General features: G+C 37.1%; 5 protein-coding genes and 1 long non-coding RNA gene across 7 annotated transcripts in view; 3 read left to right on the top strand and 3 right to left on the bottom strand.

Annotated features, from left to right (window-relative positions):
• Positions 1 to 5,039: 5,039 nt before the first annotated feature.
• On the top strand, positions 5,040 to 23,475 carry CTBS (chitobiase). Its single transcript, XM_010987156.3, has 7 exons — positions 5,040 to 5,260; positions 8,034 to 8,172; positions 8,658 to 8,866; positions 17,140 to 17,311; positions 18,948 to 19,045; positions 19,426 to 19,572; positions 22,816 to 23,475. Exons 1-7 carry the CDS (start codon positions 5,084 to 5,086, stop codon positions 23,005 to 23,007), a joined length of 1,134 nt encoding a protein of 377 aa, XP_010985458.1. The 5' UTR covers positions 5,040 to 5,083; the 3' UTR covers positions 23,008 to 23,475.
• SPATA1 (spermatogenesis associated 1) lies at positions 20,030 to 55,171 on the bottom strand. Its single transcript, XM_064493392.1, has 12 exons — positions 55,001 to 55,171; positions 50,444 to 50,550; positions 48,716 to 48,833; positions 45,970 to 46,023; positions 45,651 to 45,876; positions 38,283 to 38,397; positions 37,477 to 37,537; positions 33,041 to 33,152; positions 32,235 to 32,360; positions 29,188 to 29,366; positions 26,880 to 26,978; positions 20,030 to 22,305 (listed from the first exon to the last, which is right to left on the bottom strand). The coding sequence occupies exons 1-12, from the start codon at positions 55,034 to 55,036 to the stop codon at positions 22,198 to 22,200; spliced, it is 1,341 nt and encodes a 446-aa protein (XP_064349462.1). The 5' UTR covers positions 55,037 to 55,171; the 3' UTR covers positions 20,030 to 22,197.
• Positions 55,172 to 62,054: 6,883 nt separating this feature from the next.
• On the top strand, positions 62,055 to 69,411 carry GNG5 (G protein subunit gamma 5). The gene is made up of 3 exons (XM_031465481.2): positions 62,055 to 62,221; positions 65,836 to 65,980; positions 69,190 to 69,411. Exons 1-2 carry the CDS (start codon positions 62,141 to 62,143, stop codon positions 65,959 to 65,961), a joined length of 207 nt encoding a protein of 68 aa, XP_031321341.2. The 5' UTR covers positions 62,055 to 62,140; the 3' UTR covers positions 65,962 to 65,980; positions 69,190 to 69,411.
• Positions 69,412 to 70,263: 852 nt separating this feature from the next.
• Positions 70,264 to 86,340, bottom strand: RPF1 (ribosome production factor 1 homolog). The gene is made up of 9 exons (XM_010987155.3): positions 86,050 to 86,340; positions 84,533 to 84,589; positions 83,059 to 83,139; positions 77,648 to 77,743; positions 76,909 to 77,062; positions 72,045 to 72,127; positions 71,453 to 71,634; positions 71,142 to 71,268; positions 70,264 to 70,481 (listed from the first exon to the last, which is right to left on the bottom strand). The coding sequence occupies exons 1-9, from the start codon at positions 86,275 to 86,277 to the stop codon at positions 70,440 to 70,442; spliced, it is 1,050 nt and encodes a 349-aa protein (XP_010985457.1). The 5' UTR covers positions 86,278 to 86,340; the 3' UTR covers positions 70,264 to 70,439.
• LOC116156939 (uncharacterized) lies at positions 86,279 to 103,344 on the top strand. The gene is made up of 7 exons (XR_004140895.2): positions 86,279 to 87,360; positions 88,787 to 88,884; positions 93,439 to 93,555; positions 96,050 to 96,131; positions 98,048 to 98,105; positions 98,541 to 98,657; positions 103,207 to 103,344. It is a non-coding gene; the product is annotated as an uncharacterized LOC116156939 (long non-coding RNA).
• A 34,195-nt stretch (positions 103,345 to 137,539) lies between these two features.
• Positions 137,540 to 144,179, bottom strand: part of DNASE2B (deoxyribonuclease 2 beta) — a 13,038-nt gene continuing 6,398 nt past the window's right edge. Inside the window, exons 3-6 of one of the 2 annotated variants that reach the window (XM_010987154.3) lie at positions 143,993 to 144,074; positions 141,487 to 141,582; positions 139,971 to 140,168; positions 137,540 to 137,997 (exon numbers count right to left, since the gene is read on the bottom strand). In XM_010987154.3, the coding sequence (XP_010985456.1) occupies positions 137,657 to 137,997; positions 139,971 to 140,168; positions 141,487 to 141,582; positions 143,993 to 144,074 (717 nt within the window). In that variant the 3' untranslated portion in view covers positions 137,540 to 137,656. Of the gene's footprint in view, positions 137,998 to 139,970; positions 140,169 to 141,486; positions 141,649 to 143,992; positions 144,075 to 144,179 lie in introns of both variants that reach the window. The other variant, XM_031463720.2, reaches the window with a different exon arrangement.

The following is a 144,179-nucleotide window of genomic DNA, read 5'->3' on the forward strand; positions in this document are numbered from 1 at the left end:
TCTGTAGTAAAATGCAGTGCTCTGCATGAAGCTATGATCCGTAAGTTCAGACCACTGGACCACTGCCTTTAAACGTACTTTATTTCTTGCGGGCAGATCACAAATCATATTTAACTGAATATGTGGTAATGTAAATATATTGTCCTAAATAATGTATGGTTTTCTAACAACCTGTTTTGAGATTTGGAAAAGAATGTCCTTCAGTGTGTCAAGCCCAATAAATTTAAATTAAAAAAAAAATATGAGTGTATAGAAATGCCACTAATTTTTGTATGTTGATTTTATATCCTGCAACTTTACTAATTCTTTTATTAGTTCTAGTGGTTTTTGGTGGAGTCTTTAGGCTTTTCTAGATATAAGATCACATCATTTGCTGACAGAAACAATTTGGCTTGCTTTTGATTCGGATGCTTTTTGTGTCTTTTTCTTGCCTAACTGCAGTTTTAATTTACCTAGATCTTTTAACACTTCTTTTAATAATGTTTTATTCTTTTCTAGGTAGAGGTCTTGCACATTTTTGATAGATTTATCATAGATATTTGATATTTTATGTTGCTACTCTAAACAATTTTTTTCATTTTTTGCTCTATGGCATGCCACTGTGGATCTTTTACAGAAATGACAGGTCATCCAAGAAACAAGCACCACTCGGAAGGCTGGAGTGCTCAGATTTATTATGCTGGCGGGCTCAGAGGGGCTTCTGCTCTGAGGCTCTGAGCACCTCCAAGATGTGTGCATGAGGTTTTATAGGGTTAATTACAAGCTTGGGGTATTCGGCCAATAGGCATGGAACAGCTTTAGCAGCATCATTATCACAAAAGCCGAGGCAAGGAGGCAGCAAACCAACATTTCAAGGCCAGATATGTCTCTCTGAAAATCCAGCTGGCTAGCAAAAAAAAAAAAAAAAAAAAGAAAAAAAAAATGAGCAGGGAAGCAGCAAACTAACACTTATTAACTTAGACTACGATTTAGCCCAGCAGAACTCAGATCAGTAATCCGACACTTGTTACACTTAGATTTACAAGTAGGCCCAGCCCGACTGGTAGAATTGTGAATGGTTTTATTTCAGTAAAAATATTTAATTAGACTTAGTGAAGCTGCCAAAAATAAATGAAAATTTCTGCTTTGTTTAAAAATGCTACAACACAAAAAACCCAAACAAAAATGTTTATGGTAGATTTATTCATAATTGTCAAAACTTGGAAGCAATCAAGATGTCCTTTAGTAGGTGAATGGATAAATAAAGTGTGTTACATCTGGAAAATAGAATACTATTCAGCACTAAAAAGAAATGAGCTATAAAGCCATGAAAAGCCATGAATGATCTTAAATGCATACTGCTAAGTGAAAAAGCCAATCTGAAAGGCTATATACTGCAGGATTTCAACTATATGATATTCTGGAAAAAGCAAAACAGTGGAGACAGTGAAAAGATTGGTATTTGCCAGGTGTTGGGGAGGAGGGGATGAATGGGAAGAGCTCAGAGGATTTTTAGGGTAGTGAAATGACCCTGTATTATACTACAATGGTGGGTACATGTCATTATACAATTGCCAAAACCCACAGAATGTACAGCATCAAGAATAAACTCTAATGTAATTTGGGGAATAAAGATTCATCAATGTAGGTTCACTGACTGTAACAATGGACCACTCTGGTGCAGGATGTTGATATTTGAGGACACTGTGCAGCATACAGGCAGGGGGTAACTGGAACTTTCTGCTCAATTTTTCTGTGAACAAACAACTGCTCTAAAAAATATTACACTCATTATATGTTTTATATATTTTGCCTATATATTTTATTATAAAATGTTGAGTCTTTTAGAATAAAAATAACTTTTGGGATATAAAAAAATAATTTAAAATTTTTGTTTAACATTGACTTCAATCTACTTTTAAAATACATGTGTATTAAAATTTCATATGCTTTGAACACAACAAATTACAGTTGATTTTTAAATCTTTAAGATTACTCTCAATACAACAGAAATTACATGACAATCTTGAGTATAAAAGCGTAATTTTGCTGAAATAAAAACAAAATAAATAAATTTTATGGAATAATAAAAGACACAAAAAATCCAAATTATTAACATTGGTGTAATAATAATTTAATGTAATCATCTCAATGGTTCATTGACATTCAGTCATAAAATCCTTAGCTTTACACACAAACTCATATAGATATAGACATAGGGATATTTATTTGTTTAATCATGTTGCCAAAATCATGGCATCTGTTGCCTAAGATGAATTGAATTGAGAGACAAAGTTCTGGGTGAAGCAGAAATCACAGCTTTACTGCTTTGCCAGGCAAAGTGAGTCACAACAAGCTAATGCCCCAAGGCTGTGGACCCGCCATAGGAGGGTAAGGGGAGCTTTTAAGAAGGGTCTGTTCAAGAAACTGTGCTCTGATAATGATCTGTAGAGGAGGGTCCCTGCACCCTTTCCTTCTTAACACAATCAATCCAGCATCAGGGGTCTCAGATGATTTTCTTCCTCCAGTGATCGTGTTTACTTGCCCGCAACCTTTTTCTTGGAACAAAGAACACCCCAGGGGGAGCGTGAGTAGGAGTAGCTTAATCATTAAAAACAACTTAGGTAAACAAGCATAGGTGAGGCCATGCTGATTTCTTGTGCAAAATGGTTAAACAAAAACCAAGAAAACAAGGCAGTTTACGGTTACAATTATGAAATGTATTTTTCAAGGAAGAGGATAGTTTGTTGGTTCAGTTATAACTAAAATATTTAGACTTCAGAGTGTGGACTTCCGTTTGTGACCTTGCTCTGGGGCCTGCAAATGGTAGGGGAGGCTCTGGAGACTTATGGAAACTCGTGGTGTTGGAAACCATCTTTCCACCACAAGGAGAAAACCTACCTGATAATGGAGCCAACTCAAGAGGAAAGCAGAGCCAAGAAATGGAAAATGAGACTGAGAACTAACGGTGTGATTAATGTGTCTGGGTCCTGAAGATCCACCCATGAATGCTTAATTCCTTAAGATAATAAATTCCCACTTTTTTGCCCATGGAGTGTTCTGTCACTTGTATCGCATGTCACAACTTGTATGAAATCCTGATTTTTGATTCAGGAAAATGTGATGCTTTTACATGTAGAGTTAGCAGTGGGAGTGACAAGATCGCAGTGGGGAAGGAGAATGGGAAGGAGCCAAACTGAGGAGGTTTTGGAAAATGGGGCATGTGTGAACCTTGGCAGTAAAAGAAATAGTTATGAATGTCACTCCAGGAAAGTAAATGTGAATAATCACTTCTTAGCCTTATATCTAAATGCAATCTAGTGGTCTATAGATAAACTAAAAAAAAAAAAAAGTTTCGCAAAATTTGCATGAATATGTATATACTCGTTTCTGGAGAGAGAATTCAAAGCTATTCATAGATGCTCAAAAAAACAAAAATGTAAGCTCTCATAATAAGAAACATTGCCCTTCTTTTGGGGCAATTGGGAAAGCTTTTGAAACAGTGGTGAGATATCAAAACAAAAAACTATACTTTAGAGATTGTGAAATCTCTGACCATGGCAGTGCCTCTCAAATTACAATCCACTGCCACCTGCACCACAGTCACCTGGGGCTCTTGTTTTAAATTCACATTCATGGCCCTCATCCGTAGCCAGTGAATCAGAATCTCTGGGGGCAGGGCCTAGGACACTGTAATTGGAGTGTATGATAGATTAATATATTGAAATTTTACATGGCTTTCCGACTTGATTGATAATTTGGCAGAATTTTAAGTGGAAATCATATTCTTTCAGAATTTCAAATGCATTGCTTCATAGTCTTTGAGTTTCAGGTGTTGCTCTTAAGAAATCTGTTCACATTCTGATTCTTGATCCTATGTCACTTTTTTTCTCCCTGGAAGCTTTGAAGATCTATTGTTTGCCGCTTCCTTCTGAGAACTCGTGTCCTTCATTCCCGGAATTTTTTTGTTACTTGATTTTTGATTTCTTCTCATCTAGACTGCTCTTCCAATTTTCTTACTGAGAGGTCTTTAAAAACAATTCCTCCCTATTCCTTTTTCTGTTGTTCAGGCCTCTTCCTTTTATATTATTGAATTTTCTTGTTTGTTGTCCATGATTAAGTCTTTTACTTTTAACAAAGTATAAAGAGAGGGTGCCTGGTGTTTCTGACTTTGAACTTGCTACAGGATGATCTGGGGGCATGATGCCAGTATCTTTGGTCCGGCACAAAGTCGGTTATTTCCCGTTTTAGATATACTACCCAAGCAGGCACCAGAGACGACATCCTCTCCAAGGAATTAATCCCCAGACCTCAGCCTGGGTGTGAGAGCGGCAGCTGCCTAGAGGCATAATGAGGCTGGAGAAAGGATCTAGGGAGCTAAAAGCTTCTCAAGCAGCTTTCACGCATTCCCCTCCTTTCAGACATCATACCCTCCGTCTCCCCTTCACCGCTAATTCCTGACGTGCCTCTTGCAGTTTCGGAACATTTTGAGGAATCTATGGCTTAAACTGGGTTGATTTCCCCACTGTTGGGGCTTGAGGCACTGACCCTTCCTACTTGTGCTTTCCAGCTCCCAAAATGTTGCTGTCATCTCCTTGCCCTTGTGGGTTTAGGTTTTCCCTGGAGTTTAAGCATGGCAGGAAGCAAATGAGAGGCTTGTGTTCAAATCGCGATCTTAACTGTTACAGATATCCGCCTCTTAAACATTTCTGGGCCATTCCATCCAAGCAGCACAGTCACCCCTTCAGAGGCACCCTACTTCTCCACTTTGAGGGCTCCCTCCAGTTTCAGACTCCGCAGGGAGGACACAAACCAAAGAGAGGCGCAGTGTTGAGGGGGCGTAAACGGTAGACGATATGCACCTGAGGCACCAAGGTCCTAGTTCACTGGGCTCGACGCGCTGGGGGAACCTCGGCGTTTCTGCTGGGTTCAATCCCCAGGCTCGGCGACGGCCCCGCCCGCCCGGAGCCCCGCCCCCGCCCCGCCCCGCCCGGCCCCGCCCCCGGGAGCCCCGCCCGGCCCCGCCCCTCCCCATCCCGCCTCAAGGCCCGCCACCGGGTCCAGGATTCCGCGACTCGCTCCCGCTGCCCGCTGAGACGCCAGCATGGCCCGATTACAGCTCCGGAGCCGGCGCCTCGTCGTTCCCTCCCAGCGCGGGGCTCCTGGGCTTGCTCCGCTGCTGCTGCCCCTGCTGCTGGCTCTGCCTCTCGCGGCCGGGGCCAACTGCCCGTGCCAGAACCCAGCGCTGTGCAACCCGATCACCCACCGCCTCAACTTCGAGGTCAGTGCCTCTCTCTCCTGACCCTCCGGGTCTGCTCCTCAAGGACCTAAGAGGAGTTACAGTAGAAGAACCGAGCCCTCAAATGAGGTGTTGGGGTACGAAACCGACTTTAACCACTCGCGGAGGGCCCGTCTGTTCAGATTTCCTTCAAAGTTAGAGGTAACTCAGGCTCAGAGAGGTTGAGTAACTCTTCCCAGGTCTCACAGTAAGTGGTATTCCGACCCAGATCTGACTCCAGGTACAAGCTCCTTGCGTTGCCGTGCTGTGCCTCTCCGGAGACGCTCTGGCCAGACAAGCGGCGAGGTCGGGGAAGGAGGTACCCGCTAAGTAGTAAGACCCGTTGGTTTCCAAGAGGATTAGGATGAGTTTGAAAGAATCTCAGCACTCCCAAAGTCCAGTGGAAGACAATATTCTGCTTGCCTTGTTTTTCTATATCTGCCACCCAAGAAAGGGGACAAAAATAGATCTCCTTCTACCTACCTATTTATAAGGTCTTGGGCAGCTTTAAGGGAACGCCCTTTCAGAGGCAGTGTGAAGACGACCTGGCTGCTTGGCCTTTGATGACTGCAGCAGGAACTGGACACATCAGGCAGGTGGAAAAGCTTAGTCCAAAAGAGCAATTCTTTTGTAAAGACAGTGGCTAATCGAGCAGATTACGTTTGAGGCAGGAACATTTAAATGTCAATAAAAAGTACATGTAAATTGCTAAGAAGAAATAAAAATGGTGGAAGTATGTATGGAGGACCTGCTTAGCGTGGAAGCCCAACATCTGAGAGACTTTCCGTAGCACCCAGTGCCTCTCAGTGGGTTAGGCAGTGTCTGTGGGCCTCTAAAAAAACCAGTTATGCAAAAAAGCAAAATTTTGTTCATTTGTATGTTCGTAGTAAATGGTCTTTTCTCTACTGACCTATATTTTTCAAACACAAAGACTAAGGTGCCCTACTTTTTCCCTCATATTTTTCAACTGGTTCATCAAGCCGTTTTTTTTAGGATTTCTATTGTATCACATGCTGTCTATATATTTTTAATAAATTCAATCTTAGTTATCAGAATTGAAATAGGGTAAGGTTTGTGATGGAAATATGAATCTAAAAAATCTAAAAACAAGGGGCTGTTCAATCTCACATTCTGTAATTTTTATTCTTTCAGTGGGCAGTTGCTTAGTAAAATGGGTTATGCCCAGTTAATTCTGAAAAGCAAACAAAAAGCCGAAAAGGAGATTGAAAATTAGGAAAAGTCTGGCTTAATTTTTACAGCAAGCTCTCCCCACCCTCCTTCATCCATTGTCCTCACAGTGGCCCAGTGATCATTGATACCCCTCTTTCTTGCTTCCCCCCTCCCTCTTCCAGACTGTTTGTCTCTTATATTTTTTAATGCAAATCTTATGATCCTCTGCATAAGACACTCTAATGGCCTCCTATTCATCTCAGGAGAAAATAGAAAATCCTCAGTGGTCTGTGAAGCCCTACTTGATCTTGCTATCTCCTATCTCAGTAGTTTTATGTTTCCACATACTTTCAGGATTTCTGTGCTCCAACCGCATTGACCTTCTTTTGGCTCCCAAAATTCAGAATTCTTCTGAGATATTGAGACCTTTGCCTTTTTTTTATTCCCTCTGCTGAGAATGCTCTTTTTTGGTCCATGGGTACTCCTCCTCCATCCTGTCTAGGTCACTGCCCACATTTTAGTCCTCCCCTAAAGAGTGCAGTCCTCAGGGAAGTTTTCCTGCCCTACCAGGTCACAGGTCCCCTTTATATGCTGTCATAGTGCCCTGCATTCCCATGGAGGCCTTAACACTATTAAATAACTAACGGACCTGGTCCATGTCACTAATGCCTGGCCATATACCCCGCCTATGCCTTATTGGGATTCAATAAATATTTGCTAAATCAATGAATTAACACCTTATTTGTAGTAAAGTAAAAATGATCAGTGTTTCTGTGCGTCTAGAATTATCTATGGAAAAGAATATATGGGAGAAGCATAATACCGACCACTTTAGCATTTAGCTTGAGTACTATTCTAAGAAGTCAGGCTCACCAAAAATCATTCATAGGAAATGCAGTGTCTGTGGGTCCATCTGGAGCAGCCAGAAACGCGAGTAGTCTTAACCGCCTCCCTTTCTCTTACCTTACTCATCCAGTCAGTCAGAGTTCTGTTCATTTTGCCTCTGTAGGATCTTCCAGGTCTATTCATTTATCTCATAATCTCTGCTGCTCTACAACTTTAGTTGAAGTCACCTCCTCCACTTGTCTCCAGTCTTCCAGCAGCTTTCCTATTACATGTTCTGCCTCCAGTTTTAGCCTCTCTTTAAAACCATTTCCCACTCCAGCTGACTTTTTCTAAAATGCATACCTAAAAGATGTATATTCTCTTATTAAAACCCTTCCCTCAGGATAATGTCTCAAGCGGGCTTACAAATCCCTTCACGATGTAACCCTGCCTACCACTCTCTCGTTCTTTACTGCTGTCTCCCTCCAAATTCCAGACATCAGCTCTACTCAGTATTTAGTTACAAACCACCACGCTCTCTCTGCCTCCAGGCCTTGGCACTTGCCACTATTTCTTCCTAGCCTGCCCTCTCCTACTTTCTGGGCCCCACTAATTTCCTCTGCCACCAATTATATTGGGACCCCTATGTCTTGTTCACTGTTCTACTCTGTGTCCACCAGTGCCTGGCATGTGACTGATGTTTAATTAATGTTACTTTGGGTGGTCAGCGTGTTATTCTTCTTGCTTTAAGTGAAGGTGCTTATCCTTGTTGTTTTGACAGGTCTTTGTGTTTGATGTTGGACATAAAGTTTGGAAATATTATGACTGGTCACAGATTACAACTGTGGTACTTTTTGCAGATTATGACCCAGAACTTATGTGTCATGCTCATTCAAAAGGGGCCAGGGTAGTGCTAAAAGGTGAGTTACAGTTTTTACCACGTGTCTATACAATTGGTACATTTACTTGCTTCATCTGTGATCCTGTATTTCCAACAAATTTCCTTTTCGTGTTTATCTAGTATATTTTGTAGCATCCTAAAATTTTTTTTCCTAAAATTAATCTTAGATACTGTTTATTTCTCAGATATATTTTTAAATATTTAAATGTGAATCCTGATTAGCATGATGACCCTTTGCTAGCCATAGTCCACAATTTCTGCTTTTAATTTGAGAATGATATTACTAATTATGCATAACGGTTATTTTGTAAATTAATGACTAATCATTTTCTGTGGATTTTGATATATTATTTCTTCATTTGGAAAACTTGAACTGGGGGCTTAGAATTCCAAATAAACAAGATATCTTAAAGACATTTGATCTGTTTGGAATGGGTTTGTGAAGTAAATTTTATTGAACTGTGAAAAGCATATATGTACAAAATATGTATATTTCTTCCGTAGGAGATGTATCTGTAAAGGATATCAAAAATCCTACTTTTAGAGCATCCTGGATAGCTAAGCAAGTTCAGCTGGCCAAAACACAACATATGGATGGAATTAATCTAGACATAGAGCAAGAAGTCCAGCGTTCATCACCTGAGTATTATGCATTAACTGCTTTAGTCAAAGAAACTACAGACACTTTCCATCGTGAAATTAAGGGATCACAGGTAAAAATTCATTTGCTGTTTTTTGGAAACCCCTTATCTTTCCTATCAAAATGTATTCATGAAGGTATGACTAACAGAATCTCAGGGGTTTTTTGAATATTTCTTTTTTAAATCATTTTTTATTGAGTAATAATCATTTTACAATGTTGTGTCAAATTCCAGTGTAGAGCACAATTTTTCAGTTATACATAACATACATATATTCATTGTCACATTTTTTTTTCGCTGTGAGCTACCACAAGATCTTGTATATATTTTCCTGTGCTATACAGTAGAATCTTGTTTATCTACTCTACATTTTGAAATCCCAGTCTGTCCCTTCCCGCCCTCCACCCCCTTGGCAACCACAACTTTGTATTCTATGTCTATGAGTCTGTTTCTGTTTCTGTTTTGTATTTATTTATTTATTTATTTTTTAGATTCCACATATGAGTGATCTCATATGGTATTTTTCTTTCTCTTTCTGGCTTACTTCACTTAGAATGACATTCTCCAGGAGCATCCATGTTGCTGCAAATGGCATTATGTTATCGGTTTTTGTGGCTGAATAGTATTCCACTATATAAATATACCACTTTTTCTTCATCCAGTCATCTGTTGATGGACATTTAGGCTGTTTCCATGTCTTGGCTATTGTAAATAGTGCTGCTATGAACATTGGGGTGCAGGTGTCATTTTGAAGTAGGGTTCCTTCTGGATATATGGCCAGGAGCAGGGTTCCTGGGTCATATGGTAAGTCTATTCCTAGTCTTTTGAGGAATCTCCATACTGTTTTCCACAGTGGCTTTCCTTGCTTCCCTCTCCCACTCTTAATGATTTAGATGTCTTCTTTTACAATTTTGTGTTTATTCTTTTTGTAATTCATGGCAGTTATCTCTTTCCAGTTCTGAGTTTCTCATTTTTGTAGCATCCTGCTTCTTTTCTATTTAGAGTAGACCTGTCAATATTTCTTTCAGCATGGGGTTATTGTTGCTAAACTCTTTTAGTTTTTGCTTGTCTGTGAAGTTCTTTATCTCTCCTTCTAGTCTAAAGGATAGCCTTGCTGGATAGATTATCCTAGGCTGCACCTTTTTTACATTCAGGACTTTGAATATATCTTGCCACTCCCTTCTGGCCTGTAGTGTTTGTGTAGAGAAATCAGCTGAGAGCCTTATGGGGGTTCCCTTGTAACTCATTCTTTGTTTTCCTCTTGCTGCCTTTAGGATCATTTCTTTATCCTTGACTCTGGCCATATTGATTAGGATATGTCTTGGTGTGGGTCTGTTTGGGTTCTTCCTGTTTGGGACCCTCTGAGCCTCCTGTACTTGGATATCTGATTCCTTTAGGTTTGGAAAGTTTTCAGTCATGATTTCTTCCAATACCTTTTCAATCCCCTTTGTTCTTTCTTCCCCTTCTAGAGCCCCTATTATGCATAGATTGGCATGCTGTATATTATCCCATAGGTTCCTTATATTGTTTTGTTTTTTATCTGTTTTTCCCTCAGCTGTTCTGATTGAGTGCTTTCTGTTGTCCTGTCTTCTAGGTCACTTATTTGTTCCTCTGCATTATCTAGCCTGCTTTGTACAGCCTTTAGATCAGTTCTCATTTCAGCAAATGAATTTACTAATTCTACTTGGTTCTTCTTTATAGCTTATATTTCATTTTTGACGTATTTTATATCTCTAAACACTATCTGTTTTAGTTCCTTCAGTACTTTGATCACTTCTTTTCTGAAATCTTGATCTAGTAGGCCATCAATGTCTATTTCCTTGATCGTGCTTTCAGGGGATTTCTCTTGCTCTTTTAATTGGGAGTGGTTCCTCTGCTTCTTCATATTGCTCGTATCTCTCTGGCACTGTGGCTGGTGGGCAGGTGGGTCACTCCCCCTCCTGATGCCGCAGTCAGATGCTGCGCTCGGGCGAGGCAGGTGGGTGAATCGCACCCCCTCCCAGCACCGTGGTCAGGTGCTGCATTACTGCCAGGAAGGCGGGTGGCTGCCCGCCCTCTCCTGGCACCGGTAGCTCTGCTGCTCTGTGCAGCTGCCTGCTCCGCCTTGGGTCGGCGCTCTGAAGGCAGGCTTGGGGAAGACCGTGGAACGGCCCCACCCCTGCTCCGTGCCAAATCTCAGCTCCTTCTTTGTCTTGGCAGTGTGAGTTCTCTGAGGTGCCAGGGCAGAAAGATCCTATCTGCCTCGGGCTGTAAACAAGTCTCAGTCCTGCCTAGGAGGTTGCGGAGCCCCCAGATGCGGATTCAGGTCTCGGCCCCAGCCCCGCCCCCGCCTAAGCACTGCACACAGGAGATGGCAGCTGTGGCTGCGCCCCACCTCTCTTCTCATGAGAAGCACCAGTAATGGCGCCACGGGTCGGAGGAGACAAAGGCTACGGCGTCCCTGCCCCCAGGGCACACAAGCCGTGTTGCTTTGCTTTTTCACAATTTATGGGGGCCTGAGGTTGTTCTGCTCCGTATCCCCTCCCAGCCATGGCGTGTAGCCCCCTGCAGTCCCCTGGGGCTGCCTCAGTGCAGCCGCCCCCGTCCTCCACCCCGCTCAGGCGGCCTGGCCCGACCCCAGCTGCCGGCTTGTGTCTCGGGCTGGGTGTTGCAGGGACCCTTTGTGTCCGTTTAACTCAGTTCTGTTGGTCAATGGGTGCTCGGGGCAGATCTGAGCCTCGGAGGCTCCCCCTCCATCCTGTCGGCCTCTCTGTTGGAAAGGGGAGACCCAGCGAAGAAGCGCTATTCCTCCTTTGCTGCTCCCTCCCCGCGGGACAGATCCCGCAGTGTTTTGCTTTTTCTTCTTTCTTTTTTCCTTTTCTCCTACCAGATTTTTGGTGTCTTTGTCTTTTGAAGAGGGCAATGTTCTGTCGGAGTTCAGCAGGTGCTCTGGTTGGCTGAGTGGGCCCATAGATGTGAGTTTTGGTGTGTTTCTGGGAGAGGGTGAGCTACAAGCATCCTTCTACCCCGCCATCTTGCTTCTCTCTCCAGAATCTCAGTTTTATTGAGTAGGAAAGAATTTTAGCATATACATCATAAAAAAATTTTTTCCGGAACTTTTGAGGTTCTTACTAGAGAAGTTATACAAAATGTTAAAGTGCTAAATCGGTTCTCTATTCACATTGGGATGTAACACTGGAATTGCCCCACTTAATTGCTTTGCAGCAGGGTTTGAAATACTAGATAGGCAGTGGGATCAGCAAGAATCAGGAAGGGTTTAGCTGCACAGGTCCTGCTTTCATGAGTTCAGGACAGAAACAGCTCTTGCCTAAGAGCTGAGGTAGTTCTGGGGAAGTGTCTCACTTGCTCCACAGACTCTGAATTACCTGCAGAGCACCCAAGGCCCAGTAAGGCTCAAAGGCCTAATTCCATGGAACTTGTCAGAGCTATGACAAAAGGCAGTATACTTCCCCACTACCGTAATGAGTATGATCAGAGCAGAAGGTCACAACATGGCATCTTGCAGGCAATGTATGAGTAACAAAGGATAATGTGGTCCCAGATCAGTGATTCTCAAAACTGGCCATATACCAAGATAACCAGGAATCCTAAAAAAATTAAACACACACACAACACACACTGGATCCCACTCCCAGAGACTGTTATTCAGAAGGTTTTGGGTGAGCCCAGAATCCATGCTTCTAAAAAGTTTCATTGGTGGTTATGATTAAGAACTACTAGACCAGAAGATTCTAGACCAAATAGACATAGGAGGCTCCTAAATTCCCGCCACCCGCAGATGTGTGGAATGTTCAGCTACACACGGAGCGACTTCCTCTGAGAGAAATCCAGAAACTAGCTGAGTGACTTCTACACATCAGGTCACTGAGAAAATAACCACATTGAAACGGGTAAGAAAGGTGAGACATACTTGTCATAAACCCCATCCTGACACACCACACAGTCCGGAGCAAACCTCCTACTGCCAGCTTCTCCCTGAGGAGCCAAAAGTTTGGACCGCACATTTAGCACCCCAACTTTTAAGACTCCCACGAGGGATGGGCCCCCAAGTTACCTAACTCTAAAAGCCAACAGCACTTGCATTCACAAAGCCCCCTAGGGCCACAGCAAACAAAGATGAGGTTCTTAGCAGGCACAGGAGCACTTGTGGCATCTGATCCCCCAGAGCTCAGCTCAGAGGAAGCAGGCAAAACACCCGTCCCCGGTCTATTCCTGCCAGGGGCTTATCTGCATATTTCACAAGTGCTGCCTGCGGGCCTAATTAGCACGCAGATAGGTAATCACTGCAATCTTTTCCAGAGCCCAAAGAGGCTAGTAAGCATTTCCCCCTGCCTTCTTTTTTGTTTGCTCAAATATTAAAAGTAAGTCACCAGTATTTCCCTGGAGGGAGCATTTCCACATCTCTAGCAGCCTAACTTTGACGGCTGCCATCCAAGGGATGGGCCTCAAATCACCTAGCTCTGCTAGCCAGCAGAGCTTGCATTTTTGAGTCCTGAAGACGGGAGCAAACAGGGAGGCAGTTTTTAAACAGGGCAGGAGCCTGCCATGGCTATCCACCCAAGCTCCGGCAGAGGGAGCAGGCAAAAATGCCCAACTTCCAGTTCTCCCTGGAAGGGGATCAAGTGCCTACTTTCCCAGCTGCTGCCTGAGGGTCCAGCTTCTAATGAGCCTGCATCTAGGTGCTGACCGGGATTCTTCCCTTCGGGACCCTGGCGGATCTTGACACACTCTCAACTACTACGAGCTACACATAAAGAACAAAGATAGCTCCTTGGACAGTCACAAAGTTTAGGCAACCAGGAGCTCAGGCGAGGTTGAATGAAAAGGTCTGTTTCCCACATGAGACCAGCCTGTCAAGACGGGAAGAGCTGGTTGTCTTTTCTAATGTGCAGAAATGAACACAGAGATTTAAGGAAAATGAAGAATCAAGGGAATAGATTCCAAATAAAAGAAGAAGATAAAACCTCAGAAAAAAAGACTTCAATGAAACAGAGAAGTGACTTACTTGATAGAGTTCAAAATAACAGTCATAAGGATGCTCACTGAGGTCAGAAGAGCAATACATGAACAAACTGAGAATTCCAACAGTGACATACAAAATATTTAAAAGAAACCAAACAAAATCTTTGAGAAGCAGAATCTGCTAACTGCACTGAAAAATTCAACAGAGGGGTTCAACAACAGACCAAGTCAAGCAGAAGGAAGGACTGACAAACTTGAGGGCAGGGCTGTGGAATTCATGTAACTAGAATAGCAAAAAGAATAAAATAATAAAGAGTGAAGATAGCTTGAGGAACTTCTGAGACACATCAAGTGGGCCAATATGTGTATTATTGGAGTCCCAGATACATTAAACAAACACTAAGATGTCTGAAGGGAGGAACACACAGCAGTACAGCAGTTGCAGGGGACTGCCATACTCCACTCTCAGCAATGGACGGATTGTCCAGACAGACAGATAATCAATAGGGAAACTTCAATAGGGAAACTGTAGTTAGACCAAAAGGAGAGGCTGGTAAAGGGGTATAAACTTTTAAGGTATATGATGAATGAGGTCTGAGCATTTACTACATAACATGGTGACTATCGTTGATAATACTGTATTGTATAACTGAAATTTGCTAAGAGAGTAGAACTTAAGTGTTATCACCAAACTAAGAAAGTACGTAAGTAATTAAGTAAGTGAGGTGATGAGTTTTTTAATTAACTTGATGATAGGAATCCTTTCACATATATATGCATATCACCATGTTGTACACTTGAAATATATTACAATTTTATTTGTCAGTTATACCTCAGTAAAGCTAAAAAAAAAAAAAAGAAACTGCTAGGCTAGCCATTGACTTTTTTGAAGGCAGGGACCAGCTCCTTGATGTCTAACACAGTATTTTAAAATTATTTGTTGAATATATGAATGATACCTGCCTTTCAAAATTTTGAATCTAGTTAAGTAGGATATATACAGTATAAACCAGTGACTCTAAACCTATCTCAGAATCACCTGGGAGTGCTTGTTAAAAATATTCCCAGAGGTTGATTCTGGCATAGATTCTAGGAACTGAATTTTTACCAAGGGTGATAAGTGATTCTGGTATAGTTGGTCAAAATGAATTCGCGAATCACTGGGAAAATAATAAACAATATAAGGATTGACATCCCTGTGGCTTTATAGTAGGGAAGGTTTGTCAGTGTGGAATTCAGCTTTTCAAGTGAGTACAAGTTGGGTGTAGCAAATACCTGGTATGCAGGCCACCATACTCCTCTCCTCACAAATTTTGGTCTCAGAAACTTTCCTTCTTTCTCCAGACTGCTGTGGTTAATAGGCTAGAATTCACGTCTGGGAAACAGCTTACGTGCTAGTCCTGACTAAGCTGCAGTGAGACGGCAGGGAGGACGAGACTGAGCAAAGACTTCGCAGTAGGAATGTCTGCTTCCAGGTTTGAGGGGCAAGTGAACGATCTGAGTTACTATGTTAGCTTCATGTTAAGTAAGTTAGTGGGAAGTACAGTTGCCAAGATGAGCCGGATTGTGGAAATCCAGAATGCCAGACTGAAGAGTATGCATTTTATTCTGTATGTAATGTGTTATGTGTAAAGAAAGTATTTGGGGAAGATGCTGGCAGTATATAAAACAGTCTAGAGGAGAAAGGGAGACTAGGAAGGACTAACCAACTAACCCAATAACCCAATAACCCAATAACTTGGAATTTATGGTTCGAATTGGGATGATGACATAACTCTAATACTCAGCAAGCGTTCAGTATTCACTGAATTAATTAATTAATGGAAAGGAAGGGGCAGGACAATTATAAGAGGCCACCCAAAGGAAAATATGAGATTAGTCATCAGGTGTAAGGGAAGAAGAGTCAGAAAATGTCCCAAACGTTCTTAAACTGGCGACCAGAAAAAAAAAATGACTAATGTGGAGCCTGGAAGAAGAAATGAGTTTTTGGGAAAAGATGATAATTTAGGATTATAGAGCTGTGGTCACAGAGTTAAAAAGCTAGAAATGCTCTTGAAGAATTCTTTCTACACCTTCATTGTTCACAGGTGGGAAAAGATTCAGGTATTTTTCAGACCTAGTTATAAGAGAGCTAAGACCAGAAACCAGAGTCTTCTGATTTCCTTTCTAATATACTAACACTGACAGGAAAGCCAGGTGAAAATATTCTTCCTCCCGAGGAGAGAGGTAAGGACTTAGAAAGCGGGTTTGAAATTTACCTGCTTAGAGGTAATCAGTTCCTTTCTCTAGCACCTTATTATACTTCCATTGTGTAAAAGGAGGCAGTGACAACATGAAGTCCAATATGTACACATTTCACTTTATAACCTATTTTGCTGGAGAGCTTTGAGGAAAGCTTGTGCTTACAAAGCAGAGCTTCCTTTAATGCTCATAATGAGAGAATTATAGACAGAATTTTGAGAAAGTCCTAAAAAGAGCTGTAGTAGAATAAATTGGCCAAAGTGTAAAAATTCTAACTAAAATACCTCAATTTTCGTAATGTTATGTTTGTTGAGAGCCTAATAAAGAAGAAAACCTTTAATGAAGCTTTAGAACATTTGCATACATGTAAAACAAGGCTAGTTAATATTCAGTTAAGGCAATGAATCTTTCAAAGAGACTCATCATTGTTGAAGACTGGCTTGCTATTCAAAATGAAGGATAATTTATCATTCAAGTTTTATTTGAATATTTCCGTAAAATAAGAGCATTTAAGTGATTTGCTCAACATTTCAAGTTGATTAATACATACCTGTGGCCATAAAACACCACTATTCTTGAGCTGTAATGTTGGACTAAACCTACTGTGTAATGTGATTGTAAATCAGGGGCTCAAACTCCCAACACAGCCCGGTCAGCTTGTGCCAACAGATGACCTATTTAGCCTTCATGGTATTTTTAAGACCTCTGTATCTGAATTCTTTTAGTGTGCTTTTACTCTCTAGTTGCTTATAGGCCCTACCCTGCAGTCATTACACCTGTTTCCTTCAATCAGTTGAGTTATCAGTCTATCCTTTGAAGGCATTTGGGTTTAAAACTCTTCTTCTGCACAGAGCCCTGCTCCTGGTCATTGTGTATGTCCATATACACTTGGGTCCAAATATATGTCCATTATCCTAATATATGTCCAAAACATCATCCAAAATACATGTCTGGGTCAGTCTATGTAGGCAAAAGATCTATTTCTCAGAATTGTTCTAGTTCCATACATGTCAAACCCTACGTTCATTCACGGAAGCAGTTCTTTTTTCTTGGGTAACACGAGGCAAGAGAATATATAACCAAGAAAACATGCGCCATAATATACATATTTGCTCATGTTACAGAAAATGGTTTTTCCACAGGTAACCTTTGATGTTCCTTGGTCTTCAAACTGCGTAGCTGGAAGGTGCTATAATTACACTGAAATTGCATATGCTTGTGACTTTCTCTTTGTGATGTCTTATGATGAACGAAGTCTGCCCTGGTCACAATGTATTGCAGGAGCCAATTCTCCCTATACTCAGACATTAACTGGTAAGAATTCACAAAATGACCATTTATCAGTAGCATTAACTCTATAACCACAAACATTAAGATATATTTTAGTATTCCTAAGTCATTTGTATACATTTTCCATTTGTAACACTTTCTTGAAACATATAAAAACCATTTAACTTAGAGAGCTCTAAAGTTTACAAAAGTTTTCAAGTTTTCAACTACTTCTTCTAAAAATCTTGTGGGACAGGTATATTATTATTACCCCTCTATTTGGGTGTTACGTTCTCATGACTGCCCAGCTATTAAGTATTATATGGTAGGGATACAAACAGGTGTTCTAACTTCAAGTCAACACCCTAGTCAGAAAGTTACACAAAGAAGATACTTGCTTATTTAGAATTTGACAGCATATTTTTGTTGACATAACCAGTGTTAAATAATAGCAAGGGTAGCTATAATATGAGCTCCTATCATACCTGATTGAGAGGATTGGCTTTACCTTTTTTGGCACTTACTCTTAGTACCCACGCTAAATGAAGAACTGTATCCCTATCAGAAGTGAGTACTTCCAGTCTGTAATTCATATTACGTGGCCTTTGCAATCCTTTCCAAAGTTTGGATTGGCTTGTATCCCACTCGCCAATTGAATAAAAGATTGCTTGCTATCTTTTGGACTTAAGTGAGATTTTCTTGGATAGTTGGCATTGATTTAAGGGTTAATTAATACATAAAAATTCTTTTCTTTTTCATATGGAGGTAAATTGTAGAACCTGGCCTCATTTTATCATTTCCTAATTGTTTGGACAGAATAGTGTGATCATAAGCATATTCTATTTAAAATTTGAAAAATAATTTGTTATAATAACAAAATAATCATTTGATCCAGTGTTTGCAAACTGTGTTTCATGGAAGAGATGTTAATTGTGTACATCAATAAATGGTTCATTATCAAATATGTTTGGGAAATGAAACATACCCCACCCCTCTTTTGGATATTTCTAAGAGTACACAATAACTCTAAAGGTTCTGAAAAACAGCAAATTTACTCAACATCCTAGATAATCTTGGAACATATCTTGGTGGGAAAACAAATTCTGCAGCAATGGGCAAGAAAGGGATTGATAGTACCAGGAATTTGTTCGTTTTTCTCTTTGTTTCCTGTAACAACAGATTATCTGCTACAGAGTATGACGGGAGCATTTCTTATCCCAAGTGTAATTCATGCTTTTAGAATATTGATAAAATGTGGAACACATGTGCATTCTATAGCAATTATGAGACCATCCCTGCCAGAAAGTTTAGGACTTACAGAACTTTTTTAAAACTTTAGAATCTAGAATATCAGATCTATGCCTTAGCAGTTAACAGTCAGATTAGCATGCTTTCCTGAAATGTCATTGTTTCTGAAATTAAATTTTGAGAATTTTCTGTTTCAGTTTGATCTTGTGTTTTCTATTATTCAAAAAGAAATAGTTTAGAAAGTGATAATTTATACTTCTTAATGGATGACCTCTATAATATCATGTTAGAGAAATATTGTATTATTATGTATTTTGCATGAATGTACCTGTTTTTACAGACTTAGATTCTGGACAGTTGTATAGCTTGTATGAATACATTAGTAGATATATGAAGAGAAAAAAATAAGCTTTTTCTGTCCCTATTCGATTAGGATATGAGGACTACATCAAGATAGGTATTAGCCCTAAGAAACTTGTAATGGGTATTCCCTGGTATGGTGTTGACTATACCTGCCAGAATCTATCAAAGGTAAGAGCAGATCATTTCTTATGTAATTTTTTTCTTTCTATTTTTTTTAAAGCCTGTTGTGTTTCCTCTACATAAATTTCATTTAGAATTTAGAAACTTCTCTCTATATAGAATACATACCACTTTATTGAGAATTTCTTTAACATAATTTGAGATGAAAAAGTAGACAGTTTATTTTAAATTATTAAACCCTATGAAAGTTTCTGAATGTTATTATATTTTTATTTAATCATGAAATTTAACTTTTATTGTGTGTAGTCAGGTTATCTGTTTATGGTATGTATTTTAGATCTAATAAATAATTTTTGATTCTATATTTAGATTTGGCTCTTAAGATTTGCTTAAGATAATCTATAACATGAACGTTTTTGCACTTCTAGGATCATGTTTGTACCACTGCAAAGCACCCCTGTAAGGATGCTGTACACCATCAGGTGCCCTATAGATTGATTATGAAGCAAGTAAACAACTCTCCTTCTAAAATCCTGTGGGATAAAAGTCAGCAGTCTCCTTATTACCACTATCAAGTAAGACTTTTCACAAGTTATGAACCTTTATTCTATTAGTTTTCATAACTGCATATGTTCATAATTACATATTTGATAGTAAGAATTTCTATCAGTTTTCTTATAGGGTACAACATACAGACTACCATTTACATGAGTAGTCTTGTCTTTGAATCTGTGTAATCAGATTTACCTCCCTTATGAGCAATTCAAGTTATGCTAATAGTGGAACTGCTCTGCACGGGCCACTTGTCATTTAGGTGACATAATAAAAACATGCATATCACAAACAGGATTTCCTTAAGAGCTGACAATTAAATACGGGGTCTGTGGCTTTTGAAAGGGCTTTGGACCAAAATAGGCCCCTTGCTCTGAAAGCCTCCATTTCAAAGTAGCCTTAAGATTCTGATGAGGCTGTTACGTAGGGAGGAATGAGGCTGAGAACAGGAGCTGCGTCATCATGGACTTCACAATGGAAAACAGTATCATTTCAAATTTATTCCAAAATTCAAACTACGTGATATTAAACAAATTATAACCAACATTAGAAATTAGAGACGGAGAAATATTACAAACAGAAACTTGAAGAAATAGAGATGACTAGCAAGTCTTTCAGGCAGTGTGTGACAAATAGGAATTGCCAAACCAAAGGGGAAAAGAAAGTTTATTTTTTTCATAGTTTACCTTTAGCATAATAAAAACTTTTTCACATATCAGAAATCTAAGTACAGATCATCCTTGAATTCGCCTTGGATTATGTTACTATTAAAGGAGCCCTTAAATGATATGACATTCCAGCAAGAATTTATATTTCTTACTTATGGCCTGGTACTCATTTATAAAAATGACAGCAAATACACATATTTACTACATTATAATTGATATATACTTGTACATGCCTATCAATTATACAGAAAGCTTTAGTGTAGAGCTTTCTAAAATTTAGAATCTAAAGTATAAACTTATTAATTAAACTAGGGTATATTGTGAGCCTGTCTTTACCAAAGAGTATTTATAGAACTCTCTTCTGGGAACTGTTAATAACACACACACACTAGTGGTTACCAATGGGAAGAGCAGGGGGAGTGGCAACATGAGGGGGTGAGAGGTGCAAACTATCTGGTGTAAGTCAGGCTCAAGGAATATAGCTAATATTCTGTAATAACTGTAAATAGAAAGTAACCTTTAAAACTTGTTTTAAAAATTTTTAAGTAAAACAAAATAAAGTTAAATTTAAAAAAGAATATACTAACCTCCTCCTCTCCCTGACACACACACAAATACACATACACATGCCATGGCCAAATATATTTGGAAAATACTATCTACTCTAAGTCCCTCTTGGAGATTTATAATGTCCATAATATTATATTCAAAGACTTGAGAAGTACCATAGTACATAAAGCCTTTTCACTGACTCAGAACCCTATTTCCCAGCACTATTAGAAACATGCAGGGGGAATGGTGTTGCATGGGTATCAGTTTGGTAAAGGCTGTATGAAACCAATTATACATAGTTTAGAAATGTAAAATTTAGAATGGTTTTACCCTATGGTGTACTGCTTTTTGTTAATTCCTGACTTATTTTTTTCTTAATGCGTAAGAAGACACATTCTTGGATTTTAGAACTCAAGAAAGATTTTTATGAGTCTTGAAAACTATTCATTTAATGGCACTTCAGACAACCATCGAGTTATAACAAATTTGTTTTTTTTTTTAATTCATTGTAAAATTCCATAGCAACCAAAATCAAGCTTCTATCTTAACTGAAGAGAATCATTCTGCTTTCTTATGCTGTCTCAGCACCAGCAGCTTCATCTTGCACTCCATATTCTTGGAGGCATTTATTCCTTAACCATGCATGTATCAAATTTACATATACTGTTTTTCATCCTTTGATCCTTCACTGTTTGAGGCATTTGAAATTTCTTATCATATCAAAAAGGCTCAAAGCACTGGCTAGAATGATGGCAGAATTCAAAGGTAGGTGTCTTTGGGTTAGCCCTTGACTCCACAAAAAAAAATCTTTCTATATTAATGTACAAGTTTTGCAAGTTGCCTTTTAGTACTGAGGCACAATTGGTACTAGAGCATGCATGGCTTTTTCTAGTACTAAAGATTTTAAAGAATGGAATATAAGATATAGTATGAGACATGCTTGTATTAATGAGTCTCCTGTACTTAAATATGCCACAGCTTATTCATTTACCAAGTGACTATTGCCCTTTAAAGCAGCCATCTTAGGAGAGGATTCTGATTCCAGTGGTGCTACCATACGTAAAAATATTACTAGTATTCATTGAGAACTGCCTTTAAAGAGTTCCCCAGATGTATATAAAAATCAGTAAATTATTTTAACTCACAGGTCATTCTATTTTTACTTCCTGTCTTTTCTCCTTCCTTTACCCTTTTGCCTAATTCTGCTCCTTTCCTCTTTCTTTTATCCTTTATCCAGTAGCTTATATACTTCCTAAAGGGGACTGCGTTTAGTACTAGATAGAGGCACGTGATACTGGGGAGAAGAACTTTACAGGGTGGAAGGTGAGCATATGACCAGTTTCTAGTCTGTGGCTCTTAATGAGGTGTGTGCCTTGGTCATCCATGGGGTCCAGACTCAACAGGCTGTTAGAATCAATTTTATAAGACTTAGAAAAGGAGGTATTTTCTTTGTCCATTGCCATTACCTTTTGACTTGACTGATTCATCATAAACAAAACCATCTGTTGAGGTCCTAATTAGGCACATTTCCAGTAACTGTAGGGGATACAAAAAAAGTGTATAAGCTGGTTGTATGAGCAGTGATCTTCCTTAAACTTGGCTGCATCTCAGAATTACCTAATAGAACATTACAACATGAAACAAAAAAACAAATAAATACATGTTCTAGCATCAGCTCTGGAAGATTTTGATTCAGTAAGTTTCATGTGGTGTGGGTCCCAGGAATCTGGTTTTGAAAGCCCTCATAAGTGATTCAGATGTGTACATATTGGTTGGTAATCATCAGATCAAAGCAAGGAAGGAATTTTAGGGCATAAGAAGAACCTTAAGTAGAATATATTGAGAGGCTCACCTGTGTAATCTCTGTTGTAAAAGTGCCACAAGCAATGACATCTAGAAAGTATCATATACAGAACCATGGAAAGTATTGTGCCCTAGAATTTTTATTATTTCATTGTATCCTTTTTGAATCATTGGATTTAAGAAATATTTTTCCCTCTTACTATACTGAATACTTTCAATTTCCATTTTAATTTATTTATATAGGATAAGGCTGGTCATTTTCATCAAGTGTGGTATGATAACCCTCAGAGCATTTCTCTAAAGGCAGCATATGTACAAAACCGTGGCTTACTCGGCATTGGCATGTGGCATGCAAACTGCCTTGACTACTCTGAAGATGCTACAGCCAAAAAGCAAACTGAAGAAATGTGGAAAGCCTTAAGGAAAAAGCTGTGACAGGAACGAACATCTTCTGTCAAACTACTGAGATTTAGAAAAATGATCTGTAGTAGTTCTAGTTTCTTGAAGAGATTAAAAAAGTATACATTTTTGTCATGTTGCTATATATTTTAGTTATTTGTATACTCAAAAACAAATAAAGAATAAAGAAATGCTTTGATTGTTTGAATTTGAAAAAAAATGCACATCTATTTATATATATTGTGTACAACAATGTAAGGGTTAAGAAACAAGTCAACTTACTATGTTAAATATTCCTAAAAGATGTTCAATACTATAGTTAGAAATAATTGCTTTCAGAACTTTATTATGCTAAAATTGTCCTCATGATATTAAAATGTATACTTATAAATCAATAATTTTTTAAAATATGTATAATTTGAAGTGGAATTGTTTAGAATAGATTTTTTTTAAAACTTAGTCTTTGAGAATCAGTAGTCAATAAATCTAAATTTAAAACTGCAATTTAGTGTCTTTAGGTTTATCCAACTGATGCTTCCTGGCTCCATATGCACTCATGTTCTCTGAGTCACTTGAATTAAACTCACTTAGGCCTCCAGAGGGAAAAATGAATATAAAGCATCAAAATACTTAACAAAATACAAGAAGATAACTTAGTAGTAATATTTTGAATTAGTAGGCTAGAGCTACCTAATATTTTCCAGCTAAATTATTTGTTGAGGTTATATCTGAAATGTTTATGAAAAACCTGGTGTTGAACCTGATTCAATTCAATTTACCCTTCCAATTATTAATATTCCTTCATTTATGGACCTCTATGTTTCTTGGTTAGTCTTGTCTTCATGGTTAAATTTTCTGTATCTGCATTTTACTTTTAATTACCTAAAGATATTGGTTTCTCAACTGTTTTTTCTATCTACAAGAGAAATTTTGTGCAAAGAACTTTTTTTAAATGTATAGAAGTTTCTGTTCTCGTAGGCAATTAAGAAGAATATTACTGTGTTACACTTATATCAGTTCCTATAAATACTTAGATTAAAAATCTGCATCCTTGAACTCTGGATTTACATAAAATCCTGCCTTCCCTGCACATTTCCTCCTCTCCACGTTGGAATAAATGCTTATTCACAGTCATCTGCTATGATAATATTTCATTTCCTACTTAAAATTATTTATGGCAGAGTAACATTAACCATTTTCTGTAGTATTTGCTGAATTACTACTGTCTTTTTATTTCTAAAATTAATTTAAAAACTTTAAATTCTTAGTACGAATCTATCATGGCTGTGGATGCAAGTTAGATTCAAATTTATTAAAGTATATAATTTTTTATTTCATAGTCATACTAGCTATTACAATTTAAGACTATTTAAAAATGAAGATGATAAAATACAGTACTATAAAATAATATATAATATATTTGAAACCTTCAAAAATAATCAAAAAGGCACCATTTTGGTTTTTTACATCTAATATTTCCTGAAACACTGTATAATACACACATGAAAAGGGAAAAGATATAAAACTTATAATTTATAAAAAACATTGCCAAAGAGAACAATGGTTAAACAAATTTGTTCAAGTAAGTAAGTTTTTTGACAAATGAAAATTTTAAGTTAACATACCTAATTGAGATTGTAAAGATGTATTAAACTTCTGTGTCAGTTCAGCTTTCAATGTGCATAAATCTGAAACTGCTTGTTTTCTCATCTATAAAAAAGAATTGCCTTTCAAAAATGAACTTTCATTTTACCTTTCTAAAATTATATAATTGTCATATTAATAAGGGTTTCTATAACAGTTTGCACTGTCTTCTCTCATTTGCCTTAAATGCCTTCACTCCCATTGGATTACTACGGTAAAATATAGGCCATAAGTTGCAACTGCTAAATATGCTACCAAATTTCATTTATCAGTATATAAGCATCATAAAATTAAACTGTTCATAAAATTAAACTGTTCTAAAAATCTAGAGTGATAAAGAATTTTACCTTTGTTCAGGTTTCAAAAATCTGTTCTCAATATATAAATATTAAAAATATTTAATTAAATATTAAAAATAGCTGAAAATAGTAAAAAACAAACCAAAACCCAAAATACCCCACAACCTCTGCCCCCTAAAAATAATTACAAAAAAAAACCCTTAATTGCCAGCCCTTAGAAACTGAATAGGTACTTAAGAAATATAATAGTGTTTATTCTGTGGCAAGCGTGAATCTCTTTGATACTCCAAATTTTTTATTGAAGCAGATACTGTTATTTCTCCCCATTTTACAGCAGAGGAAACTGAGGTGCCTAGAAGTTAAGTAACTTGCTCAAGGTATAAAACTAGTAAGTGGCACAGCCAGGATTCAGACTTAAGCCATCTGGTACAAGAACTCTTGCTATTCCAAGTATTGTCTGTGGACCATCAGCATTAGCATCACGTAGGAGTTTGTTAGGACTGAAGACTTTCAGGCTTTGCCCTAGACCTATTGAGTCAGACAGATACTGCTAATTTTAACAGGATGCGCAGGTGATGTCACATCGTACTGTGAGAAGCACTGATTGTGCTATAGTATCTTGAATATGGTTGCAACAGACTCAAGCTAGGTTTTCTGTCCCTTAGTTTTGTATCTTATAGGTAGTTTTGGGTAAATTATTCAGAAATCAATAATAAATTCTTATTATATCCTCTATGTGACAATTAAGCAGTATTGTTAAATGTAGGATTTTTTTCTCCCAAGTCTGTAGGCTGAAAACTGAGTTCTCTCTCTTTTTTTTTCCATTTGTCTTTCCTGTTTTTTCATTAATAATTCTAATATGGGTTCAAACCATTCACATGTGATATTTATAAGGTTAAAATACACAAAAATGGTAAGAACTAATGTGTATGCTTTCTGAAGAGCACTGAGAGAGCCATAAATAAAGTCTCTGGGGGTATTTTTATTACTTCCTTCTACCCATCCAACTATCCCTGAGTAGACAAGTTTCCACATTGAATTTCTTTCCATTTTTTGAATACACGGGAGTTTTCATTCACTGAATGAATTTTTTCTGAGTACATACTGTATAAGAATATTAAATAACTCCTTTTTTGTTTAAAATTGTCCTTTTTGTATTTTAAGTTTTAAGCTTCTCAGCGCTGAGCCAGGGTTTAGCCCTGAGAATGCTACCAGTGAAAAGAATCTAGAACTATGCTGCCCAATAGAGTAGCCACTGGCCACATGTGACTCCTTAAGTTGAAATGAACTGAAGTTAAATCTAAAAGTAAAATTCAATTCCTCAGGCACATGACAAGCTACCTTTCAAGTGCTCAACATCCTTACGTGGCTAGCAGCGACCACACTGGACAGTGCAGGTATGGAACATCTCCATCATTGCAGAGAGTTCTGTTAAGCAGTGCTGAGTCTAGACAGGGGTCATTACACTGTGTTGTAAAGCTACTTCTGATAAAGAGGTGAATCGACAGCATTCATATAATATTTTATATATATATATATATATATATATATATATGAAAATAACCAGGAGAATGAGGTAAGTACCCGAGAGAGGGAAAAAATTAAAATTAAATGGGAGCTCAGAGAGCTCAGTGGTTTGTCAGACTTATTTATGAATGACTCTAATATATGAAAATTACTTCTAAAATATTTTATGGAGACTCTATACTGATTCACAAGGTCTTTTTCCTTTATTTCTTAGTGAAATTTTACTAAATTTTACTTTGGCTTTGTTATGAATCTTTTCACAGGATTTTGTTGTCATTCTATTTTTTTTTTTCCATTCATGCCCTTTTTTTGTTAAGTTAACAATTTTAAGGCAGTCAATCCTTATTACCCTTATACTATTGACACCCAAAGTTAAAACCCCAAAATATTTTATTTCAAGATAAATTTTATAATCTGATTAGGGGAAATGCAAAGTACCTTAACTTCTATTATGAGTTTCATTTTGTCAGTATCCAGTTTTCCCTTAAGTTGGTCAATAGCATGCTGAACCTCAGTGATCTGGATGATAAGGTAATTCTGTATGAAATATATGAAGATGTCTTTATTTAGTATAATATGGATTCATTTTTTATTTTAATTGCCTTGCAAATATAAAGTACAAAGTGATATCAAATATCAAAAAAGCAAATCATGAAAATAACCTATTCCATAAAATAAACTTATTGCTTTAGGGTAATATTGAACTGTTGATTTCTTTAAATTTTATTTTGAGTTATAGTCAGTTTACAATGTTGTGTCAATGTCCAGTGTAGAGCACAATTTTTCAGTTATACATGAACATACATATATTCATTGTTGTATTCTTTTTCACCATGAGCTACCACAAGATCTTGTATATATTTCCCTGTGCTATACAATGTAATCTTGTTTATCTATTCTATATATACCTGTTGGAATCTACAATTTCGATCTCCCAGTCTGTCCCTTCCCACCACCCTCCCCCCTGGCAACCACAAATTTGTATTCTATGTCTATGAGTCTGTTTCTGTTTTGTATTTATGTTCATTTGTCTTTTTCTTTTCTTTTCTTTTTTAGATTCCACATATGAGCGATCTCAAATGGTATTTTTCTTTCTCTTTCTGGCTTACTTCACTTAGAATGAACTGTTGATTTTTTTATGTTTTAGGGACCACTTTCCTTTCGGGTCTACTACCATTTTCATGTATTATAAAAATAAACAGGTATTTATAAAAGTTACCATTAAATTAGCATCATAAAAACCAATAACTATTACTATAAGAGGAATAGACTAGGTTTAAGAAACTTAGCAAGGCTTTAGAAATTGGCATACTGGTTTATTAGCTGAATCAGATTAGAATTACTTTAAAATATTTAATAAAGAAATTGATCTAAAATGGTAAACATTTACTCATAGAAACAGAACAGATTGATGGCTGCCAGAGGTGGGAGGTGGGAACGGGGAAATGCGTGATGGTAGTCAAAAAGTATAAAGTTGTGGACAGAAGATAAATAAGTTCCAGGGATGTAATGTACAGCACAGTGACTATAATTAATAGTACTGTATTGTATATTTGAAAGTTGTTAAGAGAGTAGATCTTAAAAGTTCTTATCACACACACAAAAATTATAACTGTGAGTTGATGGATGCTAATTAAACTTATCGTGGTGTCCGTTTCATAATATATACATATGTCAAACCATGTTTCCACCTTAAACTAATACAATATTACATGTCAATTATACCTCAATTAAACTGGGAAAAATAGTAAACTTTTAATTTCATCACATCTAAAGGTAAATCTACACTCAATCATAATTAGCATATTATAATACATTTTGGATAAGTGGTATAAACTAACACAAATTAAACTGATAAATGGCCTCTGGAATTTGTTTTTTAATTATATGGTGGAATTTACTCAATTGAAAAATAAACTTCAGCAGGAGGGTATAGCTCAAATGGTAGAGTACATGCTTAGCTTGCACGAGGTCCTGGGTTCAATCCCCAGTACCTTCTCTAATAATAAACAAACAAACCTAATTACCACCCCCCTAAAAAAAACTTCATGTCTTTCATCTGTCAAGATTCAAGATTATTTAAAAAAAATGAATTGACCAAAATTTAATATAGTTTAATAATTTCTTTAGAATATCACTACCTTTAGATTCTGTCATTATCAAACCACCCTCCCCAATCCCAACTGAAGGAAAAGGAATGCAGTGATCACTATTACTTTCTTGACATACTTCATCAGGTACTTATTTCTTTCCCAGAGAATCAGAAAGTGATCCTTTCTCTGGCACAGAGGTAGATCCTAATTAGTCTAAGTCAGTGTATAGTGTTTCCTGGTAATTATGACCAATCCAGGGTAGGCCTGGTTGATCCCCATCCAGCTTAAAAGGGAAAGTTTTAAATATTTCATGCATCTGGGAGAGGCTGTCTCTTGTTCTGGAGGCACGTAGCCCTACTTGCCATAGGCAACTCTGATGGTATCATGAGGAAAAGCAGCCTTAGAAAGAAGCCGATACTGAAAATAACAGGGAGAAAATATATAATCAGAGGCACTTCGGCCCTTAAGGACATCATAAGCTGCTGATTGTTATTTCCTTAGTTCCCATTACATGAGATCATGAATTTACTTATTATTTCAGCCAGGTTTGTTACCAGTAGCCCAAAACATCCTAGATACGGTAACACTAACATTACAAAGCATGTATTTTAAACAGAACTTCTCTAACAGAATGTGAACATATTTAGCAGTACCTTAGAGTCTGTGATGTTTGCCAGATTCTTTGGTCTCATCTTGATCTCCCTGGCTTCAAGTTGCATGAGCAATTTTTTATAGTAAAGTTCCAAATCTTCTCGAAGTTTTGTTAAAATCTCCTCCAACGATGCTGTCAATTTCTTTGTTTCAATGTACTTTTTCTTCCAAATATCACAGGCTACGAAAAGAGAAAAGGCTATAGTTTGATTAAACTTTTCAACCTGAAGAAGACCCTAGAGTTAATTTAAACCATTCCTCTCCCCTCTCCCTCCCCTCTTATATGCTGAGGAAATTAGAGCTAAGATAATAAAAGGACCTGCCTACAAATATAATAAAATAGTGATAAATCCAGGAACCAAAACCAAGTTCTTCTTTAAGCTTGTAATTTTTTTTTAAGAAAATCTTTCTTAAAAATACTACTTATAGCAAAATGTTTATATTTTTAATTTTGATTACTTTTATCCATAATCTGATTTGAATTCACTATTTATATAATTAAAGCTAAGAAAGAAAAGGCAAAAATATATTTTTTCAGATTTTCTTTGTTTTTTTAGCCCCTAAAAAAACTTATTTTGTGAAATCAGCTGATTTTGATTTATCATTTATCAAAATTATTCCAAATATATCCCCAAACTTCCATAGAGCAGAATTTCTTAAACCTGAGACTTCTGATTGAGAATATTCAAAATGAAACTGCGCCAGTTTAGAGACATCAATGAGCATCTAAATATAAACTTAATAGGAATACAAACTGCAAGCTGGTATATCAGAATATGCTTATGTTTCTTTTTTTAAGATTATCAAAGAAATGAAAACCCCAAATTAAAAAATTCTATAAGGTGATTTAGTTAAAAATATATAACCATATATATATGTGTGTGTGTGTGTATGTGTATATATATGTGTGTGTGTGTGTATATATATATATAAAACTTTAACTGAAGATTTTAGCTATTCATTTCCCTCATGCCCTATATCCAACCCCTCAGCAAGGTCTACGAGTACCATTGCCAAAATACTGACTTCAGTCTCTGGCACGTTCTCCCTTCTTCAATGCTGCATTCCTCAGCAACCCACTCTCATCTTTTGAAAGCTGTGTTACCTTTTGAAAAGTCTCTCTGCTTCCACTCTTGCCCCTCAGGCTATTCCATACAGTAGCCATTTCTGACGTTTCTAAAATATTTTAAAAATCATGGAAATCTCTAGCTTAAAAATTCTCCAATGGCTTCCCACATTACTTGTAATAAAATCCAAATTCTTGAAGGAGCCTATCTGTTCCTTGCTGACCTTTTGATTTTCTCCCTCTACATTCCTCCTTATTTATCACACTCCAGCCACACTGGTCCTTAATTCTGCAAGCTTAGTTCTATCTCTGCACCTTGACTTTTAGTGTTCCTCCTGTTCAAACTCTTTTCCTCCATCTCTTTACATGCCTGCCATTTTATTAAACAGACCTGAAGGATATCTCCTCAGAGAAGCCTTCCTTGAACACCCCAGCTAAAACATCTCTCCGGTTCCATCCCTCTTTACTTCGCTCTTTTAAATGGATTTCATGGCTCTAATCAGTAGCTGACATTGTCTTACTTGTTCACTGTTTGTCTCCTCCCATTAGAGGCAAGTTCCTCAAGGGCAGGGCCATGTTTGACTTGTTTACTGCTGTATCCCCAGCATTTACAACAATGCTGAGAAGTCAGGCGCATAGTAGACTCAGTAAACATTTGACAGCTGATACATGCCTTTTATCTAGAAACATTCCTGTTGAAATAGAAAGTGACGAATCATTTCCATTTTATAAATAGAAAGAGTGAGGCACAAAGAGGAGAAACAACTTGCCTAAGTAAAAAGATTATTCTGGTATTAGAATCCTGGTCCTGTGATCTCTAATCCATTACTCAAATTTGATAAAATCGCTCTTTAACAGTACAACAAGGCCAGATCATTGCCACCACTTCTGCGATATACTTTAATTACGAAGTAGAACCTGAAGAAATACCCCCTGACATTGTCCATAACCTCCAGGCAAACCTAGTACTGAAGCAAGAGTTTTGCTGTGAATTAACAATCTTAAAAGCAGTTAATCCCCGTATATACCTTTTACCCTTTTTATCCTCAGATACAACCCAAAATACAGGCCTCTCAAATTATTTAACATCTCTCAAACCATTTTCCTATACTGCCTCCACCTTGGCTCATTTTTCCATTTCTACCATCCTAACAACACTTTCTAATTCTTTTGCCGGGAAACTATTTTTCCTGCCTCATTTATCTCATTCATTCATTCATGCATTCAGTTTAGCAAAGCAGACAGACACACGTACCAAAAAACTGAGCACCTAGGAAGACTAAGGCACTGAAAGAAGGCTTCCAGAGTGATACCCAAGCTGAGATTGAAAGACTAGTAGGAAATAGCCAGGAATGGGGGAGAAGGGAGCGGAAGGAGATAGGAAGAGATGCAGACGACAGAGGGATAACAATGCCTGACGGCCTGTAGCCCAGAGGCGGCACGCTCCAGCTTCTAGGGTGTCTACCACTTTTCCTGGAAGCCCTCCTTCCTCTCCTCCATCTAATTTAGGCGTTTTCTACCTCCATACTCCTATGCACAGGATTTGTAACTCCTTTATCCCAGCAGTCATCGGGATGTATCACTACTACTGAACTTGACCATCATTTCCCCACTGCACTGAAAGCACTTTGAAGGCAGGGACAAAATTGTGTTGGCCTATTAGTATCTCCTCCATAGAACAGGGGCTAAATTCAGTAGGCACTTAATAAGTACTTCATTCATTAATAAATGAATGTTAAAATGAATAAACAAATGTAAATTTAAAAAAAATTGAATTTTACTAAAAACATGTTGTGTTTATTATATAAAGTAGAATTAAACAATGATTTCACCTTTCCTATACTGAACTTATATCTATATGTACCACTTAAGCTATACTAGTAAAATAGTAAACATTATCATTTTATCATTTACTCCAAAGGCATAAGTTATGTAAAATTTGAGTTTCCTTTATAGTGATAAAAGATGTGTAACAAACTTTACCATGATATTGCTTCAATTTGCCTTGTTCAAATAGCCTTTCAGCTTTTTTTATTAGTTCTCCTCTAATTCTTTCCAGATATCTTCTTTCTTCCTTCACTTGTTTCATTTGTTCGATAATCTTCTCTCCTAAAGGATTATAACCCATACTCATCAATGTCTAAAAGCTAAAAGATGGTTCATATCCTAAAATACAGATTAGAAAACTAAGAAGTGCTTAAAACAGCAAGTATACATTTTACTGTTTTTCTAGCTGCAGTATAGCATTTGCCACCATGGAAAACACTGAGAAGTTACTTCGGTAAATAAGAGTGATACACAGGGGACCTATATATATGTAAACAATACAGTATGTCTTTTCTGCATTTATATTCATGTAGAGAAACTAGGTAAAGCTCATGTAGTTATACTTCTTGGCTTAATTCTTTAAGTGACTTTATCTTGGGTCCAAAGTTCTTGTACTTAAATCTTACATGGAAAATGCATATATTAGAGTATATACTTAAAAAGCAGAAACAATATTAATGACATACATATGCAGTAATCAACATAATAGTTACATACCTTAAAATAATTTAACTTTTTGTGGTAAAATATACATAACTAACCATTTTAACTATATTTAAATGCACAGTTCAATGGCATTGTACACATTCACAGTGTTCTGCAACCACCACCCTCATTCATCTCCAGAACTTTTTTATCTTCCCAAACTGAAACTCTGTACCCACTAAGCTATTAACTCTCCATTCACATTATTCAATTTTACTTCACAAAATCATCTGTACTTACAGTATTATCATACTTACTCTCAATCTGTAATAAAGAGATATCAGTTATTCTTGGAGAAAGAACAGGTCGACAAGGAACTGAAGGAAAATCAATAAGATCTGGTAGGGTGAGGTACTCGGTTTTACTTATCTGTAAGCAAACATGAAAATCAGGGCGATCTGGTAGGATGACACATCTGTAAATATCCGATAATGCGCAACAGCAATGCACTGTTTTACTTATGTGGTGATGAACTCCCAAATCTGCCTTTGTAACTAGAGACCCTGTCTTGTGCTTTAGCTTCCTCATTCCACTATTACTTGGATATTATACACAGGAGCTTTAAACTTAAAATTTAAAAAGAAGGGGAAGAAAAGAATCCATATTCCTTTCTAAACATGACTTCCTTCCAAGATTTCTAATTTCAGTCACTTGTTATGACAACTTTTAAATGTTGCTCAGATGCCTATTGATTTTTTTTCATCTTGAGCCAATTCTGATCATTTATATTTGCTTAGAGAATTAGAAATCTTATCACATTTTTAAATTTTAGCATACATTTTACTCATATTATTTTATCACCTCTGTATTTGTGTTATATTGCCTTCATCTCAACTAATTGTTGTGTTTCTACCTGTTTTTGAGAAACCACCTCATGCCTTGCCAATGTTGACGTTTCTCCCACTACCACTTTGTAGATCTTGAATTGCTTTCAATCCTACTGGGCTTTTTACTTCTGGAACTTAATAGTTTCTACTTTTAACTTCATTAAGCCCTCACCCCTGCTTTTTTGTTTCATTATTCTTTTCTAGTTTATTGCATTTTATTTTCTTGACTTACAAGGTCAGGTTCCCATGTGATAATGGCAACTACCTAAATTAAATTAAATCCACATATGCTTTCAACTACTATAAAGGGAAAGCAAATAAAATCACCCATAATTTATGTCAATAGCATAACTAGAATACAGGATCTTCAAATTTACATATATTTTAATTCACATGTAAGTGTGGAAATAAATACCTTAGACCAGCAGAGTGTGCTCAGGGGCCCACATCTGAGCAGAGTCAGATGGGGACTATGCATTAGAGAACACTACACTCAGACAACACAGTAAACATCATCACAATTTAAAGGAGAGGGTCCTGCATGTGGTGGAGGAATACTGAGAGTAAGGATATGAACTGGCAAATCAGAGCCCTTTGTATGAGGAATCCAAAAGAAAGGGGCTTTTAAAACATAGGGAGCCAAAGGTGGTAATTAAGAGAAGACATAACTATTGGATGAGAGGAAATGCTTTGGAAGCAAGAGCTGCTCCTTCAGGGTTAGATGGTAAGACAAAAGAAAGTGGTCACGATAAGAGCTTTGTTGAACTAAATTAGTAGGAAAGAACCCAAAGAAAGAAGACCACTTCCCCTAAAGACCTCATCTATTTAAAAATACATAAATAACTGCATTTCACTATCACAGAAGAGAGCACTCAATCTATGAACTAGAATAAACCACCGGAACACCACTCCCTCTCTGTAAGAACACCTGCTGCTATTCAAACAGAAAAATTCAACACAAATGAACACAGAAAACATCTACAAAATAATCTATCATCCAAAGTTGCTTTTTGAAAACCCACAAAATTTAGAACTAAAAAAACCCAAAACAAAACCAGCAGCAAAGAAGCAGAGAAAAGCTTAACAATATTCCCAACATAGACTAAAATACTTTTAGATACTAATGAATACTATAAATAATAAAATTAGAAACTCAGAATAAAAATGAAAAAAAAAATAGGAAGACGTAAAATGGAAATTGACCAAACTGAAGAAAGAAATTAAAGAAAAAACAGAATTATCTCAGAAATAAATAGCAGGTATCCAAAAAAGGAAAAGGTATGATAAATAGGTAAGATACGGTAAGGGTAATGGAGAATAGAGCTAAAAGGACAAAGAAAATGAAACATAAAGAAAATAGTAAACTGGATCAGAGAGAAAGTAATAGATAAAAGGTAAGGAAGACCTAAGAGGAGACTAGTTAGGGTCCCTGGGGGGAAAACATGGAATGGATCTGCTATTTAAATTTTTTTCTAGAATTAAAATTTCTTGAAATAAAAGAAGTCCTGATCTGCATACTGGAAGGGCCCACTGGGTATCCAGAAAAACCGAACTTAGAACTCTCAACTGAGACATAGCTTGATAAAACTACCGCACATTAGAGGAACGCTCTGGCTTTCCAGACAAAAATACCCAAGCCAGTTTACAAAGAAAAGAAAATCAGGTTGGTATCATACTTCTTAACAGTAACATATAAAACAAGACATCAGTAGAGCAACATTTTAATAAACTCAAGGAAAAATTGTGTAAACCAAGGATGTTACAGCCAATCAAGCTATCCTTCCAGTATCAAGGCTCTAAAGCAGGAATAAGCAAATTTCTCGTGCAAAAGACCTTAGAGTTAGTAATTAAGGTCTTGTGGGCCACATATGGTATTTGTCATAATTCTTCTTTTTTTCAACTTTTTTTAAAATGTAAAAAACGTTTTAGATCCCAGGCCTCACAAAACAGGCTGCAGGCACTATTTGCCTACTCCTGCTCTAGACAAAGTTTTAAATGCGCAAGAAGTAAGGGACTGTACTTACGAGCTTTTCCTTGTAAGTGGAACTTAACCGAACCAAGAAATGATTGAAAAGTCTTCTGCAAAACAACTGGCAGTAAGTGCTGAACATATTTAATTATAGATGTGAGACTAAAACAAAAGTGAGGGAGATAAGACCAGAAGCAAAGCCCATAAATGTTCTGTTCTTTGACAAAGTAGAAATAACACAACTGAAAGTATATGAGAGGAGAAAGGAGAGGGAAAGATTATTTTTTAATTGCCCTGAATACAAAAGTAGGACTCAGAGAATAATTTTAGAGGCTACAAACCAAAATTAGGAGCATAAATTTAAAGAAGGGAAAAACGAGGGCTAGGAATACTAGCATAGATTTGTATTAGTATAAAGTAAAACATTAGAACAAAGATTCAACCTTCCCAAATACTGAGGAGCGTAGTTCAAATAAACTGCATAACAACACACAGTAACTAAAACATAAAGTAAAATGACAAATCTGAGGTCCAACATATAAGTCTTAGCAATAACATAAGTGGACATAACTCATCTACTAAATGAAAACGACTTTCAGGCTGGCTCACATAGTAAAATCCAACTCCAGGCAGTCTGCTCAAGACATACCTAAAACAAAGCAATTCAGAGAAGCTGGGGGGAAAAAAAAGTGGAGGAGGAAGATAGGAATACACCAAATAAATGTAAACACAAAGAAAGGAGAAGTTTGTATCTTGATATGTGATAAGGGAGAATTCAGGATGAAAAAGCATTTAATGAGTCAAAGAAGGACACATCACAATGCGAAAGTGATATTAATATTCACATAAGAATAACTTTGTGCCTGACAATATATATAAATCTAAATAAATAAAAAAACTATATCACAGGAGATTCTAATATACTATTCTCAGTCCAAGACATAGAAAGAAAATGTGGGAAAAAAGAAGGATATGGAACACTTAAACAACATATCAAGCAAGGTACACCACAGACAAGCACAGAGTAGGAGAAAAATTTACAACATACATAAGCATCAAAAGACTACCTTCCAGAGTATATTAAAAACTCCTACTAATCAGAAATACATGGCAGACAACACAGTAGAAATACCTGAAACAACAGCTCAAAAAGCAGTTACCAAAACAGAGTCCACAAAATATAAAAACAAGATCAACTTTATGGGTAATCTGGGAAATACAAACCACAGTGAAATAGCATTAAGCTTCCCACCAGATGGAAAATTTTTAAGGTGTGAAGATAGCATGTTTTGTTAATATCCAGCAACAATAAAAAAAATCATTCGCTAAAGATGGCATGCCTTTGCTCCCAAACTCGAAGGCTCTGAACTGTGAGTCTCCTATCAGGGCTTGTCTCAGACCCCATTCCGCATTCCAATCTACTACGTAGCAAGCATCACTGGACCTGATGGATGTTAGCACACAAGTGGCAGCACTGCTTGCTCTGTCTCTTGGATCACCTTGTGAGCCTCCTCTTGCTTTGGGCCCACTCAAAGTTGACAGTCCTTTGGATTACTTGATTTAAAAAAAAAAAAAAAATGGAGCAATGCATCTGAATGCAGTAAATCTCTCTCCAAATTCCAAAGAGGTCCATTAGGTGACTCATTCTCCATGGTAGCTGGGGCAAGGCACAAAAACCTGGCTTTTACTTCAAAGGGCATATCTCATCATGTCCCAGAGCATGAAACCCTCAGAAATCTCACTGAATTGCAGGCTCCTGAATTTTCTTGAGGGTTATCGCCCTTCCTCTACATGGAAAATTAGAAAACTTAGACATTTTAGTCTGCAGTTTCATTTCACTTTCAGTATAAATATTATTTTGCAATGTAACATCTAAACGAAAATTTAAAATTCATACCTGATTGTCTTCTCTTCTAATGATATTAACTCTATCATCTTCATTTTTCCAAAGAAACTGACTTAAAGGAAACGACAGATTTGAAAGTCATATTAAAAAATGATTCCATGCATATTAACTTTTCATGTCTTAAATTTTTATTCAATATTCTAGAAACACAAATAAAACATTAAAATTTTAAAAAGTCAGCTTGAACCATGATCTTTCAAACTCATAAAGGATTAACATAAACTACATTTAGTATGAGTTATAAAACAACATTTCATTATAGCTAAATTCAAGTCACAGTCCAATATCTATAGCAAGGTAAACTAACTGCAAATTTTGTAAACATACTTTGTTTATAGTTCTTTTGTGGCTAATTGTTTAGAGAATTCCTTATCTTAATTTCAGAAGACTATATGCAAAACTGTGGTTTAAGTAGTATAATTTTGATTGAAATAATACCAATGTGAAACTCAAGCATAATGATTAGTTTACTAATAACCAAGAATCTAAGAGAGGCAGAAAAGCTAGTTCTAAGAGAGGCAAATGAAGACAGAAACTTTTCTGTCATTAGATTGCCCTGATGACAAAGGATTACAACAGAAGCAATTTAAACAACAAATTACCCCCTCATTAAATTAGAGAGAAATATTTGTCTATAATAGTAAAGATCAGAATTAAGATAATTATAACTAAAAATATCACTAATTTTACTCATATTTTTGTTCTAACTAGAAGTCTTCATAACTTGGCCTGGATATCTCACTTTTTTCTTATAGATTTAGATTATGACATGTAGAATCAACATCCATACTAATTACCTTTTTTTGCTGCTACAATAATCATTATCTGAATCTTCCAGTGATCCTGGCAATTCAGAATTTCCCACTTGATTTTTTCCGGTCTGGGTTTCACTTGGAGTGGTTTTTCCCCCAGCTGATGTTGATGTTCATCCATAGCAAATAAAGTTCATAATATTAAGAAAATACTAGAATAATTTTTTGTTTTTATATGTACATACTATATATTCCTGTCACATGTTTCAGATTCTCCATGAATTTTACTATACCTGATATAAAGCAATAATTTCCAAACTGAATTTCATAAACCATTAGCTTATATGAAAGGAGAATTCTTTGGTCCATGCAGTTTGGGAAAAATTGGATTAAACAATCCCAACAGGAACAGAAATCACACACACACATCCCCCCACCCACCCACACACACACACACACATCCCTATTGCAGGATTTCTCTGTTTTTATGTACAGTGTGAAACTGCAAGAGGGGGTAAGTTGGGTTTTACTCCAACTTAGTTGTCTTTAGAAAGCTTTTGCCGAAAGTGTCTTTTACAATAGTATTCTGAGGATCCTTCTTTGGAAAGCACTGGTATAAATACAGAGCATATATGTCATTTGTTATTTCATATACATTTCCATTTATAAAACCTCCCTTCATATGAAAAGAACTTCTCCATATAGGAAAACCACACAATGTCTTTAAAACATTAACACCAACACTCCACATGATCTATGTGAACAAAAGATCTATGAACCTGGCATTGTTATGCAGATTTTTTTCCCCTTGGAGAAATAAAGTTGTTCTTTCAATTTAGAAAAAATTAGAGTCATGTTAATATTTGAAAAGTTATTTTACAAGAGTTGTCACAATATTTTGCAAACTGAAGCCCATATTGGTTTAATTTTAGCCTGGTTGCTACCACTTATTTCCCAGCTGGCATTGGAATAGTCATTTAAGGACAACAAACAGGGATTTTCTAAAAGATACATTCAAGGCAAAATGAACAAAGAATGGATGTATCAGCTGTTTAAAGGCTAATAGTAACGTACCACTCCCCTCACCTGTCCCAAAAAAGAAATAACAATGCAAAACTAAATAGATTCTGAGTTACATTTTGGTAGGAATACAGGGCATGTATCTCTTATAGCTAATTATAGGGCATGATGCAATGCACCATTCAATTCCATACGCAATTTAATAAGAAAAAGAAAGCAGGTCTATTTACTTTTGAAAAAAAACAGTGTTTTGAGAACAATAGTAGATGTCCATATAAAACATTACAGATGCACAGAAAAGGGAGTAATAACTGTGAAACTATGTTTTGAACTGTGAAATGTTTGCCTGGCAAAGAAGAGAGAAAGAGGAATTTAAGCAAAGAAAATGGCACTTGCAAGACAAAGTACTTACGTATAACAGCATTTTTGGCAATAGTGAAAAAATTTCAGTGTTACTCTAGCACATTGCTGTGAAGCGTGGGCTTTAGTCAAACACACAAGAGCTCAGATCCTGGCATTATGACAGCAGGTGTGACCGCAGGTAAGTTGTTTCTCTAACTTCAGTTTCTTTATCTCTAAAATGGCACCGTGCATGTGAAGCACTCAGCACAATACCCAATCCTTAGAAGTCTCTAGACGTCAAGCTCTGATTTCTATTCCATTGCATTTCCAAGTTCAGGTCTTTATTACCTCAGTCTCCATATTGTCACCTATGTTGTTTCTCTAGAACTGAAATCCAAACATGCCACTCCTATTAAAAACTTCAGATGGCTTCCCATTGCCTACAAAATATTTTAGCTTTGCAAGCAAGGATCTTACGGATCAATCCCTACCTACCTCCAGTTGTACTACAGGGTACTTCTTTCTCCCCTTCCTACCACCAAACTGCAATAATAATAGTACTATTACTAATAATACCTAAAAATTGTTGAACCAACAACCACATTAAACAAATTCCGAAAGCTCCATCCGTATCATAACCTATATGAAGAAAGTCTTCTGGAGTTAGGCAGTGAACAATCTACATGGCTGAACATTTGTAGCCCTAGGTTTGAAGTCAGAGTATGAAGCGTTCTCTACGCTGTCTTAAGGAATGTGGGCCTTAAACAGTAATCAGAGAGACTTTCAAGGGTTTTTTAAGTAGGGAGATAAATAATTCTACTTGAAATAAGAAGAATGATGCTGACAGCACTCAAGAGGATAGATTGGAAAGGAGATTATATAGTACAAGCAAGGAGGCTAGGCAAGGTAGTTTTTAAGGTTCCTTTAGACTAAGAATCTATCATTCTACAATAAGGAAATTTTCAAAGCTCACAGTCTGAACAACTGGATGAATTATGAAGTGAAAGAAGTTAAGCAAGCATACTGGTTTGGGGGCAATGACAGAGTTGAGTATTACACATGTTAAAGTTGAGGCATGTCAAAATGTAGAGATGTGTAGCACTGACCCATGGGAAAGAACAAAAGATAACTAATGGAAGAGACTATCCATTTTAACATGCAAAAATGGGTAAAGCAATACTTCTCTCCTCCTTCATTAAAGGACTTACAAAACGTTCTGTGCATATTCCTACCAGCCATATTTGATGATGTCACAATGTTAGAGCTCAGATATTTTGTATTCTCAGGCACTACTAAACAGAAGCTTGACAATTTTAAGAAACTGCACAACTGTCATCAATAAATGGTAATGTACATATGGAAAAAAATTAAGGAACTCCATTTCACATTACACATAAAAATTAATTTCTGATATATTAAAGAACTAAATGTGAAAGGCAAACCATAGAATGTTTGTAATATAATACAGGACCCAATTTTCATAGTCTCAGGGTAGGAAAAAAGAATTTTTAAAGAAGGCATAAATAGCATTAATCATAAAAGAAAATGGCAATAAATTTGACTATATTAAAACTTAAGAACTGCAGTTCCACTTCTGCTTAGAATGTAGAATGTCAAAAGAGTCCTCCCACCTGAACAAGGAGAAACACTTATATAATCTTCTTGAACTTATATAATTCTTCTTGAACTCATCAGAGTTGAGGTAGCAACGAATCAGATTTCAATTCCCTCGAAAGAGAAAATAAACTAATTGTTTCATTTCTGGCAGAGCACAGAAGGAAGTGGTAACTGTCTTAAAAGAAGTAAGAATAAAACAGCTAAAGTCTTAAGGAACTCTAAAGGCTAATGTGGGCTATCAAGACAATCTGTAATCTCTCATCCCTAGACACTAAAGATAGTCAATACTTAATAGCTAGCTCCTTCCATGTGCCTGTATCACATGCTCACAAGAAAGACTGGAGGCAGGGCAGGAGACTCAAAAGAGCCATCAATGGCACACAGGTATGAAATGTCATCCTCTTAACACTCCTCTCTCACACAAAGCAAAAGCCTTAAGCCAATGGGGAGGAGTAGGAAACTCCCGTCCTAGGGTTCAGACAAAAATCCACTGGCTCTGGAGGAAAAATGGAAGCAAAAGCCATCTACCCTAGAAGGAAAAGCAGATAACTTCCCTTCCACCAACAGTAGCCTTGTAAAGTCTTACCACTGAGGAGGTGGTAGGAAATCATCCCACCACCAGTCCTAGGAAAAGGCAAAAGGAATTGTAGAAGCAAAAGCTGCCAGGATCATCTTGGGTCCAGGATCACATACATAAAAAGCATAGATTTACTGGGTGAGGGGAAAGAAACTCTCCTAAATTTAAAAAGTCATTTTCCCCTTATTTTTAAACTCTTTAAATGATAACTCACAGTATAAAGTAAAAATGGTAAAAAAAAAATATATATATAGAGTTTATAACATATGTAGAAGTAAGATGTATAATAACAATACCACAAAAGATTTGAGGGAAGAAATAGATTTATACTGCTAAGGCTCTTACACTATATAAAAAGTTGTATGTGTCTTGAAAGTATACTTGAAATTAAAGGTGTATAATGCACAGCCTAGAGAAACTTTCTTAAAGGACTAGATAGTAAATATTTCAGATTTGCAGACCATATGGTCTTTGTCACAACTACTTAACTCTGTAGTACAAAAGCAATCATTGACAATATGTAAACTACAGGGCACAGGTGTGGTCCAATAAAAGTTTATTTATAAAAAATAGGCCATAGGGCATGGATCAAAATTTAAAAAATAACAATAGGTGTTTGCTAACCTCCACTCTACAGTAACAACGTTTTTTAAAATGAGGAATAACTAATGAACCAATAGTAGAGCTAAAATTGAACGATAAAACAACTGCTCAATCAAGAAAAGCCAAGAAAATAAGAAAAATAAAGAAAATAGAAGAGATGAGACAAACATAAAATAAATAGTAAGATGGTAGATTTAAAACTAACCACGTCAATAATTGCATTAAATGTAAATGGTCTAAACAGCCCTAATAAAAGGCATAGATTGCCAAACTGGGTTAAAAAGAAAGATTTAAATATGTGCTGTTTACAGGAAATCCATTTTGAACGTAAAGTCAGATAAAAGTAAATGAATGGAGAAAGATACGCTATGTAAATATTAATCAAAAGAAAGCTAGAATGACTGTATTAATATCACACTGAGTGAACTTCAAAATAAAGACTACTACCAGAGATAAAGAGAAACATTACATAATAATATAGGGAACAATTCATCAGAAAACATAATAATCCTAAGTGTGCATGCATTTAATAAAGCACTTTTAAATAAATAAAGCAAAACTGATAGAAAGTTGAAAATGTCAATACTTTTATCTCTGTAATTGTTAGGGCATGTTGATAAAACTTAAGGATTTCTTTCATCAAAAGAATCATAAACAGAATAAAAAGACAAGCCACAAACTAAAACCTAGAATGAATTATATACAAACACACACACACACTTGCTGGAAAAAATACATGTACATAAAATGAACAAATACTTAACATAAAATGGGCAAAACATTTGAATAAAGACAAATCCAAATGGCCATTAAACATATGAAAAAATGTTCAACCAAAGAGAATCATTAGAAAAGAAAAAGAAAATGTCTGGAATTAAAAATTCAGTGTAAGGGTTTAACAGCAGATTAGCTAAAGAGGGAATCAGTAAGCTAGATTTGGTAGAAAGATCTGACACAAATTATCCAGAATGTGGTCTGATAGAATGGCAAGAGTATGGTTCAATAGGAACTTTCAGACATTGCTGCTGGGTACGACCACTTTGGAAAACACGTGGAAATTATTTAGCAAAGTTGAACATGTGCATTCAATGCTAATGCTAGGTATATACTATTTTTAGATCATCTTGCACATGTGCATTTAGGAGTCATGTACAAAATCATATGTTCGCCCCAAACAGCAAACCAAATGTCCATCAGCAGATAGGTAAATAAATTATGATATAGTCATGCAATAGAATATTATACAACAATAAAAAGAAATGAAATAGTATTATATAAGACAACGTGGTTGAATCTTACAATTACAGTGTTGAATAAAAGAAGAAAGACCCAAACGAAGTGCTTTCAATATGATTCTGTCTAAATAAAATCCACGAGAGACAAAACTAAACTGTGTTAAGGAATGCATAATCAGGTTGTAAAACTATAAAGAAAAGCAAGAAAATAATTATCTCAAAAAATCAAAGTAGTAATTATCTCTATTGGGGAAGGAGGAGGATGTGACCAGAAAGAGCATGGAATACAAGGTTGGAAAGTCCTTTTAAGAAGAATAGTGAAATAAGCCAGACAGAGAAAGACAAATATCATATGTTACCACTTATATGTGGAATCTAAAAAAGAAAACAAATGAATGAATTTAAGAATAATAATAACAACAACAAAAACATTACCTTAGAAACAGCCATTAAACTTCTAAAAAAATAACAGGACAAATGCATGAAGCTATATTTAGAAAACTGTTACTTGCAGCACTATTCATAATAAGAATATTAATATGTGGTTGTATAAATAACTTATACCACAAGGGAATGCTATAATGATGTAGATCTACATTTAGTGACATGAAATGTGTATGATAATATTCTAAAATAAAAGAAGAACATTTAAAAGAGTTTGTATGTGTCCTCACTTTTTAAAAGTTAAAAAAATATTTATACACACAAGAACTGAAAAAAAAGGGAAGAATATACACCAAAATACTGACAGATACTAACAGCTATCTCTGGATGGTGGAATTATTGTTAATCTTTATTTTCTTCTTTATACTTATTGGGGTTTCTAGAACTTTTTAAAATGAGCATACACTAGATTCTGACTTAAATTATAGTTAATTTTTTTGGTGTGACGCACCAAAAAATTAATACTATTTAAAAATTACACTTACGTAACATACATAGGATTAAATACTCTCACCAAAGATTTTTGGAGGTTTTGTGCAAGGAGCATAGTTCAGGAAGTTGGCCAGTAGCCCAGGGGATGACATATGACACCACTCATGACTGTATGTAGTGTCATTGTCCACTTCACTAGCTACCTGATCTTGTACTTTTCAGGAATAATAAAATTCCACTCAGGTGTTTTTCCATTTAACTTCTAATTGATATCATGATGGGAAAGCTGTATTTAACATTGCAGGGACATGCCTAGATAAAGAAGGAAGTAAAGACTCTTACTGAGCATATTAAATATGCCTAAGATTAAAGAAGGGGCTGAGGTTGGAGCATCACTGAGTATAGTAAAAGCTGATAAGAACTGCTATAACTGAAGATGAAGAAAATGCAACCAGTTAAGAATAAGTGTATTTTGCGGCTGTAATGAAGGTTGTCGTTAGTTTGGGGGAAATTCATTTAATTCATAAATGTTTAGTATATTTGCTTTTCTAACACAATTTATTTCCTGTATGCAATAAGGTAAAAAAGTTCAACTGACTTTTTTTCAATTCTTAAGAGTGTAGTACCAGTTTTATTTTCATGATTATAAGTTTAATTTTAATTTTTTAAATTACCTACCACTTTTTAAGAACTGACATCATCAAATTAATGAGTATAAACAGAAAAAAATTTTAACTCTTTGGAATATAAATGTATCCCAACATTAAAGTTGTTTTGCTTTGGTTTGATACTGTTTTCCTGGCTAAGATCCTTGTGGACTTATTAATAGCAAGGTTTTATACAGCAATCACTTCCTTTTTCTTCTCCTTTAGCCTTAACTTTATCTGAAACTATTATAAATGGTGGTAGAGTTTATTTAAGTGCCGTAGTGTATTTTGATTTTATTTTAGCATAGAACATAAATTGTCTTTTTTTCCTCCCAACTGGCAAAACTATTTTTAAATATCTCCAAATTGAATTGTAGCTTTCCTCCTGTACTGCCTGTATTTGTAAGGCTAGATTTGCCCAGAATTTGTTCACAGACCTGACTACTAAAATGTACTATAACAACCTCTTTGTCTTTCCCATTCCAGTTGAAATCACCTTCTTTCTGATTCTTGTTAAGAAGCTCTTTCAAAGTGTTTTCTAGAAAACTGGGGTCTGTTCCATGTTCTTCCTTTGACAAAGTTACACTAACTGGTCTGTGGATTATTCCATCAGCAACACCATTATTAGTCTGCCGCCCATCTAAAGAAACTGTTGATGATGCTGAATAAATATTTCCTAAATGATCCATTATAGGAAGCAAATATAATTCTGGTTGAAGAGCCTAAAACATACAGGAAATTATAAAAATTAGTTTATAATTTAAAAACAGTAAGTTAAATCAATTCGTATAAGTTTAAAATGTCACATTACATACATATGGAGGAGCAAATGATTTGAGTTTCAGTTCTGATTCTTGCTTTGCCTTCACCTAAAAATAAATAAATGAGAAAATAATTAAAGCTTTTTAATATTTTTCAATCATTTTTACCCTTTTTTGTGGAAGGCATATATCCGTGACAAAAAAAAAATCAAATTTAAAAGCTGGTAACTAAGGTTAGATTCTAGAAAATGTAGAATGTAATTCTATTTCTATTCATTGTACGAAACATAATAGAAATTCTATGCATTTAATAATGGTAATTGTGGCTATCACTTGCATGAAGTCACTATGTGCCAGGCACTATTCTACATGCTTTACATATAAAGCTCAGTTAATCCTCACAATACTATGTGACAGGCACACATATTACATGGAGGTCACAGACGAGACTGAGGCAAAGAGAGGTTAAGTAACTTGCCCAAGATTTTACAGCTAGGAAGTTTCCAAGTCAGGATTCAAAACCAGATCATTCTTTGTAAACTTTATTTTCTAAATATTCAATCCATAGAGTCAATCTGTTACTCATCTATTCATTCAACAAGTACTGAGGGCATATTATGTGTCAGGTAGTGTTCTATGGGGTGGGGATACACTGGTAAACAATGCAAAGTCCTTGCTCTCATGTAGTTTATATTCTACGTGGGGCAAGCAGATATTAAATAAACATGATTTAAGATAGTTCTATGTGATTAATGAAAATAAAACAGAGTGATATAATAGAGAGGAATTAGAGAAAGAATATCTGAAAACTAAGCTGTTGGAGAAGGTCCTTTTGAAAAGATAATACTTGAGAACTGAATTATGAAAAGAAGCAGCAAGCTATTTGAAAATCAGGGGGAAGTGATTTCCAGGCAATTGCAAAGATGGTAAAATAGAAATAAGCTTGCCATATTTGAGGACCAAAGGAAGGTTTTTGTGGCTAAAGTGCAGAACCAAGGAGAAAATAGTAGTGAATAACATGCGAGAGGCAGCTTGTTCCTGAGGCCCTCCTTATCTCTCGACTAACTGCTGCAAAAGTCTTCTGGTTACAGTTCCCGCCTCTAGTCCCCTAAGGCTCTCATCATGTCATCTCTTGCTCAATAATTCCAAAGCTTCAGGAAAAAAAAAATCCAAATTCATTATTCTGGCATTCAAGATCTTCAACAAACGACTTTTGCAACTTGTCTACTATTCCCTTTCACAGTCAATGCGCCAAAAAAAAGGGCAGCACTCACTCTTTCCTAGTTGTTTACTTTGCCATTTCTATGCTCATTCTATTTTCTCTGCTCCGATTCTCCCACCCAACATCTTTGCAAGATCAAACTTTCATCTGTCAAACTCCAAACTGAGTATTACCTCTTCCTCAAAGTTCTCCATCTCCCCTCTTCTCTGGCTGGAAGTAATCTTTTTTTCTTCTGAATACACAAAATATGCTATTTTAATTACTTATATATTTTATCTTCACTACTACACTGAATAATAGTCTTTAAGGGCAGGATCCATATCCAATTATTTTTTTCTAATTTTATATATAGAAAAACATCAATAAATATTTGTTAAAAATAATAAAATATTAGAAGAACTGTAGAAGTTGACTTAAATAACTGTTAGGTCCCTGTCAATCTAGAATTCTGTGATTGATATTGTATAGTTTTACATATCATGAAAGAGAACAAAAAGTTATGAGAGTTGTCCCCTTTCTTCCCTGCTTAAGGAAAACTAACTCAAAGATTAGTAAATTAATCTTCTGGCATATTATACAGAATTCTAATGACAAAAATTTCAAATCTAGGTGCTGATCCCAAGAATTCCACATAGCAAATTCTTCTACAGTACTACTTTGGGGGGAAATACTTATTTTTTCCATTTATTATTCATTATTTAATTTTTTCAATAAGCATTTAAATGCCTTAGAGTACTAAACACCTTGTTAGGCATGGATTATAAATATAATAGTGAATAAAAGTAAGTCCCTGCTATAAATAAAGGGAGCTATATAGTCTAACAGCAGAGTTACATGTTAATAAATAATCACAGAAGTAAATACATTATAATGATATGTTAACTAGAGTAGAATAGAAATATACTGCATTTTTAAACAGTTTAAATATGGAAAATCTTACCACATTGTAAACCAACTATATTTCAATAAAAAAAGAAATCAAAAGGGGAGGTCAGAAAAAAAATGGAAAATCTTGATTAAAAAAATAAACCTTATATAAATATGAGAAATCAGAAACTTTGAGATCTAATTGTTTGCTGGATTGACAATTTCAGCTAGGAAAACGCTCTGCTTAGAAAATGCTGTCACTGAATCATACAGGCTACAAATACGAGTGTTCAACAGATAACAGCTGATTCCTCCCCAACTCCCAAAATATGTTTGGGTGGCTAGTTGTGAGAACCATTTTCTCTAGAACAGAAACACTTGTTTAAAAAGGTTTTAAACACTATCATTTAAATTTAAAAGTATATATTACTTGTATGATCACATTTGATCATATTTAAAATTTGTTTTTCTTTTCTTCCCAAAGAAATTCACACACAAAAACACCCTCATTATTTTAGTGCCTGATAACATGCCAAAAAGGCTTTTCTTTTCTTGATGACCTGTGTGCTTAATGATATTTCAATTTCAATATGATTGAGATTACATATCTCAGTATGTTACGGGGTTGAGTTGATAAGCATTTAAGAAACACAATTTGTTAAGGAATGCTTTTGTTAATCAAAAGGAAAAAAAAAAACTAAGAAAACTTACCACAGCTAGATTATTTCCAATGCATTTCAGAAATAAAAATTTTTCAGCAACAGCATCTTCACCAAGGAACTCACCGAGACGCTCCCTCAGGGCTTGTAAAGTAAGGTGAGGAGATATTCTGAAATATCATGACATTGTCTTATAATGTAAAATGAAATAAGTTTCAGCTATACTAAAGATTCAATAACTTTATTCATCTCTCTCAAACCTAAGAGATTAATTTAATGTATCACAGATAGCTTAATATATTGTGTTTCTACATTGCTTGGTATTTTGCAGGCCTGAAGGCCTATAAATATTTTTTTAAATAAATGATTAAAAGTCTGCTTTTTAAGTTATGTCAATGAACACTGTTTATATATGTCCATTTTGTACTAAAAGGGAAAATGCTTGTCTACTTTTCTTATCCACCTTCCAACTTTTTGTTAAAATAAAACTCTGCAATGGAATTTATATACTTTTATACAGATATTAAAGAATGATTTAGTAACAGGTATTTATTTTGGAAGTTTGCTAGGATTAACTAGTGCTTAACATTTTCTTTGCTGATCAAATGTTGTCAGACTCCACATCTTTGCTCACTGGGGATACTTCATTCTTCAACACCTAAACTTTAATATGTTCTCGTTCTGAGTCCTGGTTTTTCAAGGATCTTATGGGAAACATTTTATAATTAATTGATTCAATTAACAAAGATATACTGAGTCCCTGTATGTGTCAGGCATTGTAAGGGCTGGGAATAAGGCAATCAACAAAACAACCACCTCTGTCCTTATAGACCTTACAACCTAATGGTAGGAGTGAAAAATTAACAAAATAAGTAAGAAAAAATTTAATTCATAAGACATTGCTAAGTACTACAGAGAAAAATAAAGCAGGGAAGGGAGAGTATCTGCAATTTAAAATACAGTGATCAGAGGTGAAAAAGTATGTGACAATAAGTATATGTATGTTCCTACATAACTGAAAAATTGTGCTGTACACTGGAAATTGACACAACATTGTAAACTGACTATAACTCAATAAAATAAAATTTTTTAAAAATACAGTGATCAGAGAAGACCAAACAAAAAGTAATATTGGAGCAAAGACCTGAAGGAGATGAGCTAGCATATGTAAAGGCAGAGAGAGCATTTTAGACAATAGGAACAGCAAGTACGAGGATTCTGAGGTAAGACCATCTCTGATGTGTTCCAGAACAGAAAGGAGGTTATTGTGCTTAAAGAAACTGATGGGGAAGATTAGGAAGACTGAGGTGTGCTCAAGAGAATAACAACAAGCAGTTAAATCACATAGTGTCATGTGTGGTTCTGTGAATGTGAAAAAGAAAAAAATATATATATAAATACATAAAATTTCTATTTTTAAATAGTTCAGTGAAAAAGTAATTGTGAATATACTGGTTTTACCACTATTCCCAGCTCTTCAACAGGTTTCTAATTTCAGGTAATTTCTTTCAATTCTCTTTGTGTACAACCAAAGTAATACACAAGTTACAGTCTGTTTTCTAGGTGGCAGTACTATGGCTAAGTGACATCTGTTCCTACAGTACTTTTTAACTGTTACATAGTACTATTTATTGATAGTATCCATTAAGTCAGGGACTGGATCCATCACATGAACAAGATATTTTTCACTTATAATTTTTGAATTTCCAGAAAACACTTTTCTCTGCAGAAAAAAGATTGTTTTTTCCGGCACATAGTAACATGACTACAAGATACTTGCCTTATAAATCCAGCTGAAATGAATTTGTTAACAACTTCTTTTGAAATAGTATTTAACTTATAGTTCCACGATCCTTCAGGAACATAAAAAACACGAAGTTCCACCAACTGAATAAATTGAGAAGAATGTCAGTCAAAATATTTTTAAAACAAAAAAATCAATTGATGTCCTTTAGAATTTTAAGTTTAATAAACATAATTGAAATAAACATGGAATACATGTATCCTTCTGAACAAACACAAAAACCAAAATGAAGAGCCAAAAATTTGTTAAGTTGGCTACTTGGCACTTGGAGCACATTTTCCCTTGGATACAATGTCATAGATGTGGTTCAAGATTTCCTTAACATCCCTGATATACAGTGTTATTTCTGTGGTTTGCAGTAAGAATACCAGATTGCCAAGATCAGCTTTCTTAATACCAACCTCTCCCCTCCCCTGATCCCTACCCACTCAGTTCCATTGGTGTGACCTTGTAGAATCCTTATCCTTTATATATTGTCTCCCTAACATAGCTATGATGATTGCCAGTACTCAGCACCTACAAAAGTGTGAATACTTGGGTTTGGGGAATATTTTTGTTTCCCAGAATTCTAGGAAGAACCTATTCCTGACCAGTGATGAGGAAAGGAATGGTTGTTTTCACACAGGGCATGTCTGTAAGTTTAGCTTGTCTGTGCTTATATGTACTGTCTTCTATTCTATTCGTGTTTTATGATATTAATTAGAATTCTTCTATTTAGAAGAATAGATTACTACAGCAAAGACAGAACAATTACAGCAAATCAAGTCTTATCTTTTAGTCTAATGAAGTTTGCCATTCATGTATATTAAAAGTCAAAGAATTTAAATGATTACATTCTATAATGTTAAATATCTGAGAAAAAGTTTCAAAATTTGAAGTAAATTTGACCCTATCTTAATACTAGTAATTTTATAAGAGAGAAAAATGGCTCTTGAACTGAATATTTTGCTCGACTTGTTTTTATAGATGAAGTAAATTACTTATACTTTCGATTAACCAGAAGTTTAAGATGTTTGTACAGCTAGGATAGTGAAGTTTGCTATATGCTGTATTTTGAACATCAGAGCACTTAAAAGATTATTCTCTAGCTATACCATACTAACAGCTAAAACCATACTATACATTAATATTATAATATTTAATATCTATATTATTAAATATTTGCAAAACTTTCAGAAATCTGAAGTAAATATGACCTTACCCTTTATATAAATGTATTAGTATTTTATAGGAGAAAAAATATTTCTTGAACTACACATTTTACTTTGTTTTTATAAGCCAAGTAATTACTTCAATATTTTTATAACAATTCATGAACTATAATTCAAAGTGTTTGTATAGATTTTAATTCCATAATTGAATAAGGAGGCAATACAAAGAAAATATAGTTAGTGAGACATTTCTTGGCCTTTGAAACATTTTGTGATGCAAATTAATTTATGGTGAATTTGGATTTATTCATCCATTCAACAAATATTTACTGAGTGCCTGTATGTGCCAGCATTGCTCTAGGCAGTATGAACATGTAGTGAATAAAAGGAAGATCCTTGCCTGCAGGCAGGTTGCATTCTAATGAGAGGTCAGGAAAAGGAGAGGGGTGAGACAAGTGAGGCTCTCAACTCCTGTGCAAAATTTAAAGGAACACCAAAACCTCAGTAATCAACATAAATAATATTTTTAAAAACCTATTCAATTAAAAAATTCATGATGAACAAAATATCACAAATTTAAAGACAGACTAGTACTACTGGAACCTGATTAAAAGGGAAAAATATGAACTGCAATATACACGTTTCTTAAAAAATACATTTTTAATGGTTAACTTTTTCTAGAACAACAAAGTAGTCGAAAATATTGAAAAATTTTAAAGTCTATATTAAAACTCACAACATTACTTTAAGGTTAAACATTCTATTTATGTCAAAACCCAAATTTATTATAATTTTACTTTCTTGGCTTTAATGGAGGCAAACTCATCAAATTAATATTTTCATTCAAAGTATTAACCATTTAAAAATATATTAAAATGTATATAGAGGGGCATATATTTTGTCTTTTTCCTTGGTCTCTAAAATGGCTAAACATAGCACTATTGGATTCCTGTTTCTATTTAAAATGATTATCTTGTTCATTGTGGGGTTTTGCATTAATTTTTTACTTAAAAATCTTCTATTAAAATATTTATCTTAATTACTTAATTTTTTGGTGCCTCTTTAAATTTTGCATCCAAGGCAAGTGACTCATTTGCCTCAGATTAGTCCCAGCCCTGTGAGGGACACAGACAATAAACGGTAACTATAAAGCACTGGTAAGTTGTATGGTACTTTAGAATGTGGGAGGTACTGGGGGAAAAAGAATAAGTAGACCAGGGTGAGGAAAATAAGGAAGACATAGGAGGGAGTAGGTTTTAGTTTTAAATAGAATAATCTGAGCACACATCTAAGAAAATTAACGATTCCTTAATGTCAACTATTATCTAGTCCATATTCAAATCTCCCCAATTGTCCATTGTACTCAGACTGTTTTTTCAATCTAGAATCCAATTAAGGATAATACAGTGCATTTGGTTGTCACGTCTTTTTTTTAAAATTGAAATACAGTTGATTTACATATTGTGTCAATTTGGGGTGTACAGCACAGTGATTCAGTTATTTTTTTCAGATTATATTCTATTATAGGTTATTAAAAGATATTGAATATAACTCCTTGTGCTATACAGTAAATCCTCGTTGCTTATCTATTTTATGTTCAATAGTTTGTAGCTGTTAATTTCATACTCCTCATTTGTCCCTCTTTCTCTCCCTCTCCCCTTTATCAAATTTTTTAAAACCTTAATTTGGAAGAATTTTCCAGACCTACTTTTTTTCTCTTAATGGCCTTGACTTTTTAAAGAGACTGGGCTAATTGTCTTATAGAATGTTCTGCTTTCTGAATTTACCTTATTAACTCCTAAGGTGTCATTTAACTTATTTCTCCAATCCTTCCATCTCTTGTAAACAGTTAACTGTTTGGCCCTCAGTTGACACAAGTTAATCATCTGGGATAAGAATACTTATAAATGGTGCCCTGTATTACATATTACTTCACATCTGGATATACATAATGCTCTACTTCCAAATCTTGCTATACTTAACAACTATTAAAGGGATCATAGAACAGGCTATAAGGGGTAAGAAAATGGAAACTGTTAAAAAGTTATTTGAATAATTAAAGTATTAGATGACAGTGGTTCAGACCAAAAGTTAGCAGAAGTGATGGAAAGTGGTCAGATTTTGTATATAATTTGAAGCAAGAGTGAATCCATTAGAAGCGAAGTTTGAGTAAGCAGTCAAGTATGGCCTCAGATACTGAAAGCATGAATTTGCCATCAACTGAGATGGGTAGTCATGGTTAGTGCAGGTTTGGATGAGGGGGAAGAACCGTAATTCACTTTCAGACATGCTAAGTTTGAGCTGTCTATTGGTCATCCAAGGGGAGATTTCAAGCAGGCAGTTGAAAACATCAGTCTAAAGTTTGGGAAGGAAGATTGGGATGGAAGTATAAATTTGAGAATACTTACCATAAACGTGCTGTTTAAAGCTAGTAGACTGGATGAGATCACAATGAGAGCAGATAAGCAAGAGAACAAAGAGATGACCACAGAAATTCTCCACTATTAAGGGATCAGGAAGAAGAAAAAGACCTAGCAAAGGAGACTGAGAATGAGTAACAAGGAATGTAGAAGGAAAACCATGATAATGTGTATGCTAAAAGCCAAGTGAAGGAATTGTATCCAGGAAGAGAGAGTGAGCAACGGTGTCAACTGTTGTACATAGACAGAGCAAGCATGTGTGGGATAAGAATTAGACAACAGATTTAGTAATGTAGAGGTGAATTTAACAAGAGCAATTTTGGTGGAGCAGTAGAGTGAACGCTTGATGGAGTTGATTTAAAGCGAAAGGGGGAAGAAAGTATTGGGGGGTTTGAGAAGGTCTGAAACAGTTATCTCTAATAATGGAAGAATGAATGAGTGAGTGGGAGATAGTCTGACTGCCTATCAGCAAAAGGTCCACTTGAGATTCATGGTCATTAATTTAAAGTGAGAATAGTCCTTACGCTGGTATGTTTTTCTCCAGCCACGTTCTACTGTACGTCTAGGTGTAGAATAGGTGAAAGAATCAGATTAACCAGGGTTCTTGTTTTGACAAGGAGTACAGCGAAATGAGAGAAGGCAAGGAGTCAAAAGTATGTGCAAGAGAGTGATCAAGACTGCCCTATGGTATTTAAGCCAGCTGTGGAAGGCATTCCGAGCTGAGGAATTAAAAAAAAGTGATAGGATCAATGTACTGGAGGTCCCAATGTAATCAGGGTACTTAGAAATAAATGAGCTAGATACAAGAGCTATAATCAAATAATGAGATACATGAAGTTTGGTTCACAGTGGAGTTAATACCTAACACTTTACATAACCCATATTTTTGCTTTATCAAAACCTTTCTAAAACAATGATTAGCAGGATTTTTCTTACATTTTAGTATAAAAAGATTTTCTTACCTCTGATGAGGAAGGTCGACTTGGATTGAGGGACATATTTACCAATGTCTGAACGGGGTAATCAGTTGTAATTCTGCAGGATTTTTAAAATCTTTCTTCATCTAAGTAGTAGTTAATAAAAGCTGTAACAGATTTTTGACTTGTTTAAGATAGCATTCCACTCATTTCTGGTCTTTGATTTGTTCAAAAAGTAAAAAGAAAAACACAAAAGACTTTACAAATAGACTCAAAATGAAAACTTAGATATGCACACAATCTTATTATAGTAATTCAAAAAGACATATTACTAGTAAATAGGGCTGGTCATCACAATGAACATACATCCTATACAACTAAGTGGTGGTAAATTATATTAAAATAGACTTGTGACCAGAACTCTTTTTTGTTATTCTAAATAATTCACTTTCTCTTGGTCAAAAATAAAGGTTAAATATCTATAGTATTTTACATAAAGTAGAAATATACTTTCAGAAGTGGAAAGACTAAACTTATACAAATGGCTGATGAATGATGAAAATTGTTTTACCATTTGAATTTCTTCCTGGGCTTGGATACCTCAATAATAATAAATGTGAACAATTATTCTAGGTGAAAATTCCAGTCTTTAAGTATATCAGGGTATGTTTGTGTATATTTGTGGTTTTCCTCAGAAAGTTTTATGGAAGTTTACAAGAATACACGATAAAATTTAAAGTATATAAATATATAATAATAGTTGAAAAATAAAGTAGCTGAATTATTACACAAAAACAGAATTTTCAAAGTGGCACAATCCTTAAGGATACATTATCACATTAACAGCAGAGCAGAAGCTTTTTCAAGATTTCAAAGCATTTTTCTACTTTGCTTTATATTAAAATAGTGATTTAAATCTGACAAACCTTAAAATTCCTGTGATCTGGTACTGATTACATCTCTATGAAATCTTACCAGAGTCCACTAATTGATCTCATGGTATCAAAATTAAAAGATTATATCTTGGGACATATGATATTTCAAATCAAATTATTTTCACAAATTACTTCCTATATAAATGTTTTACAATAATTAAAACAAAATGCAATCAGTCATTTTAAACATCTCAAACATTACTTTAAATACATTAGTACTTTAAGAAAACATTAAGATCTTTTCATTTCTGTATCTATCCACAGGTTCTTTCTGACACTGTACTAATAATATTAGTCTCTATTATGAACCTGAACAAAGCACAACTCAAACATACATGGTAACTTCCTTATTAGATAAGAATTAATGTTAATAATCTATATAGCATATGGGCATTCATTAACTAGTATGCCAACTGGGAGACAAGAACTTTTGATTTCTGTGGCTGCATTAAAAACTTCATATTTTGGGCGATGGGCATAGGCTCAGCGGTAGAGCATGTGCTTAGCATGCGTGAGGTCTTGGGTTCAATCCCCGGTACCCCTCTCAAAAATAAAGTAAAAAATAAAATAATAAAAATAAAATAATCACCAATTTAAAAAAGCTTGTTATTTTAATTCTGAACAAATTTTTAATTAAGCAAACTCAAGACAGATCAGTCAAGACCTGCTTTACTATTATCCTAAGGTAAACTGTCCCATTGTACTACCCCTTCTAAAGGAACAGCAAAGAAGCCATGTTTTGAGTGACAATTCCTTTTGTCATTTCTGACTGAGTCAATACTAAAGACCAAATCTTGGCCAGCCAGAGACAAATAAAATGACCTGTCATGAAAAAAATGAGCCCTTAGGAATTAGAATTGGGAGAAGAATTCAAGGTTTAAGTATGTAGTTGGTAGATATTGAAGCAAAAAGAATGCAGAAAGGGAAGTCATGAAGCAGTGTCATGGCCATGAGGCAAGCCCATGTTATGAGAGTTACCATTTGTAAACAAAGGTGGAAAAAGAGATAAAGACTAGAGAGGATGACTAAGTAGACTGGTAGTGAGAAGTAAATGAAGGAGATTCATAGGTGATTCATGTTTACAGATAAGCATTAGAGAGAAGAGTCAACATTTTTTGCTGCCGAGGTCCCTAACCTTGCATGGACTCCCAGTTTGGCCTTTCGGGGCAACGGTTCCTGTTTTTTGGATTTGTATGGAATAACTATCTCCACTACTCCACCACTGCTCTGTGTTGATCTTCACAATAATCTCTTCATTGTGTGAGGTAACTAGAGTAAATCTTTGCTGTCAAAACCAAAAAGGGCTTCATTAGTCTTTTTAGGCATGCATAGAATCTGTAGTTGATCCTAACCAAATCACATTTTGAGTATTAATTCCTAATATATAATCTTTGGGATTTTCAAATTCTTTGCCTATTATTAATTGGCTAATGAAAAAATAATGGTAATTCAAACAAACAAAAAAAGACTGACAGCTCAATAGCCAAAGATAAAGTGACTCTAGGGTTCTGGTTCAGTCTTTCATTCACTGCATACTTTTGCTTTATGACCTCCCTGCCACTTTGCAGGGAATGGAAAATTGGCTTTATCTTGCATACTAAACCCCAGCAACTGGTACTGGCTGCATAAAAGTGAGTTACTGAAAGGATTCCAAGGCCACATCAGCCCTCAGTAGGCAAGAGTATATAGTCAACTATGGGTTTGGGAGGGAGTAACTGCTGGTAGATAATATCACCTATCTGCCATCTCTGATCTAATCTCTAAAGGGAATTAGCTATCATGCTTTCTCTGCACTTTTTAAAAATGATTTTGGGAGTCAATAGCAGAGCTGAAAATCAAACTTAAGAATTTCTAATACTGTTCAGCGCCTAGAAATGAGGATTATGGTAATTCGTATTTCCTGTTTTATTTGATAATGAGGCATACAAAGACATGCTCAGTGGACTTTAGAAAAACCCTAAATAATACTAAAATTGGAAACCTAAAATGGGCTATGTTTAATCATACCAATATAGTAGAATCTTATACAAAGGAAATGGATTGGGAAGCAGAGAAGCAGGTTTCTAGTCCTGTGTAACCTGTAAGACCATTCATTCACTCTAAGCCTGTTTTAGTCTGTAAATTGAGTGGCTTGGACTCTAAGATTCCTTGTAGCTCTAAAGTTCTTTTTGATATAATTCCTGATTCTTAAATCACCAAGGCATGACGTCTATATGATCAGGATAAATTCAGGTTAAATATGTGTCTTAAGAATTCTGTCTAGTTCATGGTTAACTTGTAAATAAGGTTCCCTAATTCATTGAAAGTAATGAATTAAGAAAGTTTTTAATAAATAGATTAAATTGAGGGCACTCCAGAACTCCTAGCCATTTTATAGTCCTTCCAATAGAGGAATGAAGTTTGCTTTCCGTACAGGCCCTAGCGTAGACAAACGGCATAGCTGTCTTGGTTTGGGATATTCTTATTAGTATATATGGGGGCATTTTAGGGTGGGGAAGGTCTCCCAGAAAGTAACAGAATAATATGAAATTAGAATCTATGTTTGAAAAGGAATTATAGAATATGTTTTCTTTTCATACATCCCTTCAAGGTCTTTTGAGAAAGTCTAGTGTTCATAATCATAAAACAATAACAGGACATTTTTTAAAAAGCCTCTGTTCTGTTCAAAAGTTATTTCTAAGTTTTCAGAGAGACAGAGATACCTTCTTGTCCAGCATTAAACCTGATTTAGGATAAACATTACAATAATGTTTCTCTTGGTAAATGGTATTTGAATGTCTGGTTACAGAGTATCTCAAAGTTTATATTCCAAAAATAGAAAAAGAGTAAAATGATTGAGGTTCAAATATATTTAAACACAAGAAACAAAACCCTATCTCAGTCTTCCTGATTTTAAGTACTAGTCAACATGATGTCATTAACATGGGGTGAAAGCATAGCATGGGTTTCTAAGAAGAGGTGGAAGGAATACATTCCCTGCCCCCCCCCATCGTCTTTCCTTTTGAAGGGATAGTTTTTGAAAGCACATGTCCAGTGATGAAAGAAACACTAGTCTTTTAATTCTCCACATACCTTCTGGGAAACTTTCAAGATGGGACAAAGCACAGAGATAAAATAGCTTCTATCATTTTCCTGGACCAGAATCATAACTACTGAAATGAAAGGTAAACAGGAAGGTAACAGATGTACAGCACAGGGAACTATATTCTATAATCTATAATGAAAATATATATATATATGTATAACTGAATCACTGTGCTGTATACTAGAAACTAACACAACATTGTAAATCAACGATACTTCAGTAAAAAAAGGGGAAAACTAGAAAAGGTAATAAGAAAAAAATGGAAATTTTAAAATTAAAGGGTATTTAATAATATCTCTACACATGCATAGATGTTGAGTTAAAAATACACATAGAACTATATTCAGTATCTTGTAATAACCTTTAATGAAAAAATATTAAAACGAATATATGTATATATATACATGACTGGGACATCATGCTGTACACCAGAAAGCGACATATTGTAACTGACTATACTTAAATTAAAAAAAATAGTCTTATGACACTTTTACTAGATAAGTCTTTGTATTGTTTCTTATAAACAAGTTTCCTTATAGTTCCATATCCAACTATGATATCTAATTGTTACTCCAGTATATGAGCAGCTCCATGGAAACAAATACATTACCTACATATAATGGGATAAAAATCAGGAGATATAAGTTTTATTCTTGTCTCTGCCACAAACCACCTACATTACAGTGGGCAAGTCACCCATCCTTTCCAAACCTCAATTTGCTTGGTGACTATTAAGAGTAGTGTAAACAAATTCTTTGTGAAAGAAGTCAGAATTGAGTCTCATCTTTAAAAAGAGATTCAGCTTTTAGTTAAACTATAAAGCAAGGCACTTAAAATTTAAAGTATTTTATTCATTCAAATACTGAATTTAGATCTAGTGAACTAAAGAACGGAGGGTACTAATCAAATAAGATGAAGATCCTAGGTAAATTTAAATTGCCTGTGCTCTGCTGACAAACAGAAAATGACAGATTTCTTGGTTGTGTTTTCTGGCCATACATTGTTATAAGGAATGTCTTGGTATCAAATCGTTTTTACAACAGGGCCTGTCTTTAACCATCTGAAATGTGACTTCCATGTCTGTAAGGTTGATAAGGCCTTTGAAATGTTTTAAATCATTGTGGAAACTCAAAGAAAATGGCTTGTTTATGAGATATAAGTAATGCATTAACTGTACTTATTGTTAATCACTTCAGATGCAACTGACCTTAAAATGAATGCAATGCTTTTTTTCCTTCTTTCCTATCCTGGACTAAATCCTTTATCAGACACTGTTAAAATTAAGATAATATCCTAGTTTGAGATGGCAGTCCAAACTCTGTGGTCTATGCAGTAATTAAAAAAATAAAGCAAAACCAAAAACCTTTTTCTTTTCAGAATGTTTAAGCTAAAACAATATAGGCTTTGCTTATTCCTCAACACGCCTCACAGATAGGGGATTGGACTACATACACATTCCCTGAAACCCCTCCTAGCACCAACATTTCACAGTTCTTACCTTAGAGTTTAGAGGCATATTCTATAACTACTGTAAAATGGAACATTCTTTGAGTAAAGCTATTTATGTTTAATTGTACAAATCTGTAAAGTATGAGTATGATTAGTCAAAAGGAACCAAAGGTGAAATAATTTGAAATACTACTGGGGAAGAGGGAGAAGTAACATTTACTGCAGTACTTGTCATATTCTTTACATATATAATCTTATTTCACTCTCAAAAACAACTCTGGGAAGCAAGCTTTGTTATTTCATTTTAAAATGAAGAAAGAGAGGCTCAGCAAAGTTTAAGTAGCTTGCCCAGGGACAGCAAGGTGAGTGATAGAGCCAGATTTCAAACCTTGGTTATAGGCCCAGTCATTACATTCATTGTACGACTTAACTAAAATACCAAAGTAAGTGTACACTTTTGTGAAAAGATTTAAACTGTTTTGTAAGTTAGATTTTGTTAGCATAGGGCACATTATATATGAATTTTTCTCATGATACAAAAAAACTGAAATGCACTAAGGGTGAAATTATTCATGTTTCTAGAAAACATCAGTGTATTTATTGATGGACCGTCCCAGCAGACTAGCTAGGAATCATCTGTTCTAAGCGCTGTGACATAACACATACGTCCCCATGGGTGAACCATGCACTGGCTGAGCCTCTTTTGCTTGGTTACATCATACTGCCTCTCTCCAGAAAACTCCTCTGAAGCTCAATTTCAAGCAGCAGGTAATAAGTTACAACTGAAATATGAGAGCAAACTTTCTCGAAACTAAAAAGTTTTATTTTTTAAAGTACAATAAGCGTTTATCCCCCAAATGAAACGGACAAGGGGAGCCAAGTATACTCTTCAGCCAGCATCTTGGCTTCTTCACAACCTCTTCCAGACAACCAAGAAGGAAAAGGCGACAGAAGTCAAACCTTGTGAAGGCGCTTCCTCCTCTAGCGGACCGGCGCCCCAGCTCCCCGCCGCCCGGCTCCCTCGGTCGGTTTCAGCGATCCCGCCCTCCTTCGGTCTCGCGGATCCGACGGTGGGGAAGCGGGCTGCGGATGGGCCGCCCGCTGGACAGGCTCGGGTCACCCAGAGACACGTCTCTAAGCGGGTGGAGTGTCAGGGACTCAAGCCCGTACTTCAGCTCTTACTCCAGGTTGGGCTCGCCTCTCCCCTTCCCTCAGCCTCTGCCGCCAACTCCGTGAGGAAACCGGGAACCTCCGGGTCGCCCCGCCATCAGGCCTTCTACACACTCCCCGAAGCATCTGACTTCCCTCACCGGTACTCTTCAGAGTCCCTCTTAGGTCTCGGAGGATAACGACAAGCTCTCTCCTTACCTCTCGGGAGAGGGAGGGCAGAGAGGATGGGCGTCCGGTCGCGCTCGCATCCGCAGCTGCCACGCCCACCGTCCGCTCCGCCCCTTCTGGCTCCCAGCTCTCCCCCCCCCCCCCGCCCTCTGGAGGCTCGCTCTCCCGCCTGGTGAAGAGCTGAAACGGGAGGACAGCGCGCATGCGCACCGAGGGTGGCGCCGCTAGGCAAAGAACCGGAAACTTAGAGACAAAGTTCCGAGCCCCGCCCCCCGCCGCGCCGCTTCGCGCCGCCCCGCCCCGCCTCGCCGTCTGGCCCCGCGGACCCAGCAGCGACCCACCGTCGGACCGCGGATCTGCCTGGCTCTTGGGTGCGCCATGTCTGGGTCCTCCAGCGTCGCCGCTATGAAGAAGGTGGTTCAACAGCTCCGGCTGGAGGCTGGGCTCAACCGCGTGAAGGTGAGCGGGGGCGGGCAGCCGAGGGGGAGGGGAGGGCGGAGGAGGCGGCGGGTGGGATCCGGCGGCCGAGGTGGCGGGCCGGGCGCCGCTAGCGTCCGGCTCTCGCCTCCCCTGGGGAGGGCGCCCGCTCGGCGGCGGCGGTCTCGGCCGCCAGCTTTACAGAAGTAGCGGCGCAGGTCGGCGCTGTGGTTCGGGGGGCCGGTTTGTGCGCCCTTCCGCCCCAGGACTTTCCAAGGCGGGCTGGCCCCGGGGTTGAACGGCGGCTTTCCGCATTCCGGTCCTCCTCCCTCCTTCCCTCCGCGGTGACTCCGCGGCTGGCCTCGCCGGCAGCTGCTCCTCCAGGCGCCGTCCGCACCCTTCCCCGCCCTGTCTGCCAGCTCCCCCGAGTCTTGTCACCCGACAGGGTTTTATCCGACTTTGGATTCAGAACACAAGTTTTTTCCTTTTCAGGTCAGAACTTTCCCAAATCCACTCCCTTCAGTAGAAGATTCTTACTTCCAGCTCCTGTGACTCACCGAACACACACTTGAAAACGAATTCTTGTGTAACTTTAAGTTAAAGAAGCATGTTTTGGAAACGCTCCCAGTGTCTCCGGTCACCACCGGTGCCCCGTACAACCTCGTACAAAGCTTGCATTTCGTATCTGTTTGGCACAGTTTGCTGTGATCTGACCTTGCGGGTATCTACTGGTCCGCATATCCGAGAAAGTAATTAGGGTGGACCAGTGTTATTTATTTTGGCGTCTGGTTAGCATTGACCTTGCCCTGGGATATTTACTTTGGGGAAAAAACCTTTTGTGTGCGTTGATATGACAACCTGACATTCGAGTGCTATTCCAAGTTCCCTGATTTTTAAAATCCTGAGTAGATTAGCTTCTTTCTGGTGCAAGTCATCTTACATGTGAGACACTTCTTGTAATTAAAAAAAGAAACAGAGAAGAATGTAAATCATGCACTCTGTTGAAATAAATAGCCAGTTTCCAATATGATTTGATTCTCTACTGATTAGGCCAGTTTTTACTTCCTTTTGAATTGTTTGTGGAGTAAGATCGTCTCCCATTTACTTCCTTAAGTAGAAATGTCAGGGATCTAGTTTACTCAGTTGTGGTTACCTCAGGAGGGAAGGGAAATTCCCATCAGGCTTGGGGTGGGATTCCCCTCCGTTCCTGTCCCTTAAGTGCTGTAAACTCCATCGCTGTTTGGAATCCATTTCTCTAATCTCCAGATCCTTACCTCATTCCAGCGATTTATGGTTAGTCTCGGCTGGATTTAACTCTGAAATCATGTTATCATTCAGGTGTGCCTTTATCATAGATTGGACTGGCTCAGGAAGGAAAAAAATGGAGTGAGGGGCCAAAAAAAAAAAAAAAACCGGGTTGAAAGCAGTGTAAAGCAGAGATTTTTAGCCCTACTTTCCAAAGAAAATGAGGTGAAGTCCCCATACTAAAGTATTCTGAGGACTTTTCCATGAAAACCCTAGCGCCTCCAGTAACTCCCCAGTCTGATGCCTGCCTCCTATACTTAGGAAGCTTTTGGTCAGGATCATTAAAGCCACCACAAGTGACTGGGTTTCAGAAGTTTCAGTTTGTCTGATGCCACGGCAGTGTGTAGCAAGGAGGGGGGAGGTATCCCATCTTGGGACTTCAAATGAGCTTTTCTTTAGACATGTTGCAAAATGTGGTTAGTTCAATTTCATTTTGTGTTTCTATTTTACCCATGACTGCTAGGTGCTTTTTTTTAGTGACATTTTACTTTTGAACTAGCACAAGTTTACTTTTTAAACATCCATGTTTGAGTAGTTGATAGAAATGATCACAAATGCTTGACAAACTCCCAGGTGTCGGGTAACCATACATTTGTTCCCAACCCAGGACACATTTGAAAGTGAAAGAAGACACTGATAATTATGCCAGGATTATAGGGTTTCAACGTAGTGGATGGTGACTGTTACAGTGCCTTAGGGGCTAGCAGCTTGTCTGAGTTTCAGAGCTTTGTCTCCATTCTCCCCACTGTTTGGATTTCTCACTGATCATTTTCTCACTGATGGTTACTTGGCTGGATCTCTTGTCATTGAGATCTCAGTTTCAATGTCACCTCTTCACAGACACCTTCCCTTAGGTCGTGATCTAACAAACCACTCTTTTTTGCAGAGCACCTTGTCTTGTCTTTTCATCTGAACCGCCAGCTCCGTAACAGCAGGGACCTGGCTGCTCTTAACATATTCTCAGTGCCTACAGTTACATTCAGCACATAGGGGTGGTGAGAAGTTTGTGAAAGGGAGTTAAGTTGGAGCTTATCTACACTTTAGGCAGAAAATTAAATATAGTTTACTGTATCCTTACTGCTGGTTAGTGTGAATGAATGAAACCACGTTATAAGATAGTGGAAAGTGATACCACCATTCCCCATTGTAGCTATACCTTTGCAAGGAGCAGGGTGGCCATTTGCTGTAGTACTTGGTACCAGGTATTTAAAGCTACTTTTCACATTTACTAAATAAATTTATGGAACTCATTACCCTGTACTGGTGTATAAGCCAAACATAGATTCCGAGAAGAGTTTAGATTCATCTCATGATGATGGATCCTTTTATCAAGTTAATGTCTGTGGTACGGTTGTCATCTGCAAGATTTCTTTGTATAGAAAGCATTTGTGACGCCCTTAGCTCCCTTTCAAAAGGCTAAATATTACCCAGCCAGACTGGACACCTGCTCCTACCCTCCTCAAGGGTAGTTAGAGAATAAAATAAATGATTATTTTCCTCATCTTCCAAAACCTCAATTCAGGAGTTGGGATACTGTATTTATTTGAGGCATCTTTTAGTCATTCATGTTATACATCTGAACTATTCATTGTTTTGGTATCCTGCATCACACCTTACCAGAATATATACAAACAGTAAGAATGTTTAAGTGACACATGATATAAACAAAATAACTGTTAAGCCATAGAAGTTCCTTAGTCCTGTTTGAATGGCACTGCATGCATATATACATATATATATATATTAAAAGTAATTAAATCACATTTAAGACAAATACAGTTCCTTAAAGGCAGGCTGCTCAGCAGGGTTGTTAAAATAAACTGAAGTTTGCTAGCATCCTTTCAGTCACATTACCGTGAGCAGAAACTGTCACTGTCCAGTTCTGTAACATTAAATAGCTGATGGTGCATAATTTCAAAACAGTAAACCGAATGGTTCAGATTTAAAACATGATGTTCCTTCAGAGTAGCATATGCCCAGCATACTGCTTTCAAGACAGTGATAGTTTACTAGCATTTTAACACTTTCTGTTTAACCTATAATATCCCATGTACTGCTTTTAATAAAAAACAAGATGTTGAGTACTCTCAAGATTACACTAGAACAGCCTTTTAATTAATAAACTAGCAAGATGTGCTGTGCTTTACAGGTAAACAATTACACTGTACTAGTTTTATTTATGTGCAGTCTTTTAAGTATAAGAGCTCAGTATATGACTGTTGACCTTCAATTAGTATGTATCTTCTTCGAGTTGAGAAGTGTTTATAGGCAGGTATTTTTGAAGATTTGAGAAAACCTTCAATAAAACATTCTCACCACCTCCCACCCTCCCCTCCCCTTGTTATATATAGGTTTCCCAGGCTGCTGCAGATTTGAAACAGTTCTGTCTGCAGAATGCGCAACATGACCCCTTGCTGACTGGAGTGTCTTCAAGTACGAATCCCTTCAGACCCCAGAAAGTCTGTTCCTTTTTGTAGTAAAACAAATCTTTGAAAGGTAAGTTTCCTTAAATTAAACTAACCAAACCCCACATAGTAGGAATAACTAGTCAAGTCTCTTTCTTTGCAGCATTTGTAAGTTGAGCAAGATCATCCTGTACACTTTTGTTTGGCACTTCGTTTACAGTTTTGTGAGGATTGATGAAATTTGCTGATTTAGTAGTCATGAAGACTAATTGTTTCTATTTTACTATAAGGAGGGTTAAGTAGAGGATTTAATAACCATAGAGGATATAGGAGTTACTAGAAAATTTCACAGTTCTGACAAGCCAGGTTACCTTTTATAACATTGGCTTAACGGCGTATTCTGGAGTCTTCAAATACTAGTTTTACTTTTGTATACCTAGCAAATATTTAGACATTTAAAAAAAATCTACAGTGTTCATGGTGGTGACTTTTAAAGTACCATCAATTGATTGGGATTAATTATGATGTTCTAATAGAACGGCATAGCAAAGAATTGGGAGTTGGTGAATCCAAGAGAGAAACTCAGGACATAGCTGAACAGCTGACATGGTGCTGGCATTTGGAGTGCGGAATAACAGGTTTTACTTGTATTCTTGTTTGTTAGGTAAAGATAAAACATGAGAGAAAGTATATAAATCCATGGTGGCAGAGAGAGTGGATTGGATTTCAGAGGATTAAAAAACTAAGGGATGGGCTGGTTTAAGGCATACTTCTATATGTTAACGTGTACTTCAGAGCAAATGTCAATGTGTGCGAAAATGTGTCATGTTAAGCCAAAAGAGATGTGACCAAGACATGAAGTGGACAATTAAAAATGTAACCCAAGGGTACTACTTTTTACAAATCCATAGGATTTTAGTCACAATGTTTACTCATATTGACCTATGAGAAGCAAAATAGTTTAAAAAAAAAAAAAAGGCTATTCTGTGTACAGCACACACCCTTTACAAACATTCTGACTCCTCAGAATCCAGGAAGCTGCTTCCTAAAATACCATGTTACATAGTTGTGCCCTCCCTAATTAAGCTTTGTAGATTTGGGAGTGTCCAGGAAGCCTGTATAAAAGTACACCATGTTTCCAGTAAATACAATGATTGGTTAAGATTTTTGAAACACAGGGTGGGAAACCACCTTTGAGTTTAAGGAAGTAATTCTTTTTAACAGTCTAGCACCTTCACATTTAACAATGTAATATAGTTCCTTGCTTCTGATGGTGTTAATTCTTCATGGCAGTTTTTGGAAATTTCGTTTTCATGGTTTAATAAAGGTTTTTAAACCTCTGTTCCTCTTGTATTCTCTTCACAAAGTGTTGATTTTTATACAAGATACTGTTCAGAGGCCTGGCTTCTTAACTGGCTGTTAATAATTTCATTTCATAGGAGTCTACAGATAAATGTTTAAATGACTTGATTCAAGGCTAAAATATGGCTGGGATAAGAGCCCAGATTTCAAAGTAAAATAAAACCAATTAATCCTGGCAGTTATTATAAAACCCACAGCTTTGTGGATATTATGATTTGAAACTTTTGGCTAGGAAAAGAACATTTGCATGTAAAAGCATTTCTTCTCAAACTTGAATGTTACCTACAAATCATTTTGTTAAAACATAAATTCTAATTCAGTAGGTCTGGGATGAGGCCCTAAAATCTGCATTTCTTATACGGGCCCATGTTCTACTGATGTTGGTGGTCCTAGGCACATGAAGTGGCATGGATGCAAAGAATCTATTTGAGTCTTTAACCTCACAGTTTGAAAAAAATAGTTTATATAATTTTTTAAAAAGCATAGAGAATTTAGCAACAGATAGTACAAAGAAAATAGAAGTTACCATGATTAGTACACCCAGAATTAACCACTTATAACAGACATTTCCTATTACGAGAAAAAAAATATTTAAAAATAATGATCATAGCATGCAGTTTTTCCATTGTGTTTTTAGAAACATTTAAATTTTCTTATTTAATTGTCTTTGTAAATGAGATTTCCTGTGATTGTACTAGAACCTAGTTATATTCCACTTCATCGAATATTGAGGTTTCCAAACATGAGGCTGCACTGAGGTGAATATCCTGGTATCCAGGTATACTTTACATATTTCTTTAAGATAAATTTCCAGAAGTAAAACTACTCAATAAGGAATGACATTTAAAATTTAATAACCTTGATAACTACTGTCAATATTAAACTTAGCTATTCCACCTGGAGCTTGAGTGCTTTTTTTTTGTTAAGCCCTTGCCAAACAGACCTCAGGCTACTATCTTCTGCCCATCTTGCTTTTGTAATTTGCACTGATTTAAATACATTAACTGAAGTTAAACACTTTTTTCACCACTGATTGTGTTAATGCTTCTTGAACATGTTTTATTAATGAAGTAACACATTTTTAAATAAGTATAAAGAACTGTGTATCTACTATCCTGAATTAAATGGTTTACCTTGTTAATTTTTAAAGATACTTTTTCTACTTTTCCATATAGATAACTTACCCTGAAGTTGTTATTCTCATGTTTTTTACCTTTACTACATGTATTTATTGTGTTTTATAGTTTTAAAGCTATAATTTTTAAGGAATAACTATTACTGCATTATTTTTGAGATTTGTATTGGTCCATAGATTGTTTGGTCATTTGATTGCTGTATAGTATTCCATCACAGGTACAGAGCTTATTTATCCATTCCCTTGTTGAGCTGCATTTAGGCTATTTCCAGTTCTTAGCTATTAAAACACTGCTATAGTCAGTATCCATGTACACATTCCTCTTTGTGTATAGGTTTATGTAGGTAAATAGAAGTGATTGCATCTTGCTCTCCTCAATACTGTTGCTCATTTTCTAGAGGTGTTCACATTTTTCTCAAAAGAGTTTTATACTAACCTTTTTCTATTAGGATCCAGAGTGTATTTTGGCAGTGAACTTGGCAAGTGCATCTTTAAGTCATGTTTACTAATAAACTATAAATTATATATACTTCAGAGCGGTTCTAGAAGTTAAGGAAAAGCTACATTTTACACCACAGGCATTTTCTGTCCTGTTTCTCATCCACCCCCGCCCCACCACAGAACCCTGTGATGTCTGCTTTAAAAAAAAAAAAAAACAGGCTTAGTTTAATTGAAAGCACTTTTTATAAGCTGACATTCAAGTGAATGCACCAAAAGTAATGTAAGATGTACTGCTATTCAGAAAAAAGCTATTGTTCTTTGGTACTTTACCCTAATTCACTTTTTTTTTTTTCCTATTTCAGGTTTTCTAAACCAGTTTCCATGAACCAGTGACTATTCAAAGCAGAGCTAAATCTGAAGCCTGTACAAACGCCTGTCTCTGTAACACGTGCCATACTATACAAACTTCTACTTTTATCAGTCCTTGACATCTACCTCTCTGAATTTTCATGAATTTCTTATTCACAAGGTTAATTATTTTATATACACTGGCAGCAGCGTACAATAAAATACTTAGTATAAAAGTTTTTTGATTAATTATTGGTTTAAATACACTATGTATTAATTTGTTTTGAACACTTAAGATAAATGACAGTTTTCCCATCAGTATTCAGGGGTTAAGTTTTTAGTGTTTGTTCCCCCATCTCATCTCACACAACTTTATGCCATACATTATGCAAGACTGCTAGAGAATTAAAGGTTAAGTTGCAAACTTAACTCTTAAGGTCAGGAAGAGGCTGTTAACAATACTAATTTCTATTCATGAATTATTTACAGGATTAACTGTTTTCTAATTAACTTGGTATTAGTTAACTTCTAACAGACTCCTTTGCGGGGTATTGCCATTATACCTAAAAATTATTTGCTTCACAATAGATGGGTCTCCTAATAAAGACAGTACAGACTAGACATAAGAATTGCATTATAAAATATAAGAAAAATTTCAGCACCTGAGACAATTCATAAATGAAGCCCTACAGTACAATATGAGGTAAAGAAATACCAAGAAAAAAGCAATCAAAAGATTAGCTTCAGTACTCTGCAACTTTGCTTCAAGTCCTTGGTAAACCATTTTGCTTTAAAATTTTTACCTTTCTTGAAAGGCTTAAGGTTAAAGAAATGTTAAAACATCCTTAGAAACCTAGCCTCCAATATATATTTTCAGGAAACAGAACTAAAACTATGAAGATGAGTCTCGTGGAAAACCAGTGGATTACACAATATCAAATAAGCATTGTATTTCTCTCAAGCCCACACATGTCATGAAATTACAAATGGGAATGTTAGTTTGAAACCTGATTCCAGTTCATATTATTCACAATTATTTAAAAATAAGAGAACTGGGTTTTTAGGAAACTTAAATTGAACCTATAAACTCTCACCAAAATGACCTTTATTTGTATTTGCTACATAAATAATGAGTGGCAATTCATGGCACTTGGTCCAGACATGAAAGAAGGTTTATGAAATCACTAAACGCCATTTTGAAAAAGGTCTTAATACATTCAAGATAGTCTTGTTCAGCACAATACAGTACTATTCCTTCAGTGCTTTATAAATGGAATTTTCTTCTACTTGTATCCATTTCCCGGGGCTGAAAATTAGAGTAAAGAATAAAAGTGAACGATCTCTGGGTAACAGTGCTTAAAAACAAAAACAAAAACAAAACCCTCTGGATTTGTCTCTGAGATTGAATAGTTAAATCTTTAGGTCTAATGTAAAAAATAATAGAAATTACTATTCCAATATGTGTGTATATAATATATATAAAATTTTTAAGTAAAAACCATACTTAAGTGAAATACTGCTTAGATAGAAAAGTTTTGTTTTAAAAATATTAAAGTTTTCATTTATGATTTAAAATGCTCTCCAAACTTACACAAAACCTCTACAGCAATAGTTCTCAAGCATGCAGCGGAATCATCGTAACACAGGCTCCCGAACAGACTGCTGTCCCACGCCCCAAGTTGCTGTTTCAGTCGGTATGTGGCCCAACAATATGCCTCTGTAACAGGTCCCTACATGATGCTGCTGGTCCCACTCCGAGAACCACTGAATGTTAGGATACTTCAGATGAACCAGGGTTAATTGCCAGACCGGAACATCATTATCACACAGATTAGTTCTTTCTAGCTCGTAGGAAGGAATTCAGAAGCATAACTTAAGGTATCAACACCCAAAGATTAAAGTGTGTAGTTTTATTCTTTCCATAATACAAATTCTCTAAATGGCTTTTCAAAGAGTAAGCACATACCTTATGGACCCATTCATATTCACCGTATTTAGAATCAAAGGTTCCTTTCTGAAGAGATCTTAATTTTAAGGTAAAACGTGGTCCAAGTTCCTGAATTCCCACTTTCTTTTCACTCTTGAATATGTATCTTCAAAGATAAAGAAAATAAGAGTTAAGGAAATTAGTCTGAATGAACCCAACTGTTATTTCTTTAACATGACAGTTTGAAATAATTTATTTCTCATCTATAATACTTGTCAGAATACATTAGAAAACAGGTTCATGTAGAAAATGTAGTTCATGATTGAAGTCGAAGTCCAAACTTTCCTCACCTGTGAAATCTGAAGAAGATATAATCCCGTTGATTGTGGAAAGTGGCGACCTGCCTTCCAATAAATTGAGGATTATGGGGAAAGAGAGATGCAAACATACGTCCAACAGAATGACCCAGCCGTGTTGTAAAATTGTTCAGAATTATTTCAGGTATGTGCTCTGTGGGGTCCTTGCCTCTTCTCTAGAAAAATGATGAAAAGTCACAATAACAAACTGGCAAAACTATCTCACTGCAATTTTAAGTTTTGGAATTTACATGACAAATTGAAAAATTTTAGTTACCTTAATGACAAACTACCACAGGTGACTTATCAAACCCATGAAATAAGATGTATCTAAAATTATTTAATATACAGTGAATGCACCAAAAAGAAAGTCCTACTAAAAAGTGAAATTCATAGTAGTGAAGGCTACTGCCTGTCTGCCGTAACTCAATTATAATCTCCAAGAAAATGGTAAGTAGTTAAGACTATTGCTTTAACCAGGAGAGCAAATACCATTATTACAATCAATCAGCTCTATAAGCTATAGCATTTATTAATCAAATACTATGAGGAGACCAATGCCAACCAAAGAATGCATAAAACTTACCTTAATTTCTTTACGCAGACGAACACTGCTCATCTTAAAATGAGCAGTTGGGCCATTTGGCAAATGACTCAGAATCAATCCATCTGTTCATAAAGCTAAGAACACACCGAACTCAATAATCTTTCACTGTTAAATAACTAGTCCTTTGTATGCCCAAAGGCTCCTAAACATTGGAGTTAGGGTGCATGTATTCCTCTAACTTAACAGAGGTTTTCTTACCATACCCAAGAACTCAAGATACATAAGTCAACCTAAATGTTTCAGAAAGATTAACCTGTAGTACTACTTTTTCTCTTTACAATATGATAAGTAGCTCACCACCCTCTACAGGGTTATGTTTGGCATTCAACTAACGTAGGCAACAAGAGCTAAAATCTGCTAATACTCTAACAGGACTAAGGGTGAGATTCTAGCATAACTGCAGCATTGCAGGTAGAATCTAAGTTTACCTCCAGGTTCAGAGACTTTATAACCCTTAAAAGGCACACTTTCATACACCTGTGTACACGTTTTATACATTTGTAAGGTTAGGATATGCTGAGACAGCGTAAGACCACAAGACCAGAGACTCAAACTCTCTTCTGGAAATCAGTTATTAGTGTTCTCGAGAGACAAGCTCTTAATTCTTAGGATTACTGTACCACAATTCAAAATCAACCAATCAATAACCACTTACTGACTCTACCACAAAGAGAATTATGCTGGACACTCCAAACTACAAATGAAGGATGAGATACCTACTGACAGTCAGCAGGGTTAGCAGCCCAAAGGCTTTACAACCTGGACTGCAGCTAAACGGTGCAGCATACCTCGAGTCTTTATAGTGCTTGATTCTTCAAAATACTGAACCTTCAGACGAGGTCAGAATGAGACTGTTTCAAGTCTGCTCACAGCATTAGTTTTACAAAACAAATGTTGCCATCTTTTTATAATGGCATCAACATTCTTCCACTTACCTGAATTAGAAACCATGGTGATCGTTTTCAGTTTCCTCTCCTATCAAATTCTATTTCCTGCTTTCACCTTCATTAGCTCCTCACTTCTATAGCCTCCTCTTTACCCTTATTGTCTTAATTGAAGTCCTTGAGATTTTCCACCCAGAGTTTTATAGTTTCTCATGTCCTAAGTGAAAAACTAGACACATTGAGTCTTGATGGCTATAGCTAATTAGCTAATAGCTAATTTCAAACTACTCTCACCACAGACTCATCTGCAGATTAAAGACATCTACAAAGCACTCATAATGTGGCTCCAAACACCTTTCTAACCTGTCTCTCCCTGTATTGTTTCCTAACTGTGTTGTTCGTGCTATTTCAAATACTGCACTATTTCACCTATCTTTTAAGGCCCACTTCAAATGACACCTCTTTTTACGTAGTCAAAATTAAGCTCTAAACAGCCTCAGCTCTCACTGTGACTACTGCGCTTGTCATTTATTTGAGATATAGTCATGTAAATGCCTTTCCGCCCAACTAATCCATTAACTCTTAAGATAGATCTATTTCCAACAGATACCAGTGCCTACCACACAGCAGATCATCAGTCAATGTTTGGATTCTTTCCTCCCCTTCAAAGATTCAACTTCATGAGGTATAGCCAAAAGTATTTCTGTATTATTTGCACATTGAAAAAAAAATCATAAAATCTTAAGGGAGTTAAGAGAGGTATAAATCATTTCTTTCAACCTAAATCAAGGCTTGAATCCTTTCTAGAACATTCCTACTAACTTGTGGTTTGTGTCAAAACAAACTGCAAAATCCAAACTTACCAATTCCTAAGTACCTGTGTTGTACAAATGGCTTTATGTTACTGCTAATCTCTAACACAAACTGCAAAACAAGAGTCACCTTGACTTCAGTAATGAAGAAGAGTTTGAGAAGGGTCAGGTAGAATGGCCCAAGTTTCAGAGTGAGGTGGCCATAGACCTCAAATGGGGTGGGGTTACACCTGAGCCCAAACCCTTCACTGGCAACTTGCATTTAGAAATGTACAGAGGTATTTTGTTAAGACTGACATGAAAGTGGCCTTCAGTACTCAGACCGGGAACACAAAACATACTGCAACCTGCCGAGAGTACAGCACAAAGGCTTGTCCTACCTCAGATTTCTATTTAGAAATAATGAATAAAGGATGTAAGTCTCTCCAGAAAAAGCCCCCATGCTTCCCACTACACCACATTTAGTAAAATGCCTCCTACAGACCCGGCACTATGCCTTAGGAACATAATGCATTTAACGTGATCCTTGCAGGAACCCTAAAGATAGGTAGTATTTCCCGCATTTAAAATATGAGGAAACGGACTGGCTAAGAAACCTGACTAAGGTCACAAAAGTAGCAAGTAATGAAGTTTGTATTTGACATCACATCTACCTGACCCAAGTGTTTAGATGACTAAATTCTTTTCTAGAATAAGTCAAAAATTTATACCCCTATAAATTTCTACCATATGGCACACAGCAGCCTTTCCTGTATCTTTAGACAGTTGTCACGTTCCCAAATTCTAACTCCCGGGCTAAATATCTTCAGTTCTTTCGACTTTTCTCCAAGGGCCCTCACTAAGAGTCATTTGTTTTTTGTGAGCCCATGTTAAGTCTCTAGGAATCACCACTATTTCTATTAGGTGCTTACAAATTGTTCTCTCTTTCATTACACCACTTTATTTTTTTTTGGATCATGGCAAAAATTAACCAGTATGTCTTCTTTCCCCCTCCTTCCTCCATTTACCTGTCTCATTTCTCCCTCAGAGAAACACAGCCTCATTTACAGTTTGTGCAGATACTCTGTGCCTTATCTTACAGTATCTTTAGCCAAGACGGACTTCCGATACCCCTTACCAATGTCCTTTTTAGTCTGAAGATCATTCTATGTTAACAGAAGACAAAACCAAACCAGATCTATTTTCCTACTGTTTTTTACTAATACTCTGACATCAGTTGCATTATTAGATATTAATCAGAAAAGAAATATCTCTGAAATTATAAAAATTAACATCCAGGCAGGATCGTACTTATAAAACTTCCAATCATTAGGACTTCTATAAACTGCTGCATAATTCTGTATACAAAAATTTCAACCTTGGGACACAAAGACAAATATGTGCATACAGCTGTCCCTCAGTATCTGTGGGGGATTGGCGCCAGGACCTCCTAAGAATACCAAAATCCGAGGATGCTCAAGTCCCTTATATAAACTGGCATAGCACAGTAAGCCCTCCAACTTTCAATCCACGGGGGGTTGAATCTGCAGATTCGGAATCTGTGGACAGGGAGGGCAGACTGTATGTATGTATGTTTATGTGAATAGGAGTAAGCAATTCCACGTTTGGATTACTTAACTAGCCTAATTATTTCCTTCATATAAATTAGGTCTGCATACTGATGGTCCCTTAATTACCAGATGGTTAACTTACTCTCTAGGGTGTCCAACGTGATAACAAGAAAAATATTAATACATTTTGGGTAAAAAGACAATACAATAGTATAAGGAAAAGAGCAACATAAGCTTTCTGAAGGCACTAGATGGACAGAATGTTTACTGAATTGATGAAATGCTTGCTTCTTAGCAAAGAGTTACTAGCAGGCTTGCTAGTAATGAAATGATAACGGGTTTTTAACTGCCAAAAATAAAAAGACAGGAACATAGACCTTACCACCTTATTTTGGGGGGTGGTTTTTAAAAAGACAGCAACTACCTTAAAAACAGATCTCTTCTGCTACAGTTAAGTGTTCAAGAGATTTTAGTTACTTTGTTACATTAACTCACAATCCAGCCAAATTATAAAATGACCAATAATACACCATAATAAAAAACTAATTTTAATCTATTTTAATCTCTGAAAAGCAACTGGCACAAGTGGATAACATCTTTAACTTATATTTAAAACAATAAAAGCCATAAAAGTTATTTAGATTAAAAAAATAGCTTTTATAAAACCATTATTTTTATAAAAGCAATGTTCACTGATTTTAAGAAAAATGTTATCCTGGCAGCAGGAAAGTACCAACTCCATTTTTTATTCATCCTTACTAATTCTGACTGGTAATCTCTAAAGTTACTGAGTTCACAACCACCATGGGATAAGTAAAACAGCAGCAATGACAAAAACCTCAGCATCCTTTATCTGATCTCTCATCTCAAAACAGGAAGAAACACCCTGGGTTTAGGCGACACGTTCACCTCAGATCTGAGACTCTTGGGAAAAGGACAGGTTATTCTTGGCATCTGAAACACTAGTAAATACATAATAAAGGTTCAAATACCTACTTCAGAAATGCAATCCTGTGAGATCACCCCGGCAACACAAAATCTAGCTGTATCAAACTATTTGTAGATTCCCCCACTAGGGCAGCGCTTTCAAGCCTCTGTCTTTCCAAACGGCCCTCTCTCTGCAGTAGGTACTCTTTCTCTGCCCTCCTCGCCTCATTCACCCATCCAGACTGGGCTCAGGCATCTTTTTCTGCCAGATACGTCCTGCTATCCCCAGGGCAGACGGTGCCAGAGTCTGCACTGGATCCCGTATTCCTCTCTCTAACTGTACTCCCTACACTATAATTTTGTTTGTTTACATGTCTATTTTTTCCTACTAGATTAGAATTCCCTAAAGTTGACCATCTCCTGTTTCTCTCTCCACCTTCCACTGAAGGTTAAAATAATGTCTTGCTTATAATAGCATGTGCTTGATGAATATTTGCTAAATGAAAAGGAAAAATTACTTCACAAAATCTTGAACAGAGATACATAATTTCCTGGTTTAAAAAAAATTATGTTCTGAAAGTTACAGGGAACATTTTCCTATTCTTTCAAGTATTTTAAAAGGGGGCAAAGGCCAGATGGGAAAACTTCCTTTAAAAAAAAAAAAGGATACTTGGTGTTTTACGATCTTCGTTAATAACGATCAGGTCGGTGAAATCTCTTGAGATGCACTGTGGAATAATTTTTTTCAGAGCCAGTCCTCTTCTGTAATAAACATGTGAGTTTGGTATAACTGTGGAGAGCTGTTCACAGAGTCGTACTGTTCTCTATAAAGCAAAATAACAAAAATCCTCAAAAGTGAAAAAGATTAAAAATCTATGTGGCATACATCTATAAGGAAAGGAGTAATGATTATTATAAGATAGTGTTACTAATAGAAAGCAAGGCAATGGAAAATGAAATCTGAACATTTCATCCTTCATCAAAGGCTGATCAAACTAAAGCAGTGGTTCTCAACTAGGGATAATTTTGCTATCAAGGGATGTTTGGAAACGTCTGGAAACATTTTTGGTGGTTATGACTGGTGGTGGTGGGGGAGGGGTGGCCTGTTACTGGTATCTAGTGGGTAGAGGTCAGAGATGCTGCTAAACATGATTAATAGGACAATCTGCATAATAAAAAATTATCCAGCCTAAAATATTAACGGTGCTGAGGTTGAGAAAGTCTATCCTGAAGAATCACGCTTAGTGAACGTACATCACATCATCAGCACCGTATTTGCTTTAGCTTACTCACAGGCAATATGTAAGGCGATACTAGTAATTTAACTCTTCTGAACGAAGTTCTTTTAAATAACCTAAGTGATGTAAGAAAATTGACAATTCTAGAAGTATACTAATTGATGTGTTTACCCCATGAGGTCTATCTGACGTAGTGATGAGAATCTTGGGAGAAGTCTGTCTGTTGAAGTAAGAAGCAAATTCATCTGTAGCTTCATCGTAAGCAACCTAAAAACAGAGAGATAATTTTCCATCAAATAAATAGTCCACTGGGCCAGCATTTTGACAGCAGTTCCAGTAGGATTCTATGACACTGACTACCTGGTTTTGATTGGGAATTTAAAGAAGGCCCAGGAGGAACTAAGTTAAGGGCAAAATGAAGAGGTTGGGTAATTTCCTACTTGTAAAATACAAATATAAAACTGGAAATAATTGCCAAAAAACAATTTCAAGACACGAACTGAGATGCAAACACACCTGAGTAAACTGGTAAAAGCCAAAAAAACCCAGAAAATTTTGAAAGAAGTAAGAGAAAAATAAATCATGTACAGGGGAACAATGATTATTAATGGCTGGTTTCTCAAGAGATATAATGAAGGTCAAAATACAATGGAATAAGTTCAAAGTACCAGAAGAAAAAAAAATTTTTAAAAGTCAACCAAGGTTTCTATAGCTTGCAAAATTCTTTCAAAAATTAAGGCAAAATAAGCACACTTTCAGGTAAACAAAAACTGAGATAATTAGCTATTAGACCTGCTATAAAAATGATACCAGATGGTAACTCGGATCCAGAGACAGGAAGGAAGAGCACTGTAAACAACAATGAAAGTAAACATAAAAGATTTTGTGGGTGTATTTTGTGTGTACACTCTTAATTTCTTAAAAAAACAAAAACATGAGATTGTTTAAAGCATCAATCACAATACTGAGTTTATGACAGAGACAGATGTAATACATAACCACATATGGCGACAATAACAGCATGAGTAAGAGTGCAGGTAACGAAGCTAGACTGGTGCAAACCTGCTATATTTTACCAGAATCATGTCAGTATTTACTTAAAATTGATTGTGATAAATCATTCTCCAGAATAGATCTTAAGCTATTGTTTATCATAAAGTTAGCTAATAATAAATAAAAACAGAATACACTCAGAGTGAAAAAGAAATAAACAATGAAGGCAAAAGGATATAAATGAATTAGAAAACAAAGATTCAACAGAGAAGATCAAAGAAAAAAAGCAATTTGAAAAGAATAACAAAACAGATACATCTCTGGTGAAAAGCCCAAATAAAATCAGGAATGCAAACAGGACATTATTGCAGTCTCACTCATGGACATAGATGTACATGTTCTAAACAAAGTATTAAAAAACCAAAACAATATATTAGGAAAGATAAAACATCATAACTAAAGTGGATTTATCCTATGAATACAAGAAACTTAACATTAGAAAATCTATTTCGTTTACTACATTAGTACAATAAAGGAGAAAACAGCATATTCATCTCAATATTTACAGAAAAAGTACAAATATTATCTTAATATTTGTAGAAAAAGAATCTAACTTTTTACATTCATTCAAGGTAAGGCAAACAAACAAAAACCCAGCAAAAAAAAAGAATAAGTGTAATTTCCATAACTCATAAGGAGAATCTACCCTTAATGATCACACACTGGAAGTATTTTCTTTAAAATCAGAAACATGGCACAGATGCTACCATTTTTCTACTTCTTTGATATGCTGAACATTACAGTAAGCACAAAAATAAACCGTTACTGGATTGAAAGTAAGAAATAAAACTTATTTGTAGAAATGAGTATCTAAATATGAAATTAAAAAAAATTCAAATTATTAGAAATGAATTTAGGTAAACTACTACTGGTTAGAAGATCATGATCCAAAGCTCAATTGCATTGTTGTATATTAGCAAATAAAACAGTTTTCAAAGAGATGGGATTTACACTAATAAGTAACAATATATAATACCCAGGAATAGCTCTAACAAGATTATGGTGTAAAACTTGTATGAAGAAAATTGTGAAATTCACCGAAATTCATTTTCAGTATTTGAAGAAGACCTAATTAGCAAAATATATATAGATCCTCAAACTGATCTGATTTTGTGCCATTTATAATTTTATATGGAAGACCAAAGGTCCAGGAGAAAACACTCCTGAAGAGAGGGATCTGAAGATGGGGCTGGGGAGGGTCATCTTGCCCTAACAGATTTCAAAACTTATCATGAAGCTACATAATTAAAGTAAAGAGCTGATCCAGTGATAAACTGACAAAGAAAATAGCCCAGAAAAAGACCCAGCATATATGGATACCTGATATATAACACAGCATTACAACTCACTATGGGAAAAAGTTGCACTACTCTAAAAATGGTGCTGGGGAAACTGATTACATACAGGGGAGAAGGAGGGAGCAGTGGAAAAAAGAAATTGGTGAAAAAATATATACAAATATGAAATCATATGGTCACAGGATAAAGATTTCTTAAGTATGACAGAAAAGTATTAACTACTAAAAAAAATTAAACCCAAGTATATGAAGGACCTTTGCTCATCAAAAGACGTCAAAGAAAAAAGTAAAAGAGAATCCACAAATTGGAAGATACCTGTAATACACATAAAGGATTAGTATCTAATATAAAGAGAAGTTCTACAAATCATTAAAACACACTACAAGATTGAAAACTGGGCAAAAGACATGAGTTGGCATATCTCTACGAAAACCACAGTACATACACGAAGAGATGCTCATCACTTTAGGAATTAGGGAAATGCAAACTCAAACCAGAATGAGATAGCCCTTTATCACTAGTCTGAATATACCAAACATTTGTCAGAACGTGGATGGCCAGGAATATTGTTCCTACACCATGGGAGTGCAAAATGATGCACTCACTACTCTGGAAAACATTCTGGCACTTGAGTGTAGAACTGAACATTTATATACCCCATGACCCAACAAATTCCAGGGAAACTTACATATATGCATCTTCTATGTCTATGATCCCCAACTTATCTCCAGCCAAGACCTCTTCCATATCTTGTCAATGATAAATTCCATATTCCTACCCTTCCAATTGCTCAGGCTAAAAACCTCAATACCATCTTTGAATCCTCTTTCTCTAACACCCTATGTCTAATCTATCAAGAAATTCTAGTGGCTCTGATTTCAAAATACACCCAGGCCAAAAAAAAAAAAAAAAAAAAAAAAAAAAGCCTCAGAATCAGATTGACTCTCAATACTCATCGTAACTACTGTGGTCTCAATCATGATCATGATCATCTCTTTCCTGGATTAGCTTCCTAGTCTGTTTACCTCTCTAATTGCTTTCTCAGTAAAGCAACTAATTACTTAAAAAAAAAAAAAAAAAGTCCAATACTATCATTCCCCTGTTCAAAACCATCCAATGGCCTCTCATTTCACTAAGTATGAAAGCCAAAATCCCCACAATGGCCATCAAAGTCACTGATCTGGCCTCTTCCCTTCCCCATACTTCTGGCACCTCTTTTACAACCCTCCCTCTTGCTCACTTCATTTCAGCATACTGGCTTCCTCAATGTTTTTCAAAACTACACTAAGAATGTTCCTGCCTTAGAGCTTTTGCACTGGCTGTCCCCTCATCCTGGAATACTTTTTGCCCAAAGATGGCTAATTTTTTTTACATCCTTCAAGTATTTGCTAATAGGTCATCTCAATGAAGCCTACCCTAACCATTGTATAAAAAATGCAACCCTAACAAACAGAAAAATGGGCAAGAAACATGAACAAACAATGGATTAAAAAGAAAAAAAACATGAAAAGATGTTCAACCTCATTCATAACAAGAGAACAGCAAATTAAACTACATTGAAATACAATTTCTTACCTGTCAGACTGAAAAAAATTATTTATAATTGCAACATCTTGAGTGAGAGTTTAAAGAGTAACATATTTATATAATCTCAAAGTACCTTCCTCCCAAAATACTTATTAATTGCAAAGGGAAAAATAGTTAAGTGGAGAAATCTGACAGACACCACTTGAATTAAATGATGAAAGTTAATACAATGGGAATGGGAAAATCAACAATATGTGACTCCTGATAAGAACAGTGAAAAGAACATAACATCACAATCGTGCATTCCTGTCAAAAGTACATAAGCCAAATATAATCATAAGCAAACATCAAACTCATATTAAGTGACATTCTATAAGTATACCTGATCTGTACTCTTCAAAAATGTCAATGGCATTAAAATCAATTCTGAGAAACTGTTCTAAATTAAGGGAGGTTAAAGTTATTGTAGTGGGATGAAACACGAGCATGGATTTTTCTTTTGCAAAAAATGACATTATTGTGACATCTGAATAACCTGTAGAGATCAGATAATAATATCGTATATCAATGTTAATTATCTAATTTTGATAACTCTACACTCTGCTTATTAAAAAAAGTTTATAGGTAAAATATACTAAGCAGATAAAAGTAAAGGGACTTATGTCTGCCACTTACTCTCAAGCATTTCAGAGAGAATATAAATGAAAACAAAGTGTGATACAATTTAACATTTAGGAAATCTAGCTAAAGTCTGTTTCTACTAAGTCTGAAATTATGTCAAAATAAATAAAATACAGGGCCCCCCACACTCTCTCATGCACACCCCTGTATATTTAAAACTGCATACTCCCTCTACACCAAGTTGTCCTGAATCTCCTTTACCCTATTCTGTAACTTCATTAACCTACCATCTGCTAACATGGTAATTTATTTTATTATGTTCACTGTTTGTTTCCTTTCATAGAATGTTAAGCTCTGGATGGGGAGAAATATTGTGTGCATATATGTGAGTGTTTTGTGCACTGATGAATCCCATGCCCCTAAAACAGATGTCCACACATAGCAGGCAATCAAAAAACATTTGCTGGAAGACTAAATGAATGAACGAATGAATGGCTATACCAGGAAATATGTGAAAGAATGTTGGTAACAGCACTGTTTGAAAGCAAACATGCATAACAAAAACAACTTTCCTGTACATAAATAAAAATTTAAAAAATACACACACACACACACACAAAGTTTTAAAACCTTGATTCTCTCACTGTACTGTTGCAAACTATTTAAAGGTAAAATGTGAAAAGTGGAAGATTATCTTGAAACCAAAAGTTTTATGAGGACACAAAAATACCATCAAATGTTCTCCTTACGTGTTAAAATGTCTAACAAATACTAAAAAATATCTGTAGGTCTGAGGAATGTTTTTCAAATGATATTAAAAAACACTGCAAAGTACTATACAGAGATTAAATGACAAATAAGTTTACATAAAATACTTTTCTAGAAAATAAAACCACCTTTTCTATAGCATTATTGGGAAACTCAATTATGAAATAATCTACAATAAATAATAAGGCAATATGCCAACATTATAGCTGAATCAGTCCATTATAACTTCACCAGCCAGTACTTTAAACACTGACACACAAATAGGTAATTTATCAAGTATCGTCATTCAAACTGATTTAAGACTTCTAACATTACCTCTTCGTCATTAGGGTCCACTATGGTTTCATCAAACACTCGCTGGTTGTCAATAGTCTTGGGTATAGGCTTTGGTGGAGCCTAAATAAAAGAAAAAAGATCAAGTTTTAGAAACATTTTAAATGAATAATTTTGCATTATGGTTGAGGAAGAATAACAGAAATCTGCAGATAATCCAAAAACTCAAACCTGTGCATCATTTCAACCCACTGCCACATCAATCCCAATAACAGTATTAACTAAGAGGCTTTTAAACTCTCTGAACAGACACATGCACATACTGGAAGATGCCTGACATTGAATAAAATGGCTTAAATCTAGGAAGTTATCTTTCAATCCAAAAAACAAGAATGGTGGTATTTTCAAATGGTGATCAGCATATTAATTTGCTATAACTGACTGATCATTGACAGTTAACAAGAGACTAACATTGCTTGATAGGATTTTGCAGGTCACAACAGTCTAGTATTAGCAATTTCATGTGATTTAACCTAATGCTATGAAAGAGGATGCACAAAAAAGCAGGGTGTTTAGTTTGTGTATAGTCTTTATGTTTTCTCCATCCACAAAAATGCTTACCATTATGTGGTACCTCATCTTAAGAGACGGGAGGGAAGAAGAGTTAAACATTTTTTAAATTTTGCAAATATAAATTGTAACCTAGAACCAACTACAAATAAAACGAAACTAATATGAAAATAACTTAGCTGTGCAATAATGTGGGAAGTATTTAGTAGTTCTTTTAAAAACTTTCAAAAGAAAGATCTCACTTTTTCTCAATACCAAAAGAACAGCCAAATCCCTTCTTGATGCATTATCGCTGCTCTCTCCTTTGCCATAATCCACCCAGGTATCTCACCTTCCTCTCAGTCCTCATTCTTAACTCTTCACAGGTTCATATTCTGTGTCAGTTCTCATCCTTACAAGCCCCTACCCTACAGGAGAGTAGGATCTGCCCTGCCTTTCCCCAGCCTCGCTTAACAAAGAGCCTTTGCTTCAGTCAGAAGAGCTCCAGCTCCAGGCCTAAACTGTGGATCTTCCCCATTCCCAGTCAGGGAGAGAAGTCTCTGCCTCTCAAACACACAAACTTTAGTATAATAAGCAAGTTCAAGTATACAAACCATTTACATGAAATTCTGAAAACATGCAAAAAACCATTGTGTTTACTGTTTAGGGACACAAACAAACACAGTAAAGGTAATAAAGAAGCGCATGGGAACAATAAAGAGCAATTTCATGAGTCGTTATCTCTGGAGGGGAAGCAATCAGAAAAAAGCACACAGAGACTTTGAACACTATTTATTTTGCATAATTTCTTAAAGCTGAGTAAAAGAGAAGGGTAAACTGTATTATTTTTATATCATTTTATACAACCAAAATATTTCATAATAAACTTTAAAAGTGATTCAACGTAAGTAACAGGGAGCATTCCTTAACATGAGATAGAAAGCAGATGGCTAAAAATTTTACTTACCTTATCACCAAGAGCCTCTCTCTCTTTCTTAAGTTTTTTCTTAGCTGCCAACTTCTCCTAAAGTTTTAAAAAAAGAACAATATTGAAAAACCAACAGTTTTATCACAAACACATACTGAATCTACAAATTACTAATGCTATAAATATTTAAATTGAGTAATCTTAGTAATGTATTAAAATTAACATCCTGACTTAGATTGTCATATCTAAGTTACTGTAATCCAAATGAGCTAGCCAATCAGTAAGATTTCGCTAACAAAGATCTCTCCTTCAAAATAACCTAAATTGACAAGCTTGAATAATTTAAAATTTCACTAGTTTTATCTTTTATTATAAAGTCTCAAATTAAGTGAAAGTGCAAAATGTACATCTAAACAAGTTAACAAGTTTTTGCCGTTTTGTTTTGCATTCCTAACAAGTAACATTCTAAAGAAAACCAGACTATGCTGGTTGCTTTTCTTGGAAAGTACTAAAAATAAATAGGAATGGGAGAAAAGTTTTAAGGTTGTTCCCAATAAAACCACCACTAGTTATTTAAATATTTAAAACTCAAAATATTCTTTCACAATTAAGAGCCTGCAAGGTGTATCATAAATCTATAACTTCTGGTGATTCCTGAACAGAATGCTTGACACACAATAGAAAATAGATTATTTTTTTTCCCCAGTGCCTGCTAACCCTCAATCCATCAGCTCTCGCATTAGAAATTACAGTCCCAAAAAGTTTTCTAGGACACCCTTCCCCCATACTCCCGCACCAGAATGGGTTAATGTTCCTTTTATATACTTTAACAGCACTTGGTCACTTATGACAAATATGACAGTCCAGCGCCTCAAAGTCTAGCAAGAAGAGGCAAGCAAGTAAAAAAAAAAAAAAAAAAGTGTGAACTTTCGTGATATTCAAAAATAAGCAACTTGCTTCCAACTATAACTGAACCAGAAATGAGCACTGTGACCTTGGGCTTTATCTCCTTGTATCTGTTTACCTCCTAGAATGGTATGAGGAGAACGCTGTAAAGATAATTACTAGAAACTTTACAGTACTCTAATTTCGGTAAGAGTTGCTGTAGGAATCAGAGAAGGGTCATTTTGGATGTTTGTACAGTCTGTATTGCAGATTTTAGGAATTAACGTTAGTTGGAAGGGGCGAAGCGGAGAGACTGGGACTTTTTTGCCTTCTAGGTCCGGGAGTTGTCGCGGCGGGGGCGGTGGTAATTTTCAATACCAAGAGAGCAGGACTTCTTGGTTTCATTCTCATCCGCGGACCCTAGAGTAGGGCTGGTAAGGAAAGGAATTTTCAACTGTCGTGCAAAACGCTGAGCCTAGAGAAAGTGTCCCCCAAACAGGGTGAGGGGACTAGGACACAAGAGCTACCTCCTTGCCCCTTCCGGATTAAACAGCGCAGCCTGGAACCCCGGGCAGCGATGACCACGCATGTGCAACCCACCTCCCTCCACCGTGGGCACGGGAGCAGGAGGGACACCGCGCGTGCGCTCTGGCGCCTCCGCCCCTTTATACCTTCCGCTGCTGCTGTTTCCACCGCGTGAACATTAAGTGTCGCCGCTGTTTGTTCTTAATCTCCGAAATGCTGAAGCCTGGGGGAAAGGCAGCCGCTTTCGGGGGTTGGACCCCGCTTTCCGTCGTCCCATCCTCAACGACTGCAGCCTCTTGAGGTTCTTCGGGAGCGGCTTTGCGTTTCAGGCCTTTCTTTCCGCTGCCGCCGCTCTTCTCCCCGGTTTTCGCCATGGTGTTTTTGCCCCTTGTGGTCTGTACGGAAACGGAAGTAGCTGTCTCCTCTGACCCCTTTCCTTAAGCTTTTGCTTCCGGGGTCGGAAAGTTCTTAAAGGAAAATGTATAGTTTCGTGAGCTTTAAGCGTTTAAGGTGCTGAAGTTTAGACGAGGAGAGCTTAGGAGGTTTACGCCAGCTGTGTGAACAGTGAAATGATGAGTTGGTGGAATCCATTACTGAGTGTTTTCCATGTGCCGATCCTGTAAAACATATGAACAAAACCACCTTTGCCATAAAGCGTTTACGTTCTACTAGAGAGAAAATAAAATGAGCTCACAAATAGTGTAGTAACTATTAACTAATGCACGGTATGGGAAAAAATAGAACAGAATAAAAGAAGATGAGGAGAGGCTAGAGGGGCAGATTGCACCTTTTAAATAGAATTCACAGAGTAGACTTCATTGGAAAAGTTCCATTGAGCAGAGATGTTAAGGAGGCAATGGGGTAAACCATGCAGTTGAGGGGTTGGGGGACAGAGCTGGTAATCTGAGAAAAGTTGGTTATCTGGGAGAAGAGATGTCCAGGCAAAGGAAACATACAGCTAGCTCCAAGGCTCCTAGTCAGTAGCAAGCCTGGCATGTTCAGGAAACACCGTGGAAGCCAGGAGTCAAATGAGAAAGGAGAAAAGTAAGGGCAGGCGGGGGTGGGGGTGGGATTAGGTATGACAGATTGTGTAGGTTTTTGTAAGGACTTTGGCTTTTACGTGAGATGCAGGTTTCTTGGAGGATTTTGAGAAAAGGAATAGCGTGACCTGACTTATGTTTTGAAAGCATCACTCAGACTCTTCTTTTGAGAATAGACTACAGGGGAGGGAAAGTGAATGGAGGGGAGAAGTGAATGTCTTCAACCAGGGTGGTTCTAGTGGAGGTGGTAAAATGTGATGAGATTCTTTTGGAAGGTAGAGTTCCGAACGATTGAATAAAAAGCATGAGAGAAAGAAGAGTCAAGGATGACGCCAAGATTTTTGAACTAAGTGCCTAGAAGGATGGAGTTACTATCAGTTGAGATGGGAAAGGCTTCAGGTGGAGCAAATTTGAAGGGTAAGATCAAGATTTCAGTAATGAAAATGTTAAGTTTGAGACACTTATTAGTCGTCTGATCATTGTTGTCAGAAAGTCAATTGGGACGTATGATTCTGCAGCAGGAGAGAGAGGTGTGTTCTAGAGATAAAAACTGGGGAGTCATCAGTATATACACAGTACTTCATTACAGTGAGTGTAGATAGAGTACTGAAAACAAGAAGAAGATGAAGGACTGAACCCTGGAGCAGTCTCACATGAAGAAATGGAGAGAAAAGGAGGACACAGTAAAGGAGAATGAGAAGGGAAAATCAAGACAGTAGTGTCATGGAAGCTGAGTGAAGAAAGAGTTTCTCCAATGGATATATTTGTATATCCTCATTTGCTGTATTCCTCATTTTAATTTTATGAAAATGTTCTCCAAACAGAGACGAAAGTAATTCCTTTTGGTTTACTGTCAGCAGTTAATTTTCCAGAAATTGCCTTAATTTTAAATTATATGTTTCAATATTGACATTGAGTGTTATGATAATCTGATACTCTGGTGTCCATACTGCATTTTTCACCTCTTCAGTTTCTTTTAAACAGGATGCTAAAAACATCAAAACAGTCTTCTAGAATATAAGTGCCATCAAATCCTATTATCAAGCCACAAGTCCAAAATTGTGATTAGAAAACAAAACCTATCATGTTTAGATCCAAACTGGATCTGAATTATATAATATAATTGAAAGGAAAAAATAGCGTTGAACTCAGAAATCACTGACATATTGGTTGGGCTTCAATAAGTCATAAAATATTATGTAGTTTATTTAAAGAGGAATAATCAAATCAAAAATGAGGAGGAGGGGTCGAGGGAGGGGGAGGTGAAGTAGGAGGAGACAAGCCAAACTTTACCTAAAAAATATAAACTGAGAAAATGTTTTGGAAGTTTCTTCTAGCCTTAATATTTTGTCTCCCTACATATAATCCATTCTCTCCTCATAAGAATACAAAATAATCCTGAAACAGATTTATGTCGCCATCCTCACTTTATTCAGAGGTGCCATACAAATGAGACCAAAAGCTGTTTACAGAGACTGCCTTCATGGCTTATTTGTAATAACAGTTGTGTGAGTTGAATAAAAGGACTTCTACGATCAGAATAAACTTCTTACTTGGAAGAAATCACAAAAGCATTGATTAATTTAGTACATACGTAGTTAACACTACTCAGTAAATAAATAGTGTAAGTGTGATGGAAACAGTGGACTCTATGTTCAGATCTGTGTTCAGATTTTGACTCACTTAAATGCTATAAAATCTGAATTGAATCACATAATAAGCCAGCCTCATTTTCTTCATCTGTAAACTGGGCTGATTATATACTGCATAGGTTGTTGACATAATGTATGTTAAAGGAACACACAGTCAATAAATGCTAATGAGCTATTTTTATTACTTCTAGGTCTAAGAGAGTAAGCTAAGCATTGTGGAGAAAAACAAAGACATCATGTTTGCCCTCAAGTAGCTTCAGTTTAGAAGAAGATGAAGCACAATTGTAGTGTAAGTACTGAATAGCGGTCAGAGTACAGTGCTCCTTAACATGAGGTCAGTTTTTTCCATTTGCTTCTTCTCAGCAATTGCTTCATTGTTCATTATTCTCAGGGCCCATTCCTAACTGAATATACATTATTTTAAAAACAAAACACTTAATGTTTTGTATTTAATAAATATTTTTTACTTACTTGTTTTAATTCTGACATTTGGGAGACCCTGGAATACAACACTAGATGAGTTCAATGATCTGAAAAAATTTATGATCAAGATTCTGTTGAGAAAATTTGATCTGTAGTTTTCAATATGACTTAAACTCTTTACATCACAGAAACCATTCCAAAGACACAAAATATTAACCTGTGGAATGAAAAAAAAGAATACCAGTTTGGGGGCTGGAAGATTTTGTATTTACAGTGTGATATAACCCTTTGATAAACACAAATCAGTGCTTTCTGAACTTGAATTATGCCTGTTGGTTTGTGCTGAGAACTGTTAAAAAAAAAAAAAACCAGAGGCCACATTTTGAATATATTCTTAGATCAAACACCATAGTTATGTAACTAAAACTTAAACTATCCTGATTTTCCCAAAACAGTGACTCTGACCTAAAACAAAATTTAACCTTTCTTCAGGTCAGTGTGACCTTATAGCTTCCCAGCTAATCACTCACTATATACCATTAATATTACACAGTGCTACTGCCATAAACAGACTATAAATTTCTAGTAACCAATCATGATAAACAAAAACAATGTACTTTCTCATTCACACTTTATAAACTGAGCTGTAACTGCTAAATGTTGAGCTTCAAACGACTTTCAGCTCAAAATCTCCCTGTTTGTTTCTTGCTTGATAAAGTGTTTATATCAGGTTATATCTCTGAATTTTCTTTTGACAGAACAATAGAACTATTACAGAACTAGCATCTCATCTGTGAATGTTTCCTTGGTAACCAAGACCTGTTTTTGGCACTTAAACTACTTAACCTGATGGAATTTTGAGTTCTCTTTTTCATTTATTCTATTCATTAAGTTATCTTAGTGACTTAATGAAGTTTGTTTCCCAGATTATACTAACACAGGAAGTTGATTGAAAAGTTATTACAAGGATTGTAATTGTAATTGTGTTATTAGGTCTGTCACAGTGTCAGCCCTCCTTTGAAAGAAGTTAAAGTCATCAAAAGTGGAATGAATGCAATTTCGTTAGGAGATATGAGAGCCACACTCCTTCCTAGGAACTGAATTAGAGTGACTCAAATACAAAGATTTTCATATGTTGAAAACCTGGAGAGTAATTATATCGTGAATACTGTCATCTGTATATACTCTAAACTATAAAATAGACATAATGCGTACGGTGGCCTTTGCAGAAGCCAGAAATATATTCGGAAACCAGAAGTTTTCTTCCAGAAATAAGTCTTCAGATTATCTTTGGAATAATTTCTAATCATCTCCTTGAGGCCTTTAACTTTTTACAGTAGACTCTAAACTTGACCATGATGGTATAGGATGCAGAGACAGTCCTCACTATATTTTCCAGGTAGCTTGATCCTTAGCAATAAGATAAATGGATTTTTCTGCCTGTTAATATTTCCAGAGTGTATATAGTTCCATATGTGTCTTCTTTGGCGATACACATTTCTGATCCTCACTTGACCAGGGTATACAACACCACAGTTAAAATGCAATTTCACTGAAGTATCATCTAAAGTGATTTCTTGTTGTTTGAGTTTATCAAAGGAGCTTTTATTTATATCTTTGCAATGTATATGGTGCCTCTAGCTGGTATTTCTGACTACAGAGCAACCATAAATATAATTTAAATATCAGCCTGAAATGACTTTTTTATATATAAGTATTTAGTGTTCTGTTGATTCATTCATTCAACAAATGTTTATTAAGTCCTACTTTGTGCCAGATCCTTTGGCTCTAGAAGTCAAAAAGAAACCAGCTCCCTGCCCTCAGATAACTGCAGTGGGTAGAGACCAACAAGTACAGAAGCAAATCCCAAAGTATAAGAGGGTCTGTGACTGCGACCTTGTTTTATAATCAGACCAAATTTCTCAACATGTCTTCTTCAAAATGCCAGATTAGGTGTAACTGTAAGTTCCTTGTTGATAGCTCAGAATGTATTTTCCATAGATATTAACCCACATGTAGTGATTAGAGCACCCACACTGGAGACACAAATATTTATTTGTTTTAACCAATACTGTTTATTTTTCTCCATATGTATGTCTTAATTTTCCATATTGTAGAAAGAATTACTATGTGAAATAAAATATTCTCTGCTGTATCATTTCACAAACATAAAATATAGCAAACATTCTGTATGATTATCAAAGACACAGTATTTTTTAAAAAATTTTTACTGAAGTGTAGTTAATTTACAATGTTAGTTTCAGGAGTACAGCAAAGTGATTCAGTTATACATATACATACATACGTGTATATTCTTTTCAGATTCTTCTCCGTTATATTTTATTATAAGAAATTGAATATAGTTCCCTGTGCTCTATGGTAGGTCCTTGTTCATCTACTTTACATGTAGTTATCAAAGACACAGTATTTTAAATGGAAGGTAATGAAGCATAGTCCTTAGCTTAGGCCAGCAGTTTTCAAACTTTTTGTCTTAGAATTTTTTGTCCTTGAAAATTATTGAAGACCTCAAAGAGCTTTTGTCTATGTGGGTTGTATCTATTTATATTTACTGAAATTAAAACTGAGAAAAAAAATTTTTAAATAATGACTCTATACCCATTATGCTGTAATATACACACTATGAACATGATTGTATTTTCCCAAACAAAAAAGCTAATGAGAAGAGTGGCATTATTTTATATGCTTTGCAAATATCTTCTATGTCTGGCTGCATAGGAGATAGCTGGATATATATCTACTTCTATATTTAAGCTATTGTGACATACCATTTTGGTTGCAGTATGTAAAGAAAAATCTGGCTCAGACACGTAGGTGGTTGTAAAAGGGAGGAGTATTTAAGAACTTTTTCAGACAACTGGATATTCTTCTTTGATACACAAAAATTTGAGAATTGTAAGTTTTCTAAAGGTTAGTTACAATGAATAATCTGAAATCATATCAACAAACTTTTTATGCTCTAGTACATTAAAATCTATTGATCTATTTTGCATTTCGAATGGATCTTTTACCCACACATGATTTTGTAACATCATGCATTCACTGGCCATCTGGAAAATATTAGTTCTCTGAGTTATGCCTGTCTTCTAAAAGTTGACACATTATATTATACAATATCAAAAAATCACATGTGTCAGAATCACTACTACAGCTCATCAGAAAAGTCTTCAGGTACTGGTAAGCTGCCAGGCTCACAGTGCTGGATAGAAGGTTTCTGAAATTCTGATTTCCTTGAACTAGGGCTTCCTTGGCTCCATGATACTAATGGCAGTGCCCAAAATGCAATGCAGGGGATGCAAGCAGGGCGTTAGGAGAACTGGGGTGGTGAGGGCCTCTTGCTGAGGTATGCTTCCCAGGGCTATTTCTTCAGCTGGGCCATCTCACTGTTAGCTTTTTTCATCTGTGGACCCCTGAAGGTTGGCTTACTTTTCCATTGCCACCATTAGTTAGCTAGAGCAACCTTATCATTAACCTGAATATATTTTGAGAGTCTACTTACAGAGGCAATCCGAGGGTGCTTTGTGGGGGTCTTTCTACCCTATTCACTTGTGCAGGATGCACACCACCCCCCCACTGTGTGATGAATCCTCAGACAGCATCTCAGGAGAGCCAAAGTTTGTACTATTTGTTGTTTCTGACTAAGGTTTTTCTTCTATTTCAACCCACTGTGAAAAAGAATATGTTCTAATAGCCACTCCTCTTCTCCTTGAGGCAATCAGCAGACCTTTTCAATTTTTCTGAAGTTTCCTTTTTTTTTTTTCTGTAGCAACCAGTGAAATAGTGATAAAAAGACTCCTTATCCTTTATCCCTTTACACTCTAATAGGGAGAATAAAGTCTTACATAATGTTGGCCTTTGGCTCCAAAATTGAAAGAAAGCTAAGCTGTATTTTGGAGGAATAACAAAAGTCAGTAGTTTTCCTGGAATTTCCATCATAAGAGCCAGGAGGACCTCTGGGACAGACTGAGATAAGGAGATGAAAGAACAGTCTGAGGAACTGAAGACCTGTTTATGAGGTCAGCATTGACAGCAGTGATGTGGGCAGAAACTGCACAACAACTGGATTACACTCTTATCTTCTATATTTTTTCCTTATGTCACTTCTATTTACTAGATTGACTACAGCAAACAAGTAGAGATTAGGGATAAAGGACTACTCATAAGTGATCAGGTTCCAAAGTTTCCACCACATGCCAGTACACTCCAGAGAGATTTTGATTTAGTTTCCCAACAATCATCCCTTTATACTAAAGCCTAGAATTCAGGATGCAGATCAGTGTACTCCAAACTCTGCCTTCATCAAAGACAGTGTTTCTAGAACAGAGACATGCTAGGAAGTTACAGTGTTCTCTAGGGATGACCAGATGCTAGAACATCTTGTATTTGCTAACACCTTCAAAAGGCCCATAGAGCTGACTTGAAGTATGATCCATGGATCAGCAGCAATGGCAACATCTGGAAGCTTGATGGAAATGCAGAATCTCGGGGTCCACACCCAGACCAACTGAAAGATTCCCAGGTGAGCCATAAACACATTAAAGTTTGAGACCCACTGCTGAAGATGTGCGTTACATCCCTCACCCTTATTAATTCCTATTGACCAATCAGAGGCATTGCTTCAGACCAAAAATTTATGGTTGATTTATAATAATATTTTATTATTGTTAAAAACAATATTTTATTATTTGAAAATGATTGCATTGCTTGAAGGGAAGTTAGATCAGTGAGAACCATTATGGAAAGCTAATATATTTATTTTATTTTCTAATTTATTCCTTGCACGGACATGGAGTGAGATTCAACAGATCCCTTCTCTGAGTGGTAGGCAACAGATAAATCCAGGAACCAAAGATTATACCTTGTCAGAACAAAATGGCTTTATTTTTCTTTCCGGTAACTATCAACAAAAGTGATCCTCAAAGCCTGTATGAGGACCAGCTGCATCCACAGCACCTGGGAACTTGTTAGAAAGTGCAAATGTCTGGGCTAGCCCAGACCTGGAATGGGACTCAGAAATCTGTATTGTAACTAGCCCTCTATGTGATCCGGATGCACCCACTGGTTTTGATCCATAATTATCTTCTGACACACATAAGCAGACCATCTAAGGTTTTGTTTCTCAAATGTCTAAGGTCAGCTTCCCTAACTGGGAACCAAATCAGCCTCTTCCCGTGTCTTCATTTTGAAAATCTAGGTGCTCACAGTAGGTGATACAAAAAGAATTATCACATCAAAATGTTCTCACAGATATACCAAAAAACAAACAAACAAAACAGGAAAGAAAAGAAAAGAAAAGAAAAAACAAAACTCTGGCAATGATGGTACAGTTTATATTGATAAAATCATATCTTTACATGAATAAAAGAGTTTAATGACTGCCTACAAAATCATATTTACTTTATGCCAAAGTTAGTTAAGAATCTGACACTACGGTGTGCCCAGGTGGCTCTTGGACACTCAATTCATTTTTGTTACCGCTCACGTTAATATTTTGCCTGATTAGCCTCATTTGCCCGGAAATGGCTAATTTTTGAATCTCAGCAGCAAGTCGTTAGTCTCTTCTTGTAAATACAATGTAGTTTGTGGATTGAATCCTGGAACAGAAAAAGACATTAGTGGGAAATGAATGAAATTGAAATAAATTCCAAAATTTAATCAGTAGTAATATACCAGTTGGCTCTTAAGTTTAAAAAATGTGCTATGGTAATGTAAAATGTTAACATTAGAGAAAACTGGGTGAGGGTATATAGAAACTCGCTGTATTATTTTCTCAACATTTCTGTGAAACTAAAATTATTCCAAAATAAAAACATTTTTTGAAAAAGAATCTCTACTTGACCCTTCACTTAAAGCTACTGAAGTATCATCAGGTAAAAGAAATTAAAGAACTACTCTACACCAATCCAGGCTGCCCATTTGTACGTAGACCAACATTGTTTAATTTGTGTTGCTGGAATGCCAGCAAGGCTACTAACGGTCACAAAACACATTTACTAAGTATTTAGGATGGGCAGTTAGAGCAGGAAAGGTGCTTTTACTCTCCATTTCTTGAATTTTTGTGTATAGAGTTGCCACCTGAGTACTTTGTACTTGGTGATATGTTGTTTTAATAATAATCCTCAAATCATGTCACGATGACTGTTCCCATCCACCCCCGCCCTCCTCCAGAGCGCTTAATGCAGTGTGCTGCAGGAAGTAGGCATTCAGAGCGCAGATTTCTCTGAGTAACTGACTGACTCACTGTGCTACCTGTAATTATATTTTAAAATTTAATCAGGACAGTTCTGGGAACTCAAGGGGATAAAGTCAAAATCAACTATTCAAGTTAGGTTTGCATAAATTGTCTAGAGTGAATAGGCTTCATCAAAACTTGTCAAAATGCAGAATTTATCAGTGGAAACCAGAAAATCAGAAATTTAAATCATCCATATGAAGTACATTCAAGACTGAAGGTGAATAGTTCGTGGTGAAGTTAACATTTCTAAAATAAATTTTGATCTGAACAGAAAGTTACCGGTCTTCTTTCATGCTTTTTTTTTATATTGTATTTTGTTTTTTTAAAGTAAATCAAGGATCACAAATATTATTTTGCTATGTGTTGATATGTGTTGAGAAATTCTGAGAAAGGCCTATAACGGGAGGAACCATTTATCTCTCCAGCCTTCCTTGGTGGTATCTATGTTAACTAAAGCCAAAGCTACTTAAAAATACCAAGAATTATGATACAGCTAACCTTCGATATTCTCAAAGTGTTTCTAACATATTATCCCATTCCTCCCAAAATTCCTACAAGTAGATTCAAGGCAGGGATTTTCGCCATTTTCTCAGTGGGAAAATGGAAATTCAAAGAGATTTAAAACAGCACCCAAATTAAACTACAAGTTGTAATTCTTAGGCTGTTGCTTTTTTAACTAACCATGTGTCATGCCCTTAGGTCCATATTACTTAGAGTAAATGAGTAAGTGAACACAATCCCATACCGCTGTATCTAACTCATTTTCTTTTCTCTGCAGTGTATGTCCAGGAACAAAGCACCTGACAGTGCAATGTGGATCCTTAAAAAGAGGCAGAAGCATGAAGTTTGAAGCAGTGAATGTGAGAGCAGTATTCACTTTTCATTTAATTATCTCAAGTCGTGTGTTCTATTGTGGAGATGGTAGTGCTTGGTACAATTTTGGCAAAACGAATTTAAGCAAAAATATATATATTTGATGTATCATTTCTCATATCTGTAATTAAATAGGGAGACAACCTTCAGGGTTCCCAGTTATAGAAAGTGGGAAAGAATTATCTTTATGATTTCCAGAGGTGAGGTAATAAATTGAAAATTTGGTTGATACAATTACAGAATTGTTGGTCAGAAGCCGGGAGAATTATTGATTTCTCTTCCAGCTTTCTTTTTCAGGAATAAAATAGTTTTCAAATACCTGAATAAGATTCTACATTCACACAATTCATGGCGAGATTTAATATTTGAGCTGCTAAAAATCTACTATTTGAATGGTGCCCTCTAGCCTTATACAAAATGAGGATGCACCTAATAGCTGATAAAAGATATCATGTATTTAATATTTTATGTCAAATTAACATAAACATTTCTGCATTTGTTTTGAAATGAACATCTAAAATAGTGTGGTCAGGTTTGACGTTCTAGATAAAAAAAAATACTGTGTTATGCTTTCCAGAGGAACACTGTGTTGTCATATCACACACTTAAATAGGAGTCATGGCATTGATCCATAGGACTCTTTATTGAAAATGGAAGTCTCCCTAAACTTGGAATTGTGTTTAATGAATGTAGCACATTTAGTCCATATAAACTATTAAATAAGGCAATTCTAGTACTCATTTATTCATTTATTCTATAAATATTTCTGAGCCCTCACAACCAAGCATGAGCCTTGTGAGGAAGCCAAAGAAGCCAAGCACAACCAAAGGCCCGTTTTTCCAAGGAGCTTAAAATTTAATGAAGAATCATAACGTAAAAACATGAAATCTTATTTCTCAATCCAGGTGTTAAATAGCACTGGAAAAGAACAGTGCGGTAGGAGTAAGATGGTTAAACCTCCAGTAAGTTCTGTGTTACTAAATAGAGAGAGAGCCCTGTGTTTTGGAAGCAGTGTATAATAATGGTTAGGAACACAGGTTTCTAAAAAATTTTTTATAGTACAATGTTATTGTCTATATTCATTATACTGTGCTTAGATCTCTATGGCTTATTTACTATTGATTATAAGTTTGTACCCTTAAACACCATCTCTCTTAGCACCACTTCCCCCTACCCCCTAGTAACCACCATTTAATTCTCTGTTTTTCATAAATGTAACTTTTTTAGATTCTACTCACAAATAATACCACAGGGTACTTGTCTTTCTCTTTCTGACTTGTCTCACTTAGCATAATGTGCTTAAACATAATGTGTATCCGTGTTGTCACAAATGGGAGGATATCCTCCTTTCTCATGGCTGAATAATATTCCATTGTGTATATGTGCCACATCTTTCTTATCCATTCATCATTGATGGTCATTTGGAATGTTTCCATATCTTGGCTAACTTAGGTTTTCTAGTCAGCCATATTTGGGTTCCAGTCCCATCTTAACGCACATTAGCTGTGTGATTTGGGGCAAGTCCCTTGACTTGTCTAAACCTTTATTTCTTTCTCCTTTAACAAAAGTAGATAATGAAAGCACCTAGTCCGTGGGGTTGTTGTGTTAGATCAAGATCTGTTAATGCATGAAACTTTAGCACAATCTGCCTGGCACTCAGTATGCTCTAAGTCCTCCTATTATTATTAGTCTATTATTATAATCAGAGAAGATTTCCCAGAGAAGACAAGAACTGAGGTGGACTTGCTCAGTGTGTGCCCTGAGTGCAAACTGTACCTCATTTGTTGCTGATACTGAGGATAAAAGATGATCAGAGATGCCTGGTTGGAGATCTACTCAATGACATTGGTAAATGCATGGAAATTCATTCATTCCCTCACTCATTCATTTGTTTATTCATCAGATATTTCTTGTGTGCCTTCTCATTGCTGGCTGCTGTGTTAGGTGTCAGGAATACAAAGGTAGGTAAAAATACTCAGGCTCTTTTTTTATTGAATGAATAATTACATAAATATATGTAACTATTATAATAAGTGTTATGAACGTAGGTATATACTGTAGTGTGTGTAGCAAGGGAATACCTGCCTTGCTTAGGGAAAGCTTTCCTAAGAAACTGATACATGAACTGAACCCTGGAGGAGTGAGAAGTGGGGAAGGAGGAGTGGGGAAGGGGTTTGGGCAGGGGAACAGCTATGTGAAGGCTGGTGTTGGTGCACCTGAGGACCGGGCTGGTCAGTGTCGGGGGAGTCCAGAGAGGGCAAGTAGGGCAGGTGAGACCAGAGGCAGGGAGTTGAGGGTGGTGGTAAGGATTTAGATCTTTATCCTAGATGTGCTAATGATAAGCCACTAAAGACTTGAAGCAGGGCAGCGATGTGACCAGATCTGTGTTTTTTCAGAGCACTGTGGCTGCAGTATGGGGAGGGCCGAGAGTGCTGGAAGCAGAGAGGAGTCTCTGGGACTGATTGTGGAGCCAAGTGACTGAAGGGACTGAATTCAGTGGAGATATAAACAGGGTAAGATTTTTATTTCTGTTGCTAACCACTGCATTCAAGTGTGCTGATACAGTTTTCTTTCAGATTCCTTAATGACATCTCCAGCAGATTAGCATAGTTTACAGATCATTTACTGTTATTAAAGCATCCTGTCTGGCCTAGTACAATCTTACATCCAGTTTAAACCCTTCTCCACCCACCCCTACTCAGTCCAGGTGTAACCCAAGGACCGAGGACATCCCAGAAGTTGGGTTGCCATGTGGTCTGTTTCCTTACCTTCTCTATTACTGGTTGTCCTTTGTTCCCTGGCCTGTGGGGCCTGAGTGGAGAGCTGGGGAGAGGCTGCAAATGCCTTTGGTAGGCATCCAAATGATACCTCTGTTTGATGAGGCATTCTCCATAGGAGCCTGCAGGGCCTCGGCACAGTTCTCTGCTGTGGGAGGGGCCACCTCTTGTGACACCCTACTTTAGCAATGTACCCCACAAGCTCTTGATGTTGGGGTCTCCTTGCCTGGGTGTGGTCCTCTTGGACACGTGCCAGCAATTCCTTCCAAGCGTGGCTTGCTTCTTCAGCGTCTTTTGGGAAATCCAGGCATCTTGCCACTCTAACTGGTGTCACTTCTCTTTGTTCTCGAATTCTTGTTTTTCTGCTGCTCAGGGTAGTACTGAGAGCAGGTTAGCAAGTCCACTGCCTAAGTAGATGTCCAACCCACCAAGGAGGTGCTTGTATTTCCTTCTTGCACATGTTTCTTGTTTATACAAGTAGTTTTATTGGGTTTTCTACTTTGGCATGTGGGGAGGGAAAGAGGCACATCATTCGTCCTCAGGGACTCTGTCATGTTCCTTGTGTGTGTGTGTGTGTGTGTGTGTGTGTATACAATCCTAGGGGAAGGCTGATGCTTGAAGTTGCAAAGCCATTTCTGCTGCTTCTAATTAACCCACTGGTACTTTTTAGATGATAGGGGTTCCTTGGTAACTGTTAGCTTTGGAGCTTTGGTGGCAATTTCGAGAACACAAGGAGAGAACAATTTACTGTACTGAAATATTAGATATGGGAGGTGAGAGGGAAGAGAGCCAAGGATGATTCCCCATTTCTGACTTAAAAAATGAATGGATGGCAAGACAGGGAAAGGTTAAAAAAAAGAAAAAAAAGGCCAAGTAATCAGAGTAGAGGGCAAGCCTTGAGTTTGATTTTGCACATTTCAAGTGTGAGGTGCCTTTTGAATGACTAACTAGAGTTATCAAGTAGGTAGTTAGACATATGGCCTGGAGTTCAAAGAAGTCTGAGCTGAAGGAATAAATGTGGGAGTCATTAGTGCATAGATAATAATTGACAGCATCCATGTGCATATAAACAAGTAGGGAGAGGGGAGGACATAGCATAAGAAGAACAGTAGGGCTAGGATTGGTCTTTGAGGAACTCCAGCAGTTTAAGGGTGACTAGAGGCAAAAAGAAGTTGGCAAAAGAAACTGAGAAGGAATGGTAGAAGGAAGACAAGGGATGTGTGGTGGAATAGAATCCAAGAGAAGAGAGTGTTCCATGAAGGGCAGAGTCATCAACATGTTGAATGCTCCTGAGGGATCAGGTACAGTGATTACTGAAATGTGCACTGGGTTTAACAACCTAGAGACCACTGGTGACCTTAGTGACAGTCATTTCAGGGGAGTGGAAATGAAAGTTCGATCAAAGAGGTTTAAAAAGGAGTGTGAGGCGAGAAAAGGAGGGCAGAGAGTAGGCAAGTCTTTTATCAGTTTGGGCTGGGGCAGGACAGGGATAGAGTGGCATCAAGTGGAGGAGGTGGGGTTGAGGGAGGGGGGCTTTTTTAGAGATAAGGAGACTGAGTATGTTTGAAAGCTGATGGAAAAGATCCAGTGCATGGACAAGGGCATTAGGAATTGAACAGACAAGAGAGAAGGCAATTGGGGGCATCCAGAGCACAGGAAGAGGAATGTCCTCAGTTAGGAAAAAGGAAAGTAAGAAAAGATTGGTATAATTTTATATAGATGTGTAGGCTTCAGCTTGGGAAAATTGAGGGAGTTTTTGAGTAGTAGAAGTAAGGTCATAGTGGGGAGATTTTAGCTAAACTGAAAACAAGAGTATTTGTTATTACTGCTTTACCATCGTCTGTAGAAGCCTTAGGTTCCCAATTCCATTTGACTTAAGACATTTCCAAGGTAGCGTCTCTCTCATCCTCCAAGGCTTTCTCACATATTGTTCCCAAATGTGCTGAGATAGCACAGTTATTTTTCCCTAGCCGGCAATCTGAATTTTACTCATTAATCCCTTCAGAAGCTAAGCCCTAGGAGCTTAAGGAGGAGGAGGGTATTTTAAGTGATTTCAGTGCTCTTAAGGCTTGATTATCATTAACACCGTTGGCTTTGACGTTAGACTTTAGGGCCAGTGTTTGTTTTCATGACTACCAAAACATGCAGGGCCCCCAGCCAACCTGTAATAAGTGCAAACTAAGAAGTAAGCTGGGATTTCCAAGCATCTTCCCACGATAAGCAGAGTGGCAATTTGGAAGCTCCTGAACAAGCGTATATTTCATTATACAACTTTTACTGAGCGACCAACATGCTTAGAAAACCAGGAAAGCCAGTTTTATAGGCACCCACTTCATTTCAACTGGACTTAACAGACTTAGGTGAGTGGGTAAGTTATTTAAGTTTCCTTTAAAAAAAGTCAGAGTAAATGAGTTGGGATTCTCTGATACATTAGTAAACTGATTAGTAAACCTTGTAGCTCTGATCCTAGGAAACAAGACTGAAAATATAAATACTGACTCATAAATTAACTGGGTTCATTAGTTAGTTCTAGTTCTGTTTGCTAAATAGGGCAAAGCTTTTTCACAAAGGTTAAGATTTTTTACACTCCTGCCTTTTCCCCAGACTGAAAGGCAACCCCCTTCCACTCTCAGCCACCTCAAATTAAGCAGCCTTGTTGGACTCATGTTTGGTTATTTCCCAGTCACTAGCTCTGCTGTGAGGAAGTATGTTCAGGGGTCTGTGGGTGAACTTGGACTTGTGTTTCCCCTGTCTTCCCCATTCATTTATCAGTTCCTTAAGGGTCACTCTCTGCTGCAGTGGTTTTGAAATGTTTCTTATGCCCTGATGATTACTTCAAAAGAACCTGACTCCTACTATGCTAGAAACAAGCTCATGTTTTCATGCATTTTGTTGCTATACTTCTCATTTACATATTATTTTAATGACAAAAAAAAAATCTGTGGTCATAATGGTAGGGTGTCCATTTTATTGCAATAAGAATGGTGGCCAACATTTATTTAGCACTTTTTACATGCCAAGCATTGTTCTAAGTGCTTTACATATGTGACCCATTTAATCCTCTCACTGCGTTGGGTACTGTTATGAACCTCACTTTACTCACTTTTTTAGATTAGGTGTCTGAGGCAGGGAGAGGTTAAATATTTTGCCCAGAGTCACCTGACCAGAGCCAAGATCCATATCAGCCCGGACCCAGCAGACAGCCCTTTTCTCTCTGAGCCTTGCTGCTGCACTAGTCTGCTAGCAAGATGTGGGCTCAGCTTTGTTTTGCTGTCAGAACCTGCAGACCTTCCTCTCTCTCCTCCCCTCAGCCACCAACTCAGAGCAGGGGACGTCTCTACTTATGACAGTCTTCTTCCCTTTTCACTTCTGGCCAAGACACTTTTTCTCTGTTTAGTGTAGAGATTTTCATCCCCTTCACAAAACCACTGTGTTCTCTTAAGGTCCTAGATGAGTAATGAAAGAGGTTTGCAGGCCAGTTCTACTTTCTGTCTTGCCCCAAAGCTACTAGGAAGGCAGCAAACACATAATTTTCTATGCGCATGAATTCAGGAGCAGGTTGAAGGTGGAAGAAAAGTGAAAAGACCCAAAAGAGGTAAAGAAAAGAAGTTAACACTTCAAATCATCCCCAGTAGTTTAAAAATAAAAATAATGGTACCTTTTAAGATATTCTTTTATCATTCTTTATTGTATATTCTGTTTGCATATTTTCTTTTATATTTTCCTCATAGATGAAGAGTGTACATTTATGACTAGATGTATCAGGTTGTTTTCCTGGGTATACAGTGGCTCTTTTTAGTCACTGTGATGCCAGCAATGATTATGCCTGTGTCCCAAGATGAACAATATTCATGCATTTTCCAAATTATCAGAAAGAGCTTTGGGAAGCCACACTTCCCACCAGCATGTTTGGAACACAGGCTGTCCATCTTAAACACTGGCTTTTGGGTCACTGGCGAGCTGTTGTTCTTAGTCACCTCCTTCCTGCACACCCTTTGGCATTCAGAGCTTCCTGTGTGCTTTTATGTAAATATCTAATCCAGATGATGGAATGTATGGAGGTGCAACAAATGACTATGTCTTAACATGCTTCATGACTGGACTTCATAATGGTGGACTTTCTTGCCTAAGTGTCCATCTCTGCCACATTCTGTGATCATTCTTGCCAGGCTATATAGACATTCTCACAGAACCAGGGCTCAAGGGCGATCAATGGTTCATTCTCTAATCCTAATCACTCTCTCAGCCTCCTTTCTCACATCATTCATTCCTTTCTTGGCTACAGAAACTTGGAGCTTTGCCGCAAGGAGAAAGTGGAAACAAAGAAGAAGGAATAGGTACCAAAAGGAGAAAAGGCCAATAAAGGGAACTGGAGAGAAGAGTGAAAACTTGAAAGAGAAAGAACCAAAACTCTTGAAATATTTTGAAGGTATTAAAAAGCAAAAGATTAGAATTAGTCAACAAAAATATTGAAAAGTGTCACTTATGCCTTCTCTTCTCCTTTTACATCTGCTCACCTGACATCATCTATCTCCTTGTCCCCAAGCCTTTCTGATACAGGACGTTTTAGCAGATATAGGACATTTCACAAAATAACAATGGTTTTGAACATGTTCTTTCAATATATGTATTAGAGCTATTGCTCCGTATTACTTGGGTTTCTCTAATTAAACAGGAACTGTCCCTAACTGCTTTATCATTGGTATTAATGAAGTCATCCTTCTTGTGAGGGACTGCCTGGGAGGACCAGCGAGGAGGGACTCAGGATTGCGACCCACCTCTTACTACTCTCCTCAGGGTGGAGGTCGCTTGTTCCCATTCTGGACCTCACAAAGTCATTTTCTATTTTTGTTCATGATTATGTTTTTTATGATTTTTTTTACCTGAATATCCTTGGTATTATTTGAAAACTTTTGTTTGGCTTTAGCTGTTTTCTTGGATATGAATGTAGCCAATAGGAATACAAATGGTACTTTGCTCAAGAGTGATGGCAAAGAAAGCCAAGTTCATTCCTTTTGTTACTGGTTTGCCTTCTAAGGAGAGGCTATCCTGAGGTGAAGGAAGCATTATTCATGCTAGCAAATGTTGTGCGCTTTGGTGTTCTGATGTTTCTTTTCTTTTCTTTTTAACTGACATGATAATAAACCTCTTTTCTCCAGTCAGCTTAGAAGAGGAGGATGAGAGGTGGCTTAATCCAATGATGACATTTCTTTGGAGATTTGTTTTAATAATCACCCAGGATTTAATGTCTGTATTTCGATATTTGTTAACATCCTTTGATGCTAAGAGGTGCTTTCCTTCATAGCTTTTTATTGTCGTAACTTTACTTCCCAGAGGCAAATGACGTGCTTTATGCTTGACAGCAGTATGAAATACCGGGGTTTGTCTGACCCATCTCTCCACACAGTGCACCACCTAGGACACCATAAAAACAAAGATGCCACTGAGTGGAGGGCAGCAGAAATCTGATGGGTTCAGGTTAACTGAAACCAACATGGAGCCCCAAAATCCAAGCTATGGAAGATCGTCTCTCAACCTCCTTGACGTAAGTTTTCAGCCAGATTGGTACTTGCTTTACTGTTGGACTTTGAGATGCCACTTCATTAGGTTTTAAAAACTTTGATGCTTGGCACAGAAGCACATCGGACTTCATTGTATTCGGGTGATCATTACCAGACTCTCTCTTCTTTTCTCTTTGAAAGGGCCTCTTTTCCTTTGTTGATAGTTTATACTTAGTGCCTTGGGAGAAACACTTCCTAGGAATTACCTCTATTTTATTTTGTAGCATTTTAGCTGAAAAGAAAAAGAGAGTTGAAGGGGAATGAGATGAAATTCAAGGATTGATTTATAAAATATATATATTTTATCTTTGGTTTTATATAGCTCACAGCCCATCTTTGTACTATAATTCATCTCATTCTCACAGATTACCCCAAATATTATTTATCATTCATTCAATCAACAAATATGCATTAAATTGGGCACTTTGAAAATAAAGAGGGAGAGAGTTTCAACCAGAGTGTAAGCTCCATGAGCACAGGATTTTAGTCTATTTCATTCACTGCTCTATCTCTAGCACCCAGAAGAGTGCCTGGCACGTGGGAGGCACTCATAAATATTTGTTCATGAATTAACAAATAAATCAATGAATATTAGTGTGATTTTTTTCAAAAAGAAATTCATTTTAGAGTAAGAGATTTACTAAGTATATTGGACCTGGGATTGTGAATATCATAAAGCCCATCATTAAGAAAAGGAAGACTTGACACACCCAAGTGCCACAGGAATTATGCTTCTTAATGTTCAGAATGGACAGCTGTTTTATGTTCCAGATTGTTTTGCCTTAAAGGAGGCATTTGGTTAATTTCATCTTTTCATTCACTCTTGTTTGGAAGGTAAAAAGACTCTGATCTATAAAAACCATGGATTCACTTTATTAGTCTTTTCTGTATTCATTTAGTGCCCATCTCTTAGGAATTCTAAGGTATCCACCAGATGGTCGTGTTAAGCCTTGCAGCTCAGCACAGAGGTTGTGAGCAGAGCCAGCCCTTGGAGCGGGCAGTATGTACTTCTGCACACAGCTCCTTAGGCAGTACCAGCTGACTCTCTCTAGAGTTTCCATATTTGAATTTTCTATTTGCTGTCCCTCTATTTCTGTATCCTTCTTAGGGTCAACAGTAAAGAAAGAGGGAGTTGATGATGGGCACTTGGGTTGTTGATGGGGGACTTGGCTGGTACCCTCTCTCATCCAGTTTCTTTCCTGTCTACCTGGTTCAGAACATCTTTTTTTCTCCTTTGCTTTTTCAGCAGCAAAGTTAAAGTGGGAACCAAGTGTAGATTTGGCCGTGGGCACTCCCAGGTAGAAAGATACCATCACTTCCCTTTTGTAGTCACAGGAGCCGAGTCTTCAGTGACTTTTCTGAGGTTATGCACTGTCTGCAGCAGCAAGACCAGTTCTGTCTGAAGCTTTCGCCATTATACTGTGCTATAAAAAGCACATAACACAGTCTGATACTTTTATGTCACAGTTGAAGTGTCACGGGATTTCATTTGATAAGAACCTTAAGTCCTACACATAAATCTCTCTCAGGTCAGTGACCCTTTGTGGGGTTTTTTTGTTTTGATTTTTGGGGTTTGTTTGTTTGTCTTTTTCCTGTAACTCACTTTGGGTTCACCCAAGGCAAATATTTCTAGACCAGCTGGTAAGAAAAGACACTGTGGTGTAGTGGGAAAAGCACAAGACTGGGAATCAAGATCTCAGTTCTAGCGGGGACCTTGTTGCTGACCAGCTGAATCAAGACCTTATGCCTCACTTTCTTGGTTTATAAACTGGGGGCATCGCATGAAATGACCTGTAGCAATACTTTCAGCTTTAATGTTCTATTTAGGCTGAAGACCTTTGGTCCCTCCTTTCTACCTTTCTGAATAATGAAATATAAAGAAACATAAGACCGGGTTAGTACATGTTGTATCTGAGCTACGTTGAATCTAGCCAACCTACCTAGTTTATAGAGGGAACTAAGGAAGCACAGATAAGTCAGTTTACTTGCATAGATCTTACAACTAATTAAAAGCAGAAACCTGACATATTTATCAATTGTGAATTTTTTTCCCTTGGAAAAATTCCCTTCATTATCCTGTGGTGATGGTAGTGGTGGTGGGTGTAGAAGAAACGGAAGTTTTCACAAAAAAGTGGAACTTCTATTTCTGCTGTGATGGAACTGCCCATTTTTATATTTCCTGCATACCTCATGCCAAAATATTGGTGGCTGTTGTGCAGAAGCGTGTGTTGGTTGCTTTAGGATTAAACCCAGACCAGAAACTCCTAGAGAAAAAGACTACCCTGTTCTTTAAGAAACTAACACCTTTAATTTTTCCTTCTGACTTCACTTTTAAAATCATGTTTATTGTTCAAACTGTAAAGGAGGACAGAAAAAAATCTGTTAAGACCCAGGAGTTCCAGCGTGGGTTTTTGGAAAATCTGTCTGATGAGTGGCATAAATTAATATGAAATGATAACACTTTGCTCCCCATACTAGTTTTCTGCTCTGAAATGAGTGTTATCTAAGCATGAATGCATCGCGCTCTCAGAGGCTGGCTCTCCCTGACTTCTGTCTCTTTGAACAGTGTCACTATCCCCAAGTTACTGACACTTCAAACTTGAGTCATCTTTGACTCCCTCCCTTTCTCTCATACATTGAAACAGTCACTAAACTCTATAGATTCCTTCTTTACCATGTATCTTACATCAGTTTTCCTTCTTCATTCCTATTTCTCGTATACGTCACATAGAGTCATATTTTGTGAGCAAGTAAGAATTTAGGTTTGCATATGATATCAAAATGAAGTGACACAAATGAACTTATTTACAAAGCAGAAACAGACTCACAGACATAGAAAACAAACGTATGGTTACTGGGGGGAAAGGTGGTGGGGAGGGATAAATTGGGAGTTTAGGATTTGCACATACTACTGTCTATGAAATAGATAAACAACAAGGTCCTACTGTAGAGCACAGGGAACTATATTCAATACCTTGTAATAGCCTGTAATGAAAAAGAATATGCAAAGGACAATATATATATGTATAACTGAATCACTATACTGTACACCAGAAATTAACACAACATTGTAAACTGACAATACTTCAAAGAAAAAAAAAATATAGGTGTGGAGTCAGGCAAAACTGGTTTGAGTCCTAGCCCTGCTGCTTACTACCTATGTGTCCTTGCTTAATTTCCCTGACTCTTAATTACCTTATCTGTAAAAAGGGGATTATTATTTTGGCCTCAAAGAGTTGTTGTGAGAATTAAATGATGGAATGTATGTAAACACTCAATAGAGTTCTAGCACATAGTAAGTGTTCAACACATAATAGTAATTATTACTGTTTACTCCTTGTTCATCCTGCTTCCTCTAGCAGGTCAGTCCTCTTAAAGCCCATCTCTGACATTCTTTCTTCCTTACTCCCAAAGAGAGGCCTCTTCTGCAGCATATACTAGCTGTGTGACCTTGAGCATGTTTCCCAACTTCTCTCTGCCTCAGTTTCCTTGTCTGTGAATAGAGATAATAGTATCTACCTCAAAAGATTATTATGAAGCTTATATTATTCAATATTAATTGTTAATATTTTAAAGCACCTGGCACACAATAAGTTACTACTAATTTTTGATAAGCATAAAACCTATGCTGTCTTCTTACATTTGCTATTTTATAAACATGCTCTGTATTGATTCCTTTGGTCTTGGTGTTCTTCCACCTGGAAGGCAGGGTGGTTTAATGCAAGGAGTACTTGCAGCCCAGGGAGAGTGATGGGTTTTGCTTACATGCCGGCTTTGACTTAGTAGTAGTGGTTACCTGGATTACTTGCAAAAAATCTGAAGTTTTGTATGGTTTCAGTGAGAAGTCAGCTAGTTTTGTCTCCTGTGGGCCCTGGTGGAAGAAGTGGAGACATATCCTTGTATTTTGCCACAATAAAGAAAAGGTCATAGTCACTTATAAGACTCACAATGTTTTCATAATAAAAATAAATAGTTTAGGGTGAAAGATAAATTTTCTGAATACTGAGGGCTAAGGAAAAGAATTTTCCATGGCTCTCCATTTTATTTCCTTTTTAACATTCTTCTGATTGCTTTATATACTTGAATTGATTTATTCCTCATTTATATATGGCATTATAATACAGCATTTTCTGAGGTGGGTACTACTATTGTCCTCATCTCCTTTTTACAGATGAGGAAGCAAACATAAAGAAGTCTAGTAGCTTGCATGAGATCATGCAGTTAGTTAATGGTGGGGCTGGTATTTGAAACCTGGACAATCTGGCTCCAAGTCTGTACTTTTGGCCACTCAACCAAATGTGACTTTTGGTCCTTTGGTTATTTTTAAGTAAATCAATTTAATTTAAAAATAAGGTAACAATGCAATTTCAATAAATTTGATTCAGTATTTTCAGACAATTCTGTAAAGGACCAAATCACTTTTCAAAGCTGTATCTCTGAAGTTTGGTTTGATCTTTTTTTCTTTTTTTTCACTCAATGATATTTTCTTTTCTCTCTTTTTTTTTGTGTGTGTATATGTTTTTATCAAAATATAGCCAGTTTACAGTGTTGTGTCAATTTCTGGTGTACAGCATAATGCTTCAGTCATACATGAACATACATATATTCATTTTCATTTTCTTTTTTACCATAAGTTACTACAAGATATTGAATATAGTTCTCAGTGCTATACAGAAGAAATTTGTTTTTTATCTATTTTATATATAGTAGTTAATATTTGCAAATCTCAAACTCCCAATTTATTCCCTCCCACCCTCTTTCCCCCTGGTAAATATAAGTTTGTTTTCCACATCTATGAGTCTGTTTCTGTTTTGTAAATAAGTTCATCATTTTCTTAGATTCCACATATAAGTGATATCATATGGTATTTTTCTTTCTCTTTCTGGCTTACTTCACTTAGAATGACAGTCTCCAGGTCCATCCAAGTTGCGGCAAATGGCATTATTTTATTCTTTTTTATGGCTGAGTAGTATTCCATTGTATAAATATACCACAGCCTCTTTATTCAGTCATCTGTCAATGGACATTTAGGTTGTTTCCATGTCTTGACTATTGTAAATAGTGCTGCTGTGAACATAGGGGTGCATATATCTTTTTGAATTAAGGTTCCCTCTGGATATATGCTGAGGAGTAGGATTGCTGGATCATATGGTAAGCCTATTTTTAGTCTTTTGAGGAATTGCCCTACTGTTTTCCACAATGGCTGCACCAAACTGCATTCCCACCAACAGTGTAGGAGGTCTCCCTTTTCTCCACACCTTCTCCAGCATTTATCGTTTGGGGACTTTTGAATGATGGCCATTCTGACTGGTGTGAGATGATACCTCATTGTAGTTTTGATTTGCATTTCTCTGATAATTAGCAGTACTGACCATTTTTTCAGTGATGGATTCAAACCACTTCTTGCAGAACCCAAGGGTTTCATAGAAGTTTTTCTGGGGTCTGAGGGCTGGTATGTGGTGGGTGTAAAAGGGGCTCTGAGTCTCTACTTTCATTTCAACCAGGGTAGCCTTATGTTATCTCTTTAAAATTTGGGATTCTAAATAAGATTTATTTTGAAGAAAGAGATTTTTGCCTTTAAAAATTGAGAAATCACTGATCTAGATAAATAAATGGACAGCATATTTTGGGGTACCTCTTACTAAGTAATATTTCTTGTCAGTGAGATGCCAATGTGAGTTTGGCAGCAGTGTGTGCAAAATTATATTTCTGAAAAGAAGCTGGAGTGCAAATAATGCTGCAGTTATGGTCATATACACACTCATTAATGGTCAGTGGCACAAAGGGCAACAATAATTTTCTCTAACAAAAACTGGAGTGTCCAGCCTAAACTCACATAGTAGTCATGAGGTTATTCCTGGACTCATTTCTTGAATTTTAGTGATTTATATGTTGAAACAAAGCATTAGGTCTCCTTGTAAATTTCCCCCTCGTTTCCCCTCCCCACTGCCCCAGTTTCCTTGTCTTTGGTCTTAGTCAAGAGCACATGTTCAAGCTCTCTTACTCATGCATAATAGAAAAAAGAATTATATGTGGCCTCAGTGGATTTTGTAGTCTTTTGAGCATTCAACTTTTTTTTAAATCCTGCTTTTTAATAGTAAGGCGTGCCCAAATTATCCTGAGATTGGAAAAATTGTAATCTACTTTTCATTAAATTAAAACACACGTCAAATGTCAAACAATAATCAGTATCAAGGCTGCAAAGATCAAAGAGCTTTATCTGAGGTCTTAAGAATTGCAATTCAGGAGATACAGATTTGGGTAAAACCAAAAGTGTATTCCAGGAAAGAGAAAGAGTCAGGGGCTTATAAAGGCAAAAGCCACAAGGTTGTTAAAATAGTCTGGCAGGAATTATGATTGACTCTGACACAAAAATGGAAATATTTGTCCTTAAGGGATAAGCTGTCATGAGTAATTTTAGAGAGAGGGTCCAATCCAGTAAGCATTTTGAGTTTCTGGAACACTGGGAAGATGTTCTGGATGCATATGTTAAGACAATAAGTGGTCAAAATTCAGATTTCATCCGGGCTGAGACATTTAAGTCACACTTTCTCAACAGCCTCTCAGCTCTGTTTTAGAGAGCTCTGTTAGCAGTGCTGACTCCATTTTGATTTTCCTTTCACACAACTTTGGTTTGGAATAGAGGGAGAACTGAAAAGGAGATAAGCAACACTAGGAAGAATGTGCCTTGGATTTACTTCTTAGAATCCAAGGAGGGCCCTAAACATGCTCTATTTTCTCCAGAACCCACTTGTGAACATGCAGGTTATTGTTTCAGCCAGGGTCCTGGATTAGGCTTTTAAGGGTATGCTTCCGAAAGATCATCTGTCTTCAAGAAAGGTACAATTCTACTAGCAGCCAGTTTTTCTCTATCACAGGAATCAAGAATGCCGTGCTGTTTATTCAGAACTTTGAGTGTGTAGCTTATTTGGCCTTGGGATGCATTGCATTCCTATCCTGTAGAGGATTTCCTCTTCTAACTATGATTTGCTTTAGGTGAATGGCATTTAAAGTGACTTTACAGGGAAGGATATTCAATATCTTGTAATAACCTATGATGAAAAAGAATATGAGAAAGAATGTGTGTGTGTGTGTGTGTGTGTGTGTGTGTGTACATACACATACATACAGGAGAAAGTCAGCCTGGTATTAACATTCCATGTGGAAAATCTACCAAATAGTAATGCACATAGGGAATAACTGAGAGTTGATTTTACAAGCAAAACTCATTACCCTGGTTGATTTGTGATTCAGTTCAGCTGTAACTCTAATCTCCATGGCATACCTTGTCAATACCTTTATCTCTCAGAGTGAATTAATAGGATACTGATAGAACAGGAGAAGGGAAATCCTCAGTTCCTACCACTGGCTCTTCCAGCAAAGCCCTGAATACCTGCAGACTCACTTTAAATGCAGTAAGATTTCAATTCCTGCAAAGCAAGTTGTAGAATGCCAAAGCTATAGAATTTACATGGCTGCTTTTTTTTCATTTAAAGTTATCTTTTAAAAAGCATTCTTGAAAGAAAATCTTCCTATGGAAGGCAAAATTCTGATCTGAAACAAGTTTGGATTGAGTGAATATTCAAACAGAACGCCTTCCCATAGTGTTTTATAAATGCATTTGTGTTGAGTTTCTTGCAAGTTCTGTTCAGAGGTAATGAGTTTTGGAGAAGTTGGACCAAGTAGTCAAAAGGAAAATTATGCTGGCTCTTTTTTTTCGGGCGTGTGATGACGATTCGTAACTATGATTTAGCTAATGAACTGGACTCTGCAGTTTTTCTGAGCAACACTGCCTCCTTGTGTAATGAGAATTACCTTCTAGCCCATAAGTCTATATAATTTAAAAATACATATTTTCATTTGAATTTAGAGGCTTACGTAACCCAAACCAGAGGGTGCCCTCACTGAAGAAAATCTTTGTGCCTAATTTTGTTAGTTTCTATTGATAAGACCCACTGCCTTGTTTTCAGGGCCTGTTTGCCCAATTTGACGTTATCTATTCTTTTTTGCTCTTACTCCTAATCCCTCTCTAAAGAGGTGAAAAGCAATAGAGAAAGCGGATGAAATACAAAGCAGTATTTTTGCTACTCATTACATCATCTCTGGAAATTTTCATTGGAAAGAAGGTAGAAACCTTTGGATAAATGAAACACTCCACTATTCAGAAGATTCAAATTATACAGATGTTCTAACTTCATCAAAAGCTTTATCCAAAGTAGTAAAGCCTAGTGTGTTTAAGTTATGTATTTTCCCACCTTTTCCTTACTTATTCTTGGTTCAGGAGGCTGGTGCTATTTGGATTCATGAACTTCACTCAACAGATATTTACGTGCATCTGTTAGAGTACCAGGCACTTCTTTAGATGCTGGAGATTCTGTGGAGAAAAAAAAAAAAAAACAAAACAGAAAAATCCTTGCCCTCATAGAGCTTATCTAGTGAGGGAACAGATAAGTAAGATACTAAAGTGAAATATGCATTGACCCTTGAACAACGTGGGTTTGAACTGCACAGGTTCATTTATATGCAGAGTTTTTTCAGTAGTAAATACTGCAGTACTGGACGATTCGAGGTGGGTTGAAGCTGCAGGCAGAGAGAAACTATGTGTTACACACAGATTTTTGACCACCCAGAGGGTCAGGGCCCCTAACCCCCTCATTTTTCACCAGTTAACTGTATATTATTTTAGATGGTGTTAAATGCTAAGGAGAAAAAATAAAATAGAGGAAGCAGTGAAGGCAGTGAAGGTCCAGAGTGAGGAGTGACATTACAGTGTCAGGGCAGCAGAGGGGGCCTTAGGAAGTGGTGTTTGTCGGGAGTGAGTGGAACAGCAGAAAGAGCAAACCACAGTGCGAGAGTATTTGGAAGGAGAATGGGCCACACCCAAGTAGCAGCAAGTGCAAAGGTCCTGGGAAGGAATGTGTGCCTGGCTTATTTGAGCGACAGCAAGAAGGCCTGTGTGGCTGGAGCAGAGTGAAGAAGCAGTAGAAGATGAGATCAGACAGGATCTTACAGCCTTTTTAAGGGTTTGGGGCTTTAGGTCATTGTGGGGTTTTGAGAGAGGATTGGGATTTTTTGACTTATTTTTTTAATAGAATGAAAATGGATAAAAGTGAAAGTAGAGTGGATGGCTAGAAGGTTGGATTTTGATTTTGTAATCATCCCATCATCTGTTCTGGAGTATGCATACCCCCGTGAACCCAGAATTTGTTAGTAATGTACAGGGGACTTGTCACGATCAAGGTTTGTTATTAATAATGAGTTATCATCTAATAAAGTTGAATACTGAGCAGGGAATAATGTTTAGAATTCTTAACAGTAATCAGCAAGGAAAATTTTTGTTTAAATAAGCAAATGATTAGATGTGGGGATAGAAATGCAAATGTGATTCTGATGAATATTCTGTGTTTGTAGAAACTTACCCCATTTTAGAAAATTATGACTTATGTAGAAACTTAGGACATTTAGGCATTGTTCATCCTCTAACAGAGCAATTTATTAATCTAGTCTAAAATTTTCATCTGGGAAGATCTTTTGACAAGAAATGGAATAAAAACTTGATCTCTTTCCTTTTACATATAAAAACCCAGCCTTCACGCCAGCCCTGCTTCCCAGCAGTCTTTATTTACCTTGCGACTGTTTGTGTTTTCCTAGAACTACTTTAAATGCACTGCATTGCCATTGTACTCAATTCCCTTTTTTAAAAAAATTAATGTTTGGAAAACTTTAACATTATTACCCAAAAGCTAGTCCCTGAAAGGAAACTGTGGTTTCTTTAAACACTGCTAGTAAGGGCTTAACACATCTTTAGATTTGCAGAGATCCCTTACATAACCCTTCCACACAGGAATCATTAATTTGATCATTAAAGTCTTTGATACTGTGGCTGCTATTCAGCTAACACTGATGTGACAGCTCTCAAGGACACACACCTCCTGACCCCTGAGAAGACTCTGTCAGTGGCCTGAGGTAAGGAAAGCCTTCAGTGATCCCATGACTTAATACTCACACAAATCTTTCATTATTTGTTCATTTGGCATACATTTAGAGCACACCTACTGTGTGCAAGCTGCTGTGGGAGGTACAGATATTCAAGAATCAAAGGAACTAGCCTAGTAAATGTATGAATTATCTTCAATTTATTGTTTTCTACTGATAACAACTTTACCCCTGTCCTTAGGTATTACTGTTCATAAACTGAAAATGAATCCCAGTCACATAAACTATTACAAAAATAGAACTTCACGTACTCTGTATTGACCCTGGATTTGAGAATCACTGTCTCTTCTCCTCGGGCTTAGAAAGGAGAAGGATCTGTCGTCACTTATCTTTCCACCTCCCACGCATGCGTGAAGTTCTTAAACATTTATTTCATCTTGTCTGATCGTAGTTGCTGATTCTCCCTGATTAGCCAAGCTTGTTTGTTTGACACAAACCCAGTATTCGAGCCTTTGAGGGATTCCCCTGTCAATGCTAGGCCGGATTACCACCTGTGTCCCTTTAATTATGTTTCCTTGGATACCAGAAAAAAATTCAATCTCTTTGCTTCTTGCTAAAGCGTGAAATTTAGTAGGTGCTCACAGCCTTGCTCAAGACCCTTCTCCACTGCAGGCCTTCAGGGCCCCTGCGATGTCCCTAGGCTCCTGGTGGTCCCCTCAGGATCACTTGGTAGGTCTCCTTCCTCCCCAGAGCAATCTAAGCCGCTCCAAACTGCCTTTCCTCCTTCTATCCTTCATCTAGAATTTTATAGGATAAAGTTTTGAGCAAATGAATCCTTGTGGATCTCCTCAAACCACAGTAAATCACAGCTTCCACCTTTGGGGTGGCTACTCCGTAGATGTATAATCTTAACATATTTTTAGAAGTGGAAGAAAACCTTAGAGCTTCTCTGGCTTTGTTTGCTTGTTTGTTTTAATTAGCATGATATTTGCTTAAAAGAAACCTTATTTGGAAATCCAGCATATGAAACAAGTAAGAGAGGAGCTGTGCTAGACGGAGGAGCAGTGGGTCCCCACCATCCTCCAGTTTCGCACTCTCCACATCCCCAGAGCACCCGAGAGACACCATGGAGACGCTCTCCCACAGAGACCTCTGCAAACTGCCTAATTTGCTGGGTGAGGATTGCCCGAGAGTTTCTTTCTGCATTCTTCCTCCTGCCTCTTGGAGGTCTGATCTCTGTTCTCCTAAACTTGAGGCTGTTATTTATCTGCCCCCAACCTACTTGGAGGGTGAGGTGCCAGCCCCCTGCAGTCACAGTCTTAACAACACTTCACCGTGGTGAGTGTCATGAGGTTAGGCTTGATGGATAAGGGTCCTGGAAACTATGCCAAGAGCCTGCACACAAGTGCCAAGCTTTCTGTTGTTACGACATTACACTGTTAAAAATATTTAGCAAAAATAGAGACTTGTGAAAATGTTCTCCTTTCCAGTGACTGTGGTGAGAAAGCACTTCCCTGTGAGTTTGCAAAGACACAAAAATTTCTCATTCTCACTTCAGCTTTTGACCAGCAAAATCCAGCTGAATTTCCCTTTATAGCAATAGTCTCTGTCCCTGGAGGAATCTAAGCCCATTTTCATTACTTTAATGGAAGTGGAAGGGGGATTGGCACGAGGCTGATAATGGTGATCATATTTCGGAAAGGTCCATGTTAGAGAACAGATTGTTTTATTTACTTGGCCCACAGGACAATTTAGGACAGATAGAAGATAATCAGGAAGCTTGATGTAGGCAACTTAATTTAGTTTAGGCTTCTGATTTAAAAATAAAACCCTGTGTTTAATGGTGAGGGGAGAGTAGGGGAGCAAATAAAAGGTTCCTTTGTTTTTTATTGCTAGAAATTAGATTTTGCCATCATGTTAGACCACACCCTTCTGGGGAGGCAGTGGGTATAGCGAATAGCACAGGGACTTTGAAGTCCTTCATTCTTTTTTTTTTTTTTTTTTTTTTTTTTTTTAATTTATGCTTTCTCCTTTCTGCTTCCCTCCATCTCTCCTTCCCTCCCATCCTTCTTTCTTCCCTCAGCAATACTTTTAGGCTACTAAAATGTGCTTGGTTTGTTAGCTGCTGGGGTCACAACGCTAAATTACACAGTATGGTGCTTATGGCCTGGGGAGGATTTGTGTCCCACCATTGCCATTTGCTAACTGAGTGATCTTGGGCAAATCACTTAATCTCTTTGAGCTTCAGTTTTGTCTTTTATAAAATGGAAATAATAGCTCCTTACAGAGTAGCAACAGTTAAATAACTAAATGAGATAACATGTGTAAATTATCTCTGCAGAGTGCCTGGCACATGTAGGGGGCTCAAAAATGGAGCCTATTACAGATTGGTACCTGTACAGTCATCATAACCTAATGTTTAGGTTCATCTTCCCACATGCTATGAGGAATTCTCTGAGGGTTTTGGCATCTGGCTCTTAATTTCATTCTGCCTCAGACAGCAATTTGTAGGCCAACAATTTCTCCATCCCAGAGATCCTGAATTCTCAAAACCCCTTCCACCCTCCAGCTTTTGTCCTTCGACCTCTCTCTCCAAATTCGCTCTCCCACTAAATGGGATTTTCAGTTCCTTTGACATCTCTGGTCTCTGGATCTCATCTTAGCTTCCCAAACTGTCACCACTCCACGCTCCACTCCATCCCCTTTTCCTCGCCAGCTTCATTTCCTTTCATGTTCCTCCTGCACACCACAGCCAAAGTTCACTGCCACAGTCTCACCCGGACATTACTCACTGCCTTGGCCATGGCAATCCATCACTCTGCGTCAGCCCAATTACTTGTTTTTTTCTTCTTATGCCTTTGGTTTACCTGTTGCTACTGGAGAAAATCGCTCAACCAAAACGACACTCATCTCCTTCAGTTTATATTTCCAGTGTTACTGTCCCCTCAATACTGCCCAAGGAGTTTTACAGATCTTCAGTTGGTTTGATTTTCCTTCCCTCCTGTACAGCTGCTCTAGCATGAAACCTTTACTGTCCTCCTTAAGCCCTCATCTCAACACTGACCTCCTGAAATCACCACCCCCCACACCATTCAGAGGTCATTTGTACATCCTTTTGTAACTGTCCAGCTGTCCAAGAAGAACATGCATTCTTACTCTTTTCCAAGACTCAGCCTGGGCCCTTGATTCTTTCCCTTCCCAACTTCTCTTGAGCCTGTCTGCACCAGTCATTTATTTCTCTCATCTGCCTCTCCCTTTTCATTGGCTCTTCATTAACCTTCAAACATGTTCAAGTCAGCCAGTCTTAGCCCAGTTCTCCTGGTCTGGTCTCTCCTCTGGGTACCACCCTGTTTCTCTCTTCTACTTCAGTGACAGATTTCTCAATAGTGTTGTTTATCCTCATTACTTTTACTTTGTTCTCTGTGATTTAAACTGTCACTAAAATTGGGCTTTGCCTCCACTCCTATACTCCTTTGGGGTCACCAGGGATCTCCTAAGTAACAAGGAAAATGGTTTCTTTAAGTTCTTATCCTTCTTGGCTTCTCTTTGGTTTTTGACACTGCTAACTTCTTCATTCGTCAAATTTTCTCCTTTGGTCACTCTGAAGATAATTTCTTTTAGTTTTTCCTCCAGACTCTCTGAGGATTCTATCTCAGTTTCCACTAATGGCTCCATTTCTGTCCATTCTTTAAATTTTGGTGATGTTCCCCAAGTTTCCGTGCTCCTCTCTTCATTTTCTTTATCTTCTCTTTGGATGATCTCATCTATATCCATGATTTCAACTCTGATATACAGGTTGGCGATTTTTAAATCTATAACTTCATTGCTGAATCTCTCTCAACTCTGCTCTCTCTGGATAACTGAGTAATAGCTAACTGGATAGGCTGCAGGCCCTTCACATTCAGTGGAGCCCACCTGCCCTTCCATAATCTGACCACCCATCCCTACCACTTCTCAGCTTTGATGTTAGATGCTTTTAGTAATTTCCAAGGTGAAAGAAACTAAGATCTTTGAAGGGTTCTCTTTTTTTCTCCTTCCTCTCCATTACAAGTAATTAGTTAACAAAACCCAGTAGTTAATAGTTATAAGCAATATCCTACCCCAGGCCTTTTCAGAAATTCAGGTTGCACCCGAAGAGTTTTAATTACCCATGTAAGAAAGGGCTTGATCGCCAGGCTCATCCTGAGTTGAAGAGATGAAACAGAGAAATAGCCCCGAGCAGTGAGAAACCTGGCGCCTGGCAGACTTTGCCTTGTGTCAGGTCATATGTAGCAGGAAAGGAAATTTCCAGTGTTGTTTAAATAAGTTTCTAACATCCTTGGAATACAATTTTGCAGGTAAAGTCTAAAGCTGTTTACTCAAGACATTGCCTTGTTTTTTTGTTTTGTTTTCAGTTGAAAAAAAAATAAAAGGTAAGCTGGGCTTCTTGGTCAGCAGGGGGAGCGCTACTACTTTGCTCTGGAAGATTTTCACCAAGGCAACGACTGTCTCTAATATAGACCACATCCTAGCAACGAGGAGGAAAAAAACGACGATAAGATCAATAAATCTGCTCCCTCGTGGTTGCAATTTTTAAAAATAACCTCTTTTGCCTTTGTAATTCGATAGTGTTTGCTTAGGAAGGTGTCATCTGCTGTCTTTTCATCTTCTCTGTCTTGCCTTTCAGCCACATTCTAATTAGAGAGATGTGTTTATTTACTCCAAGAGAAAGGGTTTAAAATGGGTCACGGAGGCTAGTGTAACAGCACCTAGTCAGTATTTAGGCTGTGTCTATGTGACACAGAAACAAAGACACTATATTGCTCGTTTTATTTAAACTGGTCAATATAGTGAAAGGAATCAGTCAAACTGGATTTCCGTCTAAAATGACCTTTTGTTTGAGAGAGTTGATTCAAGGATATCAAACTGGGGACATAGCGTCCTTCTCAGACTTAGCTGGGGTGGAGCCTATCAAGCAAGGGTGGCAGCGTTGTGGAAAAAGAGGCAGGAGACCAGCCTCTCATCCGGGTTCCGCTCTGTGATCAGGGACAAAACATTTAACTTAACTCTGAACCATGATTTCTTCTTTTATTAACATCATACATTTTTATGAAGAGGAAGTGAAGTGTTATAATAGATTTTAAAATACCTTGAAAGATCAGGAAATGTGTACGTAATAATTCACACAGAGACCTGGTTTGACACATCTGTATCTATAGATGCACACATAGTACACATATACTCCATGTGTATATATGTGTATACATAGAGCTAAACAGATACATCCGTGTAAGAGATATATGTATGTGTGTGAAATGTGTGTCTATAGATTTCATACATGTATATGAAATCTATACACATGTAGGAGGTAAAGAGGTAAAGACAATTCTTTCTGAAAGTATTGTACTGTTAATAATAGTTATTCCACTCACTCACTGAGAATAATAATAGCTTACAGGCAGAAATAATAAAGAATCCAGCACTCTACTGATAATCATTTACTTCTGAAAATTCTTATTTGGTGAGAACTTTGTTTCTCTTATTTCCTATGCACATTTTATAAGAAAGAAATTAAGAGATGACATTTTAACTAAAGCTTGTAATATACACCCATCCTTATCAAATAATATACCTGATTAGACACTTTGCCAGTTCACTTTTCCATTGTCTCATTTGTACCCTGAATAGAAGCATGTCATCAAAATGTTTTTGTAAGCATTTTGAGAGAAATAAATGATTTGAAAATATCTGTGTTTCCTAATACAGGGAAGTCTGGTTCAGTATGATGCAAAGTATGCTTTTTATTCACTTACTTTCTAAAATGGCTGATTTTTTTTTCAGTAGATTTTTCTCTCTTTCCAAATGACCATTTTTTTTTTAGTACTGAATTTGGAAGAAACAAATGGAGTAGATTTCGTTTTTACCAACATCTTCTTCCATTTTAAAATGCAGTTTGATTTATTTGATCTGTAGCTGGTTAACTCAGCTGTTCAAAGTAAGATGCTAATGAAGTAAAAGAAATTTAATTCCTATGAGGTTTAGGTTTACACGTGACTATGGCCACAAACACATACATCCCTAATGTCCTACAAATAATTCATCCCACAAATAATTACTGCTGTCAAGAACGGAGATCAGACCATGAAATGTCATCCATATGTGGCAAACCTGTATTCATCAGTCAGAGACAACCAACTAAATTCCCTTACTCTACTTCTAAAGTGTTTTCGGTATCATCTAGGGGTAGTTCATTCACGATTTTATTTTGCATCTATGTAGTGCTTAGGAAACGTGACAGGTGAAGGATTCCAGGTATTTTAGTTGAACGCTGTAGGAAAACTGTCAAACCAGACAAAAAGCTGAAGTGCAGGGAAAAATATCCTGGCCTGGGAACCAGACATACTGTGTTTGAATCCCAACTCTTCCATTTACCACCTTCAAGCACTTAGACAAGTCACTTGGCATTTTCCAGCCTCGATTTTTTCATGGAAGTAGGGAGACAAATCCCCATCTCACAGCTTATTGTAGGGATTAAATAAGAGAATGTATGTAAAGTTCTTAGCATAAGGCTTGGCACAGAGTAGGTGCTCAGTAAATAGTAGCTATCTTTATCCTCCTCGTCAGTAGTGTAACTCCTACTGAGGAGGTATTGTAAGAACTAAATGAATATGAATATAGACCACATTCTTTCTTGGACTGAAAATGTTTTGTATACCATTAAGCATTAAATTTGTGTAAGATATTACTATCTCAGTAGGAGAAAATGATGCTAAGAAAAGTTAAATGATTTTTTTTGTTGTTTATTAATTAAAAATTTGCTTGGCAACTTACTGTGTATTATGCACAAAATACTGGGTAGGTATCAAAAAGTCTCATATGAGACTTTCTCTTCTGGGTAAGATACAGTGGGCCATGGCAGGCCAAGGCTCCTCCCAGTACAGCAACTAGAGTAACATGGATAAATGATGAAAATTGTATTTTAAAGGCATCAAGTTGCTATGGAAACAATAAGGATTAGATGAACTAAAATTCCAGAGAGTAGAATCCTTTCCAAAGTGAATTGACACTGTCTAATATTTGTTCCGTAAAGCATTTGCTAATTCTGAGTGTGGGTTGAGGGGCTTGTTTAGGCAGAGAATCTCTTCTGGAGCAAAAAAGCCAAAACAAAACAGTCAAGTTCTTAGCAATTACAATGGGGTGATGTGACAAACAGGAAGGAGAAGACTCAAACACGTGGCAGATTTTCTCCATAACTTACTTGCTGAATTCTGGTGCTGTATAGGAGGCTACAGAACTAAAGCAAAAGCTTCTAAAAGAGTGAAATCTACCTCCCTTAGTCTTGAAATGCTAAGGAAACAAAGGCCCTCTGGGGAGGACTTTGCGTCAAAATGCCTCCAGCATCTACTCAAGACATTTACCAGATTTTTAAGATTTTTAAGATCTCTGGCAGCCTTTCAGGCATGAGGCGTTGAAGACCCTTGGGTTTACAGTCTCAAGTCCAGGAGACCCAGACGCTAGGAACAGGGCAGGTCAGAAGTAGAGCAAGTTTTAGTAAAGCTACAGCTCAGGCCCAGTGCACCTCGGTTTCTTGTGTAACTAAAATGCCCCTCTCCTTACCCTCTCTGCCTAACAAAGGGAGAGGCGGAGCCCTCTCTGGTAGAAGGTAACATTTAGAATCTTTGTATTTTTATGCCTAATGTCTGACACATAATATAAAATTAATAGACATGTGATAAGGCAATAAAATGTGGCAAATAATCAAGAGAAAAGGCAGATAACAGAAGTAGGCCCATTGATGATCTAGATATTGAAATCAGTAGTTGAGAACCGTAGATTAATTCAGAGCATATGGTGGAGGCCAACAAAGGAACCAACAATTCCAATACAGAGTAACTGTTACTTACGATTGATCTATGGTTTGTGGGGGAGTGTCCTCGATCAAGAGAAATTGTCCTGTTTCTCTCTGCCTTATGGGGCGGGGGGTGGTAAGAGAAGGGGAAGAAGGGTCTTTGGACTGTACAACAGGACCAGGGCCTCATGTACTGGATTGTGAATGAGAATAAATCTAGATTACCAAATCCAAAATTCCAAAGAGGAGCCAAGGAGTACAAGCAAAAATTTGGGGAATCAATAACTCAAATGTGAAGGTGAAGACGAAAGACTTACTCTGATCCAGCGTGCGACTGAAGCAGCACACAGGAGGCAGGCTGGAAAGGATAGACTTGAGAAATACTAAGGAAGTAGAGTCAAGGGGAGGTGGTGATTGTTTGGATGAGTGAATGAAGGGAAGAATCTATGGTGTCTTCAAAGTTGGGTTACTGGATGAGTGATTCCTAGGCAGGGGGAAACCAAGGAGGAGGAGATCTGAAGAGCAGAAAGGAGGCTTGAATATGAGACATTTTAAGTATCATCCAGGTGGTGATGTTCACTCTGTATTATTTTACACACTCATATGCACAAATACACATACAAGTGAGAACTTGGTCAGAAATGTAGATATGGGTGTCATTAAAGAATAGTGGGTAACATTGCCCAGGGAGAATGTTTCAAGTGAGAAGAGATCCAGAGATAGAACTCAGAATAATATTGACACTGAGGGTTCAGACAGGGGAAAGGTTAACTTGAAAAGAGACCCTGGTAAAAAAAGAGATAGGAAGAAAATAAAGCAAAGTATCACAGGGACCTGGAGGAAGGCATGGCTTAAGGAAGGGGCACAGTCAATGGTGCAAACGCAAATATGCAAAAGATAAGATTAAAACTTATAAAAAAAAAAAGCATTGGGAATTAGCAAGAGATTTCTTAGAGAAGTGACCACAAGATTCAGAGCTATCCCTACAAGTTTGATGAGGAAGGAAAGGAAAGGCATATGTCAGTGCTGGGAGAGGGTGAGGTGCTGTTGGACCTAGGCAGGTTTTTTTGTTTGTTTTGTTTTTCAGGTAGAAAAGACCTGAACATGCTTGCATGCTAAAGAGAAAGATCTAGTAGAAAGCAAGTGGTTGAAAGGTTTGGAGAAGATAAATAATGGTGTCAGGTCCTGGAGGAAATAGGAAGATACAGGATTTGATTTATAAATAGGTGTAGAATGTATATACATATTTATATATCAGTAAGACACTATATATAATAATTCTCTCTGGGTGGAATTTTAATACAGTAATGTGGAATATCCCTAAGAGTTTTAGTCGAAGTGCTGTTAACAGCCAATATAATTTAACCCAAACTTAAATGCCAACTTTAAAGCTTTATTTTGGAAAGTGATTTTTCCAAAATACGTTGCCTTCTTAAACAAAATATTCGGAACATAATTTGACCTTTTCTTGATAACTCTTTGAACATCCATCATTGTCCAGTGCTATAATACTGCCATGGGCTCAGGAACATTTGAGGTCCTCGGGGCTGTTAGCCCCGTGCTAAGTGGCTCCAGACGGCTGTGCATTTAGAGTTCTTCTGTCCTCCCATCACGTGCTTTGTCACTTCTCTGCTGTTTTCAGTGTGACCTGACTCGCTGCTTCTCATATGCTGCCTTCACTTTGTACGTACCTGCTGGGTGAGGGCCTGGGAGTGAGTGGCTCCAACCATCCCCAAAGTGTAGACACAGACATGGGACAGATTGTTCAGCCATTCAGGTGCCTTTATGCTGAGCCCTGGCCCAAAGGAGCTCGGGCTTTTGGGTATCCAGGTACCCCCTGGGCTTCCAGTGGGAGCTGAGGATGCTGCAAGTCTGATTTCTAGGACATAGATACACTACTGGCAAGCCCTCCAGCTTGGCGCAACCTCTCCTCATCTTCCTTCTGGAGGCGTGTACACCTGAGTCATCAGGAGGCTCTGATTATACCCTCATCTGCATATGGTACTGCTGGAAATGAGTCATGAAATCTGACTGGTGTTTTATTTTTGTTTTTTGTTTTTCTGTCGATAAGGCCAAATTATTTCATCCCTGGTAGAAATGGCTGGATTTTAATAGCTTCTTTTCCTGTTCTCTAGGAACCAGCTACCCATGAGACAGATTATCCCGTAGTTAGAATCTTTGTCTAATAGCCCTGGTAGGAAATATACCTCTCTCTCTCTCTCTTTGACTGAGTAGCCCACCTACACAGACATGCACACAGGTACCCACAAGAGCAGAGGCAGAAGCCAGGTGGTGACTGTTGCTGCTGCCTCCCCTGCAGTCGGGCCTGTAACTGACGCCCTATTAATAGCAGGGATGGTTTTGACTAATTCTTCCGGCTCCTTCTGCATTCCTAAAGTCTCATATAGGTAAGAGGGAGCTGGTTCTTGCGGGGTTCAGAATTATGAAGGAAACCAGAATGTCACCACAAAATATGTCACTTTGGCAAAAGGATTATTTTAAGCTAAAGGCACTTGAAAAACAGCAAATGCAAGAAGGATGATCTGACCTACCCTTCTCTTCTTAAAAGCAGGGGATAAAACTCCCATGTGAAAGATACTCTCCCTGCACTGGGGAAAAGGAAACATCCTAGTCAGCAGAAGTGGAGAGCTGAGGCTAAGAGAATTCTCTACTAACAGATCTCGTTAAAATGACTCTTTTCTTCCTTGAGCCTCCCCGTATTTTTAAGTTACTTTTCCACAATTGCTTCTAATTGTTCAACCTAGTATAAAAGCATATGGGTTTTGCTACTTCTTTGGTCTTCACTTCTTTATGAAGGCCCTCGTGTTACATAAAACTTATATTAAATAAAACTTGTATGATTTTCTCCTGTTAAATCTGCCTCATGTCAGTTTAATTTTTAGACTTGACTGGAAACTCTAAAGGGGCAAAGGTAGTTTTGCTTCCCCTACAATTACCTCTGAAAAATAATAGCTTTGCCTCTGTTAAGAAGTGGTCAGAATTTTCTGTTGTCCTCTCCTTTGAAATGTCAGGTAAATGTGTAGAAGCAGAGGGTTGTGAAGCTATATGTCAGGCACAGACACATAGGTAGACTCACATTTTCAGAGGCAGATGTGACATAGGTGGGGTACTGGCAGGAGCTGCTGGTGGGTTTTTTGACAGTCAGCTGCCATTACATTACCAATGGCAAATGTTGCTGTCCAACGTTTATATAACAAGACCCTGCCTATTAAGTGTGCAGTGATTGTTAAATTGTCAATAATGAGATTCTGGAGGCTGTAAAAGTCAAAATAGCTTCCTGTTTCTCTCTCCTCAAAGCAATTTTTCCCCCTTGGGTGTTATGTAATAAACTTTGTGGGAGCAATTGGTTATGGTGGTAAAATCTACTTCCAAGTAAGAGAATAAAAGATTGAAATTGATGAAAAGCAGTTACATTTGATCAAAAATGATACCTTTTGTGTAAACAAATATGTGTGTGTGTGTGTGTGTGTGTGTGTGTGTGTGTGTGTATATATATATACATACACATAGAAAATCATTTGAAAAATGTACATAAAGATATTAACAGTAGTTTTGTATGGGTAATGACAGAACTACTTTGAAAAGTATTAATTAGCTTTATAGCAGTATAATTTGCATACAATAAAATACATGAATTTTAAGCATACAGTTCGATGAGTTTTGACAATGTATACACCTCTGTAATCACTCCCACAACAAAAACTCTCCATGCCCCTTTTAATCAGTTCTGCCTCCCCAACTCTTCAGCCCGAAGCAACCACTAATTTGCTTTTTTGCACAAGGTATTTTGAATTTTCTTCCTTTTGCTTATCTGTATAATATTCTCCAGTGACCATATATCTCTTTTTCAATAAAGAAAAAAGCTACTTTAAAATTTAAGCTATTTGTGAGAAGCTCACAGCCAGCATAATACTCAGCAGTGAAAAGTTGAAAGCCTTCCCACTAAAATCTGGAACAAGACAAGGATGCCCACTCTCACCACTTCTTTTCAACATAATATTGGACTTTCTAGCCACAGCAAGAAAAAGAAATAAAAGGGATCCAAATTGGAAGAGAAGAGGCAAAATTGTCACTATGTGCGGGTGACATGATACTATATATGGAAAACCCTAAAAGCTCCGCACAAAACTACTAGAACTGATAAAGGAATTTGGCAAGGTAGCAGGATACAAGATTAACATACAGAGATCAGTTGCATTTCTTTACACTAACAATGGAATGTCAGAAAAAGAAAGTAAAGAAATAATTGCCTTTAAAATCACATCCAAAACAATAAAATACTTAGGAATAAATCTGACCAAGGAGGTAAAAGACTTATACATAGAGAACTACAAAAGACTGATTAAGGAGATTAAAGATGACATAAAAAAATGGAAAAGTATCCCCTGCTCTTGCATTGGAAGAATTACTATTGTTAAAATGGCCATACTACCCAAAGCAATCTGCAGATTTAACGTGATCCCTATCAAATTACCCAGGACATTTTTCACAGAACTAGAACAGATAATTCAAAAATTTATATGGAATCACAAAAGACCCAGAATTACCAAAGTAATACTGAAAAAAAAGAACAAAGCTGGGAGAATAACCCTCCCAGACTTTAGACAATACCACAGAGCTACAGTAATAAAAACAGCATGGTATTGGTACAAACACAGACATATGGATCAATGGAACAGATTAGAGAGCCCAGAAATAAACCCACAGACTTACAGTCAATTAATCTTCAACAAAGGAGACAAGAATGTACAATGGAGAAAAGAAAGTCTCTACAGCAAATGGTGTTGGGAAAACTGGACAGCCATATGTAAATCAATGAAGTTAGAACACTCTCTCACACCATACACAAAAATAAAGTCAAAATGGCTTAAAGACTTAAATATAAGACAGAACACGATAAGCCTCTTAAAAGAAAACATAGACAAACGTTATCTGACATAAATCTTACCAGTGTTCTCCTAGGGCAGTCTACCCAAGCAATAGAAATAAAAGCAAAAAGAAAAAAGGAACCTAATTAAACATACAAGCTTTTGCACAGCAAAGGAAGCCATAAGCAAAACAAAAAGGCAACCTACAGAATGGGGGAAAATATTTGCAAATGATGCAACTGACAGAGGCTTAATTTCCAGAATATATAAACAGCTCATACAACTTAATAACAACAACAAAAACCAACCCAATCCAAAAATGGGCAGAAGACCTAAACAAACAATTCTCCAATGAAGTCACACAAATGGCCAATAGGCCATCATTCAGAAGTCCACAAAGGATAAATGCTAGAGAGGCTGTGGAGAAAAGGGAGCCCTCCTACACTGTTGGTGGAAATGTAATTTGGTGCAGCCATTATGGAAATCAGTATGGCGATTCCTCAAAGAACTAAAAGTAGACTTACCATATGACCCAGCAATCCCACTCGGGCATATATCTGGAGGGAATTCTAATTTAAAAAGATCCATTCACCCCAATGTTCATAGCAGCACTATATACAACAGCCAAGACATGGAAACAAACTAAATATTCATCAACAGAGGACTGAATAAAGAAGCTGTGGTATATGTATACAATGGAATACTACTCAGTCATTCAAAAGAATAAAATAATGCCATTTGCAGCAACATGGATGGATCTAGAGAGCATCATTCTAAGTGAAGTAAGCCAGAAAGAGAAAGAAAAATACCGTATGATACCAGTCATATGTGGAATCTTAAAAAAAAAAGAAAGAAAAAAAAAAAGACGACAGTAATAAATTCATCTACAAAATAGAAACAGACTCACAGACATGGTAAACAAACTTATGGTTACAGAGGGTGGGGGAAAGGGGCTGGGAAGGGATAAATTGGGAGTTGGAGATTTGCAAATATTAACTGCTGTATATAAAATAGATAAAAGCAAATTTCTTCTGTATAGCACAGAGAAGTATATTCAATATCTTGTAGTAACCTATAATGAAAAAGAATATGAAAACAAATATATGTATGTATACATATGACTGAAACATTATGCTGCACATCAGAAATGGACATATTGTAACTGAGTATACTTCAATAAATAAATAAATTTATTTATTTATTTAATTTAAAAATAATTTTGAAACTATGTTAAAAATAGGAAAGAAATTGCAAAAAATTAATCTATGATATAAGGTTATTTAAAAATTGATTTATATATCTCTCCCCCAACATATGCACCAAAAGGTAGGATTTCCATTTTCCTACTTTGCCCCCTGATGCTAAAGGACACCCCCATCCACCTACCCAGCCATAGTACAGACATTTAACTGACCAACTCAGACCAACCTTGCACCCAAAGTTGGGAACTCCCCACCCTCTTCATGAATCAGTATCCTCTAGGGGCTATAACAATCTTCTCACCCAAAATGGAAAAAAGAGAAACAGCCTCCTTTTCAGAAGGTTGTAGGTATATGACATGACATTGATGTAATTTATTATTTAAGACGATCATTTAAATTACTCCTTTTCCTTTAACTCTGTTTGAAATACCTCCCAACCATCAAGTGGTAATTAAACACAGTGGAAGCCTAACGTGCTCCAAATATGTCAAAAAGATTGCTTTCTGTGGATAGCTCTCCTGCCAAACCACTGGAAGCACTCTAAGATTACAGGAAATGAAGAAACAGCGGTGAATGACACAGGCAGGATCTTGGGATTAGGTTAGGATGCTGTAGACCTAGGAAGCTGGTGGCTTCTTTGCCTACAGCGATTTTGAAGAAGATCCTAGAATAGGTATTGGGTACAGAGAGTACTTGCTTTAAAGCCAAAACAAATTATCAAATATTTATGGAACACCTGCCTGCCTAATATCCAGATACAAAGTCCTCCTTTGTACCAAAGCACCATGTACCTTTAGGTAATGCAGCCTAGTCACCCTCATGAGAACAAGCGATTTTATTTAGCTAACATTGCCCTAAGGGAGTAGGGATACAATAAATACTACTGCTCACCTTATGTCAGAACTTCACATATATTATTTTTCTTAATTTTCTCCATTTCACAGATGAGGAAATCAAGGCTTTGAAGTCTTAAGTAAGTTGCCTGAGGCTGCACGGAAAGCAGCAGAACTGGAATTTAAACCTCCAAAGCCCTGCTCGCATGAAAGCCTCATGCCTGTTTGCTCTGCAAATAAAGGCAGCAGCGCCCTTTAGTCTGCTTGTTAATCTTGTATTGAAAGCCTTTGCAGAGAATTCTCGTGGCTGGTTGTAAGGCTGATGCTTGCACCTTCCTCTTCTCTGCGAATATTTCTTCCATTCATTTCCTCTTGATTGCTCAAGTGTGAGATCAAGTAAAAACTGACTGGTTTTTATTTATTTGTCTACTTGTTATTGAGAAAACACTATCACCATGGAGAAAGGGAACAATTCAAATAAATGTCTTTCTCGGTTCCTTTGCTCTGTTGACACCAACCTGTTAGACTGATTTCTTCACGGAGGAATTGGTTCGTTGTTAGAAAGTGGTGCAGACAGAGCAACTGCTTTTCCCTCAACCTCTGAATTAATAAGATTAATTAATATAGTTCATATTTATTGTTGTTCTGGTAGTTTTATGTGGAAGGTGGGGAAATTTTTTTATGTGCTAAGCACTAAGTGTTTTACATAGATTACCTCATTCCTATTATTAACAGTCTTGTTTTTCAATTTAGAAAGTGGCTTAGAGAGGTTAAATAATTTGTTGAAGATCATAGAGCTGGTAATTGCTCAAGGTCAGCAGAGCCAGGTTTCAAATCCAGGTCATGTGATTCCAGAGCTGTTACGCTTGTACTACGCTCCTTCCCAAATTCAGCTGGGCTCTTACGGGTTGGCATACGGAAATCATTCAAGTAACATGAATATATTTGACGTTTCCTTCAAAGAGCTTTGCAAAAACTGTGAAGGAGGAAAAACAACAACAGAGATCAAACAATCTTAGAAATAAATGAGTCAAATGGAAAGAGAAGAAAACAGAGGCCTGTTAAGGAAGAGGGAGTGGAATGGGGTTGGGGACAGTGGGGATCTTTATTTTTTCCTTTTTAAAAATTTCTATTGGAGTATGGTCAGTTTACCATGTTCTGTTAATTTCTGGAGTATAGAATAGTGATTCATTTATACATAGATATATATATATTCCTTTTCATACTCTTTTTCATTATAGGTTATTACAAGATATTGAATATAAATCTCTAACCATCACTGCTTAAGGCAGGGAGTTATGTTGATGCTTTAAAGGAGATTTGGCAGAGAGTTACAGGGCATGAGCCACTGTTTGGCTGGTGTGCGGCTTCTAAAAGTCTTTTGTAAAGAGAAGTGTCAGAAAGAATGGGAAGAGTGAGACTGAAGGGATGGGCTTTTAAAGTGATTAATTGGAAAGGACTATATTCATTTGCATGTAGAAGTGCTGACAAGATGGATGAGAAATCATTTTAATCCCTTTATGGTGCTGCCTCACGTAGTCCTGGTCAGGTAAGGTTATAACAGCTGGTCTGAATGGAGCACGAGTCTAATAAGGTCACAGTCATATAAGTCATAGTGACTGTTTACAATAGAAGACATTTTGTCCACCTGACCATACCCACCCAGCCACCTGCAGAATACTGGTGACAAAGGATTCTGAGTGAGAGAACTTGTGCAAATCCACTTCCATTCTCACACAAAGGCTTAGAGATACTTGCCAGTGTTCAATAACGGGATCTTTTAATGGTACATAAGCAAGTTTTTATTGAGCACCTACTGTATGTTGGGTTATGAGAATAACTATAGTTATTATTAACTTAGGCCTGAAATCCTGATATCTTTTTAAATTTATTTATTTATTTTTTATTTTTATTGAGTTATAGTCAGTTTACAATGTTGTGTCAATTTCTGGTGTACAGCACAATTTTTCAGTCACACATGAGTATGCATATATTCATTTTCATATGCTTTTTCACCATGAGCTACTACAAGATCTTGTATGTATTTCCCTGTGCTCCTGATAGCTTTTTAAAAAAATGTTTCTCACATTGATCTTTTCCTGTTTCACTTGTTACTGTCTTGGGTCAGGACCTCATAGCTCACATCAGGATTATTGTCAGAGCCTCCTAAAATGGCATAGGAAAAAAATTAATTAATTTACAACTGAAGGCACATCATTTAGTTCAAATCAATCACAAGGCTCAGACCCTACCAGAGACTAACTGCCCTTAAATCATTGCCTTGGTCATGGTGTTCATCTGTCTTCTCAAGAACACCCAGGATTTGCCCATTGAGTTTAATTCACAGTTTGGCTTTAGTCCCACCTTGCATTGTGGCCCTACTCTACCTGTCCAGTCTCATTTTTCTCGAGTTCCCAGAGCACATCCTCTCCTCTAGATAAACCCAACTCCTGACAACTGTCTCCTCCTATGGTACTCAGATCTGCCTCTGAGACTTCGCTCATGCTGTTTCCTTCTCCTAGAACAACTTTCCTCCTGTTCCAACTGTCTACATCCCACCTATCTCTGCCTCTTAAATGAAGCCTTTTTGGCTGTTCCAGTTTTCATTTATCATCCCTCTCTGAGCCGATAGTGAAATTATAATGCCACCCATAAATTAGTGCTTAATTATAGAACTTCAGATTTGAAAAGGACTTTAAGGTCATACAATTATACTTAGTCTTTGTGCAAATCTCCTCTACCACAGCCTTCTCAGTGACCTTTTGCTCTTTGCTCAAATACAGATCTTATAAATACAGATCTCGCCGTCTTTACATTTATTCATTCATTCATTCAACTGATACTCAGTGAGCACACGATGTTCCAGGGATTGCACAAGGGGCTGGGAATTCAACAGTGAACAGGATACAAAAATCCTTGTACCATCATGAAGATAATATCACATAGTAATAAATGCTAAAAGAAAATAGAGTGTTGCATTAGAGAAAGACTGGAGATGCTAACTTAGATAGGGTGACCAGAAAAGGCCTCTCATAAGAAATTACCTTGATGCTGAGGTCCTTAACGATAAGAAGAGGCCAGTCACATGCACGTCTGGGAGAAAAGTTGTTCAGCCAGCAGGATCAGCAAGTGCATGGCTTTGAGGCGGGGTTGGGAAGAATGGCAGTGGGTGAGGTGTATGAGTGGGTGGGAGAGCAGTGGGTGGGAGAGCAGTGGGAGGGTGGCTGGAGAGGAAGCCTGGGCAGAACCTGTAGAGCTTACTAGCAAGAGGTTTGTACAACACAGTTTGTACTTAATTTGAGCTGAATGTCATTTACTGTTTTCCATTCCTCTATCCTACCTCTGCCTCTAGACGTCATATAGATCAAGTATAAACAATCCTCTGGAGAATATTCTTTTATATATTCGAAGGTATCTATCCTGTCCCCAGTGCACCTTCTCAAAGATAAACATTTCCATTTCTTTCTGCTGTTCCTTCTACTGTCTCAGAAGCCACCTTTATTCTGGCCAATTTCTTCTACTCATCCTCCACTCTTCCTATATTCCTCACAGATGGTACCGAGGCCACTAACATAGGATGGAGTAGGCCTATTTCCTTACTCTTTCTAATATATTCTATCCATACATCCCAATATTATACTAGTTTCTTCTTTTTTTTTCATTTTTTTCAACCAATTACATTGTTTAGTCATACTGAGTTTTCTGCCATAACCCCTGAGTCATTTTCTACAGCATCTGCTGTTAAATTATATATCTCCTCTGTGATGGCCATTGTGGCTTTTTGTTGTTGATTTTGGATTCAAGGGAAGAGCCTTACATTTGTCTTTATTATATTTAATATTATTTGGTTTAATCCATCACACCAGCCTTTCAAGTTTCCTTGGGATGCAATTTCATCATCTCCTAGATCTGCTGGTTTGTTTTTTTTTTTTACCTGCTTGTCATATACAAATTTAATAAATGTGTTTTCTGGATGTTCATCAAAGTCATATAAAAATGCTTATGAAACAGGGCTAAGACTCAAGTTATAAGATCTTTAAAGGCACGGGCTGTCTCTCTTGTTCATTGTTGTTCCCTCTGCTCATCACATTGTCCGGGAGAGTATGTTTGATGCATTAAATTGGAAAAAGTGCTCAGGGTCTTCAGTATGACACCAAGAACCTTGTTGCAGATTGACACAAATTCATCTTGACTACCCCTTGGATAATGCATAAATTCATTGGACTACACTCACATTCAGCCAACATTACCAGCTTGACCACAGGATATCAAGAGAGACCTTTGTTTTGTTGCTGCCCAAGGATTTGCTACCTACTACAATTTTACAATCCACTAGTCTTGTAACTCTTGTCAAAAACGGAAATGAGGCAGTCAGAGATGCCTGACTCATAGAGAACCTGGTTCACGCTGACACGTGCAGACTGTCTAGCTGATTGTTTTCTAAGTGCTTACAACCTGGCCCTGTAAAGGTCCACTGCAGAGTCATTCCAGGAATTACATTTGAGACCATACTTTCCATTCAGTTTTGGAAATTTAGATGGTATTTGTCCGCCCATGGTTCCTCAAAGAGCTCTGGTCTTTCAGTAGTTTTCACTGTTATTTATCAGGCCTGGAAACTTGAACTCTTCACAGGGAGCTGTGTGCTCTCTTAAAATTGCTTTGCAGGAGTCTTTAGTTGTCCCTGACCATTTTTTTCCCTGCCTTATCGATTTGAAAACCATTCATCTTTACTGAAAAGACAGAAATAAAAGAGGCAAAGAGGTTTCTGGCATTCACAAACTACTATTTGTTCCAATGTAATCTTGATTAAATATAAAACATTTTTTGTTAACCTTAGCATCTTTTGCAACAAGTAGCCACTGAGGTTTCGTATAATTCTGTATGCAGGTTGGTACCATTCTTCTATTCTTCTTTGTTCATTGATCTTTTTCTCTTTTGCTTTGTATACACTTAATTTATATATAAGCTTGTGAAAAATCATATTGTATAATTGCATTGCTTTCGCCCTTTCTTCCTCACGGAGAAATCACATAGTCAGAATTTCAGTTTTGGTAACTTCTTAACTTCTTGAGCTGTGTTCCCTTTAAGAACCTTCTGCCATGAAATCATATTTTCTCTTGTACCTCAACCTCAGACTTTCTAAGCTTGGACTATAGTCTGCTTTTCTGTCCCTGATGATCATCCAGGCACATTTTTCTCCTGGGACACTGTTACTTTCATTTTACCAACAAACTCCTCCTTGCTGGCAAGTCTTAGGTTCAGAGTTGAAATTCCTCTAGGCGTTTCATCTACTCTTTGGGAGGTGAAATTATTCACATATTAAGCCAAAAGTTAATCAAGAATTATTTTAACTGGTGAGACTCTTAGTAAGTGTCTCATTTTCAAATTAGACATTTGAAGCTATATCGTAACTCTTTCTTATGCCTTCCCACCAAGTCCTTCCTGTTGCTTCCTGTGAAAGCATATTTACCGTGCCGTGCTACAATCTCAGATGTATTTCCTTTATAACTCATATTGTGTTAGTATGTAAAACACCTGAGATTATGAGACTGTGAGACTTGTTTAGGACACATTTCTCTATTATTATTTTTATTGAAATGATTTGGTACCACATTCACACTATCGTTCTTGTTTCTACATAATTTAGACACGAATTATTTCCTTGCAAGAAACAGGTACCTACTCAAACTAACTTAAACTAAAAATGGGGGATTTAATGACAGAATATAGGGGTTTGTCACAGAATATGTGACCAGGGAGAATAGCTGGGCTCCACAAGGAACTCAGCTGACATCTGGACAGTAGAGATTTGATATCACTCTCTGCTCCTTTGATCTTGAGGTTCGTTTGCACCATCCTCTAGCTTCTGCAGCCCAGCGTGCACTGTTTCAGAGTGCCCAAGACAGAAAATGGTATGTTATCTCCAGTGGACATGACCCTCCAGATCAAGTGCCCAAGTTCTCAGTCTTGGTATCCCTACTTTAAACTCTCTCCCATATCTGATTGCCCTGGAATGGCCTATGACTTATTTTCTTTGCTATCACAAGCTCATTTGGTTCGGCCATTTGGAGCTAGAGCAGAAGGGGTCACTTGATACAAACAGACTGGGGGAAATACCTCTTCTAAGAAAGGGTGTGAGGGCACAGCAGAAGAATGACTGGGAGTTTCCATGTGAGCACTACCATCCTAATGATTATTGCCATAAGTTTATTTCTGTTTTTAATTTCTTTTCTCCATGATTACATTAAGTAGTTTATAGACAAACCCAATCTTGCATGTCTGTGTAAGATACATTCCCATCTTAGACATGGGTCTTTAATTTCAGTATTTTAAATCATGATTTAGAACTTAAATTTTGTTCATTGATATCTCCCATATTCTCTTCTTTCTCCCAGAGAACAAATTAAGAGCATTGCCTGTATTCTCAGATGTCTCCATTTCCTTCCCGGGATATTAGTACTCTAAAGATACATCCCCACTGTCCCTACAGGAATCAGCACGACTGGGTAGCAATCCTGGGCATATGCTAGAGGAAGACAGTAATACTCTCTCTCCCGTGGTTTACTGTAGCTGCCTCTAAGCTCCACCACAGGGAACTGCCAGCACCAAGATACATTCCTTCATCCCCAGGTCAGTGTTTGATATCCTTGAACTATGAGGGCCATTCAATTCTAGCATCTTTTCCCTTCCTCAGGGGAGGTCTAGCCACGTCCCACCTCTCCTTCAGTAAGAAGCACGTCCTTAATGTACATTCCCAGGGAGATAGCACCTTCTTTTTCTCCTCTCCGTCACGTTCCTATACTCTTTATTCTATGGATTCTGATTTTGATTTTCTTCTCCTTCAGACTGTTCTGTTGTGCTTGAGATGAAACCACTTTTCCTGAAGGTCTGGATTTACTTTTGTGGGGAAGCTCATACCTATTGCTTATTTTTGTTCAATAGAATTTCTTCATGTTTGCTTTTCTTTTTCTTTTTTATCCTTTCCTCTTTGTACTATTGGACTAAGTTTTGACCCTCTTCATCTTTAAAGTCAGGATCTTGTACTTCTAAATTTCTCTTCTAACCTGATTTTATTGGAATTATTTATGCTTCTATGCTTCCTATAAGGCTAAAACATTTTTTTCAAACCTCTTTATATTTCCAATCATGTAAGTTAACTAGCTAGTATTCAACATTCCTATTGGTTCTGCTTGCTTCTGACAGAAAGACAAACTTAGCTTTTTCTCTGTTTTTCTTTGAGCCAGCGTCATTATGTCCCATGAATTTCGGTTGATTAAGATATAAAGATATGTATTATCCTATATCACATCATTTTTAAAAACTTGTCTCTTGGAACAGAAGTTATTTAGAGGTCAGCTAGACCTTTGTGATACTGGACAAGTTACTGAAACTCTTTAGGCCTCAGTTTCCGTGTCAGTAAAATGGGGATCATAACAGTTTCTACTGCATAGCACTGTTATGAAGAGCAAATAAGAAAATGTGGGTTGACTGTGTACTACATAGTAAATGCTTAATAAGTTCTAGCTTTAGTTATTGTTGTGATTCTTTTGTTAGATTGTAAGCTTCTTGAAGTTAGGAACTATATTTCAAATTTTATTAAGTAATTAGTACTTGATACAAATTTATTATTATGCATTTACATAATATTTATATTTAATGATAAGAATTCCATGAATGAATTTCATGAATGAAACATACTGAAATTAAGACTACTAAATTTTATTCTGATTTCTTTATGTTTTACTTCTTTATTTCCTCCAAGTTGGTGGGTTGTTTTTCCTTTCTCCCAATCTCAGTTAATTTTTCCTTTTTGAAAAATATTACTCATTTCTAAACTTTCTTTTGCCTTTTCTTGCTAAAGGAGAATTCAGATATAAATTCCACCAGTATATTAAAGTGTCATCTGTGCCAGGCTCTGGGCTAGATTCTTGAATATACTTAGATTTTATCTCCATTTCATAGTGAAGAAAACCAAGGCTTAGACAGTTCAAGTGAACGGCCCAAGATCATACATTTAGTGAGCAGCTTTGCAAGAATGTCCAATTAGACTTAACCAGAAACCACTGAAAAGAACTCTAAGAAGGATATGACTAAGTAGTTTGATAAATATAGAGAGAAATGTTTTTTCTTCAAAAAAGGGTGAGGAGGAGTGTCAGAATTCTTTGTGAAGATAAAAATGAATCTAGGAGATGGCTAGTCAATCCATGGACCATTGAGAGCTGACTAATCCGGAACAAAAATTTTTCCTTTCACTGCTTCCATTCTCATTTTGGTTACATATAATCATTATGTTTATGGCATATAAATGCAAAATAGATGAATTGCCACTAATTGGAAAATAGTAAGCATGGAAGAAAAGCATTTTATTTGATGATATGTGGACTATAAATAAATTAACAGGCTTTTAACATATAAAGAACGGATCTAGTAGAAGAAAACACATTATCAATGCTGAAGATGATGGCACGTATGTCCTTTGAGCAAGTTTAGTTACAGTTCTCATAATACAAAACTAATCTTTGAAATGCTTGGTAAATATGCTGATTCTGGGTACAGATGAATCCTCCACTTCTGAAGGCTTGGGATGGGCTCCGATTGAGGTCTCCAATACATGTCCAGCGATTTTTTGTACCCTTTTGGGAAGTACACCATTTGGCATGATCCTGATAGGAACTAAAATATGAGTGTCTAGATATCTTAATTGCTTTGATGTTGTAGACATGGTAAGGAAGGGAGCAGTTTGAAGGAAGCTCTTGTCTCTTTCGCTGCCAGGTTTCTGTTAGCAAGTGTGTCTTCAAGCGTTGAGCCATCCAGGCAGCAAAGATGTCTAGAGTTTATAAGGAGAAAAATAGTGAGGTTAGTATTTATACTTAGATAAATCCCTGAAAATATCCTCAGCAACAGAATCATCATTCATCCCTGATATGTGTCTGTCACAAGCAAAATAAGAACAACATGATTGAGTTAGTGAATGGGAGAACATTTTGTAGATGCTAAAGTGATATTCAAATTAAAGTTATTATCGTTATTACTAAGATTATATTGGTGTCTGAAAACATCTTCTATTCTTCACAAATAAGGGAGCAATGTATGTTTTTAGCCTGAAAAGACTTTTGGAAAGAATAAGGCTGGAGAAGTAATCAGGGGCCAGCTTCTAAGGATCTTCATAAACCCATGCCAAAGTATTTGAATTTTCCTGAAGTCAATGGGAAATTTTTGCAGGGGTGTTAGTGAGGGAATTAGTAGAAACTGATTTATGATCATAGATATCAATTGAGAAGCAATGTGCAGGATGAATTGGGAAGGCTACATTAGATTGAAGACAGGGAAAACACCAGCTTATCACAGTAACTGCGATAATAAACACAGGTGTGGACTGTGGCCATGGCAGAAAGTTTAGAGGATAAGATAAATATGAGAGTTATTAAGGACCTGGAACTGATTGAATTTGATGATTTAATGAGGGTGAGGAAAAAGAGGGATTGAGAGTTCCCACGTGAATATGTAGAATATGAGAAAAAAGAGTAGATCATAGGGATAATGGTGACATGAGTTTGGCAGGTTGAATTTTGTGTCATTTCCAAGTAGGAATGTCCCACTCACTGTTGAAGACATCTGTCAGTGCAAAGGTCTTGGGTGGAGATCTAGACTTGGGAATCACCCGAGGGCTTGCTGGAACTGCCTGGCATGAATATGTGGATAAGATAAGCGTGAATAGAGGACCACATGGCAACCTAGTCACATAAAGAGTATGCAGAGGAGGAGGACCTGGCAGAAGAGACTTAGAAGAAGTGGGAGGAGGACCAAGAAACTGCATTCTCCCCCAAGCCAGCGAGGGGGATGTTTCAGAAGGGAAAATGTTCCAGCAGTGCCAAATTCTGCAGAAGCTATTTCTGTCCTCTTAATTTTGGGATCTCTAGTGCCTAACACAGGGCTTGGCAAAATAGTAGGCATTCAGTAAATTTTATTCAATATTCAAAGAAGGAAGGAAGCAAGCAAGGAAGACAGTGAGGTCAGTTAACACAGTCACTGGAGGCCGGGAGAGAGACTGTAATGTCTACAGATGGAGGGGCAAGACTGTAGTGGAGGAGCATTGAGCAAGTGAAGGCCCTAAGGAGTTTTCTAAAAATAAATTAGAAGAAAAGAAGAAACAGAGATAGAGGAAGTCTAGAATTGAGGGACAGTTTTTAGGAATTGTTTGTTTTCTAAGGGGCTTGTAGAGCAGGAGAGCTGAATGAGGGGAACAGATCAAGTGGATGAATCAAAGTATCCTGAGGCTGCAGTAAGTTCCCGGGCACAGCGAGTTCACTGCTTCTGTTGGGGATGGGAGGAAACTGGGAAAAAGGAATGAAAATAGGCAAGACTGTTGAGGTTGGGGTGTGCTCTTAAAGTGGTTTCTCCTTAATGATCTCTATTATCTCTATGAAGGGAAAAGTAAAGATGAGAGCGAGGAGGCAGGGCAATGTAAACGCCTTGAGAGTAAGGAAGTCTTAAAATAATGGCTTAGGGGATGGAAGAAAAAGGAGACAGTTGTGGTTCTGTGCCCAGTAGAGGCTAGACGGTTTTCACCGGCCCCTGGCTAGATGGGATATTTTTGTGGTTGGATCAGCAACCCTGCTATTAAAGTGGAGCAGGCGAATATTTGCATTGACCCTTGGCTTCCCTTCTCCCTTTCCTTTCTTTTTCCTCCCTTCTTTTCTACTACTGTTCCTCTGAATAATCAGAATATTCCCTCTTTGTAATCCAAAGTGAATCCAGCAGCCACGTTACGTCGTATTGTTTGATAATGGTCTTTCTTACCATCAAGAAAAGAATCAGACTTTGCAAAATGAAGGAAGTTTTGCCCCTGGGTTGACTGAAGTGTGGCAAGGTGACGGGTAGGCATCTTTGCTGAGCTGGACCTGGCACACAGCTGGGGTATGTGAACAAGGTCCTGGTGAAAGGTGACTGGGATGGAACAGCTGTAAACATTTGGGTTGCAGACCAAGAGCTGAGAATCTGAAACAAGAAATACTAGAGTTGAGAATTAAGACACAAATGGAAACACTTGTTGATATTTTAGACCTTGTTGTGAATTAAAAAAAAAAAACTAAACAAAAACCAAAAACAAACATATTCCCTTCTTTAAAATAATAGCCTTCAAACAACTTTTGATTTAAATAGTTGACACCTACTGATCACTTCCTACTTTGCAAGCATTGTTACATGGCTTTACTAATTTAATCCTGAGAACAACCTTATTATTAGGTAAGTTCTTTGATCATTATCCTCATTTTATTGTTGAATTAATGGAGAATTTATGTCACATGACCAAGGTTAAAAAGCTTGCAACTGATGGAGTTGCTGTTCCGACCCAGGCAGGCTGGCCTTGGAAGCCATGTGTTTTTCTCCTGTGCGCACACATACAAAAGTGGAGATCATCCAGCTTCAAAATGATCCACTCATCAGCGTGCACACCCCATCTCTATGCTGTTAAGCTCTCTAATCATTTCTGGAACCCGGCTAGTTAGGCTAAAGCTTAATTTGGGTGAGAGGCTTAGTAATCCTTTCCGTAAGTTGGAAATTTGATGAAAAATATATTTGAAACCTCTTATGTCCATATGTAAATCACTCTTCACTATTTAGCAGCTTCCTCAGTAAAAAGTGATTGGTAAAACAGCACTCCTACTTTCTCCTCCCCTACCATAGTTTTCCAAATCTGAATATTTTTGGCCATTTGAGCTTAAGATCTTAAAGGAGGATCATCTGGCTCAGGCTCAGAAGTGTCACGACGGCAGCCTTCAGGCAACATGAAGTCTGCACAGTTTAAAAAATAAACAAGATTGAGACCACATTTAAAGATCAGAGAATCTCTCTCCCTCCCTCCCTCTTTTCTGCTCTTACATCCTCCCCTAGATTTCTGCTCCTTCTGAAAAATACGGACATGCAGGTCTGCATTCCTGCAGAGCCACAGTATGATGGAGCTGAAGCTTTTGAGGGAAGCTGGGGGAGTGGGGGTGTTCAACACCCTCGTGTGCTACTGTCCCCACTGCCCATGCAATGTCCCCCTGTTTCACCCATTTTTGTTACTTACTTCGCCCCTACAGACATTTGAAACTACTGCCTCTGATCAAGTTCAAAGACCTCGCTGGTGGACCAGAAAATCAAGGTCCAATAAGTGAGCCTGCCCAGGATCTCCCTGTGACAAAGCTAATGTTAGAATCTGGGTATCAGAGAGTGTATGAATAGAGAAGAAAACGAAGTGATACATTTATTCGTGCGTTTCCAAATCCTTCCTTCCGTTTTGCTAGCTCTCTTTCCCACACCCCGGCGTTACCTATTGCTTCATACTGGCGGTACTCGAAAGTGATGCAGATGCCGGCTTGTCCGTTCCGTCTCCCCGTGGGTGGGTAATCGTAGCCTTCTTCAGGAACTGGAGGAAACTGGGGAATGGAATGAATCAGCCAGAACCCCTGGACTCTGTTCCACAGCAATAAACCTAACAAAGATACAGTTAATGCAGATATATTAGAAAAACAAAGCACCTTTTTTTAAAAATGGAGTTCAAAGATACAACATTTAAGCCCTTTACCCTTCAGGCTAATGTTCTATTCAGGTAATAATCACAAGGATCATGCTCGTTTTTCAGAGATTTCAAAGCCAATTCAGGTACACATCACGTTGTGCCATTACTGATAATAAGCTGCCACAAAAGGGAGCTGGGACAGCCACCCTGTGAAGAGTTAAGAGGAATTTCATGTTGAAACTACCAGCAAGATTTGTTTTGGCAGAATGCAAATTTGCTAAATTGGAATTTGACCTCATTAAACTATATAGTCACCTGGCAAGCTTCAGATAATGTCTTTACTGCTAAGCAGCTAAGCTATTTTCAAAAGCCAGCTGAGAAACAGGGTTGAAAGAGAAAATATCAAATGAAGAAATGTACTTGCAGTAGTTTGTTGTAAGAAACCAATGCTCATTTATGTGCAGAAATCATCCAATTCCACAAGCTTGAAAAAAAGAGGCAGAGAGCAAAGAGAGAAGCCATTTTCTAAAGCATCCAAGTTAATTTTGTTTAAAAATCTCTATAGAGCAAAATAACATGAAAGCCAGAAAGGGAGAAAACAGAAAGGTTTTCATTGTCTTGTGACATGGCACAAGGAACCCTGTGCAGCAGGCACCTATGACTATTTCTGCATTCATAAATACATCAGGATAGCTTTGGTATGCTAAACGAGACCTACTTTCCAGTATGCATATGACCGTGCAGACAAATTCAGTCATGTTTGCCTTAACGTTAGAGTAGAAGCCAAATACCTTACAGTTGTTTTGTTGTCAAAGAACACACTTTAAGGACGCACACTGTCACTCTCTCAGTGGATGTAGAATCAACATCTGTGTTGAGATGGAAAATGTTCAAAGTTCAGTTGCCTAGAGGAGCTGGATGACCTGCTGGGGCTCTCTTCTGCCTGGATAAGTGTGTTGTTGTGTGACATCCTAACCTCCAGGTGCAGATGCCACAGGATGTCAGGGCCCTTGTTGGCAGAGGACTCCCCCATTTGCCATCAGGTCCCACTGCTTTTCCAGTCTTTTTTGCCAACCCTTGTATCTACTAACAGGGTGGAGTGAGAGTGGTGATGGGAAGTTGTCGAAGGAGAGGTTGGAGAGTGTGGCATACTTATAAAAATGCTTGGGTTCCATGCAAATAGAACCATCAGGAGGGCAACTTAGCTAAATCAAAAGCTTTCAATGCTCATGGCATTGACAGCGATTACAAATTATATTCTTAATCAGAGGTTGCAAGCTGGCAGCCCACAGGCCAAATCTAGCCTGCAGATACATACTATTATGCTTGCAGAGTATTCTTCAAACTTTGAATTCAATGCCAACGTTTAAAAACGGGGGAGATTTTCCACAAACACTAATTTTCAACATCTCCTGAAAAAATTGCATTCCCATAAGGCGAGCTGAATAGTAACTGCTCCTTTAGACCTAGTACATACCCTCCGTTGTCTAGTTAGCTGCCAGCCCAGCCCGCTTGTCTTACCGACATCACTTGCCTGCTCCTGAAGGCATTTGACTTTGGAACCTTCTGAAGAATTACTTGTTGCCATGGAAAGTTATTCATGGTGTATTAAGTTGAAAAAAAGGTTGAAATAGTCATTACAATAGATTTATTAAAATGTTTCAAAATATGTGTTAGAGAAAAAGTAGAACATACTAAGTGTGATTATCAAATGAATATTAGGATTACAGATTTTTTGTTTACTACCATTTTGAATTTTTCAATAACATATATACATATGTACATAGTTTATAAATAGGAAAGTACCAAAAATTACAATAATAAAACTTACTATAATATATAATAATGTATGTAACAAAATATATAATAACAGAAATTACTATAATATAAAAAACTCTGTTAAAATAGTTTTTCAAAAACATTTATTTCAAATGAAACTTTAGGAAGAGTGAGTTTTACTTTATGTAAATAATACCTCTATAAACCTGACTAAAATATGTGTATACACACACACACACACACACACACACACACACACACACATATAGTCTGGCTGGTATTCCAAGTAGTCAATACTTGGATTTCTGCTTTAAAGTATGTATTTTAAAATATGTTAATAAATGGGATTTGTGAAAAGGATACTGCAAAGTCAAATTATATCATTACAACATGTGATACCAAAATCACTCCTTTTGATAACTTAAGCCACTAACAAGAAAAGCTACCTTTTTAGTGTAGAATGTAAGACTACTCAAGATGGAATGTTTAAGAAAATGTTGATTTCCAGGGAAGGAGAAAATAGGAGCCTTTGTCATACCTTTGGTGTGTCCGTACTTTCTGCCGTGAGTCACAGATTTAGGGACTCCATCGTTGTATATTAGATAGGCTGTGTTGTTATTCTGCAGGAACATATTAGGGTTATAATGGCATAAACCTTTCACTCATAAATGCTCACAACATTTCTACCAGCTACCCAGCCTGCAATACAGAACTGTCATTAATAC

Source organism: Camelus dromedarius, chromosome 14, assembly GCF_036321535.1.
Source record: "Camelus dromedarius isolate mCamDro1 chromosome 14, mCamDro1.pat, whole genome shotgun sequence".
NCBI lineage: Eukaryota > Metazoa > Chordata > Mammalia > Artiodactyla > Camelidae > Camelus > Camelus dromedarius.

Coding starts and splice junctions, on each gene's coding strand:
- CTBS (XM_010987156.3), top strand. CDS start 5,084: ATGGCCCGATTACAGCTCCGGAGCCGGCGCCTCGTCGTTCCCTCCCAG. Junction 5,261..8,033: donor CCCACCGCCTCAACTTCGAG/GTCAGTGCCTCT, acceptor TTGTTTTGACAG/GTCTTTGTGTTTGATGTTGG. Junction 19,046..19,425: donor CCTGCCAGAATCTATCAAAG/GTAAGAGCAGAT, acceptor TTGCACTTCTAG/GATCATGTTTGTACCACTGC.
- SPATA1 (XM_064493392.1), bottom strand. CDS start 55,036: ATGTCCCTCAATCCAAGTCGACCTTCCTCATCAGAG. Junction 33,153..37,476: donor TTAGAAGAGAAGACAATCAG/GTATGAATTTTA, acceptor GTTTGCTTACAG/ATAAGTAAAACCGAGTACCT. Junction 32,361..33,040: donor CTCTTTATTACAGATTGAGA/GTAAGTATGATA, acceptor ATAATCCTTTAG/GAGAGAAGATTATCGAACAA.
- GNG5 (XM_031465481.2), top strand. CDS start 62,141: ATGTCTGGGTCCTCCAGCGTCGCCGCTATGAAGAAGGTGGTTCAACAG. Junction 62,222..65,835: donor CTGGGCTCAACCGCGTGAAG/GTGAGCGGGGGC, acceptor TGTTATATATAG/GTTTCCCAGGCTGCTGCAGA.
- RPF1 (XM_010987155.3), bottom strand. CDS start 86,277: ATGGCGAAAACCGGGGAGAAGAGCGGCGGCAGCGGAAAGAAAGGCCTG. Junction 84,590..86,049: donor GGAAACAGCAGCAGCGGAAG/GTATAAAGGGGC, acceptor TTAAAACTTTAG/GAGAAGTTGGCAGCTAAGAA. Junction 71,269..71,452: donor ATCTTCTTCAGATTTCACAG/GTGAGGAAAGTT, acceptor TTATCTTTGAAG/ATACATATTCAAGAGTGAAA.